Genomic DNA, 144,179 nt, shown 5'->3' with positions numbered 1-144,179 from the left:
TTACCTACAGTTGTACCTGCTGTTTATGCTGCTGGTGTTTCTATAATTGCACCTGGTGATTCTCAGCCTTCCTCTACACCTGCTAATCCCGCTTCTACTGTTCGTATGCCTTCCTCTGTACCTGTTGTGTTTGTAGCTGGTGATTCAAAGCAAGTAATAGAAAAGGGAGATAAATCCGAGGAACAAGAAGTGAATTCTTCTGGCAAACAAAAGGGGAGGCAGCACATAGGAAATCTAAGGAAAGGTCCTACTCAGAAGGAACCAGCAACGAAGGCTCTTGAGGAAGGTGCTAGAAAGAAGCCAAGAAGAGCAAGAAAGGAAGTGATTACTGCTATTATTGCCAGCCACACTCCAGAGGAATCATTAGAGATTTTGAAACAGATTCATGCTGGTGACGATGGTGAAGAGTCTTCTGATCATAGTGGATCTTCTAGTAGTTCTGCAGAGCATTTAATCTGTAATATTTACTCTGGTACTGCTGGTGGTTATAAATTACAGTTATTATCAAGGTTTTTAAGGGTTAAGAATTGACAGGCTAAAGTCGTATCACCTAATCAAAAGTATTACCTAAATCCTCTAACTAAAGTAGATAGGGAAGTAGGGTCGAATCCACAGAGAAACTGGTCTTTCTATTCCTAATTAATTAAAACAATCTAAATTATTAAGTAACCAATTATTAAAATCGAATGGGAACCAAATTACTAAGCTTAAAGGTAGAGAAAGATCAATGAATAAAAGATCTAGGGCATAGGTTCACCAATAAATAATATTCCAAGGCAAAGCACAATAATCAATCATCAATGCATAAATTAATCAGATTATAAAGGGCTTTCGCTACGTATTACAATCACAGAATCAATCTACCGGTATTAAATCTCATCTCTCGAATCTCGACTTAACCATTTATAAATTAACCTGCCTATTGAAACTAAGCCTAAACATCAATTCTCATCTCTCGAATCTCGAATCAATATTGCTAAACTCATACATAAAAGACTTGCGCAAGTCTAGTTGCATAGCATTAAATCAATCAATAGGAAATTAATCAAGCATTGACAATCAACAACAATAAGTTGCCCCTTCATATTATTTATGGATCCCCATAAACCCTAGAAAGAAAACTACTTACACATAATTAAAACTAAACTAATCAAAAAATTAAACAAGACATGATGAAATAAAGAAATTAAATTAGTGAAAATAATAGAGAAGGAATCGTTATCAAAATTAACGGAAATAATGAATTGTATTAAGAACAAGGTTGTAGAGAGAGAAACAATGAGAGAAAACTAATCTGAAAACTAAGTAGTGAGAGAAAGCTAAGAGAAAAAGGTTAAAGAGAGAGTAATCGTATCAAAACAACTAAAAACGTATTTATACAAAGCTCCTAAAATCCTAATTAGAAACTAAGTAAAAATCACCGGAAATCACACTCCAAAACACGCGCCTGGTCGGGCGCCACACCACCCGATCGGGCCCGCATTTTTGAACCATAGAGCTTCTCTCGCGCCCGGTCGGGCGTGAGATCGGGCGAAGAGGGCTTCTCTTCTTCTTCCACCCCGCCCGGCCCGGCGCGCCTTCTGGCTGAGCCTCTTGAGCTGGGCAAGGCCACTTGGAAAGCTTTGGACTTCTTGATTGGGCCCCGATCTTTGGGCCCAACCCGGGTTTCCTCTTTGGGGCTTTAATATTCTGTCTAAATGCCTCGGTATAATGGTCGTGGTCCTCCAATGCTCGTAGTCGCTTCATAAAATCCCGGGAAAATTCTCCAAATGTGCAATTCCCTACAAAACTCAAACCAAAACTACGAAAACACTAGAAAACACCAATTAGTAATAAAAGTGGCTCTAAAGTGCCAAAAACACTGCCAATTACGACCAAGGGATGAGGGCAAAACACTATATAAAATAGACATATCAAACTCCCCCAAGCCAAACCTTTGCTTGTCCCTAAGTAAAGAGCTCATCAATGAATACATAAAACATGCCTCACCCCAAATAATCAATATCAAGAACAACTAATTCAAGGCAAATCCAACAAGCTTGCATCAACATCAACCAATCTCATCCATTCAATCTCTCATCCTCCCTAACAATTTTCAAATAGAGCAAACCACAAGAGCATATAGAATTCAAGACTAATGCTCAGACACTTAACTCTCATTTATGTGGCGAGTAAAAGATGTACTTGATCGCTCTCCATCCCAACCCCTTTATGTGAACAATGCCCTCCCAACTCACACTCTCGTGTGTTTAAGAAAACATGCACTTAACCTAATAGTCGACTCGGAATATGTCAAGTCATTCTTCGCATTGATAAACAACTAATTTCACATTCACACAACTCTATGAACAAAGGTTGAAAGGTCTTTAAAGCTTGTAATGTAAGGCTAGGGTAAAAGGTAGGATAAATTTGGGAAAATGTGAGAGTAAAGCCATGCTTAAGGGAGCCAAATCCTAATAAAACCCAAGGTCAAAAACAAGTAATGACCATATCATCTCCAACATAACTCAACTCCACCAAAAATTCACCAAAAAACTCCAATCATAACAAAAAAATCCCAACACTTACAATTTCACTCACAAAAATATAACAATGTAAAACTTGAGTGAATAACAAACTTTATTTTCCATTGAAACTCAACTTTCAAAATTTTTACTTTTGATCAACCTCCACTTAGAACATTTGAACATATAACAATTTTTTTCTTTTTGCTCTTTTTTCTTCTTCTTTTGAAGTTCACTCTTTTTCTTTTTTTCTTTCTAATTTTTTTTTCTTTTGAACTTCTTTTCTTTTCATATCATCACACTTTATTTTTTCAAAGAAATTTAACTTTCAAGATCATCAAAAATAAAATACAATCAAGAACAAAATCAACTCCTCATATCCACCCAAATTGTGCAATTAATATGCACACCACAAAACTCCCTTACCTCACTCACTAATAGCTCCCCCAAGCCAAGCTTGGGACTAGTAACCAATGGGGTGAATCGGCTTGTAATGTGGCTAATAAACAACAAAAAGTCGAGGCAACAACATGGGTAGCAAGAAGGGAACAAATGTATCTACAATCATCTGAAGGTCACCTAAGAGAACAAATGCCTTTGTCCTCCTCAATGTGCATAATATTGAGTCATGCAAACATTACTCAAAGTTGCAAACCAATACTCAAATTCATTGACATACCAGGAACTAACACACAATTCCTAACCAAATCAACTAGTCAAGCACTATATTTACAAGTAGTTGGGCAAAATTGACGTATGTTAAGACATCCAAGTAACCAAATATCAAATCATGGCTAACCTATCCACAATGCTCATCATCATATACCAAGAATCAAAACAATTTTCAAGTATGGGGCACAGGGAAGCATGATTTACAATTCATTGGAACGTATTTTTGGATTTTTTTTTTCAATTTTTTTGTATTTTTTCATTTTTTTCAAAGCAATAAAGCTATACTAAAAAGCAATAAATCTATACTAAAACACACTAAAAATAAAAGAAAGAGAAAAAGAAAGATACCAAATCCAAAAATCTCCCCCAAGCCAAGATTAGACAATGTCCTCATTGGCTCGCGAACTAGCCCAGCACGGCTGATCCTCATCATCCTCATCCTTGGAGCCAAATCCTCCACCGCTGTCACCTGCACCACCTGCACCAGAAGAACTACCACCAAAATAGTTAGGGTGAAACCCCCCCCCCCCGTCGGTCCCCCAAAAGGAATGTCCTGGCCATACCCATGGAAAGATGAATAGTCGGTATAAATACCACGGGCGGTGGGATCTCTATCGTATCCCTAGGGTGGGGGCTGAAACCAATCAAGGTAAATAGCATCGTTGGGAATATTACCCCGACGACCATAATCATCGTACATGGGATACAGGGCTCGACCCTAGTTCCTCTCAAGATACCCTAATCGTGAATCTAGGGAGCCAACCATCCTCCTAAGGTCACCATGTGAATGCTCTATACGTCCTATGGCCTGACCTATACTCTATAGGTCCCAAACTGTCTTAGAGTTAGTCCTAGGTGGAGGTGGAGGCATGCGGGGTGGTGATGGTACTACCACGGGTTGGGGTGGTGGAACTGACTGTGCTTACCCTCGGGCGTGGGCAACTAGCATGTCATGTGTAAGACTCTAGCCTAGGGGGAAAGACAGTCAAATCGGGGTTAGGCAGGGGAAAGATAGGCAATGGTTGCTCAGCTCCTAACCTAACACACCAATGGGGGATTTGCTGGCTATCCAATCTTACCCAACCCAAGTCCTCAAGGTGCCTAGTGTTCATGTAAGTGTCCGACCAACAGTTAGTGAGACCGTGAGGCCTACTCTCAACAAACCCGGCTTTCTTGATTGATATCCTAGTAATTAGGCCTCCTAATTGGATAGGGGTACTAGCCGTCTTACTAGCCGTGACATGTCTACTCAGGTGGTGGATAATGTATCTACCCATGTTCAGTTTACCATACCCAAACACATAATGTCCAATTACAGCTAGTTCGTTGGTTTGTGCATTATGTGGTTCATTCCTACCTAAAAAACAAACACCCGAAAATATTTGCCATATTTTAGGGACTGGGTGATGAATAGGTCAGGCACTAGCATGTTGGGCGTTAGGGGCCGGCAAACCAGTTAAAACACGGTATACATCATCCTTTTTATATTCTTCATGCCAATGGTAAGGTAATTTAGATTCCAAATCAAATAATTTACAGAATTCTAAATAAGTTAAACTAATATTCCTATTGTTCAACCTAAAAAACAAATTCGGCCCATTTTTACAATTTACAACATTCAAAGAGGAAAGAAATTCACATGTCACTTCACGATATGTAGGATAATGCATATCAACAAATTTTCTCATTCCTATATCGTTCATGAATCGTCTAACATAATCAAATAAGCCTAGAGACTCGAGAGTAGGGCGGTGTAACTAGAGCTGTCAAAAGCTGACCCGACCCGAAATACCGACCCTAATCCAACCTATTAACCGACCCATCTGAACCCGAAAAAAATGGTGACCCGAACCCGACCTGAAACCAACCCTAGACCCGAGTTGACCCGAGTATTTGAGACCCGAACCCGAACATTAACCGACCCAGAGACGACCCAACCTGAATGTAACCCGTAAATTATTGACCTGAAACCGAACCCGACCTGAACCGAAATTGACCCAAACCCGTTTTAACCCGTTAAAACCCGAAATCAACCCGACATGTTCCTAACCCGACCCGAATTCAACCCGATCTGTTCCTAACCCGACCCGAATTTAACCCGACCTACTACAAACCCGAGCCGAATCAACCAGACTTGTTATTGACCCGACCCAAATTCAACCCGACTTGTTATTAAATCAATATGTATAGGTAGTTATCTCATGTTGGTATTAGAACGGAAATTGAATCCTAATTCTATTCCTTCAATATTTCACCTTAAATTTTAAGAGGTTAGTTTCACAAGTTCACAACATGTTAGAGACGAAACAATTGAGAAATGTGACATATGGTTTTCTATGAAAATAAAATTCAAGATGGACATTGTGCCATATGAAATAACTAAAAAAAAGCTTGATATTCAGTTCATAATTCAACCAACCACTAAATCTTATTCTTATCCTATATTATATATTCTTGCTTGGTAAAATATAAAATAATTAATACATAGTTGAGGACCATAACTTAACCCAAAAAAAAATTTAAATAACATAAAAAAAAAGTCCACATTATATGTAATTGACTTTCGTTTATATTTGTATGTACAATGTATAACAACCATAACTCAACAACGTGGGAACCAAACTCTCATTATGAACTGAATATCAAGCTTTATTTTAATATATGATAACTGAAAGTAATAATAACTAAATGAAGTTCACCAAACATCGAAATTATTGGAAAAAAAAACAGAAAAATAGCAGCAAAAGCAACAACTCATAAACATGAGCTGATGTCCTTTCTAATACTGATAGTTTGATACAACGGAGGACTAAAGCACGAGAACAAACTTTCCTGAAAATGTGCAGAAGGTAAGCATCAAAGTAGAAGAAAATGAGCAGAAGGTAACACTTTAATATCCTCAAATAAGCTCAATCAGAAACTTTATTATAGAAAGAGTGAAGCAAAAAAGGCTCAAATGATAGCAATTCCAATTATTTTAGACCACCAAATGATAGCAATACATCATCACCAAAACAAGGTGGTTACAATTAAACAGGAATATAAACTAAAGAGTTTAAACTAGAATGCTGAAATGACAGTAAGACTCAGGCAGGCAGCAGGCCTTAATCCTTAATTTGAGGTTTTAAACCAGTGAGCCAATGAGGGTGAGTGACATCCACCTGCAAAAAGATAAGCAAACAAACAGAAAAGAGAGAGACATAATAGTGTTATAAAGATTCAAAAACATTACATTCATTTTAAAAAAAATCAAATACAACTTACAAATCTGGCTATGCAGAAATATCATCCACGTCCTTCTCCTTCTCCACCTCAACGCCATCTTTCTCCAACTCAACATAACCATAAAACCAAATTTTGAGTTGTTATCAAAGCTTCGACATGTTTGTGCAAAAGTGAACTCCTCCATCTGTTTAAGACTCTGCCACCCATGCTAAAAGAAGATTCGGAAGCAACCGTAGTAATAGTAATAGCAAGAATATCTTTAGCTATACGACCAAGACTTGGGAAAGTTGTTGATTGCTCCTTCCAATAACCCAAAATATCGAATTCCTCATTAGCATTACAAGGTTGTAAAGGCAATTCTAAGTATAATTCTAATTCAGATTTACCCATGTCACCACTAGCAACATCAGCAACAAAATTCTGAAATCACAAATAAAAAAGATCAAAACAGAATAACCCACAAAAGTGATTAACATATTGAATAATGATAATACTTGTTGTTATCTTACCGCATAAACTTTACAAGTCTTGCGTGGACGATATGCATCTGAATTTGAACTATCTTGGGAAGAAAAAGTAGGAAGAGGCTCCTTGTAATGGTTAAACAATTGAACAAATTCATAATACACCTCCTGAACTTTTGTTTCAACCATGTGAGCTTCATACAAATCCTTGAAAAGATGTCTCAAAAATTTCAACTTAAACCGAGGATCAAGAATTGCAGCAAAAGATAGTAGCACAGAGTAACAGACCAATATTTATCAAACTTGGAACGCATAAGATCTGCCATTTCTTTGAGTTTTGGATCATCCCCTTTAGAAGCAGCCACTAATAGTGACTCAATTCTACAAATGTTGGCAATATAAAGATTGGAAGTGGGATATTCAGAACCGGAAAACAAATTAGTAATGTCATAAAAGGGTTCAAGAAAATCACACATTTTTTCTACTGTTTCCCATTCATGAGCAGTAAGCGCCAAATGATGGCTCTATATCCTGTTGAACATTTTCACAGCCGGTAAAAGATCAAGAGCTCGACGAAGCATTAAGAAAGTAGAATTCCATCTAGTAGGAACATCCATCCATAGCTTTATACCTGTAGCTAAATTACAACTAGTAACACACCGCTCAAACTTATTAAGTCTAGCTTCAAAATCAACATACTTCACATTCTCCCGAACTTTTGCAACAGATTCATCAATGACTTTCAAACCTTCTTTGACAATTAAGTTTAAGATATGGGCAGAGCATCTAACATGAAAATATTTGCCGTCAAGAGGTAATTTAGCCATTGCATCCAATCCAATTTGGAGTTTCTCAACCATAGAATCCATATTACTTGCATTGTCAATAGTCATACTACAAACGTTTCTTTCAATGCCCCAATCTTTGATCAAACTAAAAACCAGATTATAAATTTCATGACCAGTATGGGGAGGTAGAAAATGCCTAAAGTTCAGCACCTTAGACTGTAATTTCCAGTCATTATCCACAAAATGGGCCGTAAGAGACAAATAACCACGAGTAATACAAGCTGTCCATACATCACAAGTCAAGGAAACTTTACTTGATAAGGCCATACGTATATTACGAACATATTGCTTTAACACATCATGCTCTGTCATGCACCATTTCAATATTGTGTTTCTAGAAATAGTTCTAACCTTGGAATTCAAATATGTATGCAATTCCCTAAACCCCTCATGTTCAACAATACTTAAAGAATAACCATGCTTCAATATAGCTCTAGCAAATAACTTACAGTATTTTTTTTTGGTTAAATGGAGATGCAGGAGACTCATTAGACTTATCTGAGTCTTTATATTCTGGGCACTTTTCAAGGTGTCTCTTTAGATTAGACGTACCAGTTGTACCAGCAAGTTTCTGGATTAATCTTTTGCAAAACTTGCATGCAGCATGTTCACCATTAACCTCAAAATTCTGCTAAATAGGAGACCGCTTTCCTTGAATTGGAGATATTGATTGATGGGGTTCAGGTGTTGGTGTAGTTCCAACACTCATGCATGTAATTGATGCTTGCTCAAGCTCAAAGTCACTTGCTACACCAAACAAACAGGCAAAGATTAGGAGTAAGATCAATAAAAAATGCGTAATTTACTAATTTATAATTAATTAGAATGAACTATACCTCTTTCAGTTGCATAGTCAAATTCAAACATTTCTCCAGTCATGATTTTTTGATTCCTTTAACACCAAAAAAATAGCATATTAAGTGAGTTGAATCAAAGGGTACTATATTATTATTTGCATTCTAAACAACATGACACCCAAATAGATCCATACATGGAATGAACATCTTTAAATTGTATATGGCGAATGGAGAGAATGGAGATGGGGGTAAGTAAAGGATAATAGTGAGAGATAACCACAAGCAACCAAATTGTAAAAATCAACTTCAAATTGTATATCTAAAAACTGTATACAGACAACCAAATTAAATATCTATTATTATTCGACATTAAAATGTAAAGATTAAGTTTAACATGTTAAAATTAACTTCAAATTGTAAAAATTAAACCGGTTAGTTAAGCAAAAATTATCTAAAAAACAATTATAATGTTTAGATCCAAAAATTTAAATAGCTTGTATAATTGTATAAATCGATTACCAAGAATTTGGAGTGATTTCTCCTTGTTGAAGAGAAAAAGTGATGATGAGAGGTGGTGGAGTAGGCGGCCGAGTAGAGGCGCAAATCTATGGTTTTCCACATTCTGGATCTTTGGAGAGTAGACTTATAGGCATAGGAAAATCTCTGAATCTTAGTATATTTAGGAAGGTGGCACTCTATTGGCAAGATTGGCGACATTATCGATTATTTTCCCCATAAAATCTCTATTGTGATTGATTTTTTTTCCTAATTATCTTCAACTTCCTCTTTTTTTTCCTTTTTTTTTTTTAAAGGAATATCTTCAACTTCCTATATGAGCTATATGAGGTAAGGTGAATAGGTGATAGTGATTTTGCTAATCAAATCAGGCAAATGTATCTTTTTTTTTTTTTTTTTTTTTTCTAAATTTATCTTCAACTTCCATGTAACTATTTAAGCTCCTTTTATTGGTCCTTTTTTCAAATTTTATTATTCCCTTGCCTATTATATATTTTTTAAATGTTTTGATTTGGAGTTTACAAAAATTTACAAAAAAAAAAAAAAATTAATTTGGAGTTTAAAAAAATTTATAAAAAAATCAATAAAAATAATTTAAGTTTAAGTTCAAATTCAGTAACTTTAAAGAAGAAATATAATAGAAAATGAGTAAAAATAATTTCATTTCAGCAAAAATAATTTCAGTTCAGTAAAATTAATTTTAGTTCGGTAAAATTAATTTCAGTTCAGTAAAAATAATTTAAGTTCAGCAAAAATAATTCTAGTTCAGTAAAAATAATTTCACTTCAGCAAAAATAAGATGAAGTGAACGGGGCTTATATATATCTTATCTAAACTTATTAGCTCGAATTTAAACTTCTCTGAAATTATTTCTCTTACAGTAAATGAAGAAATTGATAATGATTAAACGTGAACGTCATTACATGAATTGTTAGCAGACCGACAAAACAAATGTAACCGGACTCAATATGACCGACGTGATATCAACCTTAAACCCATATTAATCCAATATTTGATACCTGAACATGACCCGACTTGATTATTATAACCCGAGAATGACAAGACTTGGAAAGGACCGACCTGATTATAACCCGACAAATTATTGACTTGAACTGAACCCGAGAATGACCCGACTTGATTATAAGTTATAACATGCAAATTATTAACCGAACCCGACTTGAACCCCATAATGACCCGTCTTGGAAATGACCCGACCCGATTATAACCCGCAAATTATTTGACTTGAACCGAACCCGACTCGAACCCGAGAATGACTCGACTTGGAAATGACCCGACTTGATTATAACCCGCAAATTATTGACTTGAACCGAACCCGACTAGAACCCAAGAATGACCCGACTTGGAAATGACCCGACTTGATTATAACCCACAAATTATTGACTTGAACCGAACCTGACTTGAACCCGAGAATGACCCGACCTGATTATAACCCGTAAATAATTCACTTGAACCGAACCCGACTCGAACCCGAGAACGACCCTAACTCGTTTAAACCTGTAAAGACCCGAATTTAACCCGACCTATTTTTCACCCGACCCGAATGTAACCCGACCTAAACCCGACCCAAACCCGATAAGATGTATGACCCGACGTGACCCGACTCAAGCATGACCCAACCCGAACCCGACCCGCATATGTTATGACATTAACCCGTATTGACCCGACCCGAGATGACCCGACTCAAACCCGACTCGTTTACCCGAATTGACAGCTCTAGGTGTAACCACCGTGAAGGGATTACCTCACGCTCATAGAGCTTTTCGAGCTGTTCCTATGTTGGGGTAGTGATTCAGATGGTTGGCCACTATGGAAGTTGCAAATCCGGATCATATTGTTGGCTCGAACTAGAATTCCTCTCAAGTAGTGATCTTGCCTTCTTTGATGCCATTTGGTAATATGGGTTTGTAAAAAAAGTTGTTTAGAAATGGGTAAAATTGGTATAGAAGTGTAGAGGATGAAGAGAGGGGTAAGAATATGTGTTTATTTTTGAATTTGGGTAAGAAATGGAGAGGAAATCTTAGAGAGAAGGTAGAGAAAATTGAGTTTTTAGAGAGAGAAAGTATGGTGGAAAGAGAAAAAATGGGAAAAGAAAGAAGGAGGAAGAAGAAGAAAGAAGGGGAAAAGAACGGGTAGGCTCGCCCCCGTTCGGGCGATCTGATGTGATTTCTTTTCTTCTTCTCGCACCCAGTCGGGCGCCATCTCGCCCGATCGGGCGGGAAAAATGTCCGTACTCGTCAACTTTCGCGACCGGTCAGGCGCGTTACAGCTCTATGAGTATGAGAATTTTCTTCTCTTTTCTCCAATTTTGGCTAACTCTTTTCCTTCAAACCTGTACAAAAACTCATAAAACTCATTAAATTCTCTCCTCTCTCCTCACTCTAAGAAAAGGAAAGAAGACTAAACTAAAAAGCAAGAAAATACAGGTTGCCTCCCGGAAAGCCCTGGTTTATCTAGGTCCCGCATGACCCTCTTACCACACGTCGAGAAGTTAAGACCCTTGGCCTATCGCCTGGTCGGGCGGTTTTTAGACCACGACTCTTCTTCCTTACACGCCCAGTAGGGCGCCAACTCACTCTATCGGGTGAATCCTCCTTGGCTCGAACTGGTGGTTCTTCGTTCGCAAGGGAACTCTTTTTGGCCTTTGGTTGACTTGGTCTTTCACTTGATTGAGCAATTGCAACTCGATCTGATGGAACTCTCATTATAGGCTCAGTTTTCGCAGCTTGCTCACTTGTCTCTACCTTCTCATCGTCGAAGCCAAGGCCTTCACAGTAAAGGGCTCTTTCTATTGCATCAACTTCCTCTTGCCATCTGTTTGTTTCTCCTGTAGAAGATGCAACACAAGATACCGCCTCCAAAGGATCTTTAACAAGAGCTTGGGGCTTATTAGAGCAATTATCAACCATATCAATGCTAAAACACTTCTCCTCTGTCATGGGGCTTTTAGGGGTAATATTCAAATTAAAAATAATTTCATCATCCCCTACCGATAGTGCCAGTTTACCACATTTTACATCTATAATTGCTCTTGCAGTATTAAGGAATGGTCTACCCAAAATAATTGGAGTTTGCAAATCCTCAGCCATATCAAGAACAACAAAATCAACAGGTATATAAAATTTACCCACTCTAACAGGAACATCCTCTAAAACACCTAGGGGTATTTAAAAGAACGGTCGGCCATTTACAAAGTAATATTGGTAGCTTTTAATTTATCCATATTTAGCTTAGAACACACAGACAATGGCATGACACTAACGCTAGCACCCAAATCACATAATGCATTATCAATCATCAAATTGCCAATATGACAAGGGATAGAAAAACTACCCGGATATTTTAGTTTAGGTGGAGATTTATTTTGTAGTACGACACTACATTCTGCAGTAAAAGCGACTGTCTCTACCTCACTAATAGACCTTTTCTTAGTCAATATTTCCTTCATAAATTTAGCATATGCAGGAATTTGTGTAATTAGTTCTGTGAAAGGAACCGTTACCTGCAAATCTTTCACCATCTCTAGGAACTTACCAAACTGCTTATCCAAATTTGTTTTTAAATGTCGATTGGGGAATGGAAGTTTGATAACTGGATTTTGTACTCCGCTATTCTCATCCTGAGTTGCAGCCTTCCCTGGAGTTGTACCCTGCAATGTACTATTAGAAATATTAGTACTACCCTTGAGCCCTATAGGGCTAATAGCAACATTGTTTGGCTTAACAGAATCAAGATTAACATTTTCATTAAAACAGGTTCATCATCTCTGGGCATAGGGGGCCCATCATAGTGTGTCCTCAGAGTAATTGCAAAAGCTTGATCTGTAGGTCTGGTTGGCTGAGATGGTAGGGCTCCCTGTTGACGGGCTTGTAGAGTAGAGGAGATATGCGCAATTTGATTATCTACAATTTTATTATGGGCAATGATTGAATCAATTTGAGCATCTCTACTCTCCATGTGCTTTTGCATACTAGCTAGCATAGCTCTAATTTCTGACAAAGCAGGGTCAGAAGATGAGGAAGGTTGTTGTGGTTGGTTTTTCTGGCCAGCGTTAGGATGGTAATATTTCTGCTGTAGGGGTGGCGGGTTTTGAACATTAGTGCTCCTGTAGGAAAGATATGGATGGTTCCGGAGCCCAGGATTGTAGGTGTTGGAGTATGGGTCATTCAGCCTATAGGCTTGAAAGGCATTAACTTGCTCCACGGAACTCTTGTAATCTTGTTCCCAATGACCTACAATTCCACAATTTTCATAGAAAGCCTCATTAGAATTATTATTAATAGCAGAAACATTAGCTATATTTGCAGTTATAAGATTATCTAATTTTTGACAAATAGAGGTTAATTGAACTTGCAAAAAGGATACGGAGTCAACATTATGTTTTCCCTTGTTAGCAAAACCTCTAGGATTCCCATACTGGGAATTGTGAATTGCCATACCTTCGATAACTTGACCTGCATCATCGACATTAAGATTCATAAACCTCCCACTAGCTGCAAAATCTAAAATTGTTCTAGATGAATTTCCAATCCCATTATAAAAAGCTTGGATCAACTGCCACTATGCTAGATTATGGTGGGGAAACTCTCTCTGTAGATCCTTGAATCTTTCCCAAGCCTCATATAAAGTTTCATCTGGCTCCTGGGCAAAGTTTTGAATTGCACTCCTTAGTAAAGCTGTCCTCTCTACAGGTTAATATTTGTTATAAAAGTTTAAAACAAGAGTCTCCCAGTTAGTAATACCCAGTGCAGTTCTATTCAAACCATTAAACCACAATTTAGCCTTCCTACATAAAGAGAAAGGAAAAAGGATCTCCTTGATTTGGTCTTGTGTGACTCCAGCTTGCTTGATGGTATTGCAATATTGACAGTAGTCTGCAACATGAAGATTTGGGTCTTCACCCTTAGCTCCACTGAATTGCTTCTTTTCTATCATCGTGATAAATTGGGGTTTAATCTCGAATTGCACTCCATCAAGAGTCGGAGTGGGAGTAAGGTGTGGAAAATCTGTCAGTGACGGCTGCGAATAATCGCTAAGCTTGCGAGGTGGAGGAGGTGGTGGTACCGTCATCTCTGATTCAGGTTCTGAAAAAGCTTTCGAATCGCTAGAATCAGATGGGGATTCCGAAGGTGGATTACCTCCAGAAGTGTCTCGTATCTGCTTGTAAAAATTCTTCTGTCTATGAAAAGATCGTTCGATCTCAGGATCGAAAGGCATGTAACCTGATCTGGAACACCTGGGCATAAAAAAAGAACTAAACGACAAATATGAGAATTGTCCCAAAGAACTCACGTTCCCTGGGATGAAGGAAAATAATCTAGACTACACAAACAATTAGAAATAAAAATAAAACCATTTCCCCGGCAACGGCGCCAAATTTTGACAGGCGAAAGTCGTATCACCTAATCAAAAGTATTACCTAAATCCTTTAACTCAAGTAGATAGGGAAGTAGGGTCGAATCCACAAAGAAACTAGTCTTTCTATTCCAAATTAATTAAAGCAATCTAAATTATTAAGTAACCAATTATTAAAATCGAATGGGAACCAAAATACTAAGATTAAAGGTAGAGAAAGATCAATGAATAAAAGACCTAGGGCATAAGTTCACCAATAAATAATATTCCAGGGCAAAGCACAATAATCAATCATCAATGCATAAATTAATCAGATTATAAAGGGCTTTCGCTACATATTACAATCACAGAATTAATCTACCGGTATTAAATCTCATCTCTCGAATCTCGACTTAACCATTTATAAATTAACCTGCCTATTGAAACTAAGCCTAAACATCAATTCTCATCTCTCGAATCTCGAATCAATATTGCTAAACTCATACATAAAAGACCTGCGCAAGTCTAGTTGTATAGCATTAAATCAATCAATAGGAAATTAATCAAGCATTGACAATCAACAACAATAAGTTACCCCTTCATATTATTTATGGATCCCCATAAACCCTAGAAAGAAAACTACTCACACATAATTAAAACTAAACTAATCAAAACAATTAAACAAGACATGATGAAATAAAGAAATTAAAAAACTGAAAATAATAGAGAAGGAATCGTTACCAAAATTAATGGAAATGAATTGTATTAAGAACAAGGTTGTAGAGTTGTAGAGAGAGAAACAATGAGAGAAAACTAATCTAAAAACTAAGTAGTGAGAGAAAGTTAAGATAAAAAGGTTAAAGAGAGAGTAATCGTATCAAAACAACTAAAAACGTATTTATACAAAGCTCCTAAAATCCTAATTAGAAACTAAGTAAAAATCACCGGAAATCACACTCCAAAACACGCGCCTGGTCGGGCGCCACACCACCCGATCGGGCCCGCATTTTTGAACCATAGAGCTTCTCTCGCGCCCGGTCGGGCGCGAGATCGGGCGAAGAGGGCTTCTCTTCTTCTTCCACCCCGCCCGGCCCGGCGCGCCTTCTGGCTGAGCCTCTTGAGCTGGGCAAGGCCACTTGGAAAGCTTTGGACTTCTTGATTGGGCCCCGATCTTTGGGCCCAACCCGAGTTTCCTCTTTGGGGCTTGAATATTCGGTCTAAATGCCTCGGTATAATGATCGTGCTCCTCCAATGCTCGTAGTCGCTTCATAAAATCCCGGGAAATGCTCCAAATGTGCAATTCCTTACAAAACTCAACCAAAACTACGAAAACACTAGAAAACACTAATTAGTAATAAAAGTGGCTCTAAAGAGCCAAAAACACTACCAATTACGACCAAGGGATGGGGGTAAAACACTATATAAAATAGACATATCAAGAACCCAAAAGTTAAGAAGATGAAGAGTATTAGACTTGCAGTTGCTGATTATTGTTTTGCTGAAAACTACGATGGTGTTGACTGTATTTAAATGCTGTATTTTTACACTACTACAAAAAACCCCTAATAAGTCGGACTTTTAGAGTCACCTGTACATAAGGTGCGACTTATAAACCTATCGAGTCGCCTCATACTTATTCGGCGACTTGTTAAGTTGGGGTTAAAATCAACAAAGCACATAACGAGTTGCCTAATATATATGAGGCGACTTGATAGGCTAACAAGTCGCCCCATATATGCATGCGACTCTATAACCCGAGTTATTTGGTGGTTTAAATTAGATTTTCAAAGTCACCTGTACATAAGGTGCGACTCGAAAACCTGTCAAGTCACCTTATACATATTAGGGAACTCAATAGGTGAGTTTTGTTAGCTATGACTCTCACCTAATATGAGTCGCCTAATATGTATAAGGCGACTTAATAGGTTAATGAGTCGCACCTTATATGTAGGTGACTTTGAAAATATAATTTAAGCCACCGAATAAGTCAGGTTATAGAGTCACATGCATATATGATGCGACTTGTAAACCTATCAAGTCACCTCATGTATATTAGGTGACTCGTTAGGTGCTTTAATTTGTTGATTTTAACTCCAACTTAACAAGTCACCTAAGTAGTATGAGGCATGTTTACAAGTCGCACCTTATATACAGGCGACTCTAAAAGTCCGACTTGTTAGGTTTTTTATTATATGACCACTACCTAATAAGTCGCCTAATACGTAAGATGTGACTCGATAGGTTGATTCTTACAATATATTTAAAATAGTTACAATATCATATATATATATATATATATATATATATATATATATATATATATATATATATATATATATATATATATATATATATATATATATATATATATATATATATATATATATATATATATATATATATATATATATATATATATATATATATATATATATATATATATATATATATATATATATATATATATATGTAACTTTGGCACAATGGCGAGAACTTCAACCTTCCAGGAAAAGAACCAGAGATCAAGCATGCTAAGTAGCATAAACATTGACATTATATGAGCTAACAAAAGTAGTTGGAAATTTTTTTTGATTTTTTACGTGTCGCCTCTTTCAACACAAGTGACACCATAGATTAACCTATGGAGTCGCCACTTTCAACACAAGTAACACAATAGCTTAACCTATAGAGTCGCCTAACAACTAATATGAGACTTATATAAAAGCTATCGAGTTGCCTAAAGTTGGAAGCTATCGTGTCGGTGGCTGTAGAGTCGCCTTTGAGGCGACTCGTTAGGTCATTTACAGGAGACTCGATAGGGGTTTTTTTGTAGTAGTGTTATTTTAATTTATTTTATTTTTTTATGGTTTACTTGTTCTATTTTTTATGGATTATAAGTTACTAACAAGGGTTATAGGGGTTACTTATTATAAGTTTTAGGGATTACTTATAAAGGTTATAGGGGTTACTTATTAAAGTTTATAGGTGTTACTTCTTAAGGGTTATACAGATTACTTATAAGGGTTATAGGGGTACTTACTAAGGTTTATAGGGGTTATTTGTTGAGGGTTATAGGGATTACTTATAAGGGTTATAAAGGTTACTAATTAAGGTTTATAAAAGTTACTTACTAAGTGTTATAGGGATTACTTACAATCGTATTAGGGGTTAATTATTAAGAGTCAATTGTTTTGTTTAGTTGGAGTTACTAATTAGTTTATGCTAATTCATTTTATTATTTTATTTTGTGAAACAGAGAAACTTTAGTTTTTTTTTTCTTCTGAAATTTATAATCTGCCTCGTGAAGAAGTGATGACATTGGTTGGTGAAGAGTTTATATCAAGCCGTGTTATGGACTGTTTTTTTATTTTGCTAAATTATTTGGAGATGCAAAAGAACGATGATGGTTTCAAGATTTATTTTGGTGGAGAATTTTTTGGTAATTAACTTATGATGATTGTTATTTTTTGTGTTAATTTATATTTGTTTTCCTCATTTGAATTGTTTTATTTTGTCTAGTATCCTTTATTGCGTTTTATATATACTAGAGAAGGAAGCCCTGATGAATTAGAAGTGTTTGGAGCTTGGGGTCATTGGCTTGAATCTGTTCAAATGATGGAGTTTCTAGATGCTATGTTGGTAGTTACTTTGATATTTTTATCTATATGAAGATTTTCAATACAATTTTTAATAGCTATGAAATTTGATTTTATGTTCTTTCTTTTTGTATACAGATTTTTATTCCAATTTACTATGGCAATCACTATTTTGCTGTTTTGATAAACTTTTATACCAACACTGTCAATTATTTGGACAACAGACGATATTATTTGGGTGTTGGAAGGAATTGCACTAAGACATTTGATGGTCATCATACATATTATTATACATTGACTTGGCACTTGGTATGTATTATTATTGAATTGGTAGTTAAGTTTAATCTTTACTTATATTTTGTCATTTTGATTTTTTTTTTCTATAATTCGCAGAGAATTCTCATGTCAAAATAAATGGTTAGGAAGAACCATGATCAAGGTCATCATGTCAGGGAATTTGATATTCGTATGCTACAACTTGATTCTCAAGATTGTCCAAAGAATACAGATTGTGGGGTTTTCTGTTTGTATCATTGTTTGTCGTTTGAAGGTCAAGATTTTTATTGTAAAAACTTAACTAAGGTAATGTTTTTATTTCCTAATTCTTATTAAATCATATTTTTATTTACAGCTTATTTATGACTTTGATTTGTTTTGTATTTGTAGGCAGTTGAGCGACGTCGATATCCAGCTGAAATATGTGCTTCGTTGGTTTTGTGCAACTTGAACCTAGTACGGGATGAGGTTGTTAATAAGGTTCAGAAGTTTCCTGATAACAACAAAGAATTGTATGAAGAAGTTATGATAAATGATGAATTTGATCGTCAAGAACAACTTGCCTTGGCAGAAGAAGAAGCTAAGAAAAGGGCAAAACTAAAGGCAGAAGAATAAGCATTAGTGGCTACTACTATTGAGGCAGAGAAACATGCAGAAGAGGGTAAACTGAAGGGAGGGAAGCCAAAGGACAACAAGTCACAAGCCCCTAAAAAAGTAGGCACTCTCAGAAAGTAAGAATGAAATTTCTATTATGTCAATATGCTAGTTTGAACAAAGTTTATGTGTTTTTAATAGTAAAGTTGTAATCACATTGATATATATATATATATATATATATATATATATGATTGTTTTCTTTTGTTATTTTTGAGTCATATTGTTAATAAATAATAGGGGTTACTTATGTAAGCTTATATTGGTTACTTAATATGGATTGTGTGTATAGTTATGTTTTATCACTGTATTTACTAGGATAACATAATAGCAATTAGTTACTATCATGAGATGGTTTACTTAATATCAAAATACCAATTACTTAATAGTTTGAGAGGGGTTACTTAATAGCATTATATGGATTACTTAATGGTATAATATCAATTACTTAATAGTATGATAGGTTTTACTTAATAGCATTATAAGGATTACTTAATGGCATAATAGCAATTACTTAATAGTATGATAGGGTTTACTTAATAGCATTAGAAGCATTACTTAATGGCATAATAGCAATTACTTAACAGTATGATATGGTTTACTTACAAGAATTAGAGGGGTTACTTAATAATATGAGAGGGGTTACATAATATCATAATAAAACAAGGTCTGAAATTTAAATGTAGAAACATTGTTTATAGTACATAAATATCCTATCATAAAGAAATTAAAATAACTTTGGATTTTTTATTGGTGTGATTGTTCCAAATTCTCTTATATCTCCTTTTGTTGTCATTGCTTTTGTTCTTTTCTTGTTTCCTTGCTTTCCTTTCTCAAAATGTCCTTTTATTCTCTTGCTTCTTCCCTTGGTGTTTGCTCTTTCTGGATCCATTACAGTAGGAATTTGTTCTTCTGTTTCTGTTGTTGCAGTAGTCTTGTTTTGCTGCATTGTTTCTGCTTCTTGACTTGTTGCATCTTCTCCTTCCTGCATTAAAAAAAGGTTTAAGTTATATAGGATACACTGGTATATTTAATTGACAGTTGGGGGTTACCTTTTCCAATCTGTTTCTTATTTCATCTGCTAGTATATCAAGCTTTTTAAACTCTGACTCTATTAAGTTTTTGGTCTCTGTGTGCTGTTGGCATTTTAAAATCAGATTGAAGCCTTTTCTTGCCATAATTTGTCTCCATGGAATGTACTTTATTGGAATTGTTTCATTTGCTGCTTCTTCATTGATAACTTGTTATTTGATATGATTTTAGGGTGATTTTGATGCCTTGTTTACTCGATATATTGGCATTTTGGTTCACTTCTATCCTATTTTCATTCAATTTTTGTGTATCCCTTGCTTCACGGGTTGTTAGTGTTTTTGTTGAGATTGTAGGTCTAAAAACAATCATTTGAGGCATATGGATGATAAACCAAGGATAGAAGCCGTGACAATGGAGCAAAATCAAGGAAAATGTGAAGAGAAGGGCCTAGAAGACCCTGCACGGACGTGCCATGTCCTGCACGGCCGTGCAGGATAGTCCCAGCTAAACAAAGCTACTGCCCGATTTGGCACGGGCGTGCAAGGCTTCAGCACGTCCGTGCATCTCCGCCAGCACGTCCGTGCCATAAACTGCACGGCCATGCAGTTAGCCTGGCCAAAACTGAGCTACTACCCGAATCTGCACGTCCGTGCTTAGGGTGGCACGTCCGTGCCACCCCTGGCACGTCCGTGCGCACCAGCAGAAAATCCCGACTCTTGTTTTCTCCGTCCTTTTTATTTGAGGGTTATATAAATACCCCCTTAGACTCTATTGTAAAAAAATCCAAGTTTTCAAAGCTTCCTCTTAGTTTGTAGTTGTAGAAACATAAATACTCTCAAATCATTAGTTAGATTTCAATTATTAGTTTGGAATTCTCAATCTCAATCATTGTAGAAGACAAGTTCCTCCATTGTTATTCAATTTCAAGCTTCAATTAGTAATTTCTCCAACCTTTTTCTACTTAATTTCTGATTTCATTTGCTTTTGCATGTCATTTAAATCTTCTTAAGTTCTTGGTAATTTGTTATTGGATGATAGTTATTTCAATCGTTAACCACTTTCCCCCAATTATTGAAGTAGTTAGAACCCTAATTGTTGATTGCATGTTGATAAATATGAGTTGTGAGTAGTCTTCTTGCTAGGGGTTGGGTGAAGCTCAACCTTTTGGGTTAGTTATGCAAATATGGGAGAAACATTGATGTTTGTATTGCAATTAAATTGATTATATGAGATTGCTTGTTAGTCCTTCATGATAGGATTAGCTACCCTTGACTTAGGAGCTTGATAGCATGATATGCCTAATTTGACATGGAAGTGTAAATTGAGTATGTCATTACTTATTGTAATTTGATTATGTATCATCTATTGCTAGACTAATGAGGAATCTAAGTTTAGTAGTGTGAGTTGTTTTCTTATTGCATGAGGTTGATTTTACATATAGTCCTTGCTATAGCTTGTCTATTTTACTCCCGTTTGCCTAATTGCCTTGGTTGAGTGGATCCCATTCCCTAGTGTCTTTAATCCATTGATTTAGAACCATAGTTTGTTTGTCTACTTGACGAAACCCAATTCACCATTGACTTCGAATTAGCTTAAGTGTTAAGATCTTTAGCAACCATATCCCGTTCCTTGTGGACCGAACTCTTACTTGTCATTATGCTTGGTTTGTAAGGTGTTTGTTAATAAATGTGTTTGATTGAGTGTGGAATGAGCGACCGTTCTAACACCCATCAAAATGGCGCCGTTGCCGGGGAACGGTGTTGTTGATTGCTAATTGATTACTTGAGTCTAGTTCACCATAAACCATAAAAATTTCAAAAAGAATTGTTTCTTTTTGGCTACACTTGTAGCCTTGGTACTAATTGTGTTTGTTGAGAGTGTATGCGCAGAACTCATAACAGGATCTTGGTACCTTACGATCCCGAGATTGAGCAAACTTATAGAAGGAGAAAAAGAGCCGGTTCTAGGCCGTTCAACACTCCCCCAACTAGAGAGACCAATTTCGAGGAGGATCGAGATCAAATGGGTGACGCGGAACCACCACCTCAAAGACCTTTAAAGGAGTTGGGAACTCCGGGAGCTTATAAAGCTTCAAGCGGCAATGCTCCACCCGTCACTCAAGCCAATGACTTCGAGATTCGGCCCGCGATGATAAATTTGATTGAAAGGAGGCAATATAGTGGAGCAAAACATGAGAGCCCTCTTGCACACTTGAACGAGTTCGAGAAATATTTCAACACAATCAAGGTAAATGGGGTAACTCAAGAGTTTGTGAGACTAAAGCTATTTCCTTTTTCTTTGATAGGAAGGGCTCTTGAATGGCTTGAGAAGGAGGTGAGGCCTAACTCCTTGAGAACTTGGGACGAGGTCACCACGGCTTTCTTAGGGAGATTCTATTCTCAAAAGAAGACGGCCGAGGCAAGGGCTTTGATCCAAGGCTTCCGTCAAAGGGCTAGTGAAACCATATATGAGGCATGGGAACGATACAAAGAATATCAAAGGGAGTGCCCTCATCATGGCATTCCATCATATCAAGTGCTTCAAATTTTCTATGGGGGATTGAGCCCACAAGGAAAGACTAACTTGGATGCGGGAGCGGGTGGCCCAATTATGAACAAAACGGAGGAGCAAGTCATCGAGATAATTGAGGATGTGGTGAGACACCACATGGATTGGCAGGAAGGAGAGAGGGAGTCTTTAAGCAAAGGAGGGAATGCGGTCTACTCCGTCGATCACCTCAACGCCATCAATAATTTGACATCTCAAATAGCCAATCTTGGCAAGGAGATGACATCTATCAAGGCAAAGCTAGAGACTTCCACTTCACAACAAGAGCATCCCTCCCAATCTAAGGGGAGAGGTATGAATTCTAACTCTTCTCCTTATACATCTAATAACATGCCACATGGGTGTTTGTTTTGTGAAAATTGTGGGTCATATGACCATGATACCTCTTCTTGTAATTATGATTCCCAACCCCAATCCCATTATGAAAAGGGTAATGATAATGAAAATGAACAGGTCAATGCTTTGTCTTATGATAATAGACCTAGGAATGACAATCAAAGATATTTACCACCTAATCGAAGGGAACAAGGGGGAAATGCTTATAACCAAAGAGGAAATGATTATGATTACCATAACCAAAACCACTGGGGTAATAGGAACCAAAGGGACCAAAATCCCCAAAGTAACTACAACCAACAAGGTGGTTATGGTAACCATAACCATAATAATCAAGGGAATTATGGGAATCAAGGCCAATATCACCAAGGGGGGAACTCTAATAATAGGAATAATTGGAACAACAATAATAATAGAGGTTTTTCTAATCAAAATGCTTCCAATTCAAATGTGAGAGGTAATAGAGCTCCCCAAGATAACTATTATGCCCAAGCACCACCTAGTAAGTCTAATCTAGAGGAAATGATGGAAAGTCAAACCAAAATGTTCAACACTTTCATGGCCACGAGTGACAAGAAGTTTAATGAAGTAATGACTCATAATAAAATGCTTGAAACTCAAATTTCACAATTGGCCAATGCTTTGAAGGAAGGGGCTAGCACTTCCAAACTTCCACCCCAAGGACTAGATCCTAAGAGGCCCGTTAATGCCATATCTACTAGGAGTGGGAAGGTGTTGGAAGAGAGTGTTCCTAAGAAAAGCAATGAGAGAGTGAACATGAGTGAGCCTCCCCTTGAGAGTGATTGTGAGCAAGAAAAAGAAAAAAATCGAGAGAGTGAAAGAGAAAAAGAATGTGAGAAAGAAAAAGAATATGAAAAAGAGAATGATTTTGAAAAAGAGAGTCAAGAGAAAAGAGAAAAAGAGAGGGAAACAAAACAATTGCAAAACCTACCATATCCTCATAAATTTGTTAGAAACAAATTAGATGTGCAATTTGGAAAGTTTCTTGAGACATTGAAGCAAATTCATCTTTCAATTCCTTTTACCGATGCTATCAAGCAAATGCCTAATTATGCTAGGTTTTTAAAAGACATTTTGAGTGGAAGGAGAAAGTGTGAATTGGTTGAAACGGTGAATCTCACCAAGAATTGTAGTGCTATTATCATGAACAAGATGCCACCCAAGTTGAAAGACCCCGGTAACTTTTCTATCCCATGTGCAATATACAAGATGCAAATTGATAATGCTTTGTGTGACCTAGGGGCTAGTGTTAGCCTAATGCCATACTCGGTATACCAAAGACTTGGGATAGGGAAACTTCTACCCACCAACATCACCCTACAATTGGCCGATCGCTCTATTAAATTCCCAAAGGGTAAGGTAGAGGATGTTCCTCTAAGGGTAGGAAAGTTTGTAATCCCGGTGGATTTTGTTGTGTTAGAGATGGACGAAGATGTTAACATTCCAATAATTCTAGGAAGACCTTTTCTCGCTACTTCGGGTGCTTTAATAGATGTTAAAAGTGCTAAAATTTCACTAAAAGTAGGAGATGAGGTAATAGAATTTGACTTGAATGAGAGCATGAAATATCCAAGCTCTAATCTTGATAATTGCATGATGATTGATACTATTGATTCTATTGTAACTTCCATGCATGAGCACTTGCTCACTACTAATGATGCCCTTGAGAATGTCCTTTTGAACAAGGAAAAGATAGGTGACCAAAGCAAAGAGATGGCATTGTATGAGGAGATGCTTGAAGGAAGTACGGAATCAAGCGATGAGCAAGTGTGCATGGGAATCACAACACATGATGCATTAGAAGTAGCTACCTCAAGAGAAGGTAAGGGTGTTCCAATGGTAGAGTTGAAACATCTACCATCACACCTAAGGTATGAGTTTTTGGGCCCCAATTCAACTTTTCCAGTTATTGTGAATTCTTCTTTGAATGAGTGCCAAACTCAAATGTTATGTGGTGTTTTGAGAGACCACCAAGGTGCTTTAGGCTATACCATAGATAACCTCAAAGGTATTAGTCCCGCTTTATGTATGCACCACATAACACTTGAGGAGGGTGCTAAGCCTTCCATTGAGAGGCAAAGGAAACTCAATCCTCAAATGGGGGAGGTGGTTAAGAAAGAAATCACCAAACTCCTTGATGCCGGCATCATCTTCCCCATTTCGAGTTCTAGATGGGTTTCCCCCGTTCATGTGGTCCCTAAAAAGGGAGGAATGACCGTAGTTGAAAATGAGAATGGTGATCTCATTTCAACTAGAACGGTGACCGGTTGGAGGATGTGCATAGACTATAGACGTCTAAATGCATCCACCAACAAGGATCATTTTCCTCTCCCTTTTATCGACCAAATGCTTAAAAGACTAACCAAGCACAAGTATTATTGCTTTCTTGATGGTTATTCGGGTTTCTTTCAAATCCCTATAAACCCGGATGACCAAGAGAAAACAACTTTTACTTGTCCCTATGGAACTTTTGCATATAGGAGGATGCCCTTCGGGCTTTGCAACGCACCGGCAACCTTCCAAAGATGCATGATGAGTATTTTTGGGGACATGCTTGAAGCCGAAATGGAAGTTTTCATGGATGACTTCTCGGTAGGGGGCCTTTCATTCGAGGATTGTTTGTCCAACTTGGGCAAGTGCTTGGCAAGATGTGAGAAGGTCAATTTGGTTTTGAATTGGGAAAAATGCCACTTTATGGTGGAAGAGGGAATTGTCCTTGGTCACAAGATTTCAAGCAAGGGGATTGAGGTCGACAAGGCCAAAGTCGAAGTGATAGAGAAGCTACCGCCACCAATCAATGTGAGAGGAGTAAGGTCATTTTTGGGGCATGCCGGGTTCTATAGAAGATTCATCAAGGATTTCTCACAAATTGCTAGACCCCTAAATGCTCTTCTTCAAAAGGATGCCATCTTTATTTTTGATGAAAAGTGTCTCCAAGCTTTCAACAAATTAAAGGAGGCTTTAATCTCAACTCCAATTGTGCAAGGGCCAAGATGGGATTTGCCATTTGAACTTATGTGCGATGCAAGTGATGTTGCGATTGGAGGAGTATTGGGGCAAAGGGTAGAGAAGAAGCTTCACGTGATTTACTACATGTCTAAGACCTTGAATGAAGCTCAACGGAACTACACCACAACGGAGAAAGAGTTTCTTGCCGTGGTTCATGCTTTTGAGAAGTTTTGGAACTACCTCATTGGTTCCAAAACTATTATTTATACCGATCACGCAGCCATTAGGTACCTTATTGCAAAGAAAGAATCCAAGCCACGTCTTCTTCGGTGGGTCCTATCTCTCCAACAATTTCATGTTGAAATCCGTGATAAAAAGGGGGCCGAGAATGTGGTGGCGGACCATCTTTCCCGACTAGAGAATGTGCAAGCTAGCGATGATGAAATCCCTATATGTGATGAATTGAGAGATGATGTGCTTTACATCTTGAATGAAAAGGAGCTTCCTTGGTTCGCCGACTTGGTGAACTACTTGGCTTGTGGAGAACGCCCCCCCGATTTCTCCAAGAATCAAAGGAAGAAGCTAAAAAGAGAAGCAAGACATTATGTATGGGATGATCCCATTCTCTACAAACGAGGAGTAGATGGTTTGCTCCGTAGGTGTGTCCCGGATGAACAAGTGCAAGAAGTGCTCAAGATGTGCCATTCCGATCCATGTGGAGGGCATATGGGAGCCAACAAAACTGCATTGAAAATCTTGCATAGCGGGTTGTGGTGGCCTCACATTTTCAAGGACGCTTGGGGATTTGTGAAGACTTGTGACCGGTGTCAATGAACCGGCAACATATCCAAGCGCAATGAGATGCCCCAACAACCGATTCTTGAGCTTGAGGTATTTGATGTATGGGGTATGGATTTCATGGGGCCATTCCCAAATTCTCATGGAAATCAATACATCCTTGTGGCGGTCGACTATGTATCAAAATGGGTGGAAGCCATTGCCTCCCCAACTAATGACCACAAGGTTGTCATGAAGATGTTCAAAAAAGTCATATTTCCAAGATTCGGTATTCCAAGGGCGGTGGTGAGTGATAATGGTTCACATTTTGTTCATAGTGCTTTTCAAAAGATGCTAAGAAAGCACGGGGTCCACCAAAGATTCGGCCTTACCTATCATCCACAAACAAGTGGACAAGCGGAAGTGTCTAACCGTCAAATAAAGCTAATCCTCGAGAAGACGGTTGCTAAGAATAGGAAGGATTGGTCGGAAAAGCTTGATGACGCTCTATGGGCATATAGAACAGCGTACAAGACCCCAATAGGCACAACTCCATACCGGCTAGTGTGTGGAAAATCTTGTCATCTACCGGTGGAGCTTGAGCACCGAACCCAATGGGCGATCAAGAAGATTAATTTCGACTTGGCTAGCGCGGGAGCAAAGATGGCTTGATTTGCATGAGCTTGAAGAGCTAAGGTTGGAAGCCTATGAGTGTGCTAGCAACTATAAGAATCGCACTAAGCATTTCCACGACCGGAACATTGAAAAGAAAGCATTTCAAAAGGGCGATAAGGTGCTCCTCTACAACTCTAGGATGAAATTGTTTCCCGGGAAACTTTTATCAAGGTGGAGTGGACCTTTTGTCGTCAAGGAAGTGTTTCCTCATGGAGCCGTGGAAGTTTGGGATATGGACGGCAAGAGATCTTTCAAGGTGAATGGGCATCGCCTCAAGCTTTACTACGAGGGTGCTCATGTGGGTGTTTTAGAATCAACTCAATGTAATCTTATCTCCTGAGTGTGGAGGTCGTCAAGCTAGTGACGTTAAAAGAGCGCTTCCGGGAGGCAACCCGAGTTTATCAACTCTCTCTCTCAATAAGCTATTACTTAATTTCCATCACTTTACTATTACTAACTTTTCTCTCAATGTCTTTTGTAGGTGTTGATGAAAAGAGAAGTAAGAAAAGGTTTTTGTGAAAATGAAGTAGTAGACAATTTTATTAATAATAATAATAATGGTGATAATAATAATTTTATTATTATTATTATGCTTTACTATTATAAAAAAAAAAAGGAAAAAGATGCAGCATCAGGTATGCACGGACGTGCAGAACATCGCACGTCCGTGCAGAATCAGGCAGTGAGTGTCCAAAATGCTTCGAAATTTGGCACGGACGTGCCAAATTCAGCACGTCCGTGCCAAATTCAGCACGTCCGTGCCAAATCAGGCAGGAACTTATTCTCAAATCTGATCGAAACTGCACGTCCGTGCCAAATTTGGCACGTCCGTGCAGCCTCGATTTTGGCTGTAAAAGCCACGGGATTTAACCTAAAAAAAAAAAAATTTCTCACTCCCCTTCTTTCAATCTCACGATTCTCACTCCTTTCTCTCTCTAAAAAACCCCTCTTCTCTTCATCCCAACTCACTCAAATTCCCACAAACACTCAATTTCTCACTCAAATTTTACAAATTTCACAAAAATCTTCACTCCATTTCAACAAATTCACAAACTACTACCACTTTTATCACATTTAACCCCAAAAATCACCCAAAAACTCAAACCCTTACTTGAAAAAAATTGATTTGGGGGTTTTCTTTGTGAGTAAATTTTGGAGCAATTGGTTGAAGGTGGTTGTCAAGCAAGCAAAAAGGAAGGCAAGAGAGGTTCATTTGCGGGTTTTACACCCACGATAAGCTCGGTATAATCGTTCCTCCCTTTTACTATTTTTTTGCTTGAATCCTTGAATTTTTGCTTGAATTTGGTTGGGAAAGTTTATTGAAATTGGTTATGAGTGATTGATAATTGCCAAGTATTATAGAGTTTGAATGAATTTTGGTGTGTTTTGAGAATTGAATTTTTGTAAGTGAGGTTGAGGAATTGATTTTCATACATGACAAAGCATGCTTGTTTGAGTAAATTGTTGTGTTCGATTTGTTGATTCTAGTGCATAATTTTGATATTAGAATTGTTGTGGTTGTGATTGGATTAAGTCTTAGTGGCTTGATGCTTTGCTTGTTTTAGGTGGGAGACTTAGAGCTTGGCTTGATTGTGTAATATTTGTTGGCCTTATTTGAACTTTGGTTGTGTATAAGTGGACTTAGTGCCTATTGTGTGTTTATTGTGTTGATTATTTGGTTGTGGTTTGTTTGATTGCATTGCATAAATCCGACCATGTCTAGAAGAAATCGACCTAGAAACACGGACTCTAGGTACCGCAACCCTTCTCCTCCTCCTCCCGTTGGTCCACCACAAGTGGATACAATGGGCATAATTTTCAATGACGAAACTTTTGCAAACAATTTTCTAAGAAATAGTAGGAGGAGAATTAGGCCGACCAAATTCTACAGTGAGGAGGTAGCCGAGTCCCTAGGGGTGGGGGAGGACATTAGAATATTATTCGAGGGATGTGGCCTAGGTAGTTGGCTAGACTTACATGCCTTGACCTACAAGAGATTAACTCTTGAATTCCTCTCCACCCTCCAAGTCCAACGGGACACAACTAGGAACCCCCGCCGTATCACCTTCCAACTCATGAACACCACCCATACCATGACCATCAATAGGGTGAACCAAGCGTTCAGGTGGCCTACGAACGGAACCATTGGGGCAAAGGATAGGCCACCCCGTAGCTATAACGCAGGTGAGTTTTGGAGGAAGATCAACGGCCTCTTTAACTACAACCCCAGGACCGATAAGGCCACGGCCATTATCCACCCCGCATTTAGGTTGTCACAGTGCACCATAGCGAACACGACGTTCGCTAGAGGTGACAGTTCGGGGGTAGTGTCCACTAGGGAGCTTCACTTCCTATGGCACTTGAGTATGGGTAGTTCGGCCCTAGATGTAGGGTCCTGGTTTGTAGACCACCTAGAGGATGTTGCCACCGGGTCCGATAACATCACCATAGGTGGTATGATCACTATTATTGCTGCTGCTCTTAATCTTGATTTTGCAGATCAGCAGGTTTGCCCAGGAGCGACGCGGATCGATATGCAGTCGCTTAGGACAATGAGGTGGGTGGAGGACGTCGAGGGGCCACACCCCTACCTGTGGCACGTGAGTGGCCGGTCCTACGCCTACCTCCCCGACCCGGAGCGGACCTTCATCTACGACGAGACCAACTGGATCTTCGAGAGAGACCACGATTGGGCTCCCGACGATGAAGACGATGAAGAGGAGCAAGAGCAAGGAGAGCAGCAGCAACCTCCACAACAACCTCCAAAACAACAATTCCAACAACAACAACAACACGATCACCAACAAGGGTACCAACAAGGGTACCAAGGTCAAGGCATGGGTGAGGGCAACCCACCCCTCACCTTCGAGCAGCAAATGCATTTGATGAACCAAGGATTCAACCGGATGACCACCGAGTTCGAGACTATGAGAAAGTCTCACGAAGATATGAGGTCCTCCTACGACAACATGAGGACAAGCTTCGAAGGACTTCGGTCGGAATTGGGTGAGTTCCGAAATGTCTACCGACATTGGTACCCCGGGGGCTCAAGCTCCCAAGGAGGACCAAACCAATGAGTTAGTCTCTTTTTCCCCTTTCTTGTGCTTTTATTGTTTTAACATTGGGGACAATGTTTATGATAGCTTGGGGGGGAGTCTTTCTCTTTGGTTTTGTTGATTGGTTCTTGTTTGTGCTTGATTGGTGATTACCTTGCATGTTGTTTGTTCCTTCCCCTAACATCCAAACCCCTTAACATCCAAATTTTCTCCCTTTGAAATCCAACGCCCTAAATCCAAATCTCTTAATGTGTGAATACTTTTCTTCTCTCCTCTCTTCATTTAGTTGTATAGTTGTGTTCTATTTTTTTTATGCTTAGCTTAGTTCTCCTAACTCGCTTTCTTAAAAAAAAAAAAAAAAAAAAAAAAAAAAAAAAAAAAAAAAAAAAACAAAAAAACCAAAAAAAAAAAACCAAAAAATTAGCCCTTGGATGAGACTCAAATGACGATGTTTATATGATTTGCTTGCTTGACTCTTGAGTGATGAGTAAAAGTTCTTTTAGAAGGGTGTGTGCAAGAGTTGGGGTCATTTAGAGGCTTATTAATCTTGATTGCGCTAGTGTATATGAAATGAAAACCGATGAATGCTCAATTGCACGTCTAGCATAGGATATTGTCTAATTTGCCCAAAGTAGGATATGTTTGAATCAAATTGCGGTCCCTTGTGCCCTTGGTGTGTCTCCCTTCCTCCCCGAAACGAAACTCTGCTAGGGAATTAGTTCTATGTATATCTTGTGTAATAAGTGGCATAATAAGCCACATGTTTCGAATAAAAGAAAGAGCCGCTCAAAGTTAAAAGAGGCGAGGGCAATGAATGAAAAAAAAAAATAGAAAAAGAGTGGAGAAGTAAAAAAAAAAAAAAAAACTCCTCCAAAATCCTCAAAATTTTCACTTTTTCTATTCTAGAGGTCAATTTGTGGATGCCTCCCACACGCTTTCTATTTTGAAGTTTCTTGTGTAAATTCCCGAATTAGAGCGTAGTTGAAAGGGCTTGGGAGTGCATTTTGGGAGGTGGACTTGCATTTTGAGATTTTATAACCGAAAAAGGGCTTTGCAACTTTGGAATATCTAGACGTGCTCTAATGAACTAGTAAAAGGTATAACGAAGTATCCTAGTGCAACCTTGCTTAGTTCGCCTCTCTACCCCCAACTTAGGTGCACATTTGTATGAATGGTAATTCTTGAAAGTTGCTCACTTGTCTTGCTTGTGTTTTGTATCCCGATGAGTTGACTTGGGCAATAAAAATATTGGTTTTGGGTGTTTTGACCACTTTGAGAGCAACAATGTGATATGTTAGTTGGTGTGGTTTGTGTGAGTTGTGGGTTAAGCTCAAGGGAAACCCTCACGTGATAAAAACTCGTCCTCTTAGGCGACTTAGAGGTTTAAATTGCTTTCACTTGTGCTAAAAGTGTTTATGGTTCTTGCCATGCGGATTTGTGTTTGCGTTTTCTCTCCTTGGTTTGATCATTAGCAAGTAATCTTCCTTCTTGATTTGACATGTTTGTTTTGCTCGAGGACTAGCAAAAACTTAGCTTAGGGGGATTGATAACTTGTTATTTGATATGATTTTAGGGTGATTTTGATGCCTTGTTTACTCGATATATTGGCATTTTGGTTCACTTCTATCCTATTTTCATTCAATTTTTGTGTATCCCTTGTTTCACGGGTTGTTAGTGTTTTTGTTGAGATTGTAGGTCTAAAAACGATCATTTGAGGCATATGGATGATAAACCAAGGATAGAAGCCGTGACAATGGAGCAAAATCAAGGAAAATGTGAAGAGAAGGGCCTAGAAGACCCTGCACGGACGTGCCATGTCCTGCACGGCCGTGTAGGACAGTCCCAGCCAAACCAAGCTACTGCCCGATTTGGCACGGACGTGCAAGGCTTCAGCACGTCCGTGCATCTCCGCCAGCACGTCTGTGCCATAAACTGCACGGCCGTGCAGTTAGCCTGGCCAAAACTGAGCTACTGCCCGAATCTGCACGTCCGTGCTTAGGGTGGCACGTCCGTGCCACCCCTGGCACGTCCGTGCGCACCTGCAGAAAATCCCGACTCTTGTTTTCTCCGTCCTTTTTATTTGAGGGTTATATAAATACCCCCTTAGACTCTAATGTAAAAAAATCCAAGTTTTCAAAGCTTCCTCTTAGTTTGTAGTTGTAGAAACATAAATACTCTCAAATCATTAGTTAGATTTCAATTATTAGTTTGGAATTCTCAATCTCAATCATTGTAGAAGACAAGTTCCTCCATTGTTATTCAATTTCAAGCTTCAATTAGTAATTTCTCCAACCTTTTTCTACTTAATTTCTGATTTCATTTGCTTTTGCATGTCATTTAAATCTTCTTAAGTTCTTGGTAATTTGTTATTGGATGATAGTTATTTCAATCGTTAACCACTTTCCCCCAATTATTGAAGTAGTTAGAACCCTAATTGTTGATTGCATGTTGATAAATATGAGTTGTGAGTAGTCTTCTTGCTAGGGGTTGGGTGAAGCTCAACCTTTTGGGTTAGTTATGCAAATATGGGAGAAACATTGATGTTTGTATTGCAATTAAATTGATTATATGAGATTGCTTGTTAGTCCTTCATGATAGGATTAGCTACCCTTGACTTAGGAGCTTGATAGCATGATATGCCTAATTTGACATGGAAGTGTAAATTGAGTATGTCATTACTTATTGTAATTTGATTATGTATCATCTATTGCTAGACTAATGAGGAATCTAAGTTTAGTAGTGTGAGTTGTTTTCTTATTGCATGAGGTTGATTTTACATATAGTCCTTGCTATAGCTTGTCTATTTTACTCCCGTTTGCCTAATTGCCTTGGTTGAGTGGATCCCATTCCCTAGTGTCTTTAATCCATTGATTTAGAACCATAGTTTGTTTGTCTACTTGACGAAACCCAATTCACCATTGACTTCGAATTAGCTTAAGTGTTAAGATCTTTAGCAACCATATCCCGTTCCTTGTGGACCGAACTCTTACTTGTCATTATGCTTGGTTTGTAAGGTGTTTGTTAATAAATGTGTTTGATTGAGTGTGGAATGAGCGACCGTTCTAACGCCCATCATTCATCCCTTCTTCTCCATACGTGTGCCTTTGCATATTTTGTCCACCTCATTATGATATATTTGTCTAGTATTTTGGTCACTGAATGTTGTTGTAACACACGTATACAGTGATAGCATAACCACCCTACTTCTTCAAAAATTTTACAAGAACATGCTATACTGTTGTCTGCTATGTTGAATGTAACCTTTTGCTTTAAAGCTTCATCATTCTCTAATTGTACTTCATAAAAGAAGTAACTTTGAGTTTGATAATGAAGATTTATTATGCATCCAATTGAAAATTCAAATTCTATTTCAAATTCTCTGAATATGGTATGTGTATAAACCTCTGTTATATGCTTTAGCATTCCATAGAATGGTAAATTTGAAGTTCGTTTAGAATTGCAACTTTGAAATCTGCATCAGATTCATTCTTCCTCCACCTTGCTACGGGCTGTTTGAATATCTTGAAAAAATCAGTCAAGCTTGTGTTTTTGTTTGCCTTGAAACCTATAGCGTTATTTGCACTTTCACTTCTTTGAGAAGATAGTATTCCTGCTGAAAAAAAGTCTTTACTGAGAGCAGTGCACCATTTTTCCTTCAAGCTGTATAGTCTTTTGAACCATCTGTTATTTTCTAGCTTGTAAGTTTTTATCATGTTTGTCCAACCGTGTTCAAATTCTTCTTTTGTTACACAACCTGTTACACTTATTAATAGCATCTTTGAAAGTCATGTCTCTTTTTAATGCTCCAAATCTTGACACTGCATTCTTAATTAGATGCAATATGCAAAGTCCGTGTCTTAAGTGTGGGAAAACCTACATTGAATATTTTGTTAGTTTTTTTTTTTTTCTAAATTTATTTAATATAACTGGTGTTACTAAATAACACAATATGGGGTTACTTATATTTCTTAGTAAGGCTTACTTATTCTAAACACTTGGGGGTTATTTATTAAGGTATATAGTGGTTATGTCTTAAGGTTTATAGGGGTTACTTATTAAGGGTTATAGAGATTACTTATCATGGTTATAGAGGTTACTTACAAGGGTTATAAGGGTTACTTATTAAGGTTTATAAAGCTTACTTATCAAGGGTTATAGGGATTACTTACAAGGGTAATGGGCTAACTTAATAAGATTTTTGTTTTAAATACTTGGGGGTTACTTATTCTGAAATAGGGGTTACTTAAAAACATAATAATAAGTTACTTATGTAGTATAATAGGGTTACTTGTGTACTGTAATGGGGTTACTTATTTTGAAAAACAGATATTTTAAAATAGAAGTTGTTTGTGTGGCATGATAGGGGTAAATTAATAGCATCAAAACAGAGGGAAAATGTAAATTTACCTTTTGAATTGCAACTGACATGGCCAAGTCTTGGTCGGTAAAGATTGAAGCTGGCTCACTTCCACCAACTGATTTCTTAAAAGTGGATAATACCCACTCAAATGTTTCTATTTTCTCATCAGCAATAAAAGCACAACCAAACATTATATTCTGCCAATGATTGTTGACACCCACAATTGGTGCACAAATAAGATTATATTTATTCGTCCTGTATGTGGTGTCGAAAATAGTAACATCTCCATAAATATCAAAATCTTCTTTCATTTCTGAGTCCCTCCAGAAAATGGCAGTAAGTCTGTTTGTTTTTTCTCCTAACTTGAATCTGAAGAAGAAATCTAGTTCCTCTGATTGTCTTTGAGTCAACATGTTTATGATAGTTTGTGCGTCACCTCCTTCAATCTCCTTCATTTTCTTTCTTGTTATGTAATTGAAATGGTCTTTCATTGTGTGTGTTAATACATTTTCACCACCAGCTTCATAAGACATTAGACGATAAGATTCTGCTGGTCTTAGTCCACTTTCAGCCATTATGTCTATAACTTTTACCTTATCCTATGTTATTTTTCTCTCTGATCTTTGTAAATGCTGCCATTCTCTTCTTATCAATTCATGATTGTGTTGCATGACATGTTCTTCTATTTCAAACATACCTTCTTTATTCTTTTTTACTCTGATGAATGCTTTGCATCTAGTTTAGGTGATTGGAACCTGCTTTTTCTTTTTCTGTTTTTGTCCAGGAATAGGAGTAGGAGTTTTTTAGTTCTTTGGTTTTACTTTGAAACCTTCTTTTGAACAAACAAAATCTTTCCCTCTGACTTGTTTAGGTTCTGATTGTGTGTATCTTGTTGTTGATTGTCTTACACCAAATCCAATCACAAAAGCATATTTTTTATATTGTTCAAATATTTCTTCTAAAGTTGCAGTAGTAAATCCAACAAGGCTTCCTATATAATCTACTTCATGCTTTTCTGCATGCTGTTCTGCATATCTGCCATCATCTGTTAAGGTGCTTCCACTTAAACCTGTAAAAATATTTTAATTCTGCATTAGTGACTCAGATTATTTCAGAGTTTATTAAGAGTTAAATGTCTAGCATTATTGGAGTTAACAAAATAGTATAATAGGGGTTACTTGTTTTATATAAAATGTATGTACTTAAGTCTGTTTAGTTGAGTTACTTATTGCATTATAAGGATTACCTTCACTGTGTAATATTGTTACTTAGTGTTTTTAGTGAGGGTTACTTTCACACTGTAATAGGGTTACTTATAGCATAATATTGATTACTTATACCATATAGGGATTACTTAGTGTGTTTAGTAAGGGGTACTTATTCCATAACAAGGATTACCTTCCTAGTGTAATAAGGTTACATATTGCATTATATTGATTACCTTCCCAGTGTAATAGGGTTACTTATTGCATTATAGGGGTTACCTTCACACTGTAATAGGGTTACTTTTTGCGTAGTAAGGGATTACTTATTTATTAAGGATTACTTATTGCATAATAGGGTTTACCTTCAGAATTACTTATTGCATTATAGGAGTTACTTATTATATAACAGGGATTACTTATTGTATTATAGTGATTATCTTTCCACTGTACGTAATAGGGTTACTTATTGCGTAATAGGGATTACTTATTGCATAATAAAGGGTTACTTATTGCATAATAGGGTTTACCTTCCTAGTGTAATAGAATTACTTATTGAATTATAGGGGTTACTTATTATATAACAGGGATTACCTATTGCATTATAGTGATTACCTTTCCACTGTAATAGGATTACTTATTGCATTATAGGGGTTATCTTCACACTGTAATAGGGTTACTTATTGCGTAATAGGGATTACTTATTGCATAATAAAGTTTTACTTATTGCTTAATAGGGTTTACCTTCCTTGTGTAATAGAATTATTTATTGCATTATAAGGGTTACTTATTATATATCAGGGATTACTTATTGCATTATAGTAATTACCTTTCCACTGTAATAAGGTTACTTATTGCATTATAGTAATTACCTTTCCACTGTAATAAGGTTACTTATTGCATTATAGGGGTTACTTACTGTATAACAGGGATTACCTTCACAGTATAATATGGTTACTTATTGTATAACAGAGATTACCTTCACAGTATAATATGGTTACTTATTGCATAATATTGATTACCAGTAATAATTAGGGTAACTAGTATAACATTTTAGGGATTACCAGTAATAAATTAAAATTTGAATGAGTTTTATTTTTTACCTTGTATTTCATTGTTTTTTAGAATTTTTTCGACCTCTTCAATCTCCAGATTCAACAATTAATCACCTATTTCTTCGATTTCCATTGATTCTTGTGATTCTGGAAAGTTTTGTAATTCTTCAGTCATTGTAGCTCTCTTTTTTTTTCGCAAATTACGAGAATTTGGTGAATATGATAAGTAAAAGCGGCGGCTCTAGGGATTTGTGTGAATGTCGGCGCTTTTAAGAACAAATGAAGGAGAAGCGCGTGTTTTTGGATTCCGTTATTTTTTTAAAAGCAAAAGACGCGCGCGTGCGTGAACTCCATTATTTTGCTGAGTTGGACGTTGGCCACACCGTGTGGCCAGCTGCACAGGAGAGGTGCTGAAAATAAAAATAACTTAAGATCAATGAACTAATTTTTAATGTAGTAAAAATCATTTCAATACAATTAACAAACTGTATGAAAACTATGATAGGCTTGTAAATTTTTTATTTTTATTTTTATTTTTTTGACGAAAAGGCTTGTAAGTTGTAACATGTAGATTTTCCTTAATCCAAAGTCTAAAACCCTGAACCCTTCAAAACACCTAATCTCTCTTCTTCTCTTTCTCTCCACTCCAACGCCTGCAACAAGTAGGCGGTTCTCCCTTCTCTCTTAAACACCCATGTCTTCCTTTTAAGTAACATTCTAACTTTTCCGATGCTATACTCTTCACTCTCTAATTAAAGTTACAATCTTTATTCTCAATTAATTAAGTGTAATGGTGTTAAACCGACTTCATCTGAGTTTAATGGCTTCTTCTTCCAATCCTGCTTCCTCCATTTTTGGACCCTCTTTCTTGACTAAGGTAAATCTCCCATTTCTTGCTTATTTCATCTTTTTAATTGTACTTATTAATTATAGAATATATGGGTTCCTTTTGTTTTAAGTGATTGTTGTTAAATTCATTCAATTTGTTTATTTTAAATTCAGTGGCATTAGATTGTAGGGTATTGGTTAATTGGTAGGAGCATTGGGATTTATAAATTTTGTAATTGATATAATGAATTGTTGGGTTTAACTTAAGATATGTAAATTTCTAACATGGGATCAAATCTCGTTTATATCATTGCCATTTCTAGCTCTGTGTAGAACATCTTTTAGTGATAATTCAATAATTCTACTTCAATTTGGATGATATGAGATTTTATTACTGAGGTTGAGGATTGTTTTTAATTTAATTTTCTGTTCAAATGTTATTGAAATGAGATTGTAAACATCTTTTGTTTGTTTGTTTGTTTGTTTTGCTTGATACCCTTATGTTGGAAGAGGGACTGTTGTCATATATGTGAGATGATTGATGTGAAGAACATATCAAATTGTTATTTTTACATTATAGTATATATTGTAGTTATTCTTGGTTTAGTATAGATGAGTTAATGTCATTTCCATCCTCTTGACACTGGCTTCTTGGTCCGAGCTGCCATTTGATTTTGATTTTGCAACTTGGGGAGTTTGTGGAAAAATGGAAATTGATCCTTGAAATATCGGGAACTTGTATAGAGTCCATACATTTCTTTGTGTCCTTGGACCTTCTCTTTGGATGTTTATTTCTAGGTGCAAGTTTTCCCTAATTATATATATTAGAGGAATCATGATATAATGCCCGGAAGACATGGTAAGTGCTTATGAACAATTTTTTCATTTGAGGAGGCAATCATATAAATCATATTAATGAAAATGTAGAAACTATGTATCTGCCCTAGTGCCCTTTACTCAATACTCATTTTATCACATTTTCCAAACCCATCATATTGAGAATTAGTACTTCCTCCGTTTCTTTTTAGATGACGCATTCTATTGAGGCTCACACTTTAAGGAGCGGAGAGAGAATGTTAAAGTGCTCAGCTTATTTAATTAAGTTTGTAGTGGGGTCAACTAAAAAAACTTCCCAAAAAGGAATACGCGTCAATTAAAAAAAAAACGGAGGTAATATAATTTTATGAAGTTATACCTTGTAATAGTTCTGTTCCTCTCATCCTCACTTCTCATTTGGGCTATAATGTGAAATTTGACCAAGATAAATTACTGTAGTAGGACATGTGGCTGACGGTTGGACTAGAATGTATAAACATATAGTGCTGCTACCTATAAATTGGCATATGTCACGCTATTATAACATTTCCTTCTCTTTCATATATATATGTTTGTTGATGTATTTCTGTGGAATCATTTGTTTCAGACACGATATAGCACATTACAGAGTTATGCAGCCACCTATTTCCCATGCACATCTGTGAGTGGTTGTCTTGTACATACGAAAGGATCATTGATACAGTTTAAAAAGGTTAGAGGAGCCTGTAAGATGATGGCTCAGCAATCAAGATCTATCAGGTGTTTGGGGTCTAATAGTACCAGAGAACTTGTTGATGAATCAAGGAAGGGAAGTATAATTTGTTCTCTGTCATTACTTGGTTTTGCAAGTCATCCTTTGCCTTCTACTTCAAGATTTAGGATTTCAAGTAAGAGCATAAGACCTACATATGTTGCTTTTGCTAAGAAGATGCTCTCCACAAAGGCAATGCCAAAATCAGGTCTTGGTGATGCAAGTACATGTGAGTCCACGTTTGTAAAGGATGGAAAAAGTGGTAGGAGTATACCAAAACCCATTGTTTCCGATAAACAACGAAGGCGGGTAAAAACATTTGCCTCTCATGGGAGTACTGAAGGTAATTCACTGAAAACTTTTCCTAGCCAGATGGTTAGGAAGAATTTCCCTGATCGTCGAGTGTCTGCCAGTAAAAATGTCAACTCTGTAAATTCAACTGAAGTGCTGGCAATAGATGGTCTAAAGAAAGCAGAGTCTGTACAGCCTCTCTCTGCTCCAAGTTCCGTTGACAGTAAAGCAGAGCCAAAGAGTGAAACAAAACCAAAGCAAAGATCACGAAACAAGAAGAAAAAAGATGAGCCATCTGTTGATACACTGTCTTCTTCTGATGCTGTTCCCTCAAAAGGTGCTAGAAGAACTAAAAGGCCAAATGGTCTGTCAACTGCTGAGGTAAGCATTCTTTGTTCTTTTGGCTGAGAAAAATGTTGTTAGCCAGGCCAATCTTTTTGACTAACACTGTAGTTTCGCAGAATAGTTCATCTGTTAGTATACCTAAGGAAGAGGTTGACCTTTCTGAATCACCTCAAGCCGTGCCTAAGAAAAAAGCCTCGAAGCCTAGGAAGAAGGGAAAATCTCTGAAACAAGTGAACTTAGAGGAAAAAATCAATGGTGCTTTGCATGAACCTGTGAAGGTGGTGGAGGAGGAACCTTCTGCCCGCAAGGCACCTCAGAAACCAAAACCACCGACTGTTAATGGCATCAAGTCAATTAAGTTAAAGCCATTGTACCCTCCTACTGGAAAATCTGTTTTGGTCGTGGAGTCCCTCACTAAGGCTAAGGTTATTCAGCATTACCTTGGTGACATGTATGAAGTTATACCAAGTTATGGCCATGTAAGGGACTTGGCTGCTAGGTCGGGGTCTGTACGTCCTGACGATGACTTCAGTATGGTGTGGGAGGTTCCATCCTCTGCTTGGACTCATCTGAAGAGTATGAAGGTGGCAATCAGTGGGTATGTTGTTTTTCTCTTTGACATTTGTGCCTTATAGGAGTTAATACTATTTGTATTTTTCTTTGACCAGCTAATTACACAGAGTATCTTTTTACCTTATGGAAGTTTTTCCTCTTATTGCAAAACCCAAACATTTCTACAGACTTTCTCTCTTCTGGTTCAGTCATTTGTAGTTGTATTTGAGATATTGTTTTTCCTCTGCTTTTCTTTTTCAATTTCTTTTGACAGGTGTATTGAGTTTCTTATCTGAGCAATTCTTTTATCTTAATTGCAAGAGGTTCTACACTTATACTCATCTTGTTTTACTCTCTTTCAGAGCAGATAATCTTATTCTTGCATCAGATCCTGATCGAGAAGGAGAGGCTATTGCTTGGCATATTATTGAGATGTTGCAGCAACAGAATGCATTACGTGATAATATAACTATTGCCAGGGTTGTCTTTCAAGAAGTAACAGAATCTGCAATAAAAAGTGCTTTGCAGAGTCCAAGAGATATTGATGTTAACTTGGTCCATGCTTATCTTGCTCGCCGTGCACTCGATTATTTGATTGGATTCAACATTTCCCCTCTTTTATGGAGAAAGCTACCTGGTTGTCAGTCTGCTGGACGAGTACAATCAGCTGCTCTTTCTCTTATATGCGACAGAGAAATAGAAATTGAGGAATTTAAACCACAGGAATATTGGAGTGTAGAAGCCACCTTCAATGCTTCAAATGTGGCATCAAACAAGTCTTCTCTTCGGTCATATTTGACTCATTTTGATTCTAAAAGGTTGAATCAGTTTTCGATTGGTTCAGAGACCGAGGCAAAGGTTATTGAGCAGGTTGTGAGCTCGTCGAATTTTAAGGTCACTGCTGCTAAGAAAACCAAAGTAAACAAAAACCCTCCCACTCCATATATAACATCGACCCTTCAGCAAGATGCTGCCAATAAGTTAAGTTTTTCTGCTTCCTATACAATGAAGTTGGCACAGAAGTTGTATGAGGGAGTTCAGTTTGCAGATGGCAAGGCGGCTGGATTGATATCATACATGAGGACTGATGGTTTACATATATCTGATGAAGCTGTAAAGGAAATATGTTCCTTAATTGGAGAACGTTATGGTTCGAAGTTTGCTGCAAGTAGTCCACGCAAATTTTTCAAAAAGGTGAAGAATGCCCAAGAAGCACATGAAGCCATAAGACCCACAGATATTCGAAGATTACCATCAATGCTTGTTGGAGCTCTTGATGAAGATTCCTTAAAGTTGTACACTTTGATCTGGGCTCGTACAATGGCCTGCCAAATGGAAGCTGCAAGAGTTGATCAGATACAGCTTGATATTGGTAATAGTGATGGGTCCATTTCCTTTCGAGCTGCTTGTACTGCAGTTGAGTTTCCTGGGTTCAGGTCAGTTTATGAAGATGTAGAGACTCGGGCTATAAGAGACATTGACAATGAACCCTCTGATCGTGTTGAAATTTACAAGATCCTCAGTAATCTTAAACAAGGGGATCCTTTGTGTCTTGGAAATTTGGAAACAAGACAACACCATACTCAACCTCCACCTCGCTACTCTGAGGCATCATTGGTGAAGAAGATGGAGGAGCTTGGAATTGGAAGACCTTCAACATATGCAAGCATACTTAGAGTTTTACAAGATAGGAAATATGTAACAGCAAAAAGCCGAGTGCTAACCCCTGAATTCCGTGGTCGTATGGTCTCAGCCTTTCTCTCTCATTATTTTAACGAGGTGACAGATTATAGCTTTACAGCTGACATGGAAACTGAGCTTGACAATGTTTCTGCTGGATCCACTGAATGGAAAGGTCTCCTTAAGGATTATTGGGGCAGGTTCAGTACTTACTGTGAGCGTGCTGGCAAAGTTCACATCCATCAGGTGGAGAAGATGCTGGAAAGAACTTATGATAACTTCCTTTTCTCCTCACTTCCCGAAGAAAGTCGATCATGCCCCAGTTGTATGGAGGGTACTCTGATCTTCAAAGTTAGCAGATATGGTGCAGGCTATTTTATAGGCTGTGATCAACACCCTAAGTGCAAGTAAGTAATTACAAATCCAATCACATCTTTTTGTCTATAGAGAATTCAGTGTAGTTGCAACTTCACTAAATCAATTTAGTCTTCACTATGCTATATTTCTAACTAAAATTGGTCTCTGTAGTCTTTCGTATAAGTTTTCATCAAAGGCTCAAAGGAAGGTTGATAATAATCATAATATAATATTGTAAATTTTAATAACTTGAGAGCCACTGAAATTCTTAGTCAAATAGTTGTGACAGACTTATGCATCTGCCTTTGGAACCAAAGCTTATAATTATGCTCATACAATTACACTTTTTAAGGGCTTAAATAATACTCATTCTGCTAAACATTCTCTTTTGTCTCCTCTGAATTGTCTCTGAAATCTGAAATATATTAGCTAGCTCCAATTCTATTGGCAGTGGATTTTATCTTCTTCTGGCCTTCTTAAGAACTCAAAGAAAATATTGCATGAGTTAATAGTAAGTTTTGTCAAGCAGAATTTCACCGAAAGATAAAGTGCAAATACTTTATGTTGTCCCTTAGTGATTTTTTTTTTGGTGAATTGTTATAGGCATTAACTTGTATTCATGAATATAAAAAACTATAATAATAAAGTTATGTGGATATCAATTTCAAAAATTGGCTATGGTGTGGCTCAAGTAACTGTTATGCAGCTCTGTCCCAAATGTCCACCCTTGCAACAAAATCCCTTTGTCTTTTGAATTTTAACTACATAATAAGATACACAATCTTGTGTTTCATAAATGGACTTGAACTTTGTAGGATAATGACAGAATTAGTGTTCAACCTTTTATGTTGAAAGAATGAAAGGTGAACATTGGTGTGGATATATTTGCTAACATAAAGAGCACAGAATTCACTGTTAAATACACTGTTTAGGGATAGTGCTCATAGCCCCCCCCCCCCCCCCCCCCCCCCCCTCTTTTTTTTTGGTTAACTTTGTACTTTTGAAGTGTCAAGAATTATTTTCTCTTATAGTCTTTGATAATGTCTTTTGGAGCTACATTTAAGGAAAACTTTGCTGAAATCGATGCATATTTTGATTTCCTGAAGAAGATCGTCATTTATCTTGGTGTAGGTTTATAGCGAAGACTTTGTACGGGGAAGAAGATGATGATGAAGCTCCTCAGAACAACTTGGCAGTTGAAGAGCCAAAGTTGCTGGGTCTTCATCCTGTTTCTGGTGAGAAGGTATTAATCAGGAAAATGTGGTCTATTCAATATGTGAATACTGTAGTTGGGACAGCTTCTCCCCCCCCCCCCCCCAGCTGCCACCACGTGAATTGTCATTATTTATTAATTTATTCAAATATGGTATTTGTTTTTGCAGGTCCTTTTGAAGGGAGGCCCTTATGGGTCTTATGTGCAGCTTGGTGAAGATAGAAAAGGATATCTGCCCAAACGAGCATCTGTATCTCTGGTTAGTTCAGTTAATGCCTTTTCTTATGAGATATGTCCAATGCTGTGTTATTATTCCATGTGTAATAAAGACTTTGGAATGGAATGGGCGCATGTATACAACACATTATTTCAGTTAGTTAAGAAAATTAGGCTCTAAGTCAGCATTGATATTATACCAAAGGAGACTTTACTATTGACCATAGTATTTAATCCCGCATAGGCTGTAGGCCTCAGGTTAACCTATGTGGCTGAGTTACTTTCCTTACTATGCTTGTTATTCAAAATAATCTCATGACAATGAGGTCAATGTTTGGGGAAGGCAGAGGAGAAATTGAAAAGTATGAAAATAGGGGTGAAAAAAGAAAAAGATTGGCTAACCGCTGGATAGTATTGGGATCTAATAATTTCTGGCAATAACATAAAGCTTTAACGAGTATCAAGAGTAGATGTTTATTATGGTATAAACAAGATAAGCCTCTTCTTCTTTTTTTTTTTTTTTTTCTCTCTTCTTTTGAAACAAAATGAAATTGACAAGATCCAATCAGTGTGATTGTTTGAATTTTTATCAGAATCAGTTGAATGTTACTGTTCCTGTTTAAATATGATTTATTTTATATTTTTCATTCCAAACTCATTGATCTAATCTAGTACAGTGACTTTGGCGAGCGCCTCTGACAATCATCTGGCAGTTAGGTTGAATGGTTTTATTTCATCTTGAATTTGGCTTACAAATTTTTTTTGATCATGTCTGCCCCCAAAAGAATTTCCACTGAAACATACATTTGCTGCAAAGGCCCATAATTAAAGTATCTGAAGTAATAAGAATTAACGAGAAGAAATACATGAAGGCTGAACTAGAATTGAGCGCTTTTCCCTCCTCTATTTGTGTAATTGTGAGGAGAAATATGCTGTTCAAGAAGAGATTATGACCTGCATAAATTTTGCAATCACCTCCTATTTTCCCTCTTGCTTTCCAACTTCGTATGATGAGTGGATACATTAAAACAGCCTGAGGCGACTTTATTCTCCATTGACTTTATAGCAGTGCTTTCATTAGACTGGCATTACAATACAGATCAGAATGTTGGACATTTAGGTTGGAGCATAGAGAAGATGAATGTAGAGATGGATAATCTCTGAATGTAGAAATTTGGAGTTCTGGATGTTAAGGGTAATAAGAGAAGGAGAATTGGCTACTTAGATAGGGCATGTGAGGCTTCGATCAGAGGATGCATCGGTAATGAAGGGGGAATGTTGGGATAATAATGATTTCAAAAGAAGTCGTGGGAGGATAATGTATACAATTAATATACCCTGTCCTTTAGCATGGATATGCTCTAGTTCATAAAACAGCTGAGTTTGGATACTAGCGACTCTGTGAGGACTGTCCCGAATAACAGTTAATCATGTGCTATTTTTAGTGCAATAATCACTTGCCGTGACTTGTGTGCTCTGTATTTTGCCTCTTAGATGGAGGACAATCAAATTCCTTCACGTTCGCTGTAAAGCTCTGTTTTCCCAATCAATAGAATTCCTTTTCTTGTTTATTAACTATGCAATTTCTTGATTTACTACGATGGTGATTTCCCAATCAATAGTATTCAGCATGCTATAGTTTGTGTATTTGATATTATACAGAAATAAATTTTAAAAAAAAAGTTCCCAAGACTGCTTTTAATTTGGGATCCTTTCAGATCAAGGATTTGGGCTCGATAACGCTGGAACATGCTATCGATTTGCTTCGTTACCCTATTACACTGGTATATCTCTATTCATTTGCTTATATTTTAATACTTTTAATTTTTTATACATGCACTTTGACCTTTACCTTTTTTAGCCCCTTAAACTGCGTATTTTGTGAATATTGCTTCCAGGGAAATCATCCTGTAGATGGCCTGCCAATACAAATAAAGATCTCAAAAACAGGGTTTACCATAAGGCATCGACGTAACATAGCTCCTGTGCCAAAGGTTTGTGTTTGATCCTAATTTTTTTTACCAATTGCTACAGTAACTGGTTATCCTGCTTTAGATGCATGTTCTGAAATGTTTCTTGCTATCATGGATTATCGTAAGACATTGGTCAACTAGTTCATGTGATGCCATTTGACATTTTAGAAGATCTACCTCTTGGGTATGAAGCATTTAGATACGAGCCTTTTCTGTTCACCATAATGTGTTTATTGTTATTGTTGGTGCTGGTGGTGGTGTTGGTGGTGGTGGTGGTGTTGGTGTTGAGCGTCTTTTTACTTGGTATTTAAGATAATAATAATAATGAATTTCATTGGCTGAAGCAATATGCAACTTTGATCATCTATGAAACAATACAGAATAGTAGGTTTTTTTTTTTTTTTGTCTCCTTTTTGGCTCATTGCTTTAGTGGCTGATGGACCAGTCTGTTTTCCTTCATTAATGCAGAGTGTGATCGCTAATGATATTGATATGGAGAAAGCTTTGCTGTTACTTAATGGACCGGATGTTAAAAGATCTGGTCGACCAAAGGGTAAAAAGCGCTTGGAAGAAGAAGAAGCTGTCGATGACATTTAGGATGTTGCCGGGGCAACATGCTACTATACAGACATACCTTCTAAAAGCTTGATACTTTTTGATTAGTATTTAGCTTTCAGGCAATTCAACAGCAATCATCGGTTTCAAAGAGCTGATACACTTACATAACAGCCCGGATATAGCATGTTAAGCTGCGCAGTAAGATGTACAATCAAAGCAGCATTGCGAGGGGCTATAGTCATGTGCTATGTTGAGCAAATTAGTGTTAGATGGTTCCGATTCTTTTTAATCATCATTAGTCGCCCGTCCCTATTTTTGGCTTTCCGATCTCGGGCATGTTTTATTTGTTTGTCCATAGTTTTAGTCTATAAAGTAGACTGTATCTTTAGGGTTATAATCAAAAGAAGTTCCAATTCCTTGATAAATTGATTAATATAGTTGTCAATTTTATTCCTACATTATAGGCTTTTGAAAGTAAATTGTTTTATTTATGTAATAGGATCAAATTAAAATCCTTTTGTTTTACGCCGGGAGATGATACAAGGGCCTGTTCACAACATTTACTGAAGTGAGCTGAATTGAATTGAACTGGTTGGAGCTGAATTGAACTGATTTGAGCTGAACATAATTGAACTAAAATGAATATTTTATGAGAGAAGGAAATTAGGAGCTGAACTGAACTGAACTGATTGAAGTTGAACTGAACTGAACTAAACTGATTGGAGCTAAATTGAACTGAAATTAAGCTGAAGTGGACAGGAGAGTGCTTTGAATTTGAAGATAATCACAAAGAACAAACAAACAACTTCCTCTAATAAAACTGTGCGTTAACACATGTTAAAGTTTACAGAATTAAATAAAAAAACTCTTTTTTTTAAATTGATAAAAAAAAACTGTCTATACAACAAGAGTTTACCTGTTATACAAAAACACAAGTTTAATTGTGCTTACAAACTTGTATAATTATGTATTGATTGAAAATTTTCCTAATTAATAATTACAATTTCATAATTTGTTGTACAAAATTAGGCACTACTTGTATTTGTATGTGGATCATCTTTGCCATTTACCCACTTATTATTGTTTCCAACTATGAAGATTAGGTTTTCTTTATCAAAACATAAATCTATCAATTTTTTTCCAGCTAGAGATTTGATCTCGTCAAAACACTAATCTCTACTTCAAAAGCTAATTTCGAATAGAGCCTAAAATTTTCGTTTCCCCCCTCATAATCATGCTATAAAACATGTATTTGTTACTCTCCACTAAAAGTTGAGCTCTTCCAACTTTCATGAGAAGGTGCATTGCTCAATGAATCCTACACATTAAAACACAATTGTCAAAAGATTAAAGGCATTGATAATATGCTTTGACTTTTATCATAACTTCTAAATATTTAAACAAGCAAGAGTCTAAAAACGTGGACTTACAGAGACTTGGCTATTAGATGATTTAGGATTGTAAGCTCCATATGTGTCGCGAAACGTCATAGCATCCAAACTCTCCTCTGCTATATTTCTTAAGAAGCAAAGTTGAGGTAACACAATCGTTCCAAGGTCGGGTCTATCCCTCCTTCTTAGCTCAGCACATTGAAGTGATAGTTTCGCAAATTTTAAAGCCTCTTCAATAGGCCAATCTGTAACTTCTTTGTCCAAAATATCCTTGAATGTTCCTTTCTCAATTGCTCTCTCAACAAGGTGTGTTAAGCCCATTGGTGATTTCGCCGTTATCAGTTGTAATAGCATTATGCCTAGGGAGTACACATCTGATTTCACACCAAGCATACCTATAACAATAACAACAATAGAATCACACTAAAATCAATTCCAACAAAATTATTGTAATTCCTAGAGAAGGTCTATCAATCGATATCTAATATGATTTCATGTTGCAATCCCCAGCTAAAGGTGTGCTTAATTCACCCGCTTTTTACTTACATGAACTTGTCTTATCTAATCTAAACTTATTAATACATATTAGACCTTAGCGAGCTTATTTTAGTTTTAAATTGAACTGTAACTCTTATAAATTGTATCAGAATTTATTTTTCCTAAACATATCTAAATATCTTAACTGAACTTATTTAAACTTGTTTTTCAAAAAATAAGTGAAAATAAGAGCGCCTAATAAGAAATTCTCTATAGGATAAAAAATGTGACAGTTTCTAAGGATTAAAACCAAGCATACCTGTTTGTTGATATTCAGGGTCAATGTAGCAAAAAGTACCAGCTGTGGAGGTCATCCTATATTGTGTAACCTCGTCGGCTACACTTGGGGGAACTAGCCTAGCTAAGCCTACATCACTAATCTTGGCAACTAAGTTGCGATCTAGGAGGATATTGGCCGGTTTCAAGTCTCGATGCACCAAGGGCTCTGGCTTCGTTTGGTGTAGGAATAAGAGGCCTGTGGCAATTTCTGCTGCAATACGGAACCTATGTTGCCAACTGAGTGCCATGGTCTGACCTCGACGGAATAGACGATCCTCGAGGCTCCCATTGTGCATATATTCATAAACTAATCATCCATACTCCGGGCAAGCCCCCAAAAGAAGAACCATGTTAGGGTGTCTAATGCAACTAAGAACTTCAACCTACAAAAAAAATTGTCACAAAAAAAATTAATATGGTGAAAATAATAAATTAAAAGTATGTCGGTAAAAAAAATCATGAATTGTATTCCACCCGACTTGATATAAAGTATATAAACCAGTCTTATGTTTTTTAGGTGAATTGGTCTTTTAACATGGTATCAGAGCCTGTGTGATTAAATAATTAAAAAATTTGCTAAATTATTTGTAAGAATTAGGGTTTAGTAGTAAACCTCTTGTTGAAATTGAGATCTTCCTTGAGCAGCATCAGGACGTAACACTTTAACAGCAACTACTGTGTGATCTAAGTGACATTGAAACACTGGGCCATATCCCCCTTCACCAATCTTTCGTGCTTCGGCAAAGTATTCAGTAGCTACTTCTATCTCTTCTATTGTATACTTCCTATACCTTATAGCTGTGGTTATACGATCCACATCCTTGTTCTTTTCATCTACTTCCTTTAGTGCTTTCATTTCGACACTAATCCTTTTTTGTGCCTCGAGTTCGAGTAGTCTTTTATGTGCTTCCGATGCCTCAATGGATGCCTTTGATTTAGCTTTATTCTTCTCTATGAATGATGTTTGAGTCGATTCTTCCGAATCTTGAGCTTCATCCATTCTACGCTCTTCTTCTACTTTCCACCGTTGGAGCTCAAGGGCCTATAAGTGAAGAAGAGTTCCTTCATAAAATGTTTTTAATAATTTCAAGCAAACATATGTCAAAGATTTTGATATTATTTTTACATACTTCCACTAAGGCACTAATCTATAAACCAAATTCTTATAGAACTTGTTTTTATCAAAAGTGTAAAAAATAGTCAAGAGATAAGAAAAGACGATAAAAAGTTGCATGACACAAATATTTGGTCAAACCAGGGTACAAGTTCCTATGTATATCCTTAATTTTCTTTTACTTATAACACACATATATGACATACAGGATGAAGAAGAGATCGATTTAATAACTAATTAATATAATCCTTCTCTGTCGTCAGTGTTAATAATCATTTTGATAAAATTGTTGATAAAAAGTTGCATGACACAAATGATCTAACCAGCCAGGGTACAAGTTTCTATACATATTCTTAGTTTTTTTTTACTTGTAACACACCTTTATGACACACACGACGAAGAAGAGATTTGATAACTAATTAACCCTTCTCTGCTGTCAATGTTAATAATCATTTTGATAAAATCGTTCATTTACCTTTTTTAATCACCTACTACTACATAAAAGTGCATTTCTTTAGATGAAATTGTGCTGCAAATATTAAGAAACGTAAGAAGTACGTATTACGTAATGCTAACTAGTCAGGATGTATAAAAAATCTTTGAGATATTCATTTAGGATAGATATAGGAAAAGAGGAAAACCTTTTGTTTTGCTGTAAGTGCTTCTTTGCAAACACTGCTGTACATATTCATTGTTTGCGCTAACTCCATCTTTAGCTTTCTCATTTGAGCTTCTACATCATCCTATAATTTGAAAAGAAGAATCATTAATTATGGATTGTTTCTTATAAATTTTTTTAGAATGTATGCATTAGGGAAATTTGAACGCTAATTAATTACTCATCTAACTTGTTACAAATATTAAATCAATGCATGCATTTTAAATTTCGTGTACAAATTACATACTTTCTCTATTGTTTTTCAGTTACGTCATATTTCTTTTCATGGCCAGACTTCGTAAAAATTGATAGGTTTTTTTTTCTACTTACCATTGATTGGGATTGCGTGTTCGATGACCAATTCGAGTTAGAGTTGTCATGAAAAGAGTAATTAGAAAAATTAGGAGGAGGACTAGACAAAGGAGTAGTGTCCGCAAAGGACATTCGTTGGGGTGTTTCATTTATATAATCATTTTCGGAGCTTGATGATAGTCTATTAGTACTAGTGCTCCTCCTTTCTTCAAAAACATCATAGGTCGAAGGAAGCATGCGATCAACACTAGCCCTTCCCGAGCTTACGAATGAGATATCGTTGTCCGATAGAATGTCACCGTAAGATCTAACATGTGGATGTCTACCCCCTCGAGTGAAGGCCGATCTATAAAAAACATCTTATAATTGTTAGGAAAGTCTTCTCTCAAAATTGAACGGATTTTTATGTAACAAGGTCATATTGTGTACAAAAACCTAGGGCAATGTGTACTAAATTTAATTTGTCATATGAAATTTTAGCTAGAAGTTGCACTTACTTAAAATCCATGTCTTCAAATCCATTAAATGGTGACCCAGATGGTGTTGTTTTTTCAGATCCTGGTCAATGATAACGATATTGGTGAGTCCACATTATATTTACAACAAAAGTACTCTCTCCATTTTGCAAATTATTAAATAGGAAAGTTTTCTAAATTTTTTAAAGAACGGAGAAAGTATAGATAATTTACGTAAAAAGAAACTTTTTTTACCACGAGGAGGAGTAACCGGGGCACTTGTTGGCTGATTCATAATTTGATTTCGAAGAGGGGAAACAATTGGGGGAGGACGGGAAGCAGATCGTGTGTTTGAGATTTTTCCAACTTTTGAAATTACATAAACGCTACAAAATTCTGGTACTCCTTTTGATACTGCCGTAGGAGTATCTGTCTTGGTGAATTTGCTATATGAGCATTAAGAATTCATGTATATATGTTAGAAAACATAAATGTTAGTCCAAGAAAAAAAAATACTGATGAAATTTCAAAATAATCTAACAATTCATCATTTTAATATTGTACAAAATTGTTAATACTGCATGAAAATTTTCATATTCTAATGCTAGTAATTTAATAATGTATGACAAAATTATGTGTCAATCACTATTAATGTTTGATTATGCATAATATTTTCTTTTTAGATCCTTAATTATTATAACCATCACGGTTGTGTATGTCATTTTTCTTGATTAATCAGTAATGTTTTTAAGGTTCTTTACTAATCTCAAACTCTTTATTTTAAAAATGGTCGATACAAACCTCAAGATCGAATTTCTAGAAGAAGCACCCATGATCAAAACTTCAACTGCGGATTGAGTGACAAACTCTATCAATGCCTTTTGAACATCTGAATCTTCGAGCACGATGTCCCGACATTGTATCTATCCATAAAATTTTCAATAAATTTAAAGGGAAAAAAAGCCAATATAAGGATTATTTTACAAATAAAATAAAAAATAAACACCTAAGTTTTAAGCTTGTTTGATGTGAATCAAGTTTGAGCAGCATTGTCAAACACAATCATCTTATGCATATATGATATTCTTAGTTCAAAAATGAAATGTATTGAGTGTCATATATGCATCCGATAATGAGTATCACACAAGTACTTGAGGTGAAATGAATATAGTAGGAATATGTAAATTTTATATGATGACCCTACATATGCGCGCTAAAAAAATAAATTTCATCTAAATCTTGAATTGATTTTTCATTTTTTACTTATTCGTTGTTTAATTGCAAGAATGGAGCGCAAGTACCTACATCTTTCCTCGTGCAAAAACAACGAAAGGGGAGGAACAAATCCTTTGTTTGTTGATCCCATTGTCTACCTACACAAGTGTAGAAATATATAAAGACCATAGATACAAAAGGATAATTTAATGTTGTCAAATTATCAATATATATATTCAAAATGTAAACCGTACAATTCATTTTTATCAATAGACAAATATAGTACGTAATAAAAATATATTCAGAACGCTGACATTTCATAAATTTATCAATCGATAATAAAGAACTAAACTATTAGAATCATGTAGCGATTAACTTCGCAAACTAATAGTAGTCATTGTCAAAATTATGTATTGATTTTCGAAAATGTTACACTTACCATTGATAACAATATGGGGAGAAGAGCCATAAGAAGGCCTAACTTTAACATGAACAAGAACAACTGTTTGCCCTCTTTGAAGAAGATTATCAATTGCCCATTTTAGAGCATGTTGACTCCCTTTATCCCTGTCTATTGCAACTGCAACCAATTGATTTGATGTATTTCTCTTATCTGAATTTTCTTTTGAAAGCCACATTCTTTTATCAATCTTTACAAACTCAAATCCTTAATTTTTTTTGTCTTCTACACCATATGCAATCATCCCCCCTTTTTTTAAGGTGTTTTCCTTAAAATTTTGGTAAAAAAAAAAATGTTTCTTTCATCCCCCTATTTTATTCATTTTATTGGGGTTTGATATTTTGACTTTCACAATCACCCACTAATTATTGTTTTAGTGGGACAATCTCTCTTTTCTTTGTTAATTCACTAATCTCCCCTTAAAACTAGCCTAATTTTGTTCATACCCTCTAGTATGACGCATACAACTTTTCTTTGATATATATATATATATATATATATATATATATATATATATATATATATATATATATATATATATATATATATATATATATATATATATATATATATATATATATATATATATAAATGTTTCTTCTCATAAATATTAATTTATACCTTCTTTCTTTTATATCTCATATTGTAACGTCACGTAATAATTCACCTAGATCATCACTTCACAATTTGACATATTATATACTTCCTCTGGCTTTTTTTTACTTGCAATACAGTCTTGTGACACATGCTTTTAGGTCGAGATTATATAATGTAAATCAGGGGCGAATCCAATAATTAAAATTTAAAGAGACCGATACTTATATCAATAACATAATACTAAAACAGACACCAAGAATGACACGTGTCATTTCTTGGTGCTGTCATTTTCCCTCCAAAACCATCCTTCATCTTCTCTTGCCAAAAATGCTTTAGAGAATATTTATATAATATGATTTGTTATTGGTTTTCTTATATCTTCTATGTATACACAATTAACTCAAATTTTATTCTAAATATTATAATTCGTATCTTTCTTGCCAAAATCTTTTAAAATAATATTTGTATAATATAATCGATTTCCTATTTGGTTATTTTTTTGGGTAATCATACTTTTTTATATAATGAGATGCATTTTATATTGTGATGGGAAAACTAAACTAATGTGACTATTTTCTTCTCCAAAAAATTGCAAGATCACTTTGACTATCAGCTAAACTCCATTTCCTCTATTTAATCCCATTTTACCATATTACCTCCCTATTTTGTTTGTTTTTCTTTTTCACTTCGTACGTACCATTGAATTAAGGACTAGAGTATCAAACATTATTATTATTGTTGTAGTAAGTCATGTATTGATTTTAAAACTATTTCAATAATAATATACAACTTTAATTTATGCAAAATTAAATTTTTTGGTTAATCCGTGCATCGCACGGGCACTAATCTAGTTAATTACTAAAATAGTATTGTATTTCATATATATGTTTTCCTTGCAAACTTTTTTTTGTCCTGTATGAACTATTATAAATTACCTTTGACCATATATGAAGTTTATATCTTATTAGATAAAATACTAATTTATGTCCCGTACAACACACTATCTTTAAAGAAATATATAATGAAATACAAGTACAACCTCAGTTAGTACTACAATAATTCACGAAACAAATGATTATATTTTAAATATCAATATTATAAATTTAATATTATGAGAGTGAGGGATATCACAAGTGGTTAAATCTCCCCTCTCGGTTTCAAGAGATCTTGAGATTGATTCTCATCACCCGCCCTTTTTGTTGTCTAAACACCAAAAAAATGGAATATTATACCTACACTATGACATACACATCAAGGTTAATACCCGAGCAATACCCTATCCCACCTATTTAGTTGACAAAATATGATGGGCGTAAATCATAATTATTTGGAAAATTTAAAAAATACCACCATATAAAGTAGTGAATTTTGACATTACCACCTCAAGTTTTTTATTTTAATCGTACCACCTAGTTTTTTCCAAAATGTTTAAAAGTACCACCACTTTTTTTAGTGACGTCATCATGGGTCCCACTTTTTCATTTTCCCTCTCTTTCCCCTCTTTTTCCCCTATCTTCTCCCCTATTTCTACCTATTCATCTTGCAAATTTGATTTCAATTATAGAATTTTCGCAAATTATGGTATTAATTTCTGCAATTAATTCTTCAATGAACTGAATTGATTAATGTAATTAGGGTTTGGGTAATCAATTTGGGGGTTTTGCTCAATTCAAAAAATTAGGGTTTATGAATTGATTAATTGGATGACTAGCTGGACAATTAAATCATGTAATTGGGGCGAAAACACAATTAAAACATGTAATTAGGTCGAAAACACAATTAAAACATGTAATTGGGGCAAAAAGTGGAAATGTCAAAATTCACTACTTTACATGGTGGTATTTTTCAAATTTTTCTAATTATTTAGACAATAATATACTACCTCCGTTAATAGTTATGTGCAACTTTGGTGCACATAACGTATACCAATGCAAAAGATGGGGGGCAAAGATTAGAGAAAACTAAGGGAGTTAATTAAAAGGAGTGGAGAGAGAAAGTAGGACCCCACCACTTGCAAATTTGGTGGGGAATTCCGATTATTTTGAAGGGCTTTGATTCCCCCCCCCCCCCCCCAAAATTTCACCCAAAAATTCGAATTTGGGGATTTTAAGTTCCCTCTCACTTTTTTAAAAAAAAAACACAACCAACATTCAAACATTTAACCATCCATTCAGCACTAAAGAGGCTTATAAAAAGAAGCCTCCACAATTCAGACAGTATTCAATGCTGTTCATTAATTACAACACCATAGTTTTTCAAAAGATGGAAATTTCAACCAAAAGTTAGCACTAATTACACCAAATTAGCCCATATTAACCCAAAAAATTACACCTAATCTTAAATCAATGCTACACAACATGAGTCTTGATAATTAGCCTTGCACAAATTGTAAGGCAGCTTCATCTCCTCAAAAACCTTCATCAGCCACCCCTACATCATCTACAGCAGTCTGAAAAACAACAGCAAACAGAAGACATGGCAGAAACAGATGAAGATTTGTTTTTCGCTGTTGATCATTTAATCACATAGGAAGAAATGGCAGAATTGTACTTTGAGCATGAAGAACAAATGCAAGATGAAGACTTTGAGCAATACAATTTAGAGAATGAGAATATGCAAGAAGAGGAAGAAGAAGAAGATGTAAATGCTGGCAACAACACACAAACAGAACAAGAAGACGGTCATGCAACATCTGAACAAGGTGTTGTCCAACCAAACAGAAAACAACTGACCATGCCACAAAAGAGGGAGATAGTAGATGTAATGCTACTTAAAATGCAAGAAGGGAACTTACAAAGAGGCTACAAGAAAGAATTATCAGTGAATTTCAAGGTACACAAGTCAACAATTACAAGACTTTTCACAGATATCAAAAAACAGATGGCACAAGGGATTTGATTGATGTTAGGACCAAAAAAGATAGGGAGGACAGGTCCAAAGCCAAGGGAATTTTCTAATGAATTCCTACAGTCAATCCCTCTACATTTAAGGCAGACAGAAATATCATATGCTGCAGCACTCAAGATTTCACATGTCACTCTTCATAATTTAAAGGAAAAAGGTAGGCTGAGAACACACACAGCAAGCAACAAACCAGCACTGACATCAGACCATAAGGTTGCAAGAATGAAATGGGTTTTGTCTCTAATCAACCCAATCCAAAATCAAGAGGACCCCACTTTTGATGACATGCAGCAACACATTCACATTGATGAGAAATGGTTCTACCTCAATCCCGATAAGTGGAGATTTTATCTCCTTCCAAGTGAGGAAGATCTATACATGGCACAACAATCAAGAAGGTTCAAGTTAAAGGCTATGTTCATGGCAATTATTGGGAAGCCTCTATATGGAAGAAATGGGGAACTCCTACATGATGGGAAGTATGGGATATTCCCATTCACAGTCCAAGAAAGGGCAAAGAAATTAAGTAAAAACAGAGCAGCAGGCACAATGGTCACTAAGGCACTCCAAAATGTTAACAGAGAAGTAATCAGAGAGATGTTATTAAACAAGGTGATCCCAGCAATTGTAGCAAGTTGGCATGAAAGTTTGCCCAAAAATGTGGTCATACAATGGGATAATGCAAAGCCACATCAAATTCCAAGAGATGAACAGTTTATTGCAGCTACACAACCAAATTGGTTCAACATTCAATTTGTGTTTCAACCAGCTCAATCACCTGATTTGAATGTATTGGACTTAGGGTTATTCAGATTAATTCAGTCTTTGCAATATCAATCATTTCCTAAGAATCTATATGAGCTAGTTGAAAAGTTTATGAATCTTATAACACATTCAAACCAGAAGTAAACAAGTACATTTGGGTGACATTACAGAGATGCATGATCAAAATACTCAAGGCATAAGGTGGGAACAAGTACAAAATTCCCCACATGAACAAGAAAAAACTTGATAATCTTGGCATTCTGCCAAATCAGATTCAAGTTGACAAGAGTATAGTCAAGGAAGCTATGGAGTATCTCAACACAATGTTCAGGCCAGCACCCCAAGGAAATCATGAAGCAGAGGAAGAAATGGAGGTGGATGCAGACTAATTACATGAGGATACAAAGTACAACAGAACATCTACAACTACTGCCACACATAACCACTTAAGAGTCTTTATTTCAATGTTTTTTTATTTTACTTTATTTTATTTTTTTTATTTATTTTTTATTATTAAGTCTCAATGAATAGGTGGTTAGGTGTATTTTGTGTGTTAGGGATCAATCCAAATATCAAAGGCAGTTATGTGTAAGTTCTGCTTCACATGTAAGAGGCTTTTTGTAGCCATATTTTGAATGAAATGAAAATGTCAAAGGCACTTATGCTTATTAATCCATCATAGGAATACTATGTTTTTGAATACAACTCTTCAAACAAGGTTACCTCAATAACAATCAATGTAAGGTGATTGTTGGAGAAAAACCCCTGTTCAAAGAGTAATTCATTGGAGTCCCTTCAACATTTGGATTTCATGTGAACAATATAATGACATAATTGGGGGACTCCCTACTGACCACTTAAGAATGCACAATAAGGGGACTCAAACACACAATGTTCTCTACAACAATGATCATGGAGAACAGTATAGACATCAAACCTCCAAAGGTGACACAACCAACCATCATTAAGCCTCATCATTCAACAATCAAATTCCCAAAAAGGGCATAAGTCATGAATACAACATCAACCACACAGAAATCAAAACACATGATCCATTAACCATCAACCAAACCAGCAACATAATCAATACCAAATAGAAGCTCCAGCCAACCAAACAATCAACCAAACCAAACCATCAACATGATCCATCAACCATCAACAAAATCCAAACAACATAATCAAACAATATAATCCAGCATGCTCCAGGAAACCAAAATCATCACCATAATTTGTTCGACAATTAAACAATAATAATCAACAAAATCAGAACCAGTAAATCACAAGATAAGGGACTCACATAATTGAACAACCAACAAGTTAATCCATACACAGCTATTAAACTAAGCCACCAACAAGCAACCCCAAATCAGAAGCAGTAAATCATACCAAACAACAAACATACAGTCACAAACATCAAACTAAAGGGACTCAGTAATAAAAATTAAACAAGTTAGGATTAGGAATCGTTACGCAAGTAGTCACTCGGAGGGTTGAACCTTAGGGTTCACCCGCCTCACAGAGTGCCTGAGAACAGGACCAGAACGAGAAGCAAATTCAGGCTTTTCATCAGAAGAGAGGACAATGAACTCATGGTCAGGAACCCCACGCATCCTCCTCAGAGCAACCAACGCTGCCTTCCTCTTAGCACGGATCGTGGGGGTTGGCCTTGCCCTCTTAGATCTGGGTTTTTTTGGGGCCACGCCACTCCCCTCACCACTTTCAGCAACCAAATCTACAGCAACTTCAGAGAAATCAAGCGATTTCTTGCCTCGGGACTCACCTTGACCCTCCTCTCTCTTCAGACGTTCCTCCTCCTCCATACTCTCTAGAACCTTCCCTAAGGCCTTGTAAGTGGTAAAAGTACAGCAGGGACCAGCTTCACCGGACTCGTAAAATTGACGGGGAAATGGAGATCCTGTCTCAATTGATTGAATGAGGGACAAGATCAAATTCCCCTCACCAACGTCATCCGTCTCCATGAAAGCGTCATGTAAAGGGCTTAGGTTAACCATTGTTGTGGGGGACTTTTTTTTGAGAAATTGTAGTGGAGAAGAGTAGATCTGGATAGAGGAAGAGGAAGAATCGAAGATGAACAGGAGAGAGAAAGTCACAGAAGATGAACAGGAGAGAGAAAGTCACATAAGATGAACTATGGTTCATCTTATGAAGAACTCTCCAGAAAATATAGAGAGAACCAACCATCAGAATTTAATTTTTGGTGGTTGGGGAAGTGAGTAAATGAGGAGAGATGGGGGGAATTGGGATAATAAATGGAGGGAGTCATTAGATTAGGAAATTCTGATTAAGTTTAGGTTAATTAGATTAAGGTATAATAAGGGTAATGTTTAATGAATTAAATTTTGTAACTAAGGGTAAAAGTGTAATTTCAAGGTTTTTTTTTACTAAAACTAGGAAGAAAATGGAAAGTTGCACATAACCCCGATCATCCCGAAATGACAAAAGTTGCACATAACTATTAATGGAGGTAGTAATTGAAATCTTATTTTGTTTTTATTACGTACTCCATTGTAGGGAGAATTTGTTTTTTTTTTTTAATTATTATAGTTAGTGAGTATTTTTATCTAAGATTCCTATAATACTAAACAAAAAAAAAACTAAATTTTCTTATAAACTAATTATATGCAAATTTAATTATATTTGTGAAAAAATCCTAGATTATTTAGTTAATACTTCATATTACATATTGAATTTATTTTCCAAAAAAGATGCATTACTAATAAGGGTAAAAATAAGAGTGAGGGATAGATCAAGTGGTTAGAGCTTCCCTCCCAGTTCTAGAAGATATTGGGATCGATTCTCACCCCGCCCTTATGGCTCTCTAAACACCAAAAAAAAAAAATTAAAATAAATAAGGGTAAAAATAGTTGCAACATATTAGACGAGGAAAAAAAAGAAAAATAAAAACTTAAATATGAAATAGCAATGTTATAACATAATGCTAATAGTATTCTAAATTTTTTAATAATTTTTTTTTCTTTTTTTTTTTTTTTTTTTTTTTGCATCAACTTATACATTCGCACAAACAAACACTTGCACCTAGTGCCAAGTATAGCTAATTTGATAAGTCAATAAAAAAGGCTAAATAAATGTACAAATTTGCTAAGTAATTCAATAATGCAATCGGGTCAAATATACAAATGTAATAGTCTACATAAGTCAAGTCTAGTCTGTACAAAGTCAAAAATCCCTTGATAAATAACTCAATATTCAAGGAACTCTCAAACTATTCGTCATAGCCAACATAGGCGCTCAGACGGGCACTTGAAGGGACGAAGATGCTCTCCATCATCTTGTACATGGAGTGAGATCTTGACCAACCTCCGCACTAGTAGGGCCCAACATCCTAACCGTCGGCCCACTCCACACGGTATACTGTGAGCCAGAGCCTCCAAAATGCGGTGGAAGAAACTGTATCTCCGTCGACATCCATCTGAAACTCGGGATAAGGCCTACTGTAAGAAGTATGCATCGCCGAAGATGGCCCACTGAATCCTAAGATCGGTACGAACTCACGAGAAGGTTGCAACAGCTGCCAACTTGCCAAGATATAAATTATTCCTCGGACCTCGGAGGTCGCAAAAGAATGACCTGCTGAAGCAAATAAGGGGGTTGAAACTCTGGATGCGACTAAAGGTGAGGCTGCCTCGAAAACTCTGAAGAGAACCGACGATTACTCGCTCTCACTCCCGCTCTGTCTGATTCACCATGCCTCGGCAAGAGCGAGACTGATGTCGTGGCTGAAATGAAACAAAATATATTTAGTATGCAGAAATAAAAGCAAAATGAAAGACAAAATAATAAAGAGATCATACATATCGCTCGTCCTCTGAATCAATGTGACACATCATTTGACGCAACTTGATCAAGCCATACTTGCAGATATCAATGATGTTCGGCAGCTTCATCACCCCTTCGCGGGACAACTATGAATAAAAAAAAATTAATTTAGAAAAGTAAGTTAGTATTCAAATAAACAATCAATGTAACAAAGACAAGACTCACTAGCTCCAGCTCCTCTGGACACGAAGCCTGGGCATGTCGATAGCCCTTAGGGGCCTCTGGAAGGTGTTCCTTTGTCTCACCGATTGGTCCCCGGTTTCAAATCGATCGATTAGGAATCTCAAACGTCCTATCACGACGAACAGCCTACAAATCATCATAGGATAATCATGTTATCTGACAATGATGGGGATACAAACAAACCCACGTGAAATATATACAAACCTCTCGAAAGTGGGAAGCCGAGGCTAACCTCGGAAGCAGCTCCGTGACATAGTCCCGATCCATGTAGACTAACTCACGACAGGAAGTCCGAGAAGGACCCCCACCATCGACAATGGCAAAGATCCTCTGGGGATACATCATCGACGCTGGCAGATCGTGATGGACAACGAAATAGTCCGTACTGTGCTGCTTAGTGACCCTTTCACCTAGGTACCAAGTTGGGAATAGAGTCCCGAGGAAAATCACATGATGGATCGAGAGATAATAAATGTACTTGAACCCTTCTATACCATACATACCACCCCAGGGACGGTACCATATTAACTGAAATAATAGAAATGTTGTAAGATGCAAAAAGAGATGCATAACTAAGAAACAAAGACAATGTTGAATACTCATGTCGGCACAGCCAACACGCTGTAGCATTCCTCTCAAAGCAACCACAGAATTAAACGCAAGTGCACCTCGTTGCCGCCAACTCGCTACTATCGGAAACGAGCGAGTGACCCCAATAGCTCGGATTGGGGCCAACGAGGGAAAATACTCGTAGAACCATAGCTACAGCAAAGCAAAACATAAGATTTCAATTCTGAACTTACATAAATGAAAGACTAAAGGAAAAGTTATACCTCTAAGATTCTCCAAAGGCCACTCACAATGACCTCAGACGTGTTGTCGACTTGGCGGCAAGCCTGTCTTAGGGACAAGAACATTTCCGCATAGCCGAGACCGGCCCAATCATAAGAGCCTACGTCGGCAAGAACAGCAAGAGACGGTAAGTACCGGAGCATGACATGACTCCCCCTGTGAGGAGAAAGTGTCCTAGAAAGAAACATTAACACAAATATCCGAACCCTCTGCTCTGCGGTGGCTCGAGGGTGGTCAAAACCCTCTGCAAGTGTTGTTTCTGAAATCATCTTCATATTCTGGTGGCCCTGTCGGCCTCGCAACACCTCAACAATAGGACCCAGCTGGTCCAAAACTGAAGGAGATGATAGTCTCATTTCCACGTTTTGCTGCATAGGGATTTTGCGAAAATGAAGCCCGCTAATCATCATGAAGTCAAAGGGGGTCACCATCACCCCAAGGAAAGTGGAAAGTGTTGGTAGTATCCCAAAAATACTCCAATAGAGTCTGGACTATCATGGGTCCACTCTTATGAGGACTAGCAAAATCGACGACAGATTGCCCAAAAGTCGCTTAAACCACACGACAACCACAAAGCGCGAGTCTCGTCATCGGCCATGACACGCTCATATAAACCATACAAAAGCCTCTTAGAATTAAAGTCATGGTGCCGTAAGGGATTATCAACCCGCCCCATGGCATGCCGATGAGAAATGTGCTGCTCTGGGCAGCACACAACTGGTGTGGCTCCCAAGACGACGGAAGCCACACTCTCCTACAAGAACAACGTGAATTGCAAGGCGTCTGCTCCTCCTCCTCGAGGATCGCTCTAGTAGGAGTGTCCTCTAAATAAGCTCTCTTCTGCACCCTCGAACTGGCATCACGATCTCTACATTTAGACATGCTATTTTCCAAATGGTTGTTAGAATCAATTTCTCTAAACAACTAAGAAAAATATTATAAGTCTAATCAAAATTTCTAAGCAGTACAATGTAACTTATGGGGCTCCTTAAGTACTATATTTCTCCCTCTCTAAATTAATTAATGAGTACCACATGATCATTCCTAACACACTAAAATTTTCTCATGGTAAAAATTAGCTAAATATATGGTATAAGTAGTTTTATATTCTCATGATAAACTAATAATATAATTCTCCTAACCGCATGATATTATATTCTTCATAACAATATAATGCATGTAAAAAAAAAGAACAATATTCAACTTGTATGAAACTTCAAGATATACACACAAATTATTTTTACAAGATCTACAACACCAATATCATCATGATTTCAAGTGCAAATGAGCAAGCAAAATATAAAACACCAACATATTCTTCACACACAACATAGTACTACTTCAAAAATGGCAAATTACTCATTTCTTCACCAAATCAAACAAAATTGGTATCAAAACGCTCAAAAACAAACATACATACATCAATATACCAAAAAAAAAAAAAATTGAACAAGAATTGAGCACATTTGAAAATCCCCAAATTGAAACCTTCAAAGGTTTCAGCCACAAAAACCAAGCCATTTCAAGCAAATTTAAACATGCATAATAAAAAAATTTGAAGCAAGGTAGAAGATTTGAGTAAATTTAAGCCGAAAACTTCAGAGAGAATGAGTGAAAACACAAAAAAAAATTGCTAAAATTTTAAATTGTTGTATTTGCGAGTTGTAAAAGTTATAAATTTGAGACCCGTAAAAAATTATCAAGTATATTAAAAGGCATGGTACCTTGAACTAGGACCGGCTCTCAATTTCCAAGACCAAATCAACATGTTTTGGTTTCGATTTCCATTTTGAGGAACCTGTTGCAAAAAGTTTCGGTTCTAAAAGTTTCAAGGCACTTTGTCATGCTTACCCACCCTAGTTGTAAGGTTACGCAATCAAAGTAAGTAATCTAGTTAATCTTTTATTATTTATTCTATATGTGAATTTCCTTGCTTAGTATCATGTTTAGGGTTATTAGTATCATATTATGCGTTTTATTAATTTTATTAGTATCATACTTTAGATTTTATTAATAATCGTTAATATCATGTTTGGGATGATAAGATTTCTTGTCTTAGATATGTTGATTCCAATGTTTTTATGCGTAATTGTTTAACTGCTTTAAACACCAATTGAATGTAAATTAAGACATGTAATTCCAAATCATGACTAATAAAATAATTTAGATTACTGGTTTAGGTCTTGTTGCGTGATCACAATTATCACTAATTAGTAAACTGTATGTGCATTAAGTATTCAACCGACTTAACATAATCTAGTTTGGAGTGAATGAATAAATTTGTATGTTTTTTGTGTTACAATTAATACATGTCGCAATAAAAATCAAATAGAATCCAATATGGGCAAAACTGCTTTATTGATACAATTTTGTACCATCATTCCCGACTCCTCCTTTTGTGTTTCGTGACCACATAAAATCAACAATCTCATAAATTGTGAATGGGGTGTAACATTTATAGATTAAATCGTTATTGCCTTCGGTATTGTCCCATTTGTGGTTGTCTTTAATGATCCATGAACTGTTTATAAATTCCATTTCCATATAAGATTTGTTGACAGCTCTCCACTTTATCTCTTGTCACTAATGTGTATTTGTCAAATTCACCACAACCTATGATTTGTCAAGCATATTCACATATGTTAAGGTATATCGATTCCTATGACACCTACAAACACAAACGCGTGTTGAACATGGATACGGGAGTCCAAGAACATATATGTCACCTTTATTTAACTTCAACTTTGAATGTCATAAAATTAAAAGAATAAGAAAAATTGCACCTGCTTGCTTTTATGGTTTCATTGCCCTCTGTGACTGCAAGGTCATTTATGTCACCTGTACACACACACACACACACATATATATATATATATATATATATATATATATATATATATATATATATATATATATATATATATATATATATATTTATATATATATACCATTAATAAGCTAACGTTGCTAATTCTAATCGAAATGATAAAAATAATCAAGCAATTGTACAATACAGAACAGAAGATGTTTCCTGTGGCCCCTGCATGTCTTTTAATTCTTCTGTTATTCAATAATTAGATTCTTTACTCTTGGTCATATATAGAATTAGATGTAACGAAGTAGATTGTAGATTGCAGATTGTCTCAATAATTTATAATCTCTATAAATCAAATTCAAAGAATGAAAGCAATATGAAGATGTAAACTTTATTATCAAATTCAAAGAATGAAAGCAACATGAAGATGTAAACTTTATTATCCAAAGTAACTTATAGGACCTTCACCATTAGGTCCAAAAATAAGCACCCAAAGTGCAGCTATAAGAGCATTCAAGTATTCCAAGTGTATGCACCTCATGAAAATCGATGTCAATTGAAAGTTCGAAACACAGTGCTTCCCCATGTCAATAATAACAATGCTATAGAAAAATGTCAAACGAATGCGAGCAACAGCTTTTAAATCTCAGTTTTATACCAAATAATAATAATAATAATAATAATAATTATAATAATAATAATAATAATAATAATAATAATCATAATAATAATAATAATAATAACAATAATAATAATAAACCTCACACAGAAGTTCCCCCATTCTTCAAGCCACTTCATTGGAATCTAAGTCCCATCTCTTTTCTATGGTAACATATTGACTTTAGTGGTCAACATTTGATAACTTGACTACAAAAGTATACTATTAATCTATTATAAAGATCAAAACCATATCATGTAAGATGTTGTATTTGTCTTGAAAGGAATTTTCAGATAATCGATTTTTTCAGAATTTTTACTCAAATTATATTGAATATATACATGGTCAAAGATGTGCAAAAGAGCCATGAAGGTCAACGTTACCATAAAAAAGAGATGGAAAGAGTATCATATAATCTTTACAGGTAACCAATATATTGGCTTGAACCTATACAAATGAATGACGCTCATATACTTAAAAAAAAAAAGTGGGAGAGCGAGGAATTGGATACTTAATTGTGCTCTAAAGACACATAAACTCCTTTCAAGATGATGTTCATGAAGTTCATGGTGCTAGCACCATAACATCATGACATGGAAACACCTTTATAAGAATCATGTCCTGGCAGTATTGTTGCCACCGCATAAGGGAAGCAGACACTATCCCTGATCTTTCTTCTTCTACTTGACGAGTGATACAAAATGTTTCTGAACTAGAATGTCAAGAACCAGTGTGAAAAAAGCTAGTGTCAAGAAACAACACGGACCTAAATGCAAAACAATCAGAAGTACGTTGGAAAAAGAAGCTGGAAGCTGGAATCTGAGACAGAGTCAACACTTTTCAAAAGAAAGATAGAGCACCACCATAATGGATGATATTATGATAGAGGTCATAGACTCATAGACCAATAGACCATACAACAATGTCAACTGAGAAAAGCATAGGCTTGTCAAGGAAATGGAAACACAAAAGATAAAAATAACTACGGCACATATCACATCTCTAATGTGAATGTAAATACTAAATAAGAGTACAAAGTGGAAAACCGGGAGGGCGGGAGGCAGATAGAGCACAAAGGAAACCAAGTCACAATTACTTAGTATCATCCAATTTAGACTGATGTCACTGATCTATCTGAAGACCCATTGCTTAATAGCATTTGAAACTTGGAAGCAAATAACACAAGGTCATAAATTTTACTCCTCTCAGTTAGCAACGAGCATGCCTTTCAAAGCTGGTTCAGATATGGTAGTTTTAAAGGATTGCAATCATTGCAGGAAAAAAAAGGACTTAAGCTTACAGATACATAGATGTAATAGTCAGCATGACAAAGAAGTTTACCTCCATGGACATCCTTGTCGGAGGAGTATTTCGCCCTCAGGTGACTAGCAAACTCACCTTCATACTGGCCATACTTTGAGATTTCATCAGCAGTGAAGCACTTGTCAATCGTCCCAGACATTGATAGACATGCGTTAAGCAATGCCAAGAGCCTAGATTATGCATTCCAGATACATAATAACAGTATGACATAGAAGTAACTGCACTATGCAATAATTGCCTAACTTTACATGACAGCTTAAGCAATCAGTATTTCATCTACTAGACTCGATAAAATTGAGATGACAGATCAATCTGTAGATATGCATTTCTTGATGGCATTTCAGGCAATAACCTCTACTTACTCATTAGGATTCCTTAGGAAAGGTTTTGGGAAATCCTCCTCACTACTATCCCTTCATATTTAGGCTTTGTTCTCTTCACCTTAAAACTAAAATATTTAGTACTCCTTCCGTTTTATTATAATCGCAACATATTCCTTTTATGTCTGTTATATAATAGTTGCAACACTTTCTAATTCGGTAAGGACTCATCACTATTTTATTATTTATCTTTCCCACTAACCCCAATTGCATAAATATTTTAATATTTCTCTCTTCTTCTTAACCTACTTTTACTAATGATGTTTTTTCCTCTCCAACTAGCAACCTAATATATCTCCACTAAGGCACTGACTATACTTTATATTATAAAATTCACCTTTATGATCTCAATCTTATAAATTTCTTAAAACTTTGTGCACGTCCTATTGTTGCGATTATTACGAAATGGAGTGATAAAAATAATTTCAGTTCGGTAAAACTAAGTTCAGTTGGCAAAAATAAGTTCAATTAAGTAAAAATAAATTTTAATGAGAAAATATAATTGACAATTAGTAAAATCTAAAAAATTTCAATTCAGTAAAAATAATTTCAGTTTCAGCGAAAATAAGATGAAAAGTATAGGGGTCCCAGTTGTCCTAAGCTCAAATCAACTAACAAGACTAAGGGGGTGTTTGGTTCAAGCATATTAGGTATAAGGTATGGGTTTGGAATGACCAAAACCCATACTTTGTGTTTGTTTCTTGAAATTTCATTTTTCAAACCCATACCTCAAACCCCCAAGGTATGGGTTTTTGAAACCCAAGGGAGGAGGTGGGTATGGCTCATACCCATACCTTTAGGTTTAAAATTAAAAGGAAAACCATCATTCCTAGATAAAAACCAAACACATGAAATCAAGTATCAAGTTCTAACCCCATACCACCCAGGTTTCATTCCTCATTCCAAACCCATACCATTGTTTGAACCAAACGCCCCCTAAATATTTAGGATTTAATGACACTGATTTGAACACAAATTAATCATTGCATTAGCTTTAAATTTAAGGGGAAAAATATAACAATAATAGTAGAAAGGATTTAAATCACTCTTTGTATTATTAATTCGTAATAGGATTTAGAGACAATTGAAAACATTTTGTTAATCAATAAACAAAGGAATGAAAGATAAAAAAAAATAAAAAAAAAAAATCCAAGTGCCATTTTTCGGCTTAATGTCGCCGGAACCTTAAATTTTACTTATGTGTCACTGCAACAACATTTTCTTACCAATTTGTCACCGGAAATATTATTTTAATTTAATTGAATATGTATTAAAAGCTCCTTTTGATTCAAATTAGATCTCAACATGGCACACACCACTTTTATAAACTAAATGAACAATATGAGAAAATCCAAATTTGCTAAACAAAATTGCTAGTTGATAAACGTCTTTTGTTTAGTAGATAGATTGGAGCTTTGCTCGTACACAAATTCTTATATGTGGCTACCCACTTGGTATAACCACGTAAGAAATTAAATTAATTACGTAATGTAATGGAGAAACGGGGTTACTCAAATGAACGAATGGAACTAAAATACCAAAAAAAAAAAAAAAACGAAAATAACCATTGAATAAAATACGAAAATAAGAATTGAAAAATCTTACAATAATTGTAGGCCGTTGTGGGAATTATTGGTGCTATCTTTGGGCGGAGCCGTAGCATCGGTGTCCATGGCAGTATCTTCTTCTTCTTTCTGAATTTTGACAAAATTTCAGAAATTCAAAAACGTCAATTGAAATTTAAAAAAAAAAAGGTCAAAATGGGTATAAAGGAGGAGAGAGAATGATCTGGGGAAAGGAAGGTAAAGTGGGAGTGTAACACCTAGGGATGTCAATGGGGCGGGGCGGGGCGGGGCGGGGCGGATGTTGGCCTTCCCATCCCATCCCCACCTAATATTTTCATCCCCATCCCCGCGGCGGGTCCAATTTTCATCCCCATCCCCGCCCCACCGGGTACAACTCCAAAACCATCCCCGCCCCACCCCCCACTTGGATATCCATCCCCACCAAAGACCCGCCTAATCCCCACCAAAGATCCACCTAATCTCCGTATCTCAAATATACAATCCTACATAATTAATACGAATTATAAAATAAACGTTCTACGCACATTTTTGTGTTATAATATTAGTGTCGTACAAAGTATTATATTTAATATTGTATTTTACGTAATTATTTTATAAATACTACAAAAGTATGTAATTTTACTTTAAAAGATATATAGATGTGGGTATGAGGTGGGGATGGGGCGGGTATGAAGTGGGGCAGGTGGGGCGGGGCGGGGATGGGGCGGGTATAACTTAAAATCCACCCCCGCCCCATCACCCATGGCGAGTATGGTTTTTATCCCCATCCCCGCCCCACCACCCGCCAAATCGAGACCCATCCCCGCCCCACTGGGGCGGGGATGGAGCGGGTCTCCTACTTGACCCGCCCTACTGACATCCCTAGTAACACCCCGTATTTTTATGTACTTTTTATAAAGTATTTAAGTATTAATAAAATGTATTGTTAAGGGCTCAAGTATTTTAATTAAATATTTTAAAGGGTTAAAGTATTTTAAGTATAAGGTTTTGTATAAAAGTAAAATATATTTTGGACCAAATGTTTATTAATTATTGGGCAATGTAAATTATTCCTACATACTCTTATTGGAATAACCCATTCCAAAACCCATAACTTAAGCCCTATCCCATAACTTAAGCCCACATTTTTATAAGCCCAAATTTAACCCTACACTCCCTAATCTATAAATACACCATGAATCCCCAAAAATTTCCCACACAAAAAAGTTAGTCTTATTTTCTTTCTCCTTTATTTTATTAAGTTGTGGTTTTGATTTTATTGTTTGAAATTAATTTAATTAGTATCAAATTGTATTTTGATGATTAAACTTTATAATTTCAGATTTTATAAATGTCATAATTTTCAGATTTTGTAAATTTTATAACCTAGGGTTTTTAATTATTGAAAATCATGATTTTAGGGTTTTTATGAACAATTGATTTAGTGCTTTTATAGTAATGATGTTTTGAAATTTTGGTGATTATAACTAATGATTAGATTAACTTAATTCCAGATTATTTTGAACACGTAAATTCGTGTTTTAATTTTTAGATTTCCGTTCGTTAATATTAATCCCGTTTTAATCCCGATCAGGTTCTGAACTCATCCGATTTTGATAAAAAAAAAAGTAGTGTTTTCCATGTGAAAACAACGTTTTAAGAAAGACTCACTACCTTTGGTAGTGAGCACCACCTTTTCGTGGCCAAATTCAGCCTCTAAATATGATTTTCGGGCAGTTTTTATTTTTAACGAAGTTTTTTTTATGCTTCTAAACCTATAAAATAATTATGGTGAGTATTTTGTGATTGAAAAAGCTTTGAACTTTATATTCTAACTTTAAAAATAATTTTCATATTTCATACCTTTTATTTTGAAGCCTCTAATTGCATTGAATTGATATATTTTTGGGTTTTTAACACACTAACTTGCTATATAATGACTATTTCAAGTAATTATGCTTATGGGGTTATTTTATATACTTAAAACAATTCCAGATTTATTTACCCACTTTAAAGTTGCTGTAATTTGATATAAAACACTATATTTTCATAAATCTAACATATAAACTTGAAGTTGGGATGTTATATTACTAACCTTGATTTTGGGGACAATTTAAAGGCTTTATTTTGATGATTTAAGAGGTTTTAAAGTAGTTTAGTATTGCTGTAATTTTAATTGCTTTGGTATTGATTTATTTCTAATTGTTTGGTTTAGGAGAGGACTTTGTAGAAGGCGACTTCTAGTTTTAAAGTGGCCAATCGAATTGTTTACTCAAGGTACGTACAAGTTACGAAACCTTGCTTGTAGGTGCATGTTTAAGGACGGATCGAGAACTTAGTATCATGTATAGGATTGACTGGGTTAAATTGTCTGGTTATACATTGTGAATTTCAAATGATGTGCACTAGTTTATAATGCAAGTATTATGTGTGCTTTAATTATGCAAGGTGCGCTTAAAGGCAAAGGTATGTGATTGGTGTAAAGATCAAATTATTACTCATTCATGATTATGTAAATAGGATGAGTAAAGGAGAGATTCAAGTCTTGTAAGATGAGGTTAAGGTTTTGGGGTGCCTTATGCACTCAAGGTGTTTATACACCGAGGTAGTAATGGAATAATTAATAAATGTTGTTTATCACTAATAAATCAAGAATCTAAATTGAGAATTTGCCATGTTTGATTGAATTGTTTGGGATGTTTGTATTGAAATGTATATGAGTCATCACCAAGTCTAAACCTGTAAATCACGTAAAGTGTAAGATGGATGAGCAATAAAACTCTGGAATGGTGCACATCTGGAGTAATGACAATCAGGGGTTGAGGTACATGGGGTATAAGCCGTGTACTTTTATCGAGGCCGTCTGATCTACGAGTCTCCTCTTTCAAATATTATTTTTCTAAAACTAGGAGTTAGGTGAGATCTCATACTAACTACGGTCACGGAGGCATGGGGTTTTTCTTTATTGATGTTCCAAATGGGACATGGGTTGGACAACCTTGTCTATTGCTAAATCCAATGAACTAATTAAATGAGTCAGTCAGTATCCATTAGTGAGGTCTTAATAAATTTAATAGCCGAGTCATGAATTGAGTCTATATTTAATGATGCTTGTGCTTGATTATTAGTAGCATGTTAGGTATTTTCTTAATTTGATTTCGCAGCTTGTATGTACTCAGCTTTGCTGACTGCGTGCTTTTGTGTGTGTCTTTCTTTGGTCATGGCCTTCGCCTTTCAATGACCCTGTGACGATCCAATTTTTACACTTGTAATATTGGGGAGCAGAATAACCACAGGTTCTTACACATGCAGCATTCATCAGGGTTGTAGGATCTTGAGTACAGAGTTGGTTGTTTGCATTTTATTTCTTTGGCAAGTTTGAATTTATTTTAATTCGATCTTATTTGACACTAATTCCTTTGGGTTTGAATTTATTTGAACACTGAATTTAATCACTTACTACTTTTATTGGGTTTTAAATAAGGGTCTTAATGGTTCCAACTTGTAATACTTATTTTGATTTAATTCCTTTGTTTTGAGGTTTATTTAAAACTGTTTTGGTTTTCCGCTGCTAATTTCCGAGATAGCCTTAACATTTGAACACGTGGCGGTAGCACGCCAGTAATTCTCTTGAAATTGTTTAGGTTATATACGGTTTCTCACGGGTTTTTAAGAGAGAATTATTGGGGTGTTACAAAGTGGTATCTGGGAGCTTATGTTAGATTTAATTACCACTAAAGCCAATTAGCTTAGTATCTTAGGCGCCTAACTAACAGTTGAGGATTTAAGTTCAAAGGCTAAAGTGATTTTTCGAAACTTAGTATGTTTGAAACGTTTTATCTAAAATGATTTTGAAGCTTATTTTGTCTACTTAGTGAGCTTTGGGTAGACTTAAGAAGGGAATGCATGCATATTTCATACATATCTTTTCATTTAATTGTCACATGAAGTGTTATTTTTCTTATTTATTTAACATGTTGTAATTAATGTCCTAATTGATGTGTTTTATGATGTGCTTGTGTTATGCTCTTGTATGTTCGTTGCGTTGGGTTGATGTAGAAAAGAAATGAGTGACTCAGTAAGCACGTCTGAAAGCACGAATAATGGTACTAGGAACAACCCCGTTGTTGTGTCTGAGGAATCAAGGCAGCGCTTCATTACTTTTGCTTGTTCGAGACTCGCCTCACTAAACAATATCAAATCATCTGCGAATGCTAAGTTTGTTATAGGAAGGCCTCCTTGACTTGCTCTTGCCAGTTTCCAGCAACCAAATTGGACTTCTCTGTCGATTAAATGAGTTAATCGCTCCATACAAATCACATATAGGTATGCGGATAGGGGATCTCCTTGCCTAATGCCTCGAGAAGGAGAGAATTGCGGCGTTGGCTCCCCATTCCATAAGACACTCAACTTTGCTGACGTGATACACATCATTACAATATCTACCATCTGTTGAGGCATTCAAAGCTCCAAAAGAGATTCCCTGATAAAACTCCATCTCAATCTATCATATGCCTTTTCAAAATCAATTTTTATTGCCATGTATCCAACCTTGCCTTGTTTTCTCCTCATGGAATGGAGCATTTCTTGAACAATAATAACATCATCTGTGATCTGTCTCTTTGGTACGAAAGAGCATTGAGTTGGAGAAATCAAGAGGGGCAATAAGGGTTTAAGCCGGTTCACAATAACCTTCGTGATTATTTTGTACGTAATATTGCAAAGCCCAATTGGCCAAAAGTGCTTTGGATTTTCCGGGGTATCAATCTTCGGGATCAACACAAGAAAAGCATCATTAATACCTTCCGGAAAGCACGTCCTTCAAGCACATCCATCACCACTTTAATCAAATTCGGCTTAATCACCTTCCAAAATCTCTGATAAAACAAGGGTTGAAACCCATCCGGACCTGGAGCTTTATAAGGGTCCATACTATTTAACGCACCATAAATTTCACATATTGAAAATGGGCGAGTAAGGGTTTCCCAATCATCAGGGCTAATACGGGGAAAATAGTCCATCAACAACTGACCTGTACTCGCATGGTGACTCTCTTCAGTGAATAAATTCTTCCAGTAGTCCATAACTGCAAGTTGGACCTGATCAGGTTCCGTTAACCATTCTCCTTCCATGTTCCTCAAAGTCTCAATTCTATTCCTCTTTCTTCGAATAATTGTAGAAAGATGGAAAAACCTTGTATTTCTATCCCCGTCGCAGATAGCCTCCGCGCGTGACTTTTGGAACCAGAGAGACTCTTCTTGATCAAGTACCTGGTTCATCTCTTTGCGGAGTTTTTCTTCTAATTTCAGCAAGTGTCGAGGACCACCACTAGCCAGGGACTTCTGAATTCCTTCCAATCTAGCCATTAACTCAACCTTCTTTCGAAATATATTATGGAAACACTCCTTATTCCATTCACAAAGCTTGTCTGCAAACGTTTTCAGATAAGGGATTAACTTTTCTTTATTATTCCAATTTTCTACCACAAATTTCTCAAATTTGTCATGATGCATCCAGGCAGCCTGGAATCTAAAAGGTTTGGGAGCCCTTGGAATCGGAGAAAATCCATTGGTACTCACTAATATAGGACAATGGTCGGAGGTGAATTTAGGCAAATTCCTAACCGCATCCTCTGCAAACATCAACTGCCATTCTTCATTCACCAAACCACGATCTAATCTAGCCGATTTAAAGGTTTCTTGAGACAAACCCCTAAACCATGTATGAGCAGGGCCCGAACAACCCAAATCAATTAATTGATTATTGTTCACCCAGTCACAAAAATCTTTGCATAACTTTTGCATCTCAACATTCCCTGACCCCGACCTTTCTGACATGTACATCGTGTCATTAAAGTCACCTGCTAGTAACCAAGGTCTTTTATATGTGTTCTTGATGTTTTCCAGTTGCTTCCACAACTCCTTTCGAATACTACTCTGTGGACTTGCGTAGATAGCAGAAAAAAGCCAAGGTTCCTCTCCGCGCTTCACAATCTCAATCGACACATGCTGCATGCTATTGACAAGGACCGTCGCAGACACCACTTCATCTCTCCAGAACACCCAAATACCTCCACTAAAACCTTGAGCGTCCACTCTAAAGTGTCTTGTGAAACCAATTCTGTCACAAACTTTTTGAGCTTGCTCCCCACTAATATGAGTTTCTACTAAAGCCAAAACAATAGGATCATTAACTCGGACTAGCTCCCTAATGGCAGCTAATTTGCTTCCCGCACCTTGAATATTCCACAACATAATTTTTATAGGCAATATTAAACATTGGAAATATAGGGTGACGGTCATAAACATTCAAAGGAATACTAGGCAAAAGTCCCAGATACGCTTCCATCAGCGCATCTATGGGACCCCTTGTTCTCAGTGGAACCTCTACCGTTACCAGCATCTCCGGCGGGTTGTGACGGGGAGGAAGGAACGTACTCCATTGCAGAGCTGCTCTGTTCACTTTAGGATGTACCTTGACTTGAGTTGGCCCCTCCATTGGATAATCCGCAAAGGCTGTGTATGCTGGAGGGACTTGAACTTCGAGAGTAATTGGGATCCGAGGGGATGTCATGCTTTCCCAAGGTTCCATAGTTGCTCTCCGGTTTCAAAATTTTGTTATTTTTTAATGTCAAAGGAGACTCAAGATTCACCAAATTATCAGTAACAATAACCTTCGAATGAGGAGAATTTCCCAAATTAATATCACGGTTAAGATCAATATTTTCCTTATTCTTTTGGGGAATTTCTCGACCTATTGATTTTCCATTATTTTGTGGAAAATTACCAAGATTATCTTTCACTAAGATATCACCTTGAGATTTATCTTTTCCTTAATCAAAGATTCTGCCAAATCAACAATTGATCCACTTACCATATCAACTTCCATCACATTGCGTGAATCTTCTAAGTTAACAAACTTCCTACCCTTTGCTTCACTATTCTCACCCAAATTAACAGGCCCCTCTAAAGTACTTGAGGTTTCTTTGGAAATTCCTTCCATGTTAGTAGTGTTCAAGTCCACTTACCTATTTTGTTCCCTGACTACCTCAGTCATTTCCATATCTTCATCTGACCCAAGAACGGCAAATCTAGACCCAGAATTCGAATCAGTCTTCTTATTATCGACTGTTTTCCACACTTGGTTCTGACCCTGTTTTACCCTGTTCTCTACATGAACTGCCACATTACTACTCTTCACCTTCTCTAACCCCTCACTGGGGACTTGTTTTTGTTGAGGCTGGACCGTTGTCTTGGTCACATATTTTCTAGTATTCTTCTGAACGAGCATCCATGATCCAAATTGATCCTGCTCCTCAGGTCGAACTTTAGTAGTTGGTTCCTGGGCTTGAGTATCCTTCTTCTTCACAATCTTTTCTCCACTATCATCATGAATGATTTCCAAAGAACAATCACTTTCTTTATGTCCCAATTTACCGCACGTAAAGCAAATTTGCTTTAATCCTTCATATTGAATGCGCCACACTCTACCATTCAGCCTGAACTTCGATAGGACTGGTTTTGATACATCCACTTCGATACTAAATTGAATGAACTGCCCCCTGCTCATAGCCTCAGTGTGTCGATCTATACTCACCACTTTACCTATCTTCGACCCAATCCTATGAAGGAAGCTTCTATCAAAGTACTCAATGGAGAGTCCTGGAATCCTAACCCAAGCTGTCAGGTGCTTTATAGGAGCCTCATCCGCAACGAAATTGGGCACCCACTTTCGAATAGTAAGATAACTGTCCCCTATAATCCAAGGGCCTTGGGTAAGAACGAATTGGTAATCCTCCATGTTCGTGAATCTTACTATATAGTAGGCATAACCTACATCTGTCAAGGAGATATCACCCTTGAGACTCCATTTAATCCTCAACCTCTTAATAAGAACCTCATAGCTTAATTTCTTATCAAATAATTTGATGATCAAAGCATTCATCCATGGCTTCCGCAGCCTTTTTTTCTCCTCTTTGTCAAGAGAAAATTAGGGAAAAATTCGTCATCCGAGTCACAGTCAAGGGGAACATCATCATCTGAGTCAAATTCCTCCTCTCCAACAACCAATTCACCAGAATTGAATTGGAAATTATCATTTCCCTTAGTCATATGACTGTACGACATCTTTTGTTGCGCCTGCACATTTTCCTCCCGAGTTTCATCCACCCAGGTTTCCATCACCACATCCTCCTCATTGAAAGGGGGATCCACCCTATTCCTTCCTTTAGTCTCCGCCATTGGAGAATTCTCAGGCGTATATTTAAATTTCTTATTAGACCTTTGCAATAGGTCTTCTTCTTAGCTTTCACTTTCTCACTTTCGCTCTCTCCCATTCTTTTTTTGTTTCAAAATAAATCTCTAATTTAATTGATACGAGTATATTTGTAATTGTTGAATTTTGATCCTCTTTAATTATCTATAGACAAAAGTTTGATACTAAAATATACATTGAATGGTCATGTTCTCATGTACTTGACTTTGTTTAATAGTGGATATTGAATACTACAAAGCACAAACATTAGTTAAAACAGTGCATATGAATAATATAAAAGTCAAAATATGGTATTTATTTTGAAATGGAGGGGAAGTGTTTTTGCCTTAAAGCCACTACTTCCTAAAAACTGCTAATTTCCCGTGGTATCACATACGAAGTATTTAATAATTTGGGGCTCCCCATGTTCGTCACTCCACGTATCACACTGTTATATAATCCCTCCATCACATGAAATAATGTTTAATTTGATTCCACTTTTCACGAAAAATAAGTTTATTTACAAAGTAAGAAAAGATTATGACCAAACTTCAACTCTTAGGATGTATAAGGGATTTCTACCCTCAAAACTTCTTTAATAGGGTATTAATCACTAACCTCAAAGTTGGAAGTATAATCTTGCCCATTAGACCGTGCTTAGCTATCTCTAATATTCCCAAATATCTTTTTTCAAATTATATCTTCAATATATACATATCTATTTAGTAATAATTGTAAATTCAACATTTAGAAAATATTTATCGAAACAAATCTAACAAAATCCAGCACGACTGTATTTTTCTGTAATTAATTACAAAAAGATGGGTCAAAGAACTGGTGTGAAAGTGAAAAGGTTCAATGAGACTATTAGAGTGATGAAGCTTTAGATCTAGAGATATTAGCCCTATATGCACATTGCACATAATAGATAGAACAATCACTAATGTCATAAGTGAGAATAAACACTCACAATTATATATTTCTTAGTGTAATGATCAAAAGTCACATTCCACTCTAAGTTAAAGCGTTTTTATTTCCTTACATAGTGTTATCTTTCTTGAGTTGTAATTTGGGAATCAAGGGGTTTTGAGTAAACTCTATATTAGCTTTGAGTGAAGTTGAATGAGAAGAAGAGGGAAGAGAAGAGTTGCAAGTTAAAGGACTTATGCTCAAAACTTTAGAGAAAGTTTTAGCATTGTAATAGGTTGTTGCTCTATTCTAATAAAGAGTCTTTATCTAATAAAATCCCTTGGGAACGTGATTTTTCTTCTTGTTTACATCCAAGAAGTTTTCCATGTAAAAAATTTTTTCTTCACATTTTGAGTTCTTTAAGCTTTCATTTTTAATTTCGCAAAAAATTAGCTAAGTAGCCAAACTACAATTCACCTCCCTTTTGTAGTAATCATGGGAGTAACATAGACAAAAATATTATCCCAAAATCCAATTGACAATAGGACCATCTTTTTCTTTGTTTTATTTTTTTTTATTTTTTTTTTATTATTATTATTATTTATTTCCTTCACGTCACTTACTTAAAAAATCTGAAAAGTCACTGTTGTACTTACAAAAACAAAAATTGTATAGATTATGTTGTAATAAAAGCTCTCCTTTTACTCTTTACTCTAAAAAAAGTGTAATAGTTTGACCAATCGTTTTTTAAGTTGCAACAAAGGAAGTTTTTAAATCTCACAAATAATACCTTGTAGTTAAAAAAAAATGGAGGTAATAGAGTTTTTATTTTTTTATAAACATATGAATTAAATAGAGTAAAATATTGTGTGGAATCTATGTTACCGATTAAGGGCATGTTCTAATTCACTGAATTGAACTGAGCTGAATTGAACTGAATATTTTATGAGAGAAGGAAATTAGAAACTGAAGTGAACTGAAAATAAGCTAAAGAGAACAGGCCCTAAGGCCTCGTCTGGTTTGATATAAAACATTTTCAATGAAAATTAGTTTTCATGGTAAACATATTTTCATATAAAAACACAATTGCAAATTAGTAATCCTTTATTTGGTTGCATACAAGAAAAGTTAAGAAAAGTAAAACATAGGAGTGAAAATGTAAGGGCAGATGAGAGGAAATTAAAAAGAAGGTAAGGAGGAGGGAGGAAAATGTGACTTTCCTTATTTTGTAAAGAAAAGGAAAAATTATTTTCTTCCCCTTCACAAACTAAACAAAGGAAAGTGGGAAAAATAAGGGATTTTTATTTATTTATTTTATTTTTTTTTTTGGAAAATTTCTAAGAAAAAATCTTTTTTTTTCTTTTTTTTGAGGAAAAAAAAAGATGAATTTACAAATTGCAGTCATTTAAAGTTTGTATTTTGCTAATTGTAGCTACTTAATAAAAAAATTGCAAATTGCAGCCCAAAAATTCTTATAAATTGTATATCGCAACCCGTTTTAACTTTTTCATCGGTTTGCGTGTCGAAAAATATTCAGTTAAGGTTGTAGGGGCCATTTTAGTTCTTAAGGAACTGAATTGAGCTTAGAATTAGCAAAATAATAATGCAAGTGTCTCGTTTTGCGTAATAAAAATGTACCGATTTAGGGGTAACTATTTTTCGTTGTAAAAACGAGGCACTTACTTTCTTTTTTACTAATTCCGAGCTCAATTCAGATCTTTAAGAGCTAAAATGGCTCCTAAAACCTTAAGTGAATATTTTTCGACACGTAAACCGATTAAAAGGTTAAATCGGGCTACAATTTACAATCAATAACATAATACTAAAACAGACACCGGGATGACACATGTCACTTCCTGGTGTCGTTTTTTCCCTCCAAAAACCATTTTTCTAAAAATAAATATTTCCTAACTTTATTTTTCTTTTAATATCTTATTGATTGACAACTTATTTAAGTCAATAAAATTATACTATGTATATATTTTATTTATATATTATAATCAAAATTAAATATTCTAATTACTAATATTAATATTATATGCAATTTTTTTTCCTTATACATTAAAATCACATGGATTTTATTTATAGTACGAAAAAAAAAACTTTATATTACATCAAATTGACTTTAGCATATAATTCTATAACTATAACTATGTATTATAATAAAGGTGAAATTAGGAATGACATGTGTTATCTCTTTTATAAATAATTCCGCGCCTTTTTTTTTTTCTTTTGCCAAAGCTTCTTCTTAGAGATTATAATATGCATGCAATAATATCCTTACTATTTGGTAATTATATTTCATTTATAACAACAAAATATTATTTGTTTATTTATCAATTTGGAGTAATATTTTCCTACATATTACTTTGTGACGTAATTCATAATTATTATATTATTCGTGTATGTAATACTCACACTATTTTTGGTAGCATGATATAATTAATTGTTTATTTTTGCAATAATGAATTTTATCTTATTTTGCAATTTGATAATTATTATAAATAAATATAGTATTAAACTAATTAAATAATGAAAATTTTACCGTGCATGGCACGAAACCTAATCTAGTTTATAAGAACTTTTAGAATGCAATTTGCAATTTTTTTTTTAAAATGGGTGTAATTTGCAAAATACTTACAAATAGCTACAATTTGCAAAATTTTCCATTATTTTACGATAAATTCTTTAAAAGGTTTTTTTTTTTCTTCGTAAGATAGTGTATTTAAAGGGTCTTTTTTTTACTATTGTTTTTTTTTAAAAAAAAAAACATTTTACATCAAACAACAACTTAAAAAAAACTAGAAAAATTGAATAACGTCGTTTGGAGGCGAATCAATCCCCTAAAAGGCTAAAACCCTACAGAAACCCCAAAACACTGGACTCCATTCTTCATTTTCTCAGATTGCCATAATTTTTCTCCATTATATTTCTGTAACACCCATTTGAAGCCTCATCGATATTCTTATCAATTGAAATAATCAATCTTTCTGCAAACCCATTTATGCAGGTCGTTTAATTCTGCTTTTCAATCAAACCCCAGATGAAATCTTTGAGAGTTCTAAGAAATTTGTCATCTTTATCTTCCAAACCCCCCATCAAAACCCATTTCAATCCCTCATTTTTGTGCCAATTTTTCTCTGCTCAATCCCAATTAGATCAACCAACAACCTCTGAAAATGAAACTGACAATGAAGCTTCAACTTTTGACAGTTCCCACTTCACTCTCCCATCAGAAAACACCCAAAAATTGAACCCCATTAAGGTGGAACCCACTTGGGATGAGAGCTTTAGGGCCAAGGTCAAGAGTAAGGTGTTTGGGGAAGAAGAACCCACAAAGGGGAAATTGAAGATTAAAAAGAAGAAGGAGAAGGTGGGGAAAGGCGAGGAGGTGGTGGAGGAGGAGGAAAGGAAGCGGGTGCTAGCTCGAGCGCTACTCCAGGCGGCGCTCGATGCGCCCGATGAGGATGATGAGGAGGAAGAGGCTTTGGAGGTGAAGGTGGAGGATCAGAAGTCTTTGTCAGTCGGAATTATTGGGGCTCCTAATGCTGGTAAATCAGCACTGACTAATTTCATGGTTAGTCTTTTGCTAATTATGTTTGTTATTGAGGTTTTTTTCAAGTTAATTTTATTTCTATAATAGTGTGATTTCTGTAAATGTATTTGTTATTAACTTATTATAGCAATGAGGTTTCCGGTGCTTTGAATGTCTTTCTAGATTGTAAATTAGGGTGCCTCTAATATGTAGAATTGCATTGTTGAGTCATTGTTTGCTTTTATTATAAGGTATTTAATGCATTGGAATGATGGAGTTTAACAAAAAATGATACTTAATGTGTCAATATGGTTGCATTACTTGTAATTGGTCCGTGCCTTTTGATTCAAAAACCTTAGAGAATGGATGGTATTGACTGTATGAGAACTTGAGAAAGTAAAGGTTTAAGAAGTTTATAGATAAGAGAGAAAGGAAGCAACTTTTTATCTGTAGTAGTTGTTCATAGAACAATCATTTTATTCAAATGTTGGGATGCACATGTATCCTTATGAAAGGAAGGTCTAAATGTGATTGGAATTACATATGATTTTTGTTGAAAATGTATTAATCCTGGCTTAAATCTCCCTGTTGGTTTTAATGCAAATGGATGTTTGTTTACATGTATTGCAGGTTGGAACTCAAGTTGCTGCTGTTTCACGTAAGACAAATACGACTACCCATGAAGTTTTAGGGGTGATGACCAAAGGAGATACCCAGATTGTATGTTATGTTCTCTAATTGCTCAAATAAATATAGTTGTTGATGCTGCTTTGCCCTATCTTTATAAGATCTGATAACCTCACATGATTGTAATTCTAGACTATCTTTGAGAATGAGATTCATTTAAACTCACAAAAGTGCACAACTGCACACATATGATGTGCTAGTTAACTTGCCAACGAACCTTGCCTGTGCCAGACTCATACCTTGACTGGTAAAGAAGGTGGTTCAGACACAGGGCCACACAGCCCTCCGTTCACCAGGAGGGCCTTATACCAGACCGAGCTTTAATACTGTAGCCCTTTTAATAGAGAATCGATCTTCTATTTTTGTTGCTTACTAATTGCAAAACATGTTGCATTAAGCAATATATGTAAAATCAAGGGCGGAGCCGCCGCGGGGGGGGGGGGGGGGGGGGTGTTGGTGGAGGCCTGGCCCCCCGTGGCCCAACTGGCGGCCTTTTTATAGCTTAGTGGTTACTGGTTAGAGTGGATTATGTAAAATCTTATCACAACACGTTTGGTGTTCAATTCTTGTGGGTGTTACTTTCATGTGTTTTTTTTTTTAAATTTTTTTTCACTTGAAATTACTAGTACTATTAGTTTTACTCTATATTTCTTTTATCCCTTCAATCTTTCTTTTTATTTGTTTATCAATTGTTTTGATTTCAAACTTTCTTTAATTATTTTTCCTATATTATAATTTACTAAATTAGTAAATCGCATAACTTTTTTTTAAATTATTCTTTATTATTTTATTGATTTATGTGTAAATGAACCACAAGAGCAATACAAAATATAAACGGGAAGGACATAGGAGGAAATCAAGCCTATACTCTTATATCGTACACAAATCCTTTGCTTTAACCAATGAGGCAAGACCTCATAGGTTGTAATGTTGATTATTTTGATGAAATATTTTATGTTGTTTTATAAAATATAGTTAAATCTAATTTATAATATCACAAATACCGCTAGGAAATACAATACTATTTTACTTAATAAAGCTTGGTCTCTCCATATTTCAATTCCTGGTTTCGCCCTGGGTAAAATCAATTATGGTGAATAAATGGATGATTAAAGGGAAATTCTACATGGCGGCCTTTAAGATTGAAAAATTCTGTTTGATGGAAACTTTTTTTTGGCCATAGTTTCCTAATACTACCTCCGTTTTTTTATTAGCTGACACATTTTGACTTTAGCACTATTCACACACCTCCCTTTGACCATATTTGTGATTTACATGTGAAGAAAAATATGATCAAGTGAGATCTTGTTAGATTCGTCACATTGTATATTGTCCAAATATGAACTTTTTGTAACTTTTGCTTATCACTAATTAAAGATATAAATGATTGAATTTGTGCATTGGCTAACGTGAATAAAGAAACGGAGGAGTATGTTCTAAATCTATTTAGTGTCCTTGTTCATTAAATGGCTAACCCTTTCTGATTTTGGGTTTATTTTTAACCCTAATTCCCTAATTACTAACCCACACCACCACCGTCCACCCACACCCAAAACTAGCTCTTTCCCTCCATTATTTCCTGGCAGCCCGCCCCGCCCTGCCCGCCTGCCCCCTTCATCCCCTCAATCATAGCAGTTTAACATCCCCTTCATTCGCTGCCTCGCCTCCCTTCATTCACCCACACCAACAACGCACCACCGTCACAAGTCGCTGCCCACCAAAGTCAAGCCAACACCAACCCACGACCGCTGCACAAACAGCCCCTGCCCTCAAATTGCAATCCACCACTTTTTCTTCCTCAATCGCTGCTAAAGTAAGCTTCAATGGAGGGGAAAAAAGCTCATAGTACGGTTCAATGGAGGGGAGAAAGTGGTGTGGGTGATTTTGGGGGAAGGGGGTGGGATGATTTAGGTGGTTGGGGTGGGTTTTTGGGTGATGCGCTTGGTATCTGGTGAAGGGGTGGATTCGGGTGGTGGAGGTGGCCGGGTTTTTGAGGTGGTGGGTTTGTTTTAGGTGAAATGGGTGGATTCGGGTGGTGGGGTTGGTTTTGTGGCTGGGTGGGTGGGTTTTTGGGTGGTGGGGTTGGTTTCGGGTGAAGGGATGCTGGGATGGATTTGGGTGGTGGAGCTAGCTGAGTTTTTTGGGTGGTAGTGGCTTAGTGGGTGGATGGTGGTGGGGTCAACGGTGGCGGCAGCTTAGTGGCTGGATGGTTGTGGTGGCTAGGTGGTGGTGTGGTGTTAGCAATTGATTTAGGTTAAGAAATTAATCATAAACCAATGGGTTAACTATAGTAATGAGAACTAGCCTTTTGACCCGTTCGATGCGCGAGTTGTTACTTGGGTTAATTATTTTCATATATAGGTTTGCTTTTCAAAAGTTGAAACTTTTGATATAATATACGAATTAATTGTTTCATTGCTAAAAGTTAAAGAAAAAAAGAGTCAGAATAGAACTGTGAAAGAAGACGAAAGAATTTGGTTAGGTATACCATATATACACGAACATTGTGGGGTATGAAATGTTATATTAGTTTAAGTTATATTTTAAGTCAAGGAGATGAAAAGACAATTTTTATTAAAATTTATATGTTTATGTAATGTGTACTAATTATGGTGGAAATGAAACACTTCATTTTCTTCCTTGAATTTGCAAGTGATAGAATGTATAAAGACTTAAACAAAAATATCAAGGGAGGTGACATGTGACATATGGGGTAATGAGTGACTTGTGATGACATGTGTCAATGTGAAAAATTTGTGGTTTGTTTTTTTAAATACTAAAGTATAGATATGCACACTACATAGAGTTAATCAAATGTAAAGGGTCACTAGAAATTATGGCCAAAAAAGTTTCCACCAAATAGAACTTTCTAATCTTGAAGATTACCATGTAGCATTCCCCATTATTAAAATATGAAGGTGGCTACTGATTCCCTTTCATAAATTTTGCTTATTTTGCTTTATAGGATAAAGGACAAAGGGGCACCTTTGTAACTTCTGTGTGGGTCAATTGAAATTAGTATTTTTGAAAATGATGCTTTAGATGGCATATTTGTATCTTGAGCATTCAGTTCTTGCTCTTTTATGAAATGGGGAATAGGGACTGTCTTTGGTGGAATTTTTTTTAACTCTTATGATTGAGGGCTCGATTGATTACTCTTTCCTATCTCTTTAGATCTTGGCTTTATTGTATCAATACATGCAATGTTGCATGTTATTTCTTCTGCAATATTTTTGAAGGGGCATCAAGCCAGATTTTTTTAGGCATGTGTCAGTATTATATGCTAATTTCCTGTACAGTGTTTTTTTGATACCCCAGGACTGATGCTTAAGAAGAGTGGATATCCAGCAAGGGATATCAAAGCTCGTATTGAATCTGCCTGGAATTCAGTTAATCTATATGATGTGCTCATAATCATCTTTGATGTTCATAGACATCTTACCAGGTTAGTTTTTGGTTATAGTTTATAGAGAATTTTTCCCGTTCTTACTGACTGCCATCCAAATTCTTTGTTATAATGTTTACGTTGCTCTCTGCCAATTTTGCTGAGCTACTCCAAGTTGGATTAATCGTAATGTTTTAACTCGTTTTTTCTGAACTTCCATTCAGTTTGGGCATAGGGTTTTTGTAACTGATCCACTGATTTAGTCTATGCATATATGACTTCTGTGACTAGTTATGGGTTGTTCTCATTTTTTTCAAATCCTGAAATGTGAAAGTATCACCAGGGGATAATTCTATTTCAGTATTGGATTCTGCTAAAATCTTTAGCTCCACTTGTATATTGCTTCCTTTGTTCTTGGAATATGTAACTCTCAATAATCTCTAATGTGCCTAAATGTCAGTCCTTAATTCTTCTTAGTCTTGCTAGAGTGTTTGAAGCAAATTATATTATATCAGTAAGGTTTTTCAAACCTACTGAGATGGTGGATGCCAGTAATTCTTTTCTTGCATATGTTTTCTTTTGGTAATTATCCGAGTATGATAAATCTGGTGCAGTTAACTCATAAAACTTTATACTTCATATAATATTGCTTCTGAGGTAGAGATTTGTTGAGGTTTTTCTGGCATCTGATGGTTTTCAGCTTATATATGTCTATTGATATTTGATCACAGCTGCAAAATTTAATTGATTAAACTTGTCCAATATGTGACATTTATTGCAATGATGTGTGATGATAACTACATTTGTGTTCTTCATGGTGCTCCATATGTATGATTCTTCATGCATGCCTGTTCATAATTCTATTATCTGAGTTCACAAAGTAAGTCATAACTTATCCTTAATTGATCATTTTAATCTGTCCTTGATTCTCAGGCCTGATTCAAGGGTTATTAGACTAATAGAGCGCATGGGGTCTGAACCTAATACAAAACAGAAGCGTATTCTCTGTATGAATAAAGTTGATTTGATTGAAAAGAAGAAGGATTTGCTGAAGGTTTCTGAACAATTTAAGGATTTGCAAGGATATGAAAGGTAGATTTACATTTTTTTTTATTGCTTTGTATATATATTAGGTTTTAGCTGTGCAGCAGAAAAGCTGGTTTTCTGATTTGCTATGTTCTACTAGGGTTTTCATGATATCTGGGCTGAAGGGTTCTGGCGTAAAAGATCTTTCTGCATACCTGATGGAGCAGGTACCTCTTATACTTTTCATAATAAATTTTGCGTTAATGCTGCACTTTCATATTGGCTACAATGAATCTTGCATAAGAATTTTTTTCTTGCACACATCCTTATTACCTTTTCATTTCTAAGAACTTATATATCAAATCTTAGGGGGTTTAGTGGCATAAGTTCTGGTTAGTTGAATGCTTGGATCATTATGGGTACACTAGCATGCTTAGTTTCACTCTTGGAACTTCCCAGAACAAGGCTCTCTGTTACCTAAGCAATAAAGATTTTTTCCCTGATTCTGGTTGATTCTATTTTGATATGCATCGTATATACATCTCGTGACTGTGAGTTTGTCTTTTTCTTTTGGTGCTTGCACTGCTTGTTATTCTATATTTTGAAATTTAGTCGTCTTTTAAGTAGGTTTCCTACTTCCCGACAGTATTAATGGATATATCTGCAATTTGGAGTGGCAGTGTCTTATTTGCCAAATAAAAATGCCTTATTGCTGCTTTTTGACCCTGTAGGCAACTGAAAGACCTTGGGATGAAGATCCATTCACAATGAGTGAAGAAGTTATGAAAAATATATCCCTGGAAGTAGTCCGTGAGAGGTTGTTAGATCATGTGCATCAGGTAGTGCGTTTCACTTCCTCTACATCTTTTTATCTGATTCTTCCTTGCATTATTTTTTTTTCTTGTGTTGCATTTTTGAGTTGGAAATATGGAATTGCTAAGCACATTAGACCAGTGCTGTATATCAGAGATTTTTAGAACTTATCAATTAATTCATTTTATATATATTTTTTGGCAGGAAATCCCATATGAGATAGATCACCGATTGGTGGACTGGAAGGATTTGAGAGATGGATCGTTGAGGATTGAGCAACATTTTTTAACTCAAAAAGAAAGTCAACGCAAGATACTTGTGGGGAAAAATGGCTCAAAGATTGGGTATGTCCTCTAAATTTAGTTTCTGTTTCTTATGTTACTCTGATCCAAAGACAAGGGTATGTCAACTTTTTTGATACGGGGATAGGGGACTTAGTTAACCTAAGTGGAAGACTGGAAGTAGTAAATCAACATAGGTAATTGGGTATGACCATGCTTGTCAAGTTGGATGAATGTAGCTGACTGCAGCCTTTATCGCCATTCTGTCTTTTGGCATTCTTTTCTTTTCATTATTTCTTTTTCGTTTGCATGTAACCGAGTATCCAAATAATTACTACTTTCCTGAAACTCACTCAATATCCTGACAAGTGACAAGCACCTTCCGTAACAGTTTCTATTTTGATATATTTTGGCAAATCCCTGTTTGATAAGTTGATAGTGGGAAAGTTTTTCCTCCATGTGATTGGTTGAATGTTACTTTCCAAAGAGGTATTCTTGTGCTGGCTGACAAAATTATTACCTGTTTGAAATAGTTGTCTGCAAAGAACTAATTTTGTTGTTGCCACAGAGTTCAGTCCTCATTAATGATTTTGAGGATGAGTTGATGTAAAACCTTAGTGATGAACTGCTAATTCAAAGCCCTGAGAATAATATATCCCTTCTTACTGATTCTTTCCCTAATCAAAATATTTTGGCCTTTTATAACCTGTTTACTGTAGGATTCTTGGTTTTGTTCTATGACTCACTTTCGTATTTTGGAATCTAATTTTTGTTAAATTTTACTGAATTACTACTCCCAGTGGCTCCAGATCAGGTTTCAGTTTTAGGAACCGTTTGTACCCAGTTCCGATTTCAGTTTCAAAATTTTGACCTGATAGTGTTACTCGTCCTAGTTTTTAAAACAATTGCTTTGTATTGAAGTCAGATTTACTCTACTTCGGCAAATTAGATGGGGCTGCTTGACCTAAGTTATCTTTCCTGAGAACATTCCTGTGTATGCACTGAATACATGTATATTGTTCATGTGATTTGTCATTAGGAGGATCGGTATGGAAGCAAATGAGCAGCTAAGGTCGATTTTTAAGAGAAATGTCCATCTCATCCTGCAGGTTAGAGTAAAATAGCATGGATTCTGGAAGCTCTTATACTTTTTGTTGTATATATATCAAGCATTACTGAAGTGTTATGTATTTCATTTTTTCAAGTCAATACATCAGTTATAGGTTTATATTTTCTCTATTTTTTGACTTGGAAACAAGTAGGAGATAAATGTATCTCATAACCACAGCTTGGAGTTCCCTTGTTCATTTTCTGTAACTTTTTATACACAATTTTGATGAATTTCAATATATCAGTTTGTATTTGAACAAGTATGATTTTGAGTGATTCCTTTAGCAAGTCTTCACAAACTTAAACTTCTCATAGCTTCAAATCTCAGAGACATCCTATCAAAATCATAGTAGAGTAGGTATTAAGTTTTTGAAGCTGAAATGGTATCCTGTTAGTCGTTGATGAGAATGCTCTTATAATAGTTGCCATCCCATGCTCTTTCAGCTTCTCGAATTTCTGTATTGCAAGAACATTAGGAAGATTATCTTGCTCTATAGTTCTAAATGTCAATACAAAATTCTTTTGTCAATATGTTAATTACAAAAGTTTTGCCATAAAGAATAGTATATAAGGTTTATGCACAGAGAATCTTTGTGCGTAGATCGTGGCAATTATTTACGTAGGAATAGTCTAATGTTGTATCTTTGCTATAGAGGCTATCTTTTATTCATCCTATTCCACACACTTTGGATGAAGGTCATAGTCGCACACATCACAGGAGAAAGACCAAAACCTTCCTTGCTTTTTGCAAGCATCACAAACGTAAGCCTTTGCCATGTCTAATTTAAGCTCATGTACGTGCTTCGGGTCTTGAACTTTATGGGGCAATTTATCTCCTTCTTTCCTTAAAGAGGCCTCGATTCCTGCAATTCGTGGTTCTGTGAATGGGAATGCCATGGCTCCATACATGGAGATCATAGCCCTACCATTGGAGCTGATGGTTTTTCCATCTGGTCCAATTATTACAAGGGTTGGTATACCTTTTATGTCGAAAATCCTTTTAAGGTCTTGCCTGGTTTTATCCTCGTATGGAATAGCAGGCCATGGCATGGTAGATAAGCTGCAGTTGAATTCATCGTGATCCCTATCAGTTGATATGAAGATTATTTCGAATGGTTGGTTTAGGATAGTTACAAGCTCCTTGTAAGACTGAATAAGTTGTGAGGTGAAATTTCGAGCAGGAGGGCACCAATGAGCTCCAAAATACAAGCCTATTGTCTTACCAACCAGCTCTGACACCAGTATCTGCGTAATTAACCAAACATGTCCTTATTAGACGAGGAAGAAATGTATGTACAAAAAATAAGGTTAGGGGAAGAGGAATGACTTGAGCTCCTATCAATTAGTTAAGAGCTCCTAAGAAGACTTGCTACATATATACCTTTCTCCCATTTCTGGAAATGAGATAGTCCCTTCCAGCATGTGTCAAAAGCTCTTCGATTCTACCACCTCGACGCTTTCTTTCATCCATTGCTCTTAATTCATCTTTTCTTTCTCTTGTAAATGGAAAGGCATCAGCACCATAATCTTCAACCAAACTAACAACATTATCTTCAACAATATTTCCATTGACACTGAGTGGAATCAGTGCTGGGATAAGATTTATGTTGAATAGACGAGTTAGCCGTGTACAGAGGTTTAAATTGAATGGAACAGCAAGCCAGGGCATTGTTTCAAGATGCTTATTGTATGCTTCTTCATCTCGGTCAGAGGATACAAATACTATCTCTAGATTTTCTCCAGTCTTCTTCAAAGAGTTGTACATTTGTATCAGACTGGGGGTAAAGGCTTTGCAAGGCCTGCACCAATTGGCTGAGAAGAATAGACAGACTGTTTTTCCATCTATAACGCTCCAAGGTACCTAACCAGCAAGTTACTCCTTAACAACTTACAAAATTTTACCTTATCTAACCTTTTGACTTTTTGAGGGAAAGTTGATTGGAAACATCCCTTTAAGATTTAGAATCATCTTACTAAGACATACTGAGAACAAAATGACAGACTAGAATATACAAGTAACTAGTTTACAGTAGTAATACCTTTCCACTAGCAGATGTGAGGAACTCAATACCTTCAGAAGCTAATATCTCCTTGAATCCGTTTTGGCCAACAGGCACGGCATTATGATCAGGTCCAGCCATGACAATAGGAACTAATTCTGTTCTTGATTCTGTTCTCACGTCTGTTAGGCACTTAATCATCAACAGAAAGAAGCGAAAATTACAGATTACATTAACCTCATAAGGATTTTCTAAACTTCAGCCGTAGTTATTCAAATGATATGTTGATTCTAAATATGCAAATCAAAGTAGTCAAAATGTGGTTTTTAAAAAAATGTTTGAAAAAGTCTACTAGGACATTCAAATTTGATTTAAGGGGGTAATGTTTGTTGTGGTACTCGGGTTATTTTGGTTGAGAAAGAACCTCAAATTTAGTTGGTTAAAAGTCAAAGTACTGATTTTTTTTGGTTGAGACAAGCACAAGAAGTTTAGCACTTTTGGGGCTTACAGTACAGTATATATTTTCCAAACATCAATATCAAGTTTTATGAGGCACAAGCTGTCAGATAGATTTGGATAATTCAGAATTAGATACCCTACCAGGTATACTTTATTTCTTTGTTTTATGCAGCGCTCTTCGTCTCAAAATAAACCACACTTTTTTTATTATTTATTATACTCCGTAAGATTGAATTCTGATTTCTGACCATCAATATTATTTGAAGTTTGAACATATTAATGGTCAAAATTATTGAACAGGAAATTTATCTAGAGATTAAGGGAGTACTGTCTTATAAATCCTCTGAAACTTTGTCAGCAAATTGAAACCTTTCCAGCTTATCTGAAACACAATTATTCATTATTCTTTTTGGAGTTCAAATAGAAATACAGCTTATCTGAAACTAAACCCACTTCACAAGACTCAGAGACAAAGATGAAGAAAAAAAGAGAAAAAAAAACATATATATACAGAAATCACAATTTAACTCGATAAACAGAAATTTAGACAAAATGATAGAAAAGATGAGATTTTTATGCAAAAAAGAATCAATATTTACCATAAAAAGAAATTAGAGATTGAAGGGTATACCTCAGATTAAATGGGATGGTGAAGAACTACTCCTTTGATGAATATCAGCAAAGAAAGGCTTGGCCCAGTTTATAGGAAACGGAGAAGATAATGGATATTATTTATTTTGTGACAAAGTGACCAAAGTAAGTAAGGCAAGTTAAAGCTTGAGCTTTATTTATTTATGTGATAAACTGAGTTGGGAAGTTGGTATTGCTTGGAATATCCGAATTTATGGCTTTGTTTCAATCCTATTACGCGTCTTTATTGCTCTTTCCAATTTAGAGTGTGTTTTTTAGTGAGAGAATTGAGCATGAAAAGGACGGAGAAGATCATATTACAAGGCAATGGGGATTCGTTTTGGGTCATATTCGAGTGATGAGTAATATTGGTCATATTTGAGTTTGTTTATGTTTAGCTTTTTTTTTCCAATTAGCTTATCAATATAGAATAGCAAACATTAGTCCGGTAATTTTTTCGTTATTGGTCAATTTCACTAATGGTCATATTTTGGATCTAAGGAGTTCACCAATGAGGATTTCATCGATTTAGAAAAAGGTGATGAAATAATATTATCGTACTCCGTAATTCTTTTGTCAAATGGTCTGACCCAATGTTGTTAGTAAATGAGTTAAAATCAATCTTTATCTCTCGACTCTTTTTTTTTTTTTTTTAATTATTTTTTAAGCGTAAACTCTGTAACTTCTAATAAATTATTGTTTTTATTTTTTTTATTTTTTTAACTTATATTTATCTTCTTAAACAAATTATTTATGGTCTGACAATCATTTTTCTTCAGAATTGGTGAAAACAGAATTTAGGGAAATAAAACATAGGAGATGGAATTAATCTAAATAAAAATATACTGCTTTATGTAAATATAAACTCATTAAAAAAGCCATAATGATTTACAGAAGTATCATATAAAAATTCCCTACAGTATATATATTTTTAATAACACTAGCTGTATGTATCATGTTCTATTACAAATACTCTGTAATTGATATCTCTATTTCACACCTCAGCCTAATTGGAAGAAAGGAATTTAAAGTTTTAAAAGTAAAATTAACAATTAAATGGATAATTAGAAACAGCAAAAATAAAAAATAAGGTACAATAAATTTCTCACCTTTTGTTTTACATCCAACTATTCAAGTATGCTGCAAAACTAACATGAATTTTTGAATAAAACTGCTACCTCAAATTTCAAGTATACTCGATCCCTTTGTCCGGATTCAGTTGTCACGTGACTGTTAAATCCAAACCACGGGATTACTATACGTACGTAGTTATATTCCATGATTATTATTAGTCCCTAAATCAAACAACTTCTTCAGTTGTTATTGAAGCTATTCTTGAATATGAACTCTCAGAAGAGAATGATCTTCCAGAATATGATCTTCCACTAGGAAAATCAGCTAAATCATCATTATCCATCTCTTTTAATTCCTCGATTTTTTCGACTGCATCTCTTAAACTCCATCTTTTTTCTTCATTCCATTCACAACACCACATTCCAATCTTCAACAACTTCAACATTTCACCCTTACAACTTCTTGATGCTCTCATTTCCATGTCGAACATTTCACTGGACCATTCTTCCTTGATAACGGAATCAACCCAAGTGGCTAACTCGTCGTTCCCACCCTTTCCGTGCTTAAGATAATTTGCTGGGAACTTCCCTGTTAAGATTTCTAGTATAAGTATTCCAAGACACCACACGTCGGTTTTTTTGGTTATGGTGTTGTTTTGGGTGAACTCTGGAGACTTGTACGCGGCCATGACTTGTTCACCATGTTCTTTGTTGATCAATGGTGTGAATGCATAGTCCGATAACAAGGGCTCGAATTTGTCATCAAGGAGTACATTGGATGATTTAAGGTGTCCGTGTGGTAAGGCGAGTTCAGGGAGCTCCCTATAGAGGTATGCTAAGCCTCTTGCTACTCCCTTGATTATCTTTAACCTTGTAGACCACCTTAGTCCTGGTTGATCCGGAGTACGCTTTCCTACATAATAGATGGTAATATATGAATACATGTTTACTTAATGTACATTGTAAAATATGAACAACAATTTAAGAACCTTTCTTAGGCATTCCAATCTATAAAACATGCACTAGATATGCTCATGAGTCATGATTTAAATCAATAAGTCTTGTATAAAATTTGTTCATGGTAGACCGAGTGTAACATTTTATGAAATTTGGGATGATCTAGGTAGTGACTTGATCGATTTGTGATATTTTTTTGAGACAGAGTTACCAAGGGTGCTATGGCAAGGTTGTCTTATATGTACAAATTAATGACTCGGCCTTTAAATGCAATAATGCCATTATATATGCGCGTCACAATCCACAAGTAAGCTATACATACTGGCATGCCATGACACACAAATATGCCGTTTTAAGCTAAACACAATTATATTACCAAAAAGATTCAACTAGGATGTGTAAAAAGAACTAGAAAGAAATTAAAGCAACATTAATTAGGAGAACTTACCATGAAGATGACTAGCCAAGCTACCATTCTCAACAAAATCAGAAATAATAAGCTTCTCATCCCTTTTATGAAAGAAAGCAACTAAAGGAAGCAAATTAGGGTGTCTTAATCTTCCAAGCTTCTTAATCAACTCTTGAAACTCTTCTTTTCCAACATTATTCATTTGCCTAAACCTCTTAACCACAAAAGTTGGTCCACCTATAATTGCTGCCTTATAAGATGATCCAAAACTTCCACTCCCTAAAACTTCAGCTGAGGCCTTAAGTAAGTCTTGCATCTCAAACTTTTGCCTATCATTTCTTAAGAAACAAAGTTTTCCATTGTCACTTTTCTTGTAACTTGTTGGCCTTTCTAGAGCCCTTGCTTGGTTGTTCGGGTACAAATCGTTCCCGCCTTGCTTTAGCTTGGCTTTCTCATGTGGTAGCATCTCTACATCCCTTGCAGTGATTTGCTTGCCGGTGTTTGTGCCCCGGTACTTGGTTAGTACTATAAATACTCCGGTCATGAATAACAATAGTGCCACGGTTATCACAATGATTAACACCATGGATAAAGAGTTCTTGTGTATTGAAGGTTTACATGTTGGTAATGGACTCCCACACAAGCCTGGATTTCCTGTTTTGTCATATCAAATACAAGGAAATTAGATACAAAATTCTCCCTCAATTTGTTCGGATTAGTTGTCAATTGTCACATCGTCTCAATCCTCATATTAATGAATTGAAACATAATTAATTTAATTATACAAAGACATTTTGTAATAACGTGTCAGAAATCCACATATAATATGGAAGAATATGTGCCCTGGTCTATCAGTAAGGATGGTATTAGTACATGTAACAATTGTCCAAACACTAGGACGAGTAAATTATTACCTTTGTTTCTCATTATTTTTTTATGGTTATTTTTCTTGGATAATTAAGTTTATTACTCCAAACATTACAATTATATTATTTGATGTAAATTACCAAGTTAAAAGAGTTAAAGATCTCCCATTCTAATTCATTTAGATGAAGTCAAAAACTTGATGGAGTGCATGAAAATTGGCAACTTTTTTAATAATTGACCATATAGCTAGATTCCTAGAATATATCTTAGTCAAGATCTTTCAATTATTGAAAGCCTAATACTTAAATGAAATTATAATTAAGAAATACATAAAAGAAAGAATAAGTTTGCATTAATAAGGATAATTATGCAAGACGGCCTACGTGAAATGAAAATGAAACAATTTGAAAGCAACTTAAATAAAATCAAATTAATTTTTGGTACGTGTCCCTTAATTTGTTGTCATAAGCATATGAACGTTGAGGTGCGCAAATAAGTTGGTCAAGTGTTTGACGTGGGCAATACATTATTTGATGTCTAAACGTGCCCACAACTACTAATTTATTTTGCATCATATAGGATATAGCATTAGTGATATGTATCATAATCAGTTGTTTAAGATGATTATTAGATACCCTTTTAAAATCGACATTCAATTCTATCTAAATCAATTACGTCGGGTTACTATTCGAACAATATAATACTCCGTATAATGACATTTTTATATTAGTAAAAACACCGTGAATTTTTTTTTTTTAAAGGGAAACACTATGAAAATTTGTATGTGAATACTGAATAGTGTCAGAAGTAAAATTGTTGCTAAGGACATAGGGCAGTAAATAAATAAGGGTAATAAAATTTATGTGCATTTTTTTTTTTTTATATGTCTTAATTTAAAAGGCTGCTTATTAAAAACACTGCCTATGGACTACTTAGTCTCGCTAGCACACGACCTTAGAAATGTTTGTTATAATAGTTTTTTTGGCAAAAATATATAAACTTCAAGATTTTATTTGCTCTCACCACTAAATATGGAAGTATAGAACTATATTTTTGTAGGTGTTTGGAGAGCCACAAGGGTGGGGGTGAGAATTGATTCTAGGATCTCTTGAAATCAGGAGGAAAGCTCTAATCACTTGAGTTATTCCTTACTCTCTCAAGTATGGAACTATATTGAGAGACGTAATTACGAGTTCAACATTGATAATTTCCTAGCAAGATCGCTAAATGATCATAAGACAATAAACTTGCGTAAAAAAAAGTCATGTGTATCATCCTTTTAAAATTTGGAAAAAATAATACCTTTATCCCCGATTCTTTTTTTTCCAAAAATTCATGTTTTTGCTATGAAAAGTTGTATCATGGGCATTATCATAAATCCCTCTCCCCAATCTCACATAAAACTCATCATTTTTATCACTATTATACTAAACAAATCCTGAAAATTAGAGAGCATCATGAACCCATATATAAGTCATTAAAGTAAGTTAAAGAGACGAGCACTGAACCCTTAAATTACGTTGCTTATTAATATATTGCAAGAACTAAAACATAACCAAAAGTGAAAAGAGAAGATTACTAACCCAAATATGTAGAAGTATTCATGTGAGCCAAGAAAGGAGGAACTTGACCATCAAAATAGTTGTTTGATATATTAAACACCTTCAATTCAGAGGACTTAAAATTTGGAACATGCCCATAAAATTGATTATTCTCTAATGTCACCTCTAATAACATAGGCAAATTAGCCAAAGACTTGGGCACATTTCCTGTAAACGAGTTATTAGCCAAATGCACCTTCTTCAACACGGCCATATGTTCAAATGCGTCATCATGGATTTCGCCTGAGAAATTATTGTAGGAGAAAAACACCGATCTAAGCCTTCCTAGCTTGTTAATCGCGGGGAATGGACCGTCCAAACTATTATTCATAACACTAATAGTCCTTAAAGTTGACAATTGAGCTAGTGTGTCAATATCAATAGTCCCCTTTAAGTTCATATTCTCAAGTTGTAAACCAAATAACGAACCTCTATTACATATAACGCCTACCCAATTCCTTGTGTTGTTTGTACAAGGTTGGACAGTCGACGTCTCCCAAGTGCTTAGGGCATCGGTGTTCAAGAGGGATTGCTTGAACTTGAGGAGGATTTCGGCATCATTAGCCGCGCAAACAATCTCAACTTGTAAGATTATGACCACCCAAAGAAGAAAAACAACATTGTTTAGCCAAATGGTCTTATGGTAGGCTAACATTATTGTTTTTCGAGCTTGTTAAAACTATGTACTATAATGTTGTGGAGTTTTGAACATTTGGATGAAGAAGAGAAAAAGAAACTAGAAATGGGTTTAAAGGTATAGATGAAATAGTGCTAAGAATTGACCTTGATATTTAGAATTGGTCATTGAATTTGGATATGTTGTTCGTTGTATGTATGTTGTTCTTTCTATTTAGCATATTATTAGCTGTTTAGGCCGGCTTTATAATTAATAGTTTAGATTATATGATAGTTGTTGCTGTTATGATCTTGTTGGTTGTTAAGTTTTCATCTTAGTCTTGATTAATTAGTATTGATCATTTTAATAATGATGTATTATATAGAAGATTATAGTGAGGTAATCATTTATAGTCTTTCTCCACGAACACTTAAAGATGTATGTGTTTCCATATTTTTTTTAGTTTTATTTTTCTTTTTTAGAAGTTCCTTGTGTGAAACATTTTCATTGAAGTATTTTATTATTTCATTTTTCTTATTTCATTTTCTCCGAATGAGCAAAAAAAATTATTTTTAGGTGCACCTACTTTAAGATGCATGTAAATCTCCACTTTGAGAGTGGAAACCCCTTATCCCTCCTCTTCCTCAACTCTCAAAAGATTTAGCGTGATAATTTAGTCATGTCAACCTATGCGAGGTTCAAGTCCGATCAGGCAATTCTCTTTACCTAGAATTGTCTAAAAATTATCTGTTTAAATACAATCCGACAAAAATCGAAGTGACTCGAAAAAATAGGTTTACACATTTGATTTGTATGGATACAATGACTTAATGCAAACTACAATCTGATATGATATAAATTGATTAGATTGAATTTCACAACTCTAATCTTACCTATCATTAAAATAAAATAAAATAAAATAAAATAAAATAAAAGCCACATTTGATATCCTAGCCCAAATTTGTAACATTGGCCTACTCTATATGGGCTAATGTTTAATTTAATTAGTTTGATGTAGCCCTTGCCCTTAACTACCCTCCACCTTCACTCAACTAGTCAACTAGGCCCGATGTAGTGACCACAAGTCACATGAAATGAAATCCATATTTTGTGGTAGTGAAATAAACAAATAAAAATTTCACATGTGAACCCTTTATTAATTTTCTCGTGTAGATAATTAATTTTAAAAACTTCTTTATAAAATAGTCTTGTTGCTTTCATTTTCATGTCGATCCATTGGGTCAACTGACTCAACTTTCATCTGATTCCCATAATTATTGTCACACTTAAGTTCATCTTTAATGTGTAAAAATTATAAAGGCATCCCTACTATCCTAGTACTATTGAAAGTTGTTTACAAATCACAGTTAGTATATGAAACTGAATTAGACTATGTTCTTTTCGACTTTTACAAGATCGTGTTATATGTAGTCATAAGAGATTCAGATTTTTATACGAACTACAACTTTTAAATTCTCAAAAAACTCACAAACTTATGATAAATCCGATGATGAAGAATATCTTCTATGGTCAAGTATCGAACAGTTTTAATAGTGTCGTTGTTTCCCTCCAAAACCATCGATCAAATGATCAGTCTATGACCAATGAATTTGAAGGAGTAACCATTGAAGAGCAACCCCATATTCCCCTACTCTTGCAAAAGTCTAATGAAAGATCCGATTCATCTATGCACGATGAGCTTCGCCACTTTCGAAGATGCTTGAAATGGTGTGCACTTGATCTCTCTTCATCCCTAGGCAAAAACATATCATACCTCACCTTTGTTATCCTCGCGATAATCATTCCAATATTAACCACTATATCCGTTAAAATCCCATCTTCTTCCTCTCCTGATAAGCCTCTTTCATTCAACAAACTAGTACAACTCCCTGAATCCGGCCTAGCCTTTATCGGGTTCTTGACATTATATCGATTTTTCAAGGAATATGGCCTTAAGCAACTCTTATTTCTTGATGGTCTAAATGATGATTCATTAGATGTTCAACTTGGTTATAAGTATCAAGTAGATAAAGCCTTCAAAAGCCTTGCTTTCATCCTACTCCCTTCTTTTATCGTCGAATTTGTGCATAAAATTGTCTTCTTCTCAACTGTTGTTGTTACATTTCCTGTTATTGGTGTTTTACCAATCAACACAATCATGTTTATATCAAGTTTCATATCATGGGTGTATAGGACCGGTGTTTTCTTGCTTGTATGTGTCCTGTTTCGGCTAACCTGTGAGCTCCAAATACTTAGGCTCGAAGGCCTAAGACATATGTTCGAGGGTTCAGGGTCCGAGCCATGTGCTATATACTTAGAGCATCGTAGAATTAGAGATCAATTCTATGTTACTAGCCACAGATTTTGGTTCTTCATAGTTGGGTGCATGGTTACCATCACAGTTAGTCAATTGGGTGCACTTTTGCTGGTTTTAGCCTCCAAGTCCGACAAGAATTTCTTGAATTCGGGTGATCTTGTGGTAAGTACTCGTACTCCTTACATCAATCTCTACAATGATTCAATGAACACATTAATTCGTACGTAATTAAAAGTTTAAAACTCGTGTTTTAGTCACTAGTCGTGCTTAATAATCGATTTAGCCACTTAAATGCCCAAGGAAAATGTAGGTAAAAACAGAACATGACTAAAAAGTCTAAAATTAATGTAGCATACTCATATGGTAGAGAATAACTAGTTGTTACATACGCATTCTGTTACCAAAACATCGAAATTTAAGTAGAAAACTAAGCTAAGGGTTTTGTACATATTTTTGTAACTACAAATGTACAAATGGATTAATGTCTGATTCATGTGTAAAAATTTGTGCTTGAAATTGTAGGTATGTTCAGCAAAGCAATTAAGTGGATTTTTCTTATGTTTGATGGGAGCAGCAAGAATAACACATAGAGCTCAAGGCATTGTTTCGGTAGCTACAAGATGGCACATGCTTATGACTAGTTGCTTTGATAGTACAAATCACAGCAAAGGTAAGAACTCCTCGAGTCGAAGCTCAGATGATTTCGATCAGTCCTCGTTAGAAGAAGCTGTTGTCAAAGACTCAAATGATCAACATGCCTTTCAAACTAGACAAGCTTTAGGTAATTAAATGAGGAAATCTTAATAGTTTGCAAGAAGAACCACTATTGGCGTTAGTAGCTCTAGTTTAAATATAGAGCCGCTAATGCCATTAGCATTTAGCAGTTACACTATGCGTTTAAAAAATAAATGTGTTCCGTTATTTTAATCTTATGTGACTGTAGGATTTTTTTTTTTTTTTGGTCTAATTCGGGTTAATGTTGATTTTCTTTTGTGTAGTGACATACTTGCAGCATAACAATGGTGGGATTACACTATTCGGATTCGCGCTTGATCGTGGAATGCTTCACACTTTATTTGCATTTGAAATGTCACTAGTTCTCTGGATATTAAGCAAGGCAATTGTACTATCTTGAATGATAATCTCCTGAGTGTTCACAACAAATTCATGTTTCACCCTAGTTTGCAACATTTTTTGTGTGGATAATATACATACCAAATGAGTTCTGTTTTTGTGAAATGTAATTTTGTTAAGGCAACAAAAAATTATTGTATGTAATTTTTCAACAATTATCCTATTCATGTAAATTCTATCCTCGGCATTTTTATTTGATAATAACCGCACATGGTTTGGTTCATTCAATCAATTACGGCTTCCAAATAGGTTTTAACTAAAGGCTCTATCCACCACGTCTTATATTCACCGAAATTAACTTTAATTCATCTTAATATATTTATCAATTAACCCGGAGAGTTTTGCAATGACTACAATAAAATTGTAACCATTGTAAAAACAAAATCTACACCATTGATTATCACTACGTAAATTAGGACCGTTGATTTAAGTTGACTAGAAATATATCCAAAAAAAACTTGTTAAGTAGTTTTTCATTATTCCTCTGCAAAATAAACAATACTAAAGCTTTCATGAAAAATTTCTGCCAAGTATGTATAATCAAAAACTCCACTTAATATAATCTTGGCTTTTGGGAGAAATTCAGAGGGATATTCATGGAAATTTGGGGGAGTTTTGGAGAAATTTTGGTACATTCTATTCTATAAACAATCGAAAGCAAAATTTGTGAGGTTTTGTAGCCGAATTTCGATCATAGATTCTGAATTGGGGATTAGTGTTCGAACTTCTGTTACATCAATTAGTACAAGAATAAGTAGGGAGAGTTGTGGAGAGCAGTAATTAAATAATTTTGAACTGTATAATTAAATTAAAGTTGGAACAATCAATAATCTTGGTTATACTAATCTTATCCATGTATAAAACTATCCAATGTATAAAATCATATTCCTTTTTTAAGTTTAGTCGGGAGTTTTCCATTGATTATTTAGTTATCCTTTAATCTCCATATTTATTTCATGGAGATTAAGTAGAAGGTCGAAAGTTGGATACTTAGAAGTTAGAACGGTATCAATGGCAGAAACAAGCAGTTGTTTTTTTTTTTTCAGTTTTTTTTTTTTTTTTTTTTTTTCTAAAATAAAGTAGCTTTTGAAATTGATTAATTTTGTTTTCAATGTAAAAGTCAAATAATAAAGGGACAAGATTAAACTTAAATATTTAAACGATTAAGATTAAAATTAGTTACAATGGCTACAATTTTTTTGTACCCATTAAATAGTCTTCCAATACGATCAATTACGATCAATTAGGTGGAGGCTTATTGAGAGTTAATTCATCTTAATATATTTATCATCTTACAATCCTGATGGAACTAGTTGTTCATGAACCATCTATCGATACCTTGAATGCACGAGTTTGTGACATGTGGGATGTGAATAGGGGGTGGAAATTGGAATTATTTGCGGACTATCTTCCTCCTGATGTGCTGAAAGAAATTCAAGCCTATGAACTGGTAGAAGACGAAGAGGCCGTGGATAGTGTGTTCTGGAACGGTTCACCTTCGGGTGGATTTACATTGAAGTCAGCCACGAAGATTATTCGAGGTGTTGAAGATAATGCGAGTGTGGATGGGAAGCAATGGGAGCTAATTTGGAAACTCCAAGCTCCTCAGCGTATCCGTTTCTTCTTTTGGCTAGCTATTCAAGAGAAATTAATGACGAACGCCACGAGGTTCTTAAGGCATCTTACTACGGATCCGCGCTGTATGGTGTGTGGTGAAGTTGAAGAGAATATTGAGCATATCCTCAGAAAATGCCCAGCAGCTCTAATTGTCTGGAAGGAACTAGCAGGGGATGCAATTTTAAAGCAACAATTGGTGCCGTTTAAGGACCGGGGATCTTGCAGAATCTCAAACTTGGAAGTGATAACCACTCGGAAGGATGGTCTTTAATCTTTGCTATTGCTTGTTGGTGGATTTGGAGGTGGAGCAACGAGCGTAGTTTTATGAGGGAGGCAGAGATTCCACTTGATCAAGCTAGCTTCATCATGGCTCGGGTCGGGGATGGATGTACGAAGGGCCTATGACAGACATGCGCAAAGAGGAACAAAGAAAAGGAGACGTGAAGAAGTTCTTATCAGATGGGAACCTCCGCCAATTGGATGGGTAAGCCTTCATACTGACGGTGCTTCTAAAGGCAACCCTGGGCTTGCTGGAGGGGGAGGAGTTATTCGAGGAAGTTGTGGAGAGGTGCATGAACTTTTTGCTATCAACTGTGGAAAATGTTCCTGTACTCAAGCTAAACTTTTGTCAGTGATGCGTGGGCTAGCCATAGCATGGAATGGGGGACATAGAAAGGTCTATGTTCGAGTCGATTCGGAAGTTGTAGTTCGTTTGTTGACTGAGGAAACTCCTCTCAACTCTCCCTTCATTCACATAATCAGGAAATGTAAAGCTCTCATCTCAAGAGAGGGATGGGAAATAGTGATCAAACATTGCTATAGAGAGGTTAACAAAGTGGCTGATTTCTTAGCTAATTTGGGAGTCACGATAGAGCAAAAGATCATTCTATTTGAGGCGATCCCGGAGGATCTTCGGGCCGTTTTATTAGAGGATTTGCGTGGGTTGGCGAATCCTCAAAGGGTGCCGATTTAGGCCTAGTTTAGTTTGTTTGTTTTGTGTTTTATTTTTGGTTTTGTTTTAGTTCTTTTAGCTTGTAGTCTTTTGTTTTTTCTAGTTTCATTGTAGCTCTCGTTCTTTCTTTTAGGGCTTGCCCCTCGGCTTCACCAAAAAAAAAAAAAAACAATCCTCATCCTACCTTTTTTAGGCAATACAAGTTCCCATAACAAGAACAAAGACTAAATCACAAATTGGGTCCAATAAAGCCACAAAAATTTACTTTAATAAAGCTAAGATGAATACATAAGCAGCAACGTGACTCTGTGGCCCAATGGATAAGGCGCTGGTCTACGAAACCAGAGATTCTGGGTTCGATCCCCAGCAGAGTCGACTTTATTTATTTTTTTGCTTAATTTCTTTTCTTGATTTTTAATTTTTATCATTCCTTGATTGATTTGGCAGATTACTAATCAAAACATATTGTATTTATGCATCCCTTTTAGTTTAAATAAATCAGGTATTAAGTATCATTCTCAAAACTTTAAACCAATTCTATTAAAATAGTTGACATTGTTCATTTGTATACTATCTTAATTAGTATACATTGTTCGTTAGTACAAGGTACTTAATATTTTAGGTTCCCCTTTCTAATTACCCGCCAAGGCACCATAAGGCTCTCTATTACTTCTATGTTGTTATCTAAGTTTGATCATAGTTGAAATCTATCAGCTATCAAGCCATCAGCCATTCCCATGTTGTGGATGGCTGATGAATTTACAAAGCCAAAAAATAAATGCCTTTCTTTTCATTGTGATAAGAAATTCCATGGCTTGACAAAAACCCTAATCTAAGAGGTTCTTCCTCGAAATACCCCCTTCTTTCCCAAACTTCCCAAAACATCTCATATTTTTAACTTTTCATCCTCAATGTACTCTATATAGTCTATACATGTACAAAAATAAAAAATAAAAAATATCAACCATCTCCGAGATGAATTGGGCAGCCCTGCATTTCCATAAATAGACAAAAATCCATACAGCATTGAATACTAAATATAGTAACTCTCATCAACAAAATTGATTTACCATTATCAACAAAAATTGACATGGTCACTTAAGTCTATACCTATAAAATTAGTCAGTTAGCGCTAAACTGCTATAGAGGTCAGAGGTACCTTGTTAACCTTTCTCCACTGCACCACAAAGGTGTTCCAGATTTTTGGCAAGATCTCCGAGGCACTCAACAAGCTTGTCAGCTTTACGTCTAACATTTTCAGTCTTCAGGGACTCCTCATTTCTTACACTGGTCAAGTCCTCATCAACATTTTCAGTAACATTTCCTGCAAGTATGGCATGGATCAGCTCTGTGTTCTCCATGAGTTTCGCAGCCAGGATTTGCTCCATGTCTTCAGCAACAGGAGGCTCTGGAATCACATGCTCTACCTCTGTTACAGGCTGTTTCCTCCCTTCAGATAACCGTTTTTTAGGGATTGACCGACGCCTTCGCTTTTTGGGTTTTGGACCTAAAGCAAACAATAGTAAATGGAGAAAGCTCAATTTTTGAATCAAGATATAATAGAGCATGATAGTTGAGAGGCCTAACAGGTGACATAACTCTTACATAGAGATGAATGGCAGTTATCTGGAAAGGACATACTCTTCTAAGGTTTTCATGGAAAACTGATGGAAGAGTTTCAAACAATATGACTCTTTTGGATCGGGTCAAATAAAATCAAGGGCTGGAGAGATGGACTCTAACCAATAGTACCCCTTTGGGTGAGCATAAACCTTAATTGCTTAGAATCTCCTCATAAGTCAAAGTCTAGGTAAACTACAACAAAATGCAACACAAATGTCCCACTCACAATTGGGTATGTATACTATGCAAGGTGCAATACACAAGGAGCCAGTAAGGCGAGAAGTATAGTCAGCTGTATACTCCTCAGAGTGTTTAGAATTCTGTCCACTCTCACCCATTCTTCTCATCAAAAGCAATGACTACTTTACCATGGTTGTACCAAAATAACCCTTCCCTCCCCCACCCCCCCCCCCCCCCCTTCCTCCTCCAAAGCTATCTAAATTGCCCCTGAGTGGTTGAACAGAGATATGTGGACCACTCCTCAGCAGGGGAGTGGAAGCAGAACACTAATTCAATCAAGCAGCTTTGTATTACTAAGTTTTATTCCAAATAATTAGTACTCATGTTCAAGACCATTATTTTGGGGTATTTACAGGTGGCTAACAGCCTTTCTTGACAAAAATTTAGCTGGTTTTAGATTGTTTTACTCAGATAAGGTCAAATTCAATTTCTAGTCATATAATAGTTCAAATCTCAATAGATAGGGTTGGTTCAGGACCTGAATTAGTCAGCTGCTAGGGGAAAGTAGATGGACAGAATCGCTATTTCCTGATCTAAAAAAGGCACACCCTTTGTCCCGTATTACTTGCAACACTGATTGACATGCTTACATTTGCACAACTTTACCCATCAATGTCTTTAATTATCTATTAGTAAAAATCATAAAAAGTCAGAATATACATTAAGATAAACACAATATCATACTATAATTTGTTTTTAGATATCAGGGGAAAAAATGGTCAAAATAAGTTATATGAATAATGCAAAACGTCAAACTATTGCAAGTGTTGGGACGAAGGGAGTACTACTAAACAAATTTAAATCAAAAGGGAAACCGACTTAGATTAAAATGGCAAAAGCATCACATGTCAATATTTTCACCATGCAAAGGAACTACATTCGTGATTTGTATAGAAAAACATATTACCGGATTCCTCAGCATCAAGAACATCAACCTCTCCCGCATCTGGATCACATTCTGGGTCTGTATCTGCCCTATCTGATGCCTTCATGAAATCCTCCATAGCTTTATACAGGTCTTTGTCAAATTCCAAAGGAAGACCAGCTTCTTTTCTCCTATCACACCCAAGAGACCAGTAAGAATCACTCCCAGAGTTCAATTTCCATTCCTTGACAAGATTGTAATCAGCAAGCAAGGACTGCCACTTTCTGCGGCACTGGTTTGCATTCCTTCCTACCCCCAGTGCAGTACAAGTTTCTGATATAATGGTCCATTTTTGATGAGTTGACAGAGAATTTTGCCAGTCCCCTTCAACAGCAGCAATTTCATTCACAAGAATAAGCATATCTTGTACAGTCCACACTGCTGCTGCTTGTAAATGTGATCTGGTGCATCGAGAACCAGAAATTGATTCTGCAAGTTGACCCACATCTGCTTCCCTCATTGTCTCTACTATCTGTTTCAGGAAGCTCAAGCAGCACCTTCTCGTTCTTTATTAAGTTAATTAAAGCACGTGACACAGCTACAAGTCAAAAAAGAGAAGATTAGTTGGTTAGCTACATTAGCATGCATATTTTACAAGATGATATTTTCAATTTAGATATCGTATGTTACATGTCACTCATGAAACCCCTGGTTGCTCTGACGAGAAGTCAATCTTCCATGGTTAGGGATAGTAAGAAGATGAGCTAACAGCCTGACCCTAATGCTACCGTTTTGAGTTTTGCCTCTCCTGGCTTTAAGATATATACAATATACCACCTACACACATTTGGTAGCCATGCAATAATAGGAATGAATATAAAGTGTAATTTAGTATGGAAAACAATCTACTATCTCCATGCACAATCTCATCCCCCAAGCTTGTGTTTTCTTCATGCTTTTCCATTACCATCCATTACAACTTGGGAGGTGGTATTAGAAAGAAATGGAGATTTATGAAGAAATATTAACTATTTGTGGGTCATATTGAGTGATCATGGGAATGAACATTGATTTTCTTTCCATATTTATAAACAAATTCATTCTCATTACTGTTATTTATAACTGATTACCAAATAGGCTGTAATATATTACGTAAAACAACTTGAAGTTTAAGAATTAGTTAGCAATGTAGCTTTACAACCCCCCCCCCCCCCCCCCCCCCCCCCGCAGGGCTCATCTTTACTTCTAATTGCAACATACCCTTCCAGCTTGACTTACTCGCTATAAACCTGCTGAGCTACCAACAGCTACCATCTTTCAGTCCTCATCCTTCCTCACTCATTGATCCCTCTTTAACCCCTAGCATTGCCAACCAGGATTCTTTCAGCCAACAAACAAAGCAAAGAGATAGCTAATGCATATTCTTAAGTTATATTACTAGTTCTCATATATCTCATGCTTGCTTAGATGCTTACATCATACCCAACCCAAAAAGACTAAAGACAAGTCAATCTAAAGCCATCTACCACAAAAGTAGGCTATCCTTTTCATGCACTACCTTATGCTCCACAAAAAACTAAAGGTCTTATTTAAGAAATACAACCTATGGGCACTTAAAGTTCCTATATTTAGTCCACAATGAAGTATCAAGTGTCCATACCCAATCAACCATGTCAGAATATTTACTATTTAGGATCAAATATGTATTATTATTTGCAACTTTTAGTACTCTCGCCATCCCATAATAGTTCAAACACTTATCTTAGCACATAATTTTAGGAGATAAGTTGTTGAGATGTTATCAATTACTTCCGCCGTATCAAATTAATTGACATGTTTCTTTTATCACGTTTGTCAATGCATAAATCAATAAAAATATATTTAATTATACTATTGAAATAAAAATACTAGAAAATGAATTTTATTAAGTACACATTGAAATGGATCTAATGGACAAGATCCAACATGACTATATGTAGTCATATCTTTGGTAAAAAAAATTGCATTCATATCTATAATTCACACATGTCATTCAAAGTGAAGATTATGAATAGTGTCAAAAGTCAAAACGTGGCAACTAATTTGGAACGGAGGTAGTAATATCTGATAAAAAAGTGTATGTGATTGGAGATAGTGGGTATTACTTTATTGTAAAAGACTAAAAGTAGATGCGATAGAAAATACTGAGGTTGATTATTGAATGTGAAAGTGGGGCCCAAACTATTTGGTAGTGGAAAGACCAAAAGACCGAAAGAGAGATCTATCAAAATAATAGTGGGGTCTTTCTCAACAGAGTAGAGGAGAGTGTTCAAACTATTATGGGATTGGAAGGAATAATACAATTAAACATGATGAACACCAATTGTATCGATTACTAATCTGAATTGGTATTGCACCCTGACAACTAGGGCAATTTCTCCTATAATATAAATGTAAAAACCCTTGTAATGACCATTGAATTGGACATCCTAAATCAAACTTTTAGTGAATTTCATCAAATTATAATGTCACATTCTATGCCACAACTCAGCCCATTATGATCTCAAGTTGAACCAAGTCCAAATCAATATCACTAGTTAGGGTTTGACCTAACCTGGCTCATGTAACTTGTGAGCAAGCTCATATTTTTATCACCTCTACTCACATGCAACAACATGTCCAATCAAACTGACTGACAAATTGAAGTTCCAAATCTCTGGTTAGTCTGGTAAGAAAATAACAGATAACAACATAAGGACCAGCATGTAGCAAAAGGCACTGATTGCAGGCCACACTCTACAGCTAATTAAATACAGCGCAATACATGCCACTATTGCAAATCTGAAATTTATTCCATATTTGCTTTACTTCAATTGTGATCCTTGGTTCAAATTCTAATACTATACAATAAGCCTTCCATCAATGAAATCACTATTTCATTCTCCATTCAGATAAGTTCAAATAAAATCTATAATAAGAACATGAAATGAAGCTCCTCAAGGCTAACCCCTTCCCAAAAGACCTCCTGCGCCTATATAATAATTGTCTGAAATAAACCGATGCTCCGTCCTCAAGTGAGAACAAGTTGCTACAATAGACTATTCACACTCTAGTAGGATTTCAACATATATACTACTGAGCTATTAAACGATCTCCAGGGAATGGAAATAATTGCTTCTACGGAATTTCCCTTGGAGAGGGGGGAGAGGAGGTCCAATTGTAAACATCTCTTGGTGCCATGTCAGCTCCAACAATCTGATAAGCAAGATTAGTATATTATTGAAGAGTCCAAAGAAAGTAGCCATAAGATCACCATTACTGTGTGACAATGAATTGCCCTTGCTTTCTAATTTGAATGCAGGTTACTTAGCTAAACCCACATGCAATCCTTCCTAACCTTATAATCCTTACCAATAGGTATAAAGTCCACTCTTAGGCTCTTAGCTTATCCGAAGAATGTCAAAAGAAAGGCGCACTACTGGACTAGTATTGGAACAGACAGTGACTGCATGTATACCTCCAGATAGATGCAAAATTCCAATTCTCTGCCAAGTGCCAACGCACTAAGCACTAATACCACATGCCATTTCATCCATAATCTCCTTATACATCATATAAGGCCTCAAGAAGTACATAATAAAGGATTGTAGATTAGTCAGTAATCATATTATTATTTGACAATGAAACTTAAGTTCCCTGACAGTTAAAAAAAACTCCAAACTTTCTATTCCAATTAATTTCACTCACAAAATTCTACAGCAAAACTCATTTCATGATCATCACAACAAAAACAAATAAATAAAATAAAATAAGCACAAAAAGTCACACTATAGCCTAACAACCACTCATTCTTCTTCCCAAAGCAGTTCACAACATAATCAAATTTATCTTTCCAAAGATCCAAATCCAAACAAAGCAAAATCTTAACACAGCCTGAAGTGCTAGGTAATATAAAGCTACCTTCTTGATCGACTTTAGATTATGAGCTCCACTTTCCAATCCCAAGTGAACCACATATCTACTAAGCAGCAACATATACATATTCTTTCTTCCTTAATTTCCAAATCATCATATGATGAGCAGCATTGTCCTTAATAATCTATCTTTACTCTGATAAAGTAAAATTAAAATTAAATACAGTAACAATTGAGTTCTACTCTTCACAACGGAGATAGAGTACTCAGAGTAGTTTACACTCGTACTCAAACTCTTAACGTATCAGCTGATACTAATAAGAGTTACAAACACCATATATGAGCAGGATTACAAATGTCAAAGCATGTATGTCTTACAACATATATAGCTATTTTTTTTTTTTTTAATAAAAAAGGAATGTAATACCTAAAATATGGTTTTGTGATCTACCATTCCTTAATCCTTAACTTTCCTAGCTTAACTTTGCCTTCTCGAAAGCGTCGTCCAAGCATTACCCATTTTGTGCATCCACTAGGGTCTCCAATTCTTGTATCACTATTCATCACCCTTAACCTCTTTCTCTCAATGATATCTTACTCCTCGAACCACGATAGTGACTGCAGGTTTCGCTTAAGCACATCAGTTACTTTATTTCTACTCCTAACCACTCCCTCATTCGAAACTAATAGTCACTTCGAAAGTGTTAATGTAATTTGAACTAGTAACGCGACAACTAAATCCACACCAGAGTAAGCAACCACTAAAAATTGAAGACGACAAAACAGAATTGAAAGTAATTAAGAATTTAAGACTCCCCCATAATTCAAAGGAAAAACAGCTTATCCACAAAAAGTAAAAAATTAATTTGCAAAAAATATCAGCAAATAAAATCACAAACAAGTAGGGCAATCAAATTTTGGCACAGCACAGATTAAATAATTAACAATTAATAGAATAAAAGTTGATGGTGAAGAACAAAAAAAGCTGAAAAAAACGAGGAATTTGAGAAGAATTTCAAGAGGAGAATAGAAATATCGATTCTATTTTTACCTGAAATTGAAGTTGAATTACATGAATACAGACGAATTTGAGGTGATAAATTAGGGTTGATGTCGCCGCCGATTACCGGAGAAGGGAGTAGTTTGGTCGGAATCCATGGAAATAATTGTAAGAAATGAGGAATTTTAAATACTGTAAGAAAAAGGTAGAAAAGGGCAGCTTAGATCGCGGGAATCGTAGATCACTCGTTTTCTTTGATTTCGGAACTAAGATACCAAATACGGAGTACTCCGTATGTAAATACGGAGTGTATTACTCCGTACTATGTTAGACACACCATTTAAATTAAATTTAGCTGGAAATATTACACCTTTTAATTTTGAAATTAGTGTGTGACCCGGGCACATTTTCCGTACGTACTCTGTAGGCTTTGTTTGGTTCATTGTTAGTAAAGAACAAGAAGAGAAAGGAAAGGATACCACCAACATCCCCACTCCTACCACACAACCACCTCCTCCTACCCCTGACTACTGGCCCTTCCCCTTCCCACCGGCGACCCCAGCCCCTCCTTCCCCACCCTTCCTTCCCCGTTTGGCGCGACTTTCCTGCCCCTTCACAAACCCTAATCCCACCGCTTCCCCCTTTGTAATCAATCGCCAAAAAGTTTGGTTATGCGCGCTTCCACAACTAGTATAACAAAACATTACAAAATTCCTAAAACAAGTGTTACGGAAATAACATATACTTTTATTCTTAATTTCTTATTATCTACTTGTATATAATCATCAAGTTCCACCAAAAAAAAAAAATACAATCATCAAGTTTCTTGATTGTTGGAGATAAATGTACGTACTCGTAAAATAAAATATATAATGGACACATTGGTTTCATTTTATTTTTGTGGGTCATTTATTCATCTTACAAATAGGAGTCAACATTTCTGAATTTGAAGGCATCGACTTCAACATTTTCAATACCAAAATCGATCCCACATATGGGCATTGCAGATTTTTGGTTAAAAGAGGATTCATAATCAAATTCCTTTTTTTGTTGAAAGAGGTCACGAAAATTATGATAAACTAAAGCAAAGTGCAGCCATACAAAGGGTACGATTAAGTTGCAACACTAGAGCTTTGTTGTAAGTCCTGACTCTTAAAATCATAAGACTAAGACACTAAGTCATGCAAATAAAGAGGATTACAGCTTATTACAGGTCTATCTAACCAGACCACACTAACACTACCAGTGATCTAGTCCCGTGCCTCCTTTGCCAAAGCATCTGCCACCATGTCAGTATCTCGCCCCTCGTACTGAATTCGACATCCACTGTTCTGAGCCAGCAACACCCTACAATCAGAGATGAGATTAAATAACACGAGTGGTAATGTAATTGTCTAGGATAGCAGTGCAAATCCTCTGACAATCAGAAGCAAAGATAACATATTCTTAATCAAATTCCTTTATCTACTTATTGACAAGTATAGAGTTAAAAAAGACCTTAATCAACAGCTTTTGTTGTCCTTTGGTACTCGGTAAACAACCATATTACCCCCCTGGCGAAGAGAATATTTCCATTTTCCGTTTTCTTGCTGTCCAATCGTTGGCAAGAAGCAGTTGTCGATCAAGCAGAAGACATTGACATATTGAAGTTGATACATCACAGGTACATATCGAAAGTTAACCGCCAGAAGGAGAAGCCATATGCCACCTTCCAGGGCCAAAGTAGGGATAGCATCTCTTCTCTTCGGAACTTGAGGAACACTCTTTGTTAGAAGAGCCCATGGAAAGATCAAAAGGGAAATGAAGGTACAGAGTTGCAAGTAGTTGATTAATAGGCCCAAAGACGACCCCATCAATTGCAACTTTAGAGGCAACAAACCGTAGAGAATTTTGTTGCATTCCAGAGGCAACAAAACCTTAGAGAATTTGGTTGCCTTATCACTTTCCATTTCAGAAAAAGATCTAGTCCTTTATACCTACAATACATAAAGGGAGACCAACAAATTCAGAACTTGCTTAATTTAGCGAATAATAAACATGTTTTCCTCCAACAACAGATAGTAATTGTCCACACAAACTGCTATGGAACAAGAACTAGAAGTGCCAAAAATGAGCGGTCCAGTCTATAAGGAAATGACCATGCAACTAATTCACAAGCCAATTTAGAACAAAGGTTGAAGTAGAGCAGAACCTCTACGTAAATGAGTGCATTCCTACCCATACCCTTGATGTTCAAACAATAGAAAGCAAGTCCTTGTGTAGATGTATTTTAGACCTTCATAAAAAAAATGACTTCAACAGACTTTGTTCACATTCATCATCAAAACTCAAAACATCAAAGGTAATACCCTATACAACTCCAGTTAGCAACTAATTGCCGAAATTGGACAATATCAGTAGTAAGACTCAAACTAACTATGTTTAGGAACGGAGGGAGTAATACACAGGGATGGCTTGGGCTAATTGTCTACATGCTTCGGATAACCAAGTCAAATAGAGAACTTGGTCTGTATATACTGATTGGGAGCTGGTCACACTATACATACTATAAAAAGCATTATTGCATATATATATATATATATATATATATATATATATATATATATATATATATATATATATATATATATATATATAGTGATACACAGAAAACATCTTCAAAATTGTAGTAAGATGTAGCTTGTGAAGAACTAAAGACTAACCAGAAGTGCCCCGCAGGTCCAACAACCGCAAAGCCAAACAAGCTTGTTCGCCGAACACTCCTCCAGTCGATCTTGAATTTTTCATCCTCTTCCTGTCGTTTATATAAAGTTAATAATATAATGACACCAAACCGCGTTTGTGGCTAGCTAATAGTATAGAACAAGATCAAATTAAATATTTGATTAATCCAGCACCAACACAAGAATTCCTTCCCTTTAATTACAAATTAAAACCACACACACTTCACCAGAACAAAATGGTGCAATGAGGCAGTTTCATTAAAAAAATGCACACAATGCATGGCCCAATCAACTCAAAAAATTAGACAATTGCACACATCTTTTTTATCCATGAATCTGTCAAAGTGTTGTGCATGTAACAAGTCAGTAAGTCACAACTCCCATTTCTCCAAATTTCTCCTTTCTTTGAATTACTAAAAGTAAATGCAACTTACAGATCTAAATTACTCAGTTTGATGTAATATATAGCACAAGATCAAACCCTAATTTCTACATAAAAGTTGCACAAACAATTCTTCAAGAACAACCAAAATAAATCTGTACTAACATTCAAATTGTTCAAGAAATAACCCAAAATAAAATCTGTACCAACATTCAACTTGTTCAAGAAATAAACCAAAATAAATTCGGTACTAACATTCAAATTGTTCAAGAAATAAAACCCAAAATACCGAATTTCGCAAACAACAACATAAACCCATTAAAATCTTTCCAAAAAAAAAAAAAAACATAAACCCATTAAAAGAAAGAAAGAAAGATACTCACAGAAGATTGAAGTGATTTACGAGTCATTGAAGAGAAAGTAGATTGAGCAGCAATATCACCAAGTCCCCAAAGCACACCAGAGCTGATCATTTGAGTCTTAACTGGGTGCTTCACTAAGCAATTGTGATACCATTTCCACACTCTCAACATTTTTCCCAGATGTTTTTTTTTTTTTTCCTCAAAACAAGAAATTTTGAAGAAAAAAGAGGTGATTTGATGGTGATATATTGGAGATGGGTGTAATGTATTGTTGTGATTATTGGGTTGGAAATTCCTACGTAGTTGCCAATGAAGTACAATAGTACATAAAGGCTGTAATGCAATTGGAAAAGTTGTTGAGCCTCAGGTCTCATGCACCCCCCCACCCCCCAAGCAATGGCGCAATAAATATGATTTTTTTTTTTTTTTTTGTCTTTCTTTCCCTCATTTAAATTAAGTTTTTAAAAAGATGGACTCACATTAAATTATTGAAAAACGAGTTGATTCTATAACATTTCATCTAGAAAATATTTCAATTTCAATCGAGATTTTACTTAAGATGGTGAATGTTGAATCTATTGATGTTTATGTTGTTATTCGTGATAAAGATCGTGTTGATTGGACTGATTCGAATACATTGCAAGAGTCTAGCTTAGAGAGTTTTGGTACGGAGTAGTATTTTTTTATGGAATTTTTTAATTTATTTTTTAAAATATTCTATTTACGTTTTATGATTAATTCATGTAAACATTTTGGTTTTTGATCATCTGTTTATGATTTTTCTTGATTTCTTATTGTAGGTTGTCTTATTAATTTATCATTTCAAACATGATTGTGATATTTTATGCAATATTTTTCAGTTTTGAATCTTTGGTTGTCATGTTTGAATATTTTTCTTACAAATGTGATCATTTGTATCGGAATTATGCATATTAGTTCAATTAAACATCTATACTATATATTAAAAGACGTTTTCAAACTCTATGTGTTTAAGCCGTGTGGCATTCCATTATTTAATCCGATTTTCACTCAATGTTCAAAATCTATATTAATTTTTTATATATTAAAAGGTGTTTCTAAACTATGTGTTTAAGACATGTGGCATTCCATTATTTAATTCGATTTTCACTCCAAGTTCAAAAAAGGAAAATTGTTCTTACATAATCTGAACCCACGACCTCAGGTTTAAACTCTAACATGTTAGCTATTAATTAAGTTATTACCATATTACATGTCATTCAATAAAAATTAAATATTTATAATAATTTTTATTATAAAATTAATGCAGTAACTTGGGGCATCGTTCAGGACTAAAAACTAGTTTATGTTTGAAATATGAAAATTACTTGATTTGAGCATTTGTTTGTATATATTAAATATTTGGTTTAAATATCTTAACGTAACATTAGAAAATGCTAGTTCTTCTGTGTGGGTTGTGTTTCATTTTGCTATTAGTCCTGCTCAAGTAGTAAATGAATATTTGCTTTTTTTTTATTATTGAATATTTGTCATTAACAACTAAATATTTTGAGCTATTCAAAAAAAAAAAAAAAAAAAAAAAAAAAAAAAAAAAAGCTGAATATTTTGAACCTAATTTTCTTTAATCTGTCTCATAGGGTGAAGTGGTGAACCATATGTGTTATATACCCGGCCAGAACTCCACAAGTAATGATACTGCTGGGGGTGGAAATAAGACAAGTGATGATATTGCTGGCATTTCCACTCAAGTAAAATGAATATTTTTTTTATTGAAGAATATTATATGCGATATTAATTATTTGTACCTTTTTTTGTGTGTGTTTTTTTTAGGGTGAAGGATCTACTCTTGCAAGGAATGTAAATGCAGCTGATCCTTATTTTGAAACTTTATCGTCTTATTTTAATAAGCAGTATCGTTGACATGACATGAAAATGTAAATCAATGTTTTAGTGTTTTGATTTTTTAGTTGAGTAGGTTGATTTCTAAGTTCAATTTAAACCAATGTTATTGTTTTGCTTGACTGTTTTTATTCTTTTGCTAATACTAGTACCAATCCCTGCGGACCGTCAAATGGCAAAACATGGTGGAAGATATATTTGCTTACGTTGTATTAATTACGAAGTATATTGTTTTCAAAAAAAAAAAAAAAATTTACGAAGTATATAATTGTCATTTGTATACACTACAACAATTAACCACTTGTGCCACGAATTATGCCACGGGAATTCTAAATTCGTGGCATAATTTGATCTAGCCACGGGAAAAATAAAGTCAACAAAAAACTTGATATGTCAACAATATATTATGCCACGGGAAAAAGGAAATTCGTGGCTAATTGAAACTTGTGCCACGACTAAATTTCTTTTCCGTGGCAAATAAACACTTATGCCACGGCTAATTATGTTCCCGTGGCAAATTGACACTTGAGCCACAACTAATATTATTCTCGTGGCAAACAAACACTTGTGTCACAGCTCACAGGTATTATTTTCGCCGTGGCATTCAATCTAACACTTGTGTAATATAAAAATTTATTTTTGTGGCAAACATATATTGATACAAACCGATCACGTTGTTTAAGAAAAATAAACTAGGATTAATTCCGTGAATCTTACAACATAGAAGTAATTATTATTTTTATGGTTTAATTTACAATTATTTTTAACCAAGAGATATATCTAATTCCAATAATAACAATAATAATAATAATATAATTTAAATCAGAATTTATAGAAAAAAAATTAGAATTTTATTTATATAAATTAAAAGTTTGTACATTGTTATTTATAAGGAAAATTACAAAATTAAATTATCACTAGTTAAACTAAGAATTCCTTCAAAAAAAACAATTAAAGTTAAAACTAAATCATTTTGTCCCCTAAACAATTTCAGCAATTCTTTGGACCGCATTATCATTTGTTTCTCTTGCTTGCAATTCAGGAACAATTCAGGAAGCATCTTCTTCAGCTTTAGTATCCACCTCTAGCGTTTTTACACATATCCAATTGATCTAAATCCCCTGATAAACAAAACACACAAACAAATCAAAACGGTATTTTATATAGATTAATTGAGCACTAAAAAAAAGGAACTTGATGTTTGTTTCCCCCCACCCTGAAATTGAAACACACTACTAGAATCGAGTTCATTGAGGACATGAAATCCCGTCGTAAACCCATCATAAAGGTTCATTTATGAACGCATTTTCCATCCAGAGCCCATCCTAGAAAGGGGCCGTCGTAGAATGTATAACCTGTTATAATCCCATCGCAAAAGCCAATTACCAAGGGCTAAAATCCCGTCATTAAAGCCATTTACGACGGGCAAAAATCTCGTTACAAATTCCATTTATGACAGGACAACCCTGTTGTACTTTTATCATTTACAAACCTGCTCCAACAACTCGAACAAAACAAACAGAACGACTGCTACGATAAACAAAGCAAACAGGCTTTTATATGTAACCAGCCAATTAAATCAAACAAGAACAAAGCAAATTTGTATCATAAACCTGCTTACACTCTTTTTTTTCATAGACTTAAATAATCCTCAGTATCACTACTTGAGAAACCTCAAATCTAAGTGATATAATTAGTTTGCCAGATAAACAAATTAATCTAATTTTATGTAAGAATCTGAAATAAGTCACCAAACTTCAAATCATTAGAAGGAGAAGAGACGACACACATAAAATCATTAGAAGGAGAATACAAACCTGCTAGTATAGAATTCAAGGCAGCCTGGTGATATTGTATAAAGTACTGCGGAAAAGAATGTCGAGATTCAGAGAGTGTAATAAACAAAACAAACAGAGCGACTGCTATGATGGTAACCACAGATTGATCAAAAGGCATTGCTATCATGCATGTCAGCATTGATACACCTAGGAGTGTCGAAAAGAGGGATGATACCACTAGGTTGTAGAGAAGTACCTATTGAGAAACACCAGTGCAAAATTTGTAATTATTTCCATCACCATTAGTGGTAGATAAGTAACTTCTTGAATGCCAGCCAAAGAATGGGAAAGGGATGTAATAAAATGAATAGATTTAGCAGAATAACCCCCTATAAAAACAAGCAGAAATACATATCATGGGTTTCTGCATGGCAGCATCTACTGCATCATGGATTTCAGAATTGTGTAATTCATAAAAGCTGCTCCACTTCTGGAACTCTCGAGTTGTAGTAAAACAACTCTAACAGAGCAAATAGATGAGACTAAGGCTATGTTTGGATAACAAAAAATGGAAGGAAAGGAAGGGAAGAAAAAGGGAGGGAGATAAACTTCCTTGTTTGGATAATATGTTGGGGGAGGGAAGGGGAGGGGGAGGGAGGGATCCATTTTCCCTCCTCCTTTAATAAAGACCATCCCTTCAAAATTGGAGAGATTTGGAGGGAAAATGGAGCTCATCATTTCCTCCACTTTCCCTTCCTTCCCCTTCCTCCTATTTCCCTCCCTTCCATTTCCCTTCTAATTTGTTATCCAAACATAGCATAATGAACTACTTACGGGGAATTATGTGTTTCACAAAGATGGTACGCCAAAACTACTCCACCCTTAACTATATCATTCTATCCTCATTATATGGAAGATATTGTGACTGATAAACAGCAAGGACACAACCCAAGTTGGGTTAAGATAATGGTGCTGCTAAGGTTTTATGTCCAAGATAAAATTCTTAGATGTAAGGTTCTTCTATTTGCAGATATAAATTTGTAGGATAATTAAGGAATAAAGCAACACTAGCCATAACAATTCACTTGATTATTAATTCGATTAACTTAATGAACATCATCATCTCTCAGCTTTTAATTTATGATTCGAATCAAGTACAACAAGCACACAATAGTGCGACAACAAGTGGTCAGCAGCAGTTTTATCACAAAAACAGGAAGGGATGAAATAGCAGGGTAGCAATAGAGGGAAATACTAGGGAAGCAACAACATAACGACTGCATTCTACTATCAAATAAATTGAGTTACATATATACAAGTTTCGGAAACAAATCGAATACGAGACATGTTAAGTGAAACAAAAGCTACTAATAGAAATCCATGAATACACACGCTTACACGAGCAACATCATTGAGCTAAACAAGCACCTTTTGGCAAAAGTAATAATAAAACAAAAAAAAAAAAACAAAAGCCACCCCTTTAGATGGTATGTTACTGAGGCTCCACTGGTGCCTAAGTGTCAACAATGAGTGGTGACCCTGTAATCGCTTAGATCCACCTAACTTCTGAGATAACGAATCAAGGTGATTAAAATCACCCTGAACAAGATTATTAGGGGGCAAAGAATGGAACATGGTATTAAGCTGGTTCCAGACAGTAGAACGCAACTCAAGGTAAGGCGAGCCGTACAAAAGGACTAGAGTCCATTCATTCATAGCATAGTGACACACATCTGAGACAGAGCAAATAAAAAAGTTTGGTACATTTCACCCTAACCGACAGGGGGATACTCATTATCCAAAACATTCAAATGTAGCATGTAGAGTAGACTCAATACCATTCCCACAGTCACACACACCGCGTTAGAGAGAAAATGCATATAATGTAGCCTTTCTCAAACTGCAAAGAAGCCTTACAGGCCCTCCAAAGTGTCTAAGCTAATTTCTATTATGTGTCCATTTTTCCATTTATCATCCACAAGAAGGGAAAAATAAAACCTTTTACAAAAATATTAAGTATAGATATTATGTGTCTAGTATAAACAATACTACAGAAAGCCATATTTTTCTCAAGAAAGGGTATGTATATCCTGTTAACTTCACTGATTCAACACTACAATTTCCAATTACCACATCGTGGTTCCATCAATGTATAGGTCTCTTATATGATAAGCTGCTGCACAACTCTCACTAGAACTTTTATCGATGGTTGAAATACTAAGAAGAAATTAGAGGGTATATGATGTTCCAACCAATTGGACGCAATCAGTAGATAGCATAAACAATATATAGCCCCAGAAAAAAAAAATAATAATTTTTTTTTTAAAATCAAATATTAAACCCAAATCAGATCCGAACTCAAATCTCACATAAAAATGCAAAATATATTGAACACCAACTAAATCAAATAACTATCAATAAATAGCGCAACATTCAGCATAGTCCATTGAAACCCATTGAAACCCTAAATGATGATTTGAAACCCATTGAAACTCGAGTTACATTATGAAATCAGCTAATTGACAGATGATGATAGATTGAAAGCAAATTTCACAACCCATTGAAACTCGAAATGATATTTTGATAACACACATATATATTAAAATAAAAAAAACCCCAATAAATACCGTTGAAACCTAATTTTAGTGAGAAATTAAATTTCAGATATAGGAGAGAAGGAACTTACTTGAGAATTTGAGATTTCCCACTTGATTCTAGAAGAGAGTAGTTGGATTAAAAGCTTGAAATTGGTAGAGAATGGAGGATGGAGTAAAGAACTGGCTTTCCAAAAAAAAAAGAAAAAAAAAGAAAAAAAAATGGAGTGAAGGATGAAGAACGCATATGACATATGAGGAAGCTGTTACTCTGTTAGTGTTGAAGTGTTTTACACCCTTTTTCTTAATGTTTTTTGTTTTCAATTTTGTTTTTTTTTAATTATATATTAGTTATACTGAGTATTGATTTGGAGGGAGTTTTACCGCCTCATTTTGATGAGATTTACTTTTAGGGGTAGAATTTCACACAAAATTTTCAACCAAGTTAAACTCTTTACTGATTATGGAGGTAAATTTCCCTCCTACATTTTACTTGTAGCTTTGTTAAATTAAATTTATTTTTTTATTTATTTTTTTGATTTTTTATTGATTAGAACTTTAGTTACAAAATTATAATTTTATATCCGAATTGCTCACTGAATAAATATAAGATAGTACGATATGCAACAACGATCGTAACTTTAATTTGCTTACGGATGTTTTTATTTGATTCAATTATTATGTATTTAGTAGATCTAAATCTCTTTGTATATGTCGTATGTCTTTTATTTATGAACAATTTTATATCACAAAAAGAAAAGATAGTGTACAACAAACATAGCATTCGATACACATGAATATATCTAAATGTTTTATTTAAAAAATATAAGTATAATCTGAAATAATTTAGTGCTCCGTAATAGATATGAGCATAGTTTCAAAATTACATTACAATGATAATACAAGTACCTATATATATAAATTAAGCTAGACGGGAGACTATACTATTATATGAAATAATTAGAATGGGGTTGTTAAAACATGGATTAACAATAACCTAATATTACTCTAACAATATTGTTAATCAATTTTATGGGATTTTTAAAATAATATTGGATCAAGGAATTCTATTATTAATTAAAGTTAAATTACTCTTTAACTCTTTCTTTGACTAAGGGCTTGTTCACATTTACTGAACTGAACTGAACTAAACTGAACTGATTGGAGTTGAATTGAACTGAACTGAACTGATTGGAGCTGAACTAAACTAAACTAAACTGAGTTGATATGAATATTTTTTTGAGAATGAAGGAAATTTGAAGCTGAACTGAACTAAACGGATCAGATCTGAACAGAACTAAACTAAACTGATTGGAGCTGAAATGAACTGAAATGAAATTAAGCTGAAATGATATTCACACAATTTTATTTTTTTAAACTTGATTATTAAATGTAAGAAAACATAATTATACTTCAATTCTAAATGTTCTAATACATATGGTTCTTGTTGGTCTCAACTATCAAGATCAAATGATATAAAACAAACGTTTCTAATGTAATTAACATGGTCTTACATCAATTACTTGTAACCCACAATAACTAGATCTAAACTTGACCCAAACACTCGTGTTGTCCACTCTAGTTACATGATAATGTAATAGTAAGTATTTATATACTCCGTAGTACGTACTTTTATATTTCGAGAATACTTATTGTGGGGTTATTTATTCAAGGGTTATCTGGTCAGTTAGGGGTTAGTTATTCATGGGTTACTCGGTTGGTTATAAGTAACTTATAATAGTAACCTTTGACCGACCAAGTAACTCCTTAAATAAGTAACCCTTGAATAAGTAATTTCGTTTTTTTTAATTTTTTTTATTAATAAGCACCTTTATAATATATACATACATATATATATATATATATATATATATATATATATATATATATATATATATATATATATATATATATATATATATATATATACCACCTTCGATTTTTAATTAGTTGTAACTTTGAGGCATTATAATCGAAGGTAGTATAATTAATGAGTTATTACATTATGAATAATCATACATGTGTAATAAAAAAATAGAATTAAGCACTTAAAATTAAATTAAAAATAAAACAAACACATATCAACAAAACACAAAAAAGATTAAAAAGGACATAAGCTCATTATGTTATACACTTATACTGATACTTATATAAAGTATCACTTAATCTTAATTAACAAATAATGTTAGTTGACTGTATTCAAAAAAAAAAAAAAAGTTAGTTCACAGATTAGGTAGCTAATTACCCCAAACAAAAACATCTCACAAACACTAATCCCCCTCACAAATCCCAAAATTGATTAGGCGCCACTTTCTTTTTTAATTAGCCGCCACTTATTAAACAATTTACCAAAACCACAAAATTCTCCTCAAAAATCAGAAACCTTCCTATTAAAAAAAAATTTTCAGAAACCTTGTTTGCTTAAGAATCAAAACCGTTCTTTCGAAGGACCCTAATTCGAAGATTCGACTAACGCTCAGAAGATCAATTCTTGGACAAAATTTCAAGGTTAGATCTATTTACTGTTCGTTTTTCTCATATGTTGTGTTTTAATGTGTGAATCAATGGCGATTTTAATTTATTTTTTCTAATACATATGTGGTAGAAATTGAATTACGTTGGATTCTAGTTGCTATGGTTGAACAGATTTGTTCTCGAATTTTGATTTTATTTTTACAATTTCTGCTACAATTTGGTGTGGCTTAAGAGTTTTGCTCTTTAATTTTCATAATTTCGTATGGCAATTTTCCTGATTTCATTTAATTTATTCCTCTTTTTTTTTTTTTTTTTTGTGAAAAGTAATTACTTTGTATCTTTGATTATATTTTTTTGTATAATCTGTTTTTTCTGATAATTTGTGTGCATGTGCTACTTAAATTAGTCTAATTTATGATATTAGTAAAATTAAATAGTGACATCTTAAAGAAAAGAAATAGCTAATATATGATATATTTGATACTTGAGTTCAAATGCATTGCAACTATGCTATAGATCTTGACCAACATCTTGAGTTGATGAACTCAATCCTCCAATATACTTCGGACTTACAGTCCATAATGAGAATATCTGAGGGGAAAAGAAAAAATCAAATTTCATAATCAAATCATGTTAAAATCTGAAGCTGATGTTTCCAATGACGTCTTTATGTCGCTAGATATTTCATATTACCTCATTGTATGCCATATCATGTAGCTGGAAAAAACAATAAACTATGATAGTTGACATTAAAGGCCAATTTTTGTAGAAGGCTGAACCATGAATTTGAAGCTCCCTCTTTGGAATTTTGCAATTTTTCAGTGTCAGCAATATAAAAGTATGAGTGGTCAGAATAGGTAGTTTTCTTAAATAATGATAACCCTTCTTAACAAACAAAGCCTTAAAGAAGTAAGACACAAAATATTATTAATTTTTTTTTTTATTATTATTATCACTTTTCAATTAACTAGCTCTCTTTGCATTCATAGCTTTTATTGTCACATGGATACTCCGGAGGTTCAAAAGAGGTTAGAGTGGATGAGGTGTGCTAATAGGACAGACAATCTATATATAAATGGAGTTAATTCCTTTCTTTAATTTGCTTTTGGTGACTTAGAAATGAATAGTGATTTAGGAGAGGAGGAAAAGAAGGTACCTTGCCCTTGTAATCGATGCAACAATGGTCCACATAAAACAAGGGACGAAATTTACACCGACTTGATAGTGAATGGAATCGTGCAAGGTTATGTTCATTGGATCTATCATGGAGAATTCAAACCCCCACAAAAGAAAAGTAGAAATGATTTGGGAGATAGTGCTCATGATGATATATTTAGAATGATCCATGACAGGTTTAGTCATGGAGTTTCTAATAATGATGACATAGATGACATGTTAGATGAGGAGCAACAACCTAATGAGTTTGATCAACCTAGATATAAAAAGGATACAAAAGAGGCAAAAATGTTTGAAAATTTGATGAGAGATGCTCAACAAACTTTATACCCCGGGTGTAATGAATTTTCTAAATTGTCATTCATTTTGAAGTTATTCCAAATCAAATGTATGGATGGCATGACTAATAAAGCTTTTACTAGTATGCTTCATATGTTCAAAAATGCTTTGCCTAAAGGTGCTGATTTGCCATCAAATTATTATGAAGCACGTAAGATGATTACTAATCTTGGTTTCGATTATGAAAAAATAGAAGCATGTGAAAATGATTGTATGCTATTTTGGAAAGAGAATGCTAACCTTGAAAAGTGTTCCATATGCGATACTAAGCGTGATAAAGCTTCTCCTAAAGTGTTACGCTATTTCCCACTAACTTCGAGGTTGCAAAGGCTATTCATGTCGTCCAAAACAGCAAATGAGATGAGGTGGCACTCTGATAAACGAGAAGATGACGGAGTACTTAGACACCCAGCAGATAGTGAAGCTTGGAAGCATTTAGATAAAGAAATCCTACTTTTTCTGCATAGACTCGTAACGTTAGGTTGGGTTTAGCAAGTGATGGATTCAATCCATTTGGCGGGCTTAGAAGTGACTATAGTATATGGCCAGTAGTGGTTGTTGTGTACAATCTCCCTCCATGGATGTGTATGAAACAACCTTACACAATACTATCTTTGTTAATTCCAGGGAAAAGTGGACCGGGAAATAACATTGATGTGTATTTGCAACCATTAATCGAGGAGTTAAAAGAATTGTGGGAAACTGGAGCTCAGACTTATGATGCTTCAAGGAATGAGTACTTTCAAATGCGTGCTTCATTGTTATGGACCATAAATGATTTTCCTGCATATGCAAACTTATCTGGGTGGTCTACCAAAGGCTATAAAGCATGTCCTCATTGTATGAAAGAAACTAGCTCTGCTCGGCTACCAAATCAGGGGAAATGTTGTTACATGGACAATCGTCAATTTCTACCTACCGATCATAAATGGAGAGATAATAAATCCTTTAACGGGAAAGTAGAAAAAAGAGGTCCTCCTAGGAAATTATCTTCCAATGAGATTTTAGAACAACTAAAGGACCTTGAAGGCATGAAATTTGGTAAAACAATGAAATTGCCAAAGAGGGATAATAATTGGAAGAAGAAAAGCATTTTTTTTGAATTGCCGTATTGGAGTAACCTCTTACTTCGTCACAATCTTGATGTCATGCATATTGAAAAAAATGTGCTTAACAATATTCTTGGTACATTGCTAGATATTGATGGGAAGTCAAAAGACAATCTAAAGGCTAGACATGATTTAAAGCATTTGAAGGTTATGAAACATCTTGCTCCTACATTAAGAGATGGAAAGTGGTATATTCCTCCGGCACTATACACCTTGTCTAAGGCACAAAAGGAAAAAGTGTGTAAGTTTTTAGAGAATTTAAAGGTTCCCGATGGATATTCTTCTAACATTTCTCAATGCATAAACCTCGATAAGCGTAAAATTTATGGTCTAAAGACCCATGATTGTCATGTGCTTATGGAACAACTATTGCCACTTGCAATTCGTGGGGTGTCCATACCCAAAGTGTACGATGTGATAGTGAAGTTGAGTACATTTTTCAAGGACTTGTGTTCAAAGACATTGAAAGTGAAAGATTTGGAAAATCTTGAACGTGAAATTGTAGTCACCTTGTGTGAAATGGAGAAAATATTTCTTCCATCTTTTTTCACCATCATGGTCCACTTGTGTCTTCACCTAGCTACAGAAGCTAAAATTGGTGGACCTGTACAATATCGTTGGATGTATCCGATAGAAAGGTACTTATGCATTTCAAATTTGATTTAATAATTTTTATTAACTAAGTCAACTTTTTTTTCTTTATTCAAAATTTGTTATTTTTGTAGGCTCTTACGTAGATTTAAATGCTATGTTCGCAATAAAAGTAGGCCAGAGGGTTCCATCGCGGAAGGTTACATCATTGAGGAGTGCATGTACTTTTGTTCAAAATACTTGAATGAAATCGAGACAAAATTTAATCAACCTGAGAGGAATGATGATGCGGAAAATGATGACTACAAGGGTCTATCAATTTTTGCATCGTCTGGTGTTCCTTTAGGGAAGGCTAAATGTAGGTCTCTTAGTGAAGAAGAGTTAACACAAGTTCGAGAATATGTACTTAAGAATTGTGATGAAGCACAAACTTATTTAGAGTATGATATTTTTCTTTTCTATTTATAAAAACTTCAAGTATACTTTCCCATGATTATTTTATAACAACTATTCTTTTGAATTTCAGTGAATATGAAGAGTCCACATCAAACAAAAATTTAGTTGATTGGTTTCGTGACCGGGTATTTTTTAAAATCAACTGTAGTTATTTTTTAATTACAAGTGTAGTACTAGTCTAAGTTTTATTTAGCTAATATTCTATTTATTGTTAGGTCATCGATTTGCCTAATGATTGCAATGACCAAGTGGTGAAAGATTTGAAAACATTGGCTTTAGGTCCTTTGAATGGTGTTCAATGCTTCAATGGGATTCTTGCAAATGGATTCAGATTCCACACAAAGAATACAGAAATGAAAAGGGTACACCAAAATAGTGGTGTTACAGTGAAAAGCATTGCTAGGAATATGGAAAAAGATTACTACGGGATTCTCACTAACATACTTGAGATACAATATTTAGATGGAAAGCGTGTGGTTTTGTTTCATTGTGATTGGTGGGATGTCAATAGGGTAGGAAGAGGTGTCAAAGTTGACAAACATGGCAATGTGAGTGTCAATAGTCTTTGTTCATTGCGTAACAAAGAACCCTTTGTGCTCATGTCTCAAGCTCAACAAGTCTTCTATGTTAGTGACGGACTTGATCCCGATTGGCTTGTTGTTGTGAAGACCCACCCAAGGCATCACTATAATGTTGTAGAAAAGGAAGGGACTGAAAGTGAAGAAGATGCATTGCAACAACTACAATATGAAGGTGCTCATATCTCAAGCTCAAGTAATTTGCAAGAGACTCATGATCCATTTGTTGAAATAAGAGATGATTTTGGTGAAATGATCGTAGATGCTACCAAGGAAAATCAACCCAAAGATCTAAATGATATAAAACAAACATTAGATGACGACGATTTGCTAGAGGATGATGATGAGGATGACAGTGAGAGTGACCAAGAGAGCGACGATGATGATATTGATATTGCTTAATTTTTTTTTTCTTTTTGTTTTTTTTTAGCATGAATTGTATGTGTTGATACATATATTCATGGATTCCTGAAAAACCTTTGTAGTTATAATTACTTATTTTTTCACACTTTGCAATCGTGTTTTTATTGGCTTATTTGAATAGATATATGTCAGGATGTTTTTGTTTTATGCACAGTTATTGGTAAATGGCTTGTAGTATTTGACAGTAATTGTACACCATGTGTATAGTAGCTGGCAGCAGCTTTGCATTAGGATGCAGTGGATGGTAGTAAATTAGATTAGGCACTCAATGTGCATTAAAATTCTATTGTAAAATTGTCTAACCCTATTTGTTTTTTACTTTGTAAATGCAGATGAATGAGTATGAAAAAAAGAGGCTTCTTACAATAGCAGCCAACAAAAACAGACTTAAGTCGTTGGGCATAAAAAGAATCGCATCTTCTTTGACAAGCTTGGTTGAAGGGACAAAAAAAAAAGAAAAAAAAGGAAAAAAAAATTGCTGGCATGGAAGATGATGAATATGTTCCCACTAATGATGAGCTTGAGGATCAGGAACGTGAAATAGAACCTCAAATCAGGTTTACAAGAAAGGTATAATATGAACTAATAAGTATGATTTATTTAGTTTTTCAACCAACCTCTATAGTTCTGGTAATTTTTTGTTAATTAATTTTTATCAGGCTAACATAAGACATTTGAGAGAAGGAAACAAAAAAGGCAATTTCATTCCACCAAACTCAGTGGCAAAGTTTCTTAAGACGAACAAGAAAGCACAAAACACAATGGCCATGGATATCTTAGAAAAAGGTACTTCATTATTCTTGATTTTGGTTTCTAGCTTATTACTGTCAGTTTGATCTTATTAGGTACCTTAGTTGCTGTTTTGCTTTCAAAATGTCATATTAGGTAAAAGTGATGTGAACTCTCTTATTGAAATTTGCTGGTAAATAGAACTATAATTTAGCTTTAGTTTGGTATAGGAATGAGTGTGCTGCAAGCAGGTAGGGGAAAGGGGCAGGTGCTTGTGAAGAGAGTGGGTAGGTGCATGTGTAGACAGGGGGGAGTTGTAGATTCGAGGGTGTAGGGGCATTTGCATGTAGGTGAAAGCAAAGTTGGGGGGGGGGGGGCGGGGCAGGTGCAGCAGGGATGAAGTTTCAGGGAAGAGGGCTGGTATTGAGCAAGAAATTAGAATCCAAGTCAATGGGATAGTGATTACGACAGCCTTCGCAACAATTTAATTTTATGTCATGTTTTTTCTGTAGCTGCATTCTTTATTTCAGATATAAAATGGGGTCAAGAGATGGCATATGGGTCGGTCTAGGCTGGGTTGGGTTGGGTTGGTAAAGAATATGAGTAACGTTAGTGCTAATAAAATTTGGATGGTGAGGTTTGCAGTCTGACTTAAGTAACTAGTCTCTCTTTTATATTCTTGAAGTAAAATCACTCAATGATTATTTAAGCTTAAAGTTGCCAACCATGATATAATCTTATGAAGAAAAATTAAATGTGGCTAGCTGCTATCATGTTGCAACGGACTACGCGAAACTCAGGTAAAGCAATAGAAAATAGGAAGAAGACGATGGATTGTAATTGATATAGCCGTTAGGCTTTGAAGAGAACAAACTACAACTATGGCTACTAAACTATTACAACTTTTCTCAATGACCTTCTTTCTCCAAGTTTCTTGCTATTTAACTCTCTTACAACACAACACATGTGACTAGCCTTAATTGCTAATAGCTACTACATTTGTCTTCTTTCCCAAATGCCAAAATAGAGCTTCTGAAAAGTGGTTCTGCTCTGATTAGTGTCCCCTGCTGCTGTTTGTTGTTGGTGTCTGTCTTGTGGGTTGCTTGGTGTGCTTGTGCCCATTTGTTGCTGTTGTTTGCGCCTGTGGTATGTATGCAAGATAGGTGGCCTTGGTCTTGGTTGATTCATTACACATGTCAAAAAGCGGGCTGCCAAACCTTCAGCTAGATCATAACACCAACCATTTAACCATCTAAGTTTTCAATTTTAATTTTTTTATTTTTGAGTATATTTCATGTAATATGAGTGAACTAGATAGGTGCTTTTTGGTTACATTGAACAAAATCAGATTATCAATTTCACGCATATTGAACAAAATTGCAACCCTTATTATTCAACAATGATACCAAATGTGATCAGCAGAGCTGCTGGTAGGAGCACCCGCAGGCTGGCTGCGGTCAGTGTTGTCCACCGCAAGCTGGCTGCGGACTGCACTGTTCCCAGCAGACGCAGCAGCCCCTGTGGTGTCCGTGGCAGCATTGGCAGCCTCTGTGACCTCTAAAACAGCCTTTAAATCCTCCAAAAAATCCAAATCAACACCCACATTATCCCCTGGAGCTTGCACTATAGTTTCGGATACCTCATCCCCGTTGACCCATTCCATTACACATAGCTGTATTTTTATTAAAGCAAACAATAAATCAGTTAATAAAGCAAACAATAAATCAGTTAGTAAATCAGTTATAGGTTTTGTGATGAATTAGTAAAATTTCAATTAACCAGACTCATGGGAAAGTTTGTGGATGCTATAGATTCAATATCATCACTCAGAGAGTTTCAGCAACAATCAAAACCAATCCTTTCTTATCACTTCAGTAAAGACTTGTTTTTATTCTATACATGTAAACAGAAAACGATGAAGAAATTGGAGAAACAAGGGAGAATAATAACACCGCTGAGGGGGGCTATGATGAGGAAGGACGACAGATTGGTCAACCACTTGAACTTGAAGATGCATCTTTGGATACTGAACCATTGAACGACAAGGAACTCATGACTGTACCAGAGAATGAGGACCTTAACATTTCATTAGGTTTGACTTATTATCCCTTAAAACATATATATATATGACAATATGCTTCAAGTCATGTCAATTCACTACCCAGTGAGCTTATGCTTGATACAGGTGCTGCTAAAAAAAAAGAGGAACGGTATATTGTAGAAATCTTACCCTGTTACCTCCTGGGGAAAAACTGAATGTGGAGTTTGACGATGATGGTGTGGCTATTGGTGATAATGCTTCATTATTTTCTTTCTTCTTGGGTCAACAAGTTCGAAATAAAGCTATATGTTCGGTACAAGTTAAATGTTGGGACGATTATAAATCTGAAACATTAGACCATTTATGGGCTTGCATCACGGTAACATGTTATCATAATAAACATGTTTATGGGGTTTTTCTTTCTCTTATTAACAATGAAACATTGTCAACTTGATGTATGGGTGTAGGGAATATTTCAAGCATTACGATAACCCCAAACTTGAACCCCACTGTGATCATACACTAAAGTACGGTGGCGTTCCAAAGGGAAAGAAAAAGAGCAAAAAGAGTCGCCAACAAGTTTTAGGAACTTGTAAACCCAAAAGACAATCCAAAGGACCGTCAACTACTCCATAAGGTCTTGAACCAAACAGGGTCCGGGGATGAGGGTACGAATCCAATCTACAAAAGAAAGGACCCGCCCTATAAAATAGGCCTCTACTTTGTTCTGCTCGTATTCATGTGCGCTTTTCGAATAACATACAAACATTATATTAAACCTACCCTGTTTAATCTATGTTGGTTGAAATTAATGCACAAATAATACTATTATTGGCGATCACTTGAATTAAAATCACATTAGCCTAAACCAAATTATTAATTATCTTATTAAGCGTGATTTCAAGTACAAATTCCCTTTAAACCTGCATAAAAGGTGTGATCAAGCAATAACAATAAAACATATCAAGCAACATAAGCATCATAATAATAAATAATGATAATAACATGATAAGACATAATAAAGCTTGATAATAATAGCAAGATCCTAGGCATGATACTAACAAGATTAATAACATCCCCTAGCATGTCACTAAACAATAAAGATCAAAGCTTTAAACCTAACATGGTACTAACATGATATTAGAAAGAGTAAAGGCATCCTAAACATGACACTAGAAAGCATAAAATAACATCCTAACATGATACTAGAAAGCATTAAAAGCATCCTAACATGATACTAGGAATCATAAAACAATAATAAACATGCTTTCTACATTGAAAGAGAGTAATAAGATTACATACTTTGAAGCCTCGTACCTCTTTCTAATAACAAAATACACAAGTTAGTAAACTTCAATGAAAATAATAAAGAATAATTAAAGAATTAAATTGAAATCAAATTAAACAAAGTTTTGACTAGTTTTGGACCAAACCCTCAGAAATTATCAACCTTGCACGTCTTGGGCGAAGGCAACTTCGAACTTGGCTAAGAGACTCTAAGTCTTGTGAATGCGGAATATTGTATTTAAAAAGGCTAGTTTAGAAAGAGAGAGAAAAAGAAAAGAATTAAGTAATTCTTAAGAGGGAATTAGAGAGAATTGAGAAAGAGTTGATGATTGTGAATTGATGATTGTGAAAATTGATAATTGTGAATGATTATTGTCAATGATTATTGAAAACAGGGATTCGGACGCTATTTATAATGAAAATAATCCGGAAAATCATAGAATTTGATAAGGAATAAAACTCCACGCTGTCGCCAGGAATTAACTCTGTCGCGACGCGACAACGTCTGTCGCGAGGCGACAGGGTCTGTCGCGTGGCGACAGACTTGTCGTTTGGCGACAGCCTGTATTAGCGCGTTTTTTCTTCACGCGGAATCCGATCTTTAATCAACTTGATCTACGGAATCCGTACAGAAGATAAAATACGTATTTTTAAGATAACAAAACAATAGATTTCCAAATAAAAATCTTTTAAAGATAATTAATTATTAAATCTAATAATATTAGAATTAAAAGGAACTTTCTAGAAACTTCTAGAAAACTATAATTAATCCTATAATTAATCCTAATAATTTTAGGAATAATAATTAATATTGGGCCCTCCTCTAGATCATTGGGCCGTATTAAAATAAATAACTGGGCCCAGTTTAGTATTTCGGCCATAACTTCCTTAATATTCATCGGAATCGGGCTTATAATATATCGTTGGAAAGGTCTCTTCGAGCCCCATCCAACTACACTATTATTGGACCTTAATTATGGACCAAAATAAACTGAAATGGACGTTTTCAAATAAATAAGGTCGTTTTCAAAAACAGAGAGAGGAGAATTTAATTAAAACTAAACCGCAACACTTGGCTTTCAAATCACTTTCACCTAATTCGATAATAACACAACGCGCAAGGCATTCATCACTGGGTTTGGTTTTGGGGAGACACAAATGGGTGTCTACAGAAGCCCCCACTTTGACTGAGTTTGGAGAAACTTATGTTTCGAAAACGAAAGTCAAAGTAGCGATAGGGACGGAGAATGATTCAAAATGTTCTGCAATTCCAAATCATTCTTATAACGCCGATACCTGCAAAACTAATCATTAGTTAAACAGATAAGAGAGTTAAGAAACGCGTATCTTGCACCGTCGAGCACACGTCTCTGAACGTAACCGTTTTTGCTGTTGCTTCATTTGTTGTTTGTGACAACCTCCACAGTGCCTCGTGAACGCCATCGTTGAAGATAACCATATGTCGTCGTCTTCAATATTCTTGGTGACAATCCTCCACAGTATTTCGGGAACATCGTCGAAAATAACTGTATGCCGTCATCTTCAGGGTTGTGGCCGTACGTCGCCACGGCAGTGTATCGCCGCTGTAGACAATCTCTTCTTTACCTTGAGGGACCGTCGAAGGTGACCATATCTCGCCATCTTCAAAATTTGTGACAACTCTCCACATCCTAGGGAACACTGTCTATCATTGCTGCTACATCTTGAGCTTTTCCTTGAATCATGATGACAACCTTCCCAATCATAGCGAATGTCGTCGAAGACCGCCTCATCACGAACCGCTCTTCTCAAATATAGGTGACAACTTCCACAATCTTAGCGAATGTCGTCGAAGACCGCCTCATCACGAACCGCTCTTCTCAAATATAGGTGACAACCTCCACAATCTTAGCGAATGTCGTCGAAGACCGCCTCATCACGAACCGCTCTTCTCAAATATAGGTGACAACTTCCACAATCTTAGCGGACATTGTCGAAGATCGCGCATCTCGTGCTATCTTCTCAAATCTTGATGACAACTTCCACAATCTTAGCGAAGGTCGTCGAAGATCGCCCATCTCGTGCTATCTTCTCAAATCTTGATGACAACTTCCACAATCTTAGCGAAGGTCGTCGAAGATCGCTCATCTCGTGCTATCTTCTCAAATCTTGGTGACAACTTCCACAATCTTAGCGAAGGTCGTCGAAGATCGCTCATCTCGTGCTATCTTCTCAAATCTTGGTGACAACTTCCACAATCTTAGCGGGCGTTGTCGAAGATTGCTCATCTCGTGCTATCTTCTCAAATCAAGTGATAACCTTCACAATCTTAGCGAAAGCTATCAAAGACCGCTTCATCTTGAATCGTTCTTCTCAAATAATAACCTCCCCAATCATAGTGAAAGCTATTGAAGGTCACTTCATCTCAAACTGTCCTTCTTAAATCCAAGTAATAGACTCTTTTTAATCTTAAAGCCCCCTGTTGAAGGCTTCGTCATCTCGAATCTTCAAATCTTCTTCCATCCTAGGAAATCTTTGTGAACCGTTACTTTGGTGCTTGCGATGAGCCAATACTTAGGCGCTTTAAGCTAAGTGAGACGATCTTTTGTCAGGTCGATCACTCATTGTTGTTGTAATCGAGCCTGATTACTAAATCATGTCAAATTGCTTATAGGGGCTAACTGGCGTACCAAGGAACCCAAAACTGCTGAGCCAGGTCTATATGTCCACATCATGAAGCCATGAGACCTGTCGCTGCCCCAGCGCAAGCCAAAAGTGCCTGTCGCCGCGATATCGCTCCGAACTTTCAATTTGGTCGTTTCCTTACAACCAAATCTGCTCAAATCTTTTGCAAATTAAGGCTCTTCATCTCCATATAATTTTGCTCAAACTTCTCTCATCTTGGAAAAGTTTCATACATCTATATTCGCGTCTTTTTCGAAAAAATCCGGGAATATTCTTGCTCGCTGGAATGTACCTGCATCTATATTTCAGACTATAGGACTTTGCTAATCTTTTATTATCTTAGGGTTGACCTAAGGCTTAGTGTTGCTTGACTCATTGACTTGACATGACTCGACTCAAATCGTTTGACACATGTGTTAGACTCCACTCGATGTGAACTTTGACTTAATGATGACTCACTATGTGTGACTCGTGTGTGCACTGGACTTGATGTGTACATGACTCAAAAACAAAAAATTTCCGTCATTTTTGTGGAGGGTACCGACTTTCTCCCAAAAAAGAAAGACGCGAAAAAGAATCGAAGTGTTTGATGGTGCATGTTGAATGAGCTTAATCAAGTATATGCGTTTGATACTATCCCTCAAGGTGCAAGGATTAATTCCTCCTAAACTATCTTAGTTGACTCGATTATGAAAGTATTTGGGTAACTTAGGCACGGAGGCTAAGCACTTCATACTTTGATACAATGATGATTATAAGTGATGAGTGATGTTGATATGACAAAGCATGCTTCAACGTTATGCTAAGACTTCATGACAAAAGGTTCCTAATTGGAAGTCTATTTAGTCATGTATCTGTGATGTGTGTGAAAGTAACACTAAAGTTAGGCTACAAAGGCTAAGTGTATGGAAAAGTATTATTTGATAAGAGTCAAATAATGATGACTCTTAGGCTAGGTAGGCTAATGATGTAAGGATCAAGCCCCCAAGTCTAGCTCTAAGTAAATAGGGATGAGCATTGGAAATCCCTTGATATGATCATGGTGTAAGTGTGTGAATGTGAAATTGAATGCATTTTTATTATGGCCGCACCTCAATATGAGGTTGCCTACGTATCTGTTAGGAATCAGGCCAAACGTAGCTCTAGCCGAACCTCGCACAAGTGTGTGTATACCTCAAAAAGGTCTTTTAAGGGTTGTAACGTGGTTAGGCTAAAGGTTAGAGAAGAAGGGGATAAAGGCTCAAGACCCTAGATAAGCCCCCAAGGTGTGCAACCTTGCTTTTGAATCTTTTTTTATTTTTTATGCTTGAGTTTTCTCATTTTTGAGCTTTTTTCTTTTTTTTTTTTTTTTTTTGCTCTTCTTTTTTTTGCTTTTTGCATTTTTCATATTCGCATTTTTTTTTTATAAGTGTGGACAATCTCGATCATGCGGTCTATCACTCACTTGGCATTCATGTTTCTCAGGCACGGTACCGAGCACTCGATAAGAAACGCAATCTGAGACATGTTCTTATCAAAGATATTTTCATATCATAGACATTGGAACACTTGCCCATTTGTACACTTTTATTCATTTTTGCTTATTTTTATTTTATTTTTTTGAGATCACTCAAGCTTTCATATTTGGAACTTGCATAAGTTACACACCATCCCATCCCAAGGTTAAGTAGATGTGGGTTGAAGAAAAAAGAGGTCTATCGTTAGACGAGGCTCAAAGTGGTTTATCAAGAAAGGGATTATATATTTGAAGGGTAAGAGATGTGATATGGCTACAAGGGGTGCCTCAAATCATTGGTATACCTTGTGCTTAATTCGGCGATTTTTTTTTTATTATTTTATTTATTTATTTTTTTTTAATAATGCAATGATCATATGCAAGAAATTAAAATGCTCATTTTATTAAAAGGGAAAAAAAAAAGTAAATAAAAAAAAACTATGTAATAAATCTAAGGTAGACAAAAGGTGCCTATGCTAGAGTTATTGGGGAAAGGTTTGAAAAAAGAAGAAGAAAGCATGAAATCTTAGTGAGAATTTTGCCTTGTGTTTTATCTCATCATTACTCCTTTTTTTATTATTATTATTGTCAATCACATGACTCGAACTCGATTCAACATGCATAGATGGGAAGAGATCATGAAAGAATGAAGGGGATGGTATGTGTGGAGAAAGTATGTGGAGAGTAGGAAGATGATGTGGATGGAAGAATATGGAAGAAAGTATGTGGAGAATAGGAAGAAGATGTAGATGAAGAAATGTGGAAGAATTGGAAAAAGAATGGACCCCCAACTCAAATGACGGAAAAACGACACATGCATGGACCTAAGACATGGTCACGGCGACATATACAAAGTGTGTGCTAAGACTAGTGAGTTTAGGTGACATGTTAAGACTTGTGTCATGACCATGTGGCTAGACTATGTGACTAGACTTAAGCAAAGACTAAATTAAGACTTCACGTATGTGCATTAAACTGGACAGGCTGTGGTATTTTAGTCATAACTTTTAATCTGTGACTCTGATTGGGACGAAACCAATGCCAAATTAAAGATAAAACTCGGGGCTACAGATCCATAGGTTATACGACTCGTGGTTCTTCCTAGAACTCCGGCTATGACCAAAACAAGTTGACGCATGTGCAGTATGCGGGAATAAAAATCCGGGTTGACTTAAAGGAATTATGACTCGATTTTAGGCTTATTTATTAGTTCAAATTAATTAATTAATTAATTAAACAAAGTCTTTGACTCTTAGTGTATGACCATTGGACTTTTAAGTGCCTAGACTCAATTAAAGACTTAAACGTGGTTTGAACCATTAATAAATCGATAAACTGATTAGTAGACTGTGAATTAGACTCGTCGTGATGACTCGAGCAAGAAAACTGGACTGTCGCTAAAACAACAGGACTGTCGCCACTGTTTAGAGCCTGTCGCCAGACGACAAAATTGTCGCCAGGCGACAGACACTAAACTGCAGCGCCACAGTCCAAATTCCTGTGCCATTGCTGGAACATTAATCTGGACTGTTTCCAGTAATTTTACTCTAAATGGACATGCCTAAAGTCATACTAAGTCGAATTGATTAATTTATTAGCCTTTAATTAATTAATTAATTAGACAAAGTCCTTTTAGTCATTAGTCAATTTATTTAGTTTTTAACACAAGTCAAACAAACGGTTAACACATATATAATAAATACAAGCAAGGGTGCACAAGTAGTTCACATAGTCACAAGATGAGTTTGCAACCTAACCATGGCTCTAGTTCTCTAAAGTTCGAGGATATGGGTTAAGTCAAAAGGGTCCATGGTTAAGAATCCATATGCATTGCACACAAGCCTACCGGGAGGGTTGGAGCGAATGGACAGGATTCCGCGAGTGCGAGATGAAATCGGACTCGACTCCATGGTTTGGTGGATTCACAAACATTACACGTACCCAAATCTGAACTTTGCACATGATAGTGGGATATTCCATTGGGCAGGTGAAGCAGGAACCCCCAGAGGGTTATTTCCATATGTAGAACACATATGGGTTCAGAAAAGTGAGAAAAGGACTCAATCAATAAGCAAAATCAAGCCAACAATGCTAGAAATGGTCAAAGCAAGAAGGCAGACCCTGGCTCGGTATTGGAAGAACTTGGCGCCAGACTACAGGGACTGTCGCCGCAAAAAAGCTCCTGTCGCCAAGCGACAGAACTGTCGCCAGGCGACAGAAACTTTTTACGGGCGACAAGCCCTGTTTTCTAGACGCTAGTTCCTACATGCCTTGGCAAGTTTCTGTGTTCTTCGAATTTTCCAGATTTCGCATCATCTTTTCGATTCTAGTTATGAAAGATATTTCTCAAATTTCCTACGTGTAAAATTCCTATGGATTGACTCATGGGGTGCTCCCATGAGGACCTTTTAATGCATATGACAATAATGTTAATCAAATCGCGCACATGAAATACTTAGAATTTTTCGAGTCTCATCCGCTCATTCTAAATAATTGCCAAAATAAATAATAAATTTCAGGAATATAAATAGAAATCCTCCCCAGTGGAGTCGCCAAAAACTGTAGGGAATATTTCAAGCATTACGATAACCCCAAACTTGAACCCCACTGTGATCATACACTAAAGTACGGTGGCGTTCCAAAGGGAAAGAAAAAGAGCAAAAAGAGTCGCCAACAAGTTTTAGGAACTTGTAAACCCAAAAGACAATCCAAAGGACCGTCAACTACTCCATAAGGTCTTGAACCAAACAGGGTCCGGGGATGAGGGTACGAATCCAATCTACAAAAGAAAGGACCCGCCCTATAAAATAGGCCTCTACTTTGTTCTGCTCGTATTCATGTGCGCTTTTCGAATAACATACAAACATTATATTAAACCTACCCTGTTTAATCTATGTTGGTTGAAATTAATGCACAAATAATACTATTATTGGCGATCACTTGAATTAAAATCACATTAGCCTAAACCAAATTATTAATTATCTTATTAAGCGTGATTTCAAGTACAAATTCCCTTTAAACCTGCATAAAAGGTGTGATCAAGCAATAACAATAAAACATATCAAGCAACATAAGCATCATAATAATAAATAATGATAATAACATGATAAGACATAATAAAGCTTGATAATAATAGCAAGATCCTAGGCATGATACTAACAAGATTAATAACATCCCCTAGCATGTCACTAAACAATAAAGATCAAAGCTTTAAACCTAACATGGTACTAACATGATATTAGAAAGAGTAAAGGCATCCTAAACATGACACTAGAAAGCATAAAATAACATCCTAACATGATACTAGAAAGCATTAAAAGCATCCTAACATGATACTAGGAATCATAAAACAATAATAAACATGCTTTCTACATTGAAAGAGAGTAATAAGATTACATACTTTGAAGCCTCGTACCTCTTTCTAATAACAAAATACACAAGTTAGTAAACTTCAATGAAAATAATAAAGAATAATTAAAGAATTAAATTGAAATCAAATTAAACAAAGTTTTGACTAGTTTTGGACCAAACCCTCAGAAATTATCAACCTTGCACGTCTTGGGCGAAGGCAACTTCGAACTTGGCTAAGAGACTCTAAGTCTTGTGAATGCGGAATATTGTATTTAAAAAGGCTAGTTTAGAAAGAGAGAGAAAAAGAAAAGAATTAAGTAATTCTTAAGAGGGAATTAGAGAGAATTGAGAAAGAGTTGATGATTGTGAATTGATGATTGTGAAAATTGATAATTGTGAATGATTATTGTCAATGATTATTGAAAACAGGGATTCGGACGCTATTTATAATGAAAATAATCCGGAAAATCATAGAATTTGATAAGGAATAAAACTCCACGCTGTCGCCAGGAATTAACTCTGTCGCGACGCGACAACGTCTGTCGCGAGGCGACAGGGTCTGTCGCGTGGCGACAGACTTGTCGTTTGGCGACAGCCTGTATTAGCGCGTTTTTTCTTCACGCGGAATCCGATCTTTAATCAACTTGATCTACGGAATCCGTACAGAAGATAAAATACGTATTTTTAAGATAACAAAACAATAGATTTCCAAATAAAAATCTTTTAAAGATAATTAATTATTAAATCTAATAATATTAGAATTAAAAGGAACTTTCTAGAAACTTCTAGAAAACTATAATTAATCCTATAATTAATCCTAATAATTTTAGGAATAATAATTAATATTGGGCCCTCCTCTAGATCATTGGGCCGTATTAAAATAAATAACTGGGCCCAGTTTAGTATTTCGGCCATAACTTCCTTAATATTCATCGGAATCGGGCTTATAATATATCGTTGGAAAGGTCTCTTCGAGCCCCATCCAACTACACTATTATTGGACCTTAATTATGGACCAAAATAAACTGAAATGGACGTTTTCAAATAAATAAGGTCGTTTTCAAAAACAGAGAGAGGAGAATTTAATTAAAACTAAACCGCAACACTTGGCTTTCAAATCACTTTCACCTAATTCGATAATAACACAACGCGCAAGGCTTCATCACTGGGTTTGGTTTTGGGGAGACACAAATGGGTGTCTACAATGGGCAATAATTAATTTATCTTTGTCTTTTGCAGGAGAAGTGGTCATTTGATGACCCTGAAAATAGCAGGGAGTGTGTTATGAAACATGCACAACGTTTATTCAGAGGTGCTAGGAGCAAATTGAAATCAAAGTACTTTAATGATAAAAACTTGAAAACAAAAGAAGAACGTCTCAAAAATAAGCCTAGTCGTCTGACTAAAGTGGAATGGAAGTTCTTGGTTGACTATTGGAGTGAAGAGGCGGTTATGGTAAAATACACAGATAGTATATCTTTATTCTTATATAATTAACGTATATTATTTATTAAATCCTTTTTATTGTAGGAGAAGAGCAAAAAAGCAAGTGAAAGTAGGGCACAACAGAAGATGCCTCACTATAATGACACTAAAAGCTTCGGTCGCACTAGACAAGAAATAGTATGTAATAACTACTCTTTCTAATTTTAACTTTTGATTCTTGCCATATATAGGACTACAATACTCTATGATGTCACATCAAGCCTTAATTACTACCTTTACTACATTCTATCATTTTCCAAAGAGCTCAAAAGGCTACACTAAAAAACTAATGAGACAAGCATCTGTTGCAGCTGTAAGTGTTTAGTGTTGCATGCTGTTGTGGGTGGAGAGTGCTCCCCTACTGTTGCTGCATTTTCTATGACCTGCACACAAGCCCTGCCTGTACACTAGCCCCCTCCCTTCCTGCATACCAGCCCCCTCCCTGCCTGCACACCTGCCCCGACCCCCTCGTGCCAGATGCCACCTGCCTGCACATACCTGCATCCCCTCCCTACTTGCACACCAGCCCCCTTTCCCTGGATTTCCTACACACCAACCTAGTCCTTTCATACATAACAACCCCCACTCCCTCCTACCACTTACTTGCCTACCTGCTTGTACACTAGCCCCCCTCGCCCTAGCATTCCTGCACACCACGTCACCACCCACGCCCCCCTTCCCTGGCATTCCTGCACACCACGTCACCACCCATGCCCCCCTTCCCTAGCATTCCTACACACCACCCGCGCCCCTTTCCTGCACACACCTAATTATAATTTTCTGTTTTTTTTTAATTTTTATTTTTTATTTTTTTTATTAGCTGAATTCTGAACACATGGAAAATTAAATTCTATTGGACATAACTAAATGTCATTAGCTTCCAAACCACTAAAAATTTTACGAAGTAATTCTCGCACTTATTCAAAATATGCAAACGTACAATAATTAGGAGTGTAATTTGATTCTAAAAACTCTGTAATGTTTGTAGAAGAAGAAGAATGACGGGAAGTGTTCTCGAGTTGATGTATTGGTTGCAACTCGTACAAGAAAATCTGAGAAGGCTGTGAATGCAATCAATTTGGCAAATAACACTCATGCAGTAGTAAGTTTATAAGTTTTATGTTTGTTATTTTCCATTTAATATTTACCATCTTATCTTCTAACTTAATATTGTTTATTCATAGGATGAGATAAACAAATTAAAGGAACAAAGAGAGCAAGGTCTTAATCAGAAAACAGATGAGCAAATTATTCAGGATGTGCTTGGCAAAGATACACATGGGTATTTGAAAGCATATGGACCTGGTAGAAGTATTACGCAACATTTTAAAGTAAAGCCCTCTCGAATTGATCTTACTCAAGAGGTGAATGAAGTTAAAAAGAAAGCAGATCAAGCAATTGAAGATGCAAGAAAAGAAGCTGAAAATGCTAGAACAGAAGCTGAACAGGCTAAATTAGAAGCTCAACAAGCCAAAAAAGAGGCGAAAGCTGTTAAGAATTACGTGGACAGAAAAATTGCTGATAATAATGCATTTTGGGAGAAGAAGTTTAGTCAACTTCTGGATTTTCTTGGAGCAGGAAGTTCATCAGATTCTGATGATTCAGGATGTCAAGGTTCAAAGGAATGAAGTAAGTAATGCTATCTTCACCGGTTATTGATGGCACTTTGTAAATTCTAGTTTAACCAATTTTTATATTTATGTGTATGCTCCTTTATTGCCTTGGGTTCGGTGATTAGAAATTGCTGCATATTTAAACAAAGGGATATTAGTTGCAAGCTTAGACTTCAATTCAAATTGTTACACTTGACAGGAAAAAGCAATAGCCTATATACGTAGTATTTTTTTTCATTTTTTCTTTTTCCCGTGCTGGCAGCTATTGCCTTTCCCCCTCTCCTAGCCTGTTGTCCTAGTGTCTTTTCCCCCCTTACTAGCTGTTGTTGCCTTTCCCCCTCCGCTGCTTGCTACCCTGCAGTCTTTCCCCTGTTGCTGCTGCTTAAGTCAGACTTATATTAGTTTTCCTACATTACAGAATCAATGATTTATATATATATATATATATATATATATATATATATATATATATATATATATATATATATATATATATATATATATATATATATATATATATATATATATATATATATATATATATATATATATATATATATATATATTTATTTTGATGAGTTACAGAATCAATGATTGTGAATGCATAACATTGTCACAAATAATATGTTAATGCAGCCGATGCCGATGCTGCATCTTTTGTTGTCGTTGTAAATATCGCTGTCTTTGTTATAGATCTGTTGCATATTCTTTGTTGGTTGCTTTAAGAGCTACAATTGTTATTTAGATGGGCTAAAGCTTTCTTTGTTTGATGTTATAGGACTTCGGTGAAGAGTCGGAAGGGCTCAATGTCGTTCAGCAGCACATCATATCTCACAAATGCTCACATATGAGATCCCCTATTAAACTTGACTAGTTTTACGCTTCGAACAACAGCAACAAATTGATACGTTCTGGCCTTATCAACTTCAGCTCAGCAGATCATGTTAAGTTAAAGTAGAAGACATGAACATAATTATAGATTGTATTAATCTAGTTTTTAGTGTATTATAAACACAAATAAAATAAAAGTTGTAACTTTTGTGTATTTGTATGTGATTCTCACTAATTTCGCTTTAACTAATGCAACTTTTTTTATTATATATTTTTTTTAGCTTTGTTAGCTACTGTAATATTTATGGCAACAAAGTTTGGTAGCCACAGTACAGATTCGAGGCAATGAAGCTTATTAGCTACGGTAATACTTGTGGCAACAAAGTTTGTCACCACGGTAGAATTGGTGGCAAATAATGTGTTAGCCACGTTAGTTTTCGTGGCAAGAGAATATTTTTGCCACGTGAATACTCGTGGCATAAATTTCAAAATTTGCCACGACATTCATTTTCCTGTGGCAATTTTCTAGCCACGGCCTCTTGTGCCACGGGAGAAAATTTCAAGATTCCCGTGGCAAAATTGCATAGCCACGGGAATTTTATACTTGTGCCACGATTTTACTTGTGGCACAAGGGTCAAATTGTTGTAGTGATAGTATTATAACTAGATTAGTGCCCGTACGATGCACAATAGTAATAATTTTTTTAAAATAATTAATTTGTGATATAATA

The 144,179-nt window shown here is 35.6% G+C and overlaps 9 protein-coding genes, 1 long non-coding RNA gene, 2 other non-coding genes and 2 pseudogenes across 13 annotated transcripts; 7 read left to right on the top strand and 7 right to left on the bottom strand.

Moving 5' to 3' along the window:
- Nucleotides 1–22,352: 22,352 nt before the first annotated feature.
- On the bottom strand, nt 22,353–22,458 carry LOC145593224 (small nucleolar RNA R71). Its single transcript, XR_014102598.1, has one exon. It is a non-coding gene; the product is annotated as a small nucleolar RNA R71 (small nucleolar RNA).
- A 15,081-nt stretch (nt 22,459–37,539) lies between these two features.
- Nucleotides 37,540–46,971, top strand: LOC145591516 (uncharacterized). The gene is made up of 9 exons (XM_081647993.1): nt 37,540–37,812; nt 39,187–40,002; nt 40,083–40,564; nt 40,881–42,605; nt 43,687–43,798; nt 43,938–44,027; nt 45,703–45,768; nt 45,883–45,978; nt 46,426–46,971. Exons 1-9 carry the CDS (start codon nt 37,726–37,728, stop codon nt 46,552–46,554), a joined length of 3,603 nt encoding a protein of 1,200 aa, XP_081504119.1. The 5' UTR covers nt 37,540–37,725; the 3' UTR covers nt 46,555–46,971.
- A 799-nt stretch (nt 46,972–47,770) lies between these two features.
- Nucleotides 47,771–53,114, bottom strand: LOC145591838 (U-box domain-containing protein 52-like; annotated as a pseudogene).
- Nucleotides 53,115–80,837: 27,723 nt separating this feature from the next.
- Nucleotides 80,838–89,098, top strand: LOC145591514 (GTP-binding protein ERG-like). The gene is made up of 8 exons (XM_081647990.1): nt 80,838–81,575; nt 82,164–82,253; nt 85,520–85,665; nt 86,539–86,697; nt 86,792–86,858; nt 87,363–87,470; nt 87,649–87,788; nt 88,765–89,098. Exons 1-8 carry the CDS (start codon nt 81,042–81,044, stop codon nt 88,847–88,849), a joined length of 1,329 nt encoding a protein of 442 aa, XP_081504116.1. The 5' UTR covers nt 80,838–81,041; the 3' UTR covers nt 88,850–89,098.
- Nucleotides 89,099–89,127: 29 nt separating this feature from the next.
- LOC145591515 (putative nucleoredoxin 3) lies at nt 89,128–91,918 on the bottom strand. Its single transcript, XM_081647992.1, has 3 exons — nt 90,875–91,918; nt 90,217–90,696; nt 89,128–90,080 (listed from the first exon to the last, which is right to left on the bottom strand). The coding sequence occupies exons 1-3, from the start codon at nt 91,034–91,036 to the stop codon at nt 89,508–89,510; spliced, it is 1,215 nt and encodes a 404-aa protein (XP_081504118.1). The 5' UTR covers nt 91,037–91,918; the 3' UTR covers nt 89,128–89,507.
- A 1,293-nt stretch (nt 91,919–93,211) lies between these two features.
- On the bottom strand, nt 93,212–97,486 carry LOC145591837 (pollen receptor-like kinase 4). The gene is made up of 4 exons (XM_081648330.1): nt 96,814–97,486; nt 94,890–95,017; nt 94,403–94,853; nt 93,212–93,910 (listed from the first exon to the last, which is right to left on the bottom strand). The coding sequence occupies exons 1-4, from the start codon at nt 97,484–97,486 to the stop codon at nt 93,225–93,227; spliced, it is 1,938 nt and encodes a 645-aa protein (XP_081504456.1). The 3' UTR covers nt 93,212–93,224.
- Nucleotides 97,487–98,957: 1,471 nt separating this feature from the next.
- Nucleotides 98,958–101,078, top strand: LOC145591836 (uncharacterized). The gene is made up of 3 exons (XM_081648329.1): nt 98,958–99,926; nt 100,287–100,545; nt 100,763–101,078. The coding sequence occupies exons 1-3, from the start codon at nt 98,958–98,960 to the stop codon at nt 100,897–100,899; spliced, it is 1,365 nt and encodes a 454-aa protein (XP_081504455.1). The 3' UTR covers nt 100,900–101,078.
- Nucleotides 101,079–103,769: 2,691 nt separating this feature from the next.
- TRNAR-ACG (transfer RNA arginine (anticodon ACG)) lies at nt 103,770–103,842 on the top strand. Its single transcript has one exon. It is a non-coding gene; the product is annotated as a tRNA-Arg (tRNA).
- Nucleotides 103,843–104,436: 594 nt separating this feature from the next.
- On the bottom strand, nt 104,437–111,302 carry LOC145593119 (uncharacterized). Its single transcript, XM_081649629.1, has 3 exons — nt 111,140–111,302; nt 106,238–106,793; nt 104,437–104,974 (listed from the first exon to the last, which is right to left on the bottom strand). The coding sequence occupies exons 2-3, from the start codon at nt 106,713–106,715 to the stop codon at nt 104,631–104,633; spliced, it is 822 nt and encodes a 273-aa protein (XP_081505755.1). The 5' UTR covers nt 106,716–106,793; nt 111,140–111,302; the 3' UTR covers nt 104,437–104,630.
- Nucleotides 111,303–112,590: 1,288 nt separating this feature from the next.
- On the bottom strand, nt 112,591–114,726 carry LOC145591835 (protein sym1-like; annotated as a pseudogene).
- A 2,535-nt stretch (nt 114,727–117,261) lies between these two features.
- On the bottom strand, nt 117,262–121,103 carry LOC145593118 (uncharacterized). The gene is made up of 2 exons (XR_014102554.1): nt 120,898–121,103; nt 117,262–117,554 (listed from the first exon to the last, which is right to left on the bottom strand). It is a non-coding gene; the product is annotated as an uncharacterized LOC145593118 (long non-coding RNA).
- A 1,630-nt stretch (nt 121,104–122,733) lies between these two features.
- On the top strand, nt 122,734–131,000 carry LOC145591512 (uncharacterized). Of its 2 annotated transcripts, XM_081647988.1 has the most exons (5): nt 123,016–123,313; nt 128,285–128,522; nt 128,612–128,738; nt 130,591–130,773; nt 130,867–131,000. In XM_081647988.1, the coding sequence occupies exons 2-5, from the start codon at nt 128,436–128,438 to the stop codon at nt 130,935–130,937; spliced, it is 468 nt and encodes a 155-aa protein (XP_081504114.1). In that variant the 5' UTR covers nt 123,016–123,313; nt 128,285–128,435; the 3' UTR covers nt 130,938–131,000. The 2 variants fall into 2 exon arrangements, with proteins under 2 accessions (XP_081504113.1, XP_081504114.1); XM_081647987.1 differs by lacking the exons at nt 128,285–128,522; nt 128,612–128,738; nt 130,591–130,773; nt 130,867–131,000 and adding exons at nt 127,022–127,076; nt 127,167–128,276 and having other exon boundaries at nt 122,734–123,313.
- On the top strand, nt 124,619–126,963 carry LOC145591834 (uncharacterized). Its single transcript, XM_081648327.1, has 3 exons — nt 124,619–125,191; nt 125,263–126,542; nt 126,630–126,963. Exons 1-3 carry the CDS (start codon nt 124,619–124,621, stop codon nt 126,961–126,963), a joined length of 2,187 nt encoding a protein of 728 aa, XP_081504453.1.
- Nucleotides 130,879–143,686, top strand: LOC145591513 (uncharacterized). Its single transcript, XM_081647989.1, has 6 exons — nt 130,879–131,101; nt 140,759–140,974; nt 141,050–141,142; nt 141,993–142,106; nt 142,189–142,633; nt 143,396–143,686. The coding sequence occupies exons 2-5, from the start codon at nt 140,804–140,806 to the stop codon at nt 142,630–142,632; spliced, it is 822 nt and encodes a 273-aa protein (XP_081504115.1). The 5' UTR covers nt 130,879–131,101; nt 140,759–140,803; the 3' UTR covers nt 142,633; nt 143,396–143,686.
- Nucleotides 143,687–144,179: the final 493 nt, after the last annotated feature.

This window comes from Chenopodium album, chromosome 18, assembly GCF_948465745.1.
Source record: "Chenopodium album chromosome 18, dcCheAlbu1.1, whole genome shotgun sequence".
Taxonomy (NCBI): Eukaryota; Viridiplantae; Streptophyta; class Magnoliopsida; order Caryophyllales; family Amaranthaceae; genus Chenopodium; species Chenopodium album.
Note: the sequence above shows the minus strand (reverse complement) of the source record. Positions and strands in the feature narration are given on the sequence as shown.

What these genes read in the sequence shown, in the direction of transcription:
- LOC145591514 (XM_081647990.1), top strand. Translation starts at nt 81,042, where the DNA reads ATGAAATCTTTGAGAGTTCTAAGAAATTTGTCATCTTTATCTTCCAAA. An exon ending in CCAAAGGAGATACCCAGATT is followed by an intron (nt 82,254 to 85,519) that starts GTATGTTATGTT and finishes TTTCCTGTACAG; the next exon opens with TGTTTTTTTGATACCCCAGG. An exon ending in CTGCATACCTGATGGAGCAG is followed by an intron (nt 86,859 to 87,362) that starts GTACCTCTTATA and finishes TTGACCCTGTAG; the next exon opens with GCAACTGAAAGACCTTGGGA.
- LOC145593119 (XM_081649629.1), bottom strand. Translation starts at nt 106,715, where the DNA reads ATGAGGGAAGCAGATGTGGGTCAACTTGCAGAATCAATTTCTGGTTCT. An exon ending in TCTTGATGCTGAGGAATCCG is followed by an intron (nt 104,975 to 106,237) that starts GTAATATGTTTT and finishes TGTTTGCTTTAG; the next exon opens with GTCCAAAACCCAAAAAGCGA.
- LOC145591516 (XM_081647993.1), top strand. Translation starts at nt 37,726, where the DNA reads ATGGTGTTAAACCGACTTCATCTGAGTTTAATGGCTTCTTCTTCCAAT. An exon ending in GATCAACACCCTAAGTGCAA is followed by an intron (nt 42,606 to 43,686) that starts GTAAGTAATTAC and finishes ATCTTGGTGTAG; the next exon opens with GTTTATAGCGAAGACTTTGT. An exon ending in AACGAGCATCTGTATCTCTG is followed by an intron (nt 44,028 to 45,702) that starts GTTAGTTCAGTT and finishes GGATCCTTTCAG; the next exon opens with ATCAAGGATTTGGGCTCGAT.
- LOC145591513 (XM_081647989.1), top strand. Translation starts at nt 140,804, where the DNA reads ATGAAACATGCACAACGTTTATTCAGAGGTGCTAGGAGCAAATTGAAA. An exon ending in GGAGTGAAGAGGCGGTTATG is followed by an intron (nt 140,975 to 141,049) that starts GTAAAATACACA and finishes TTTTTATTGTAG; the next exon opens with GAGAAGAGCAAAAAAGCAAG. An exon ending in GTCGCACTAGACAAGAAATA is followed by an intron (nt 141,143 to 141,992) that starts GTATGTAATAAC and finishes TAATGTTTGTAG; the next exon opens with AAGAAGAAGAATGACGGGAA.
- LOC145591515 (XM_081647992.1), bottom strand. Translation starts at nt 91,036, where the DNA reads ATGATTAAGTGCCTAACAGACGTGAGAACAGAATCAAGAACAGAATTA. An exon ending in TCACATCTGCTAGTGGAAAG is followed by an intron (nt 90,697 to 90,874) that starts GTATTACTACTG and finishes CTTGCTGGTTAG; the next exon opens with GTACCTTGGAGCGTTATAGA. An exon ending in TTTCCAGAAATGGGAGAAAG is followed by an intron (nt 90,081 to 90,216) that starts GTATATATGTAG and finishes TTAATTACGCAG; the next exon opens with ATACTGGTGTCAGAGCTGGT.
- LOC145591837 (XM_081648330.1), bottom strand. Translation starts at nt 97,486, where the DNA reads ATGTTAGCCTACCATAAGACCATTTGGCTAAACAATGTTGTTTTTCTT. An exon ending in GAATACTTCTACATATTTGG is followed by an intron (nt 95,018 to 96,813) that starts GTTAGTAATCTT and finishes ATGACAAAACAG; the next exon opens with GAAATCCAGGCTTGTGTGGG. An exon ending in TCATGACCGGAGTATTTATA is followed by an intron (nt 94,854 to 94,889) that starts GTACTAACCAAG and finishes AACACCGGCAAG; the next exon opens with CAAATCACTGCAAGGGATGT.
- LOC145591834 (XM_081648327.1), top strand. Translation starts at nt 124,619, where the DNA reads ATGATCCATGACAGGTTTAGTCATGGAGTTTCTAATAATGATGACATA. An exon ending in ATAAACGAGAAGATGACGGA is followed by an intron (nt 125,192 to 125,262) that starts GTACTTAGACAC and finishes TTTTCTGCATAG; the next exon opens with ACTCGTAACGTTAGGTTGGG. An exon ending in TGGATGTATCCGATAGAAAG is followed by an intron (nt 126,543 to 126,629) that starts GTACTTATGCAT and finishes TTATTTTTGTAG; the next exon opens with GCTCTTACGTAGATTTAAAT.
- LOC145591512 (XM_081647987.1), top strand. Translation starts at nt 127,305, where the DNA reads ATGAAAAGGGTACACCAAAATAGTGGTGTTACAGTGAAAAGCATTGCT.
- LOC145591836 (XM_081648329.1), top strand. Translation starts at nt 98,958, where the DNA reads ATGAAGAATATCTTCTATGGTCAAGTATCGAACAGTTTTAATAGTGTC. An exon ending in TGAATTCGGGTGATCTTGTG is followed by an intron (nt 99,927 to 100,286) that starts GTAAGTACTCGT and finishes TTGAAATTGTAG; the next exon opens with GTATGTTCAGCAAAGCAATT. An exon ending in TCAAACTAGACAAGCTTTAG is followed by an intron (nt 100,546 to 100,762) that starts GTAATTAAATGA and finishes TCTTTTGTGTAG; the next exon opens with TGACATACTTGCAGCATAAC.